The sequence below is a fragment of the Aedes aegypti genome, chromosome 2, assembly GCF_002204515.2.
Source record: "Aedes aegypti strain LVP_AGWG chromosome 2, AaegL5.0 Primary Assembly, whole genome shotgun sequence".
Taxonomy (NCBI): Eukaryota; Metazoa; Arthropoda; class Insecta; order Diptera; family Culicidae; genus Aedes; species Aedes aegypti.
The window spans coordinates 206,274,890-206,390,031 of record NC_035108.1 but is presented as its reverse complement, the minus strand read 5'-3'; the positions used below and the strand labels follow the sequence as shown (position 1 = coordinate 206,390,031).

General features: G+C 39.2%; 2 protein-coding genes and 1 long non-coding RNA gene across 6 annotated transcripts; all 3 read right to left on the bottom strand.

Moving 5' to 3' along the window:
- Positions 1 to 11,876: 11,876 nt before the first annotated feature.
- Positions 11,877 to 74,988, bottom strand: LOC5570322. Of its 3 annotated transcripts, none has more exons than XM_021843822.1 (11): positions 73,365 to 74,988; positions 71,781 to 73,286; positions 50,205 to 50,993; positions 50,057 to 50,138; positions 40,357 to 40,469; positions 37,841 to 38,048; positions 37,571 to 37,775; positions 36,838 to 37,506; positions 36,549 to 36,774; positions 13,206 to 13,371; positions 11,877 to 13,138 (listed from the first exon to the last, which is right to left on the bottom strand). In XM_021843822.1, the coding sequence occupies exons 1-11, from the start codon at positions 74,286 to 74,288 to the stop codon at positions 12,765 to 12,767; spliced, it is 5,262 nt and encodes a 1,753-aa protein (XP_021699514.1). In that variant the 5' UTR covers positions 74,289 to 74,988; the 3' UTR covers positions 11,877 to 12,764. The 3 variants fall into 3 exon arrangements, with proteins under 3 accessions (XP_021699514.1, XP_021699515.1, XP_001653149.2); XM_021843823.1 differs by having other exon boundaries at positions 71,781 to 73,277; XM_001653099.2 differs by having other exon boundaries at positions 71,781 to 74,988.
- Positions 19,515 to 21,831, bottom strand: LOC110676334. Its single transcript, XR_002500280.1, has 2 exons — positions 19,808 to 21,831; positions 19,515 to 19,738 (listed from the first exon to the last, which is right to left on the bottom strand). It is a non-coding gene; the product is annotated as an uncharacterized LOC110676334 (long non-coding RNA).
- A 17,448-nt stretch (positions 74,989 to 92,436) lies between the features above and the next one.
- LOC5570324 (IST1 homolog) lies at positions 92,437 to 100,647 on the bottom strand. 2 transcript variants are annotated; one of them, XM_021843821.1, is made up of 3 exons: positions 99,699 to 100,647; positions 93,643 to 93,846; positions 92,437 to 92,777 (listed from the first exon to the last, which is right to left on the bottom strand). In XM_021843821.1, the coding sequence occupies exons 1-3, from the start codon at positions 100,467 to 100,469 to the stop codon at positions 92,616 to 92,618; spliced, it is 1,137 nt and encodes a 378-aa protein (XP_021699513.1). In that variant the 5' UTR covers positions 100,470 to 100,647; the 3' UTR covers positions 92,437 to 92,615. The 2 variants fall into 2 exon arrangements, with proteins under 2 accessions (XP_021699513.1, XP_001653151.2); XM_001653101.2 differs by having other exon boundaries at positions 92,437 to 92,813; positions 99,699 to 100,645.
- Between the last annotated feature and the right edge of the window lie 14,495 nt (positions 100,648 to 115,142).

Here is a 115,142-nt window from a genome sequence, read left to right as displayed (position 1 = left end):
GTGGACGGATTAGTAGTCAGCGCCTACCGGCGACCTGTTGGAAAGTAACGCCAGCGAAATATACACCATCTGCCTCTCCTTACCATTCATATTCTTGTACTTGATGAATTCAATGAAATGGTTTGGTTTGGCGATGGAGCAAAGAGTTGTTTAGGATGATTTGACTTAACAAAGAGTTGTTGATAAATATTCCAATCAATAAGAGTTGTTTTGAAAAAGTTCACTTTTAGCAGAATTTTCCTCGGAAAATTTCTGCTTTACCAAAGAGTTGTTAATGAAATTCCTGCAGCAAAGGGTCGAGTTTCTCCCCACGAATATTTCCAGCCAGGACCAGTCATGGAGGACAATCCATCCCGAGCATCACGGCCCCCGCTTCCAAAATTCTCGAGTACGGAAATTGTAAAATGTATTAAAATTGCGACAGATTTTAAATACTGTTCAATAAACTGTTTCTTGACCAATTGTAATGAGCAACTATTGATCTGAATTGATTTTTCTACATGTTGTCTATTGCGTTAATCTGAGAAATTGGCTATATGAAATTGATGTCTTGGCAAGGGATGTACAAGATGAGCATTATTCTGTTATTGCATCCCGACGGCACTGCCGCAGCGTTCTCGGAACATCCTCAAATTGTCGTATTGTCGACTATTCGTGATAAATCAGATATTGTATGATGCTACGAGATGCATTAAGAGATTATAGCAAGTATGTGGTAAGCACATTAGGAAATATTACTAGCTTTACTGTGTTTATCACGAGAAGTTCTTACTAGCTCGAAAGTGTAAATGAAATGAACCGAATCCTGTTGTTGTTACAGAGGGATTTTAATCCGAAGGTCATTCGTCCCTTAAATGAACCGAATCTGTCGAAAATAGTATGTTTTACATAATTTGAATTGCAGACGATGCTCCTCCCTTTCGTATTCTTCGCCTTCTTCTGATTGACCAATCTAGGATAAGGTTATGATATATCAACGATGCTGTTAGAAATACCATACAATGCTGAGTAGTATGATGTTATTACGGTCCGACGGCGCTGCAGTGGTAAATTCTCAAATTCATTTAATTATGTGGGGTAAATTATGTGAACCAAATTGTAGTATACCGCGATATTTAGATCATTATAGATAAATCAGTAAATATCATCCAATAAACCCTTTTATGAACGTATGTTGGTCCTGAGAAGGGCCGATTGAGCTTGGATGCTGTGACCACGAGTTTACCACGAGTCGAAATCTAGAAGCGCGGATCGGTCAACCTAGAAATCTTGAGCGATTTAACAAACCAGATGATTGACAGCTTAAGATTAACAGCTCAGCAGATTTCTAGCAGCGAGATACTTCTCGCTGAGCAAGTTCGGAGGAGCTCTTACCAGCTCGAAAGCGGAATTGGAATGAAACTGAATCCGACGAAGGAAGCATGTTTTATAACCTCAGAATAGCAGATGGTGCTCCTCCCTTTTGTGCTCTTCGCTTTCTGATCGACCAATCTAGGAAATGGGTATGTGCCAATAATGCGTTGGGCTTAGAATTACTTGAAAATTGCGGAGAAGACTAATGCGTGAGAAATTGGTCGAACATGAATTGCTGGAAGGGTTGACATTAACTAAATATTCAATACGAGCTATTGATAATCAATAGTTTTCTTTATTATGAATGTAAAATTCTGATCCATGGGTGCCAAAATTATTACAATTGTTCAATGAGAATGTCTTTTCAAAAGCATTCTTAATATGTTGCAAATTTGTTACATGTGATAATTTTGCTAATCAAAGTGTTCCCATATAATATGGAACAACAAAGACGCTGTTGGAAATGCCATTCTATTTTACAATTGTTGTGGAATGTTGAGCACTCACCCCGACGGCACTGCAGCAGCGTCCGCGATTACAGTCTCAAAATGTTTAGTCATAAATTATTCATGACAAATGAAATTTTGTATGAAGCTGTGAAATTGATTTAGGAATATTAGAAGCCATATATAAAGTCGGAAGTATTTCTCTTTTAACTCTTTTCCACTAATTTGATGGCCCTGAAAATGGTCGATGGCTTTGTTAGCTTTGATGTTCTTATAGATAAATAACACTGCGGGATGTTATATGTTGATTGCCATGGTCAAACGGGGAATCCTCAACTCAAATGTATAAATTTAAGCAAGTTATTTGCTTATACGACGAACCTAAAGTTTCGTGGCGTGGATGGCGCACAACAGTGACAGGTAGTGGATCACCGGGCTTAAGTCGAAATCTGATGATGGCGGCGATGACGATGGCCGGGTGAACGCAAATAAGCGGTGAAGCACAAAGCGAGAATGACTTGCCCGACCATGTTCACAGTTCGACCGCAAATTTTCCTGTGGACTGCTTCCTCTTCTTCTTCTTGACGACGGCAGCGGTGATGATTTTGGCTTCGGACGGCATCTTCTCTCGCTCGCTCGACAGTTTGATTTGAGCGAAGCAAGACAAACGGGGAGGTCCTTCGCTATCGATGTCTGTGCCTGAGAAGCACGCCCGGTCAGAGCAAGACGATCTGTTGCCTGCTGAGATGCGATCCAAGCGGAGAATGGAAAGCAAATGATGTTTCTCAAGCATCCATATTTATAAATTTGCTTGAAATCAACTTCTCTAGCACCCCTATTAATAAATTTGCTTGAAATCAACGTTCTCTTTTAAAACAGTTATTAAACTATTTGGACAGGTATGTGGGATTCAGTAAGTAAACGACATGACCCTTTGATGTCTTGTCTTTCAATTGAGGTGCCATTCAAGGAATTTCGTTAAACCAGCAAACAGCTATAAGAGTTCAAAATATTTCATGCCAACGTAAGGCTCTTGGTTTTGAAATTCCAATTTCACTCCTGTATAGAGAATTTTTATTTTACTTTCAAACTGTGCGGCATAATCAAATGCAAACGCATTCATTTCCCGATGGTTAGTGCCTGTGCTTTTACTGTTCATAAGTCGCAAGGTGGAACTTTCCCCGAGGTCGTGTACGACTATGACAAAAGCCAGGATCAGCAATTGGTATATGTTGGTTTGTCGCGGGTTACTTCACTGCAAGGGCTATTTTTGACAAACTCTTCCAATTTTTTTAAGTTCCATCACACCAAAGGCAGCAATTCTCTCAAGAGGGTTGACGTGAGGAATGAGCTGCAGCGCTTAGGCAATCATCGATTAGTGACGCTTTGAGACGAACTGCGTGAAACACTGGATCATAGCGGCCAAGCCTGCATATTGATGAGTATCAATGTACAGAGCCTAAATGCTCATGCAATGGATATTGCTACAGACCAAAGCACTGGACCGATTCTATCGATTCTCACGATCGAAGCACCCGAGCTATCAAACATCTAATCTACTGGAGGAGTTTGGCGAACTACAGGTGGAGCCAGAAACCGATCACCCAACCAAGCAACACAAGGAAGCAACGACCAAACAAACAAATTCAATCATCTGGCATTATTCCTGGAACACCAAACACTGGTTCTCGGTTCCACAGAACGACAAATGGTGCTTTTCAGGACTACCAAAATGAGTCCAAAAAGAGTTAACTTCTGAAAACTTCATCCGATCAATAACAACACAAAACTAGTATACTTACAAATTCATACACATGACAAATCAAATTATTAATCATCGTAGTTCTACGTCAACCCCGCGGTAATGTAATAGACATTACCCACCCCAATTTTTTTTTAATGTGTTGTGACGAAAATACCACGAGTGGGAGGGAAGCAGATCTACGCAAATCAACGAAGTGTTTTTTTTTTATTCTTTATTATTATCATTCCAAATATTACATTCACTTATTATATCTAGGTGTTCTGCGTTAGATAACACTACCATCCTAATTTGGTAAAACAAATTTAAACTTTTATTAACAACATATTACATTTCATTTGTCGTAACAGTTTAGATTTTTTACAGGTGAATTTATTTCGCCTGCTTATAAAAGAAAAAAACGCTCACATTAATCATGGCAATAGAAGATTGCAATGATTTTTGTCGAAAATTACACTGCGAAACACGTTTTTGTCTCAAACACCAAAATACCGCTATTTACTTAATTAACAATTGCTGAATCCATTACTGTTCTCAAAAATATCATAGCACGTCTAATTTTTGAGATATTGACTGATGAAATAGTCAATTCAGCCAACTTGCATGCAAGCTTGCAAGCTTGTATGATAATTTTTTCATATATATTCGATGCTCAAAAGTTATTTTTTATGGTATCGAAAAGTATTGTATTTTTCCATATGAGAGAAACGAAGAAATTTTATGGAGATTGCAAGCATGTTTTAAAACCGATTTAATTTCTATTTAATCGTGCAATGGATAATACCTGCTTTGCTCTTGTCTTGATCAGCAGAAGTTTTCTCGTTTTTTTTTTTTTTTTGTATAGGGAAAGGCTTATAACTTCAAATTTCTCGTAAATCAAAGCATTAATCAAACAAATATTTGGTAGGCGTGATAGCCACCATCATTAATACACACAACCGGTACCTTTTTTTTTTTTTTTTGAAAATAGTTCCCATTTTTTGAGAAATAATTCGTTGGATGCATTCGCCGCATGTGCGTTACGGTGTGGTGAGTAGCGAATCAGGCCATGCATGTAGCCCATTTCAACCAAATTATTGTTCGTTTAGTTGAGGAATAGATTCTCGTGCACATTTTCAACGTGGAAAAATAAATACTCACACGTCAGTTTATATGGCACTTTCATAGAAGCACGCATCTTGCATTCAATGTACAATCCAACATAATACGTTACATGTGTGTTACTTGTTGGTTTTGTTAGCTACGACGCGATCCAATATATGGCAAACATGGTGGGAGAATATTTTGGTGTGACAAAATTATTTAGGTGTGAGTCTATTAGAGGGCAAAATCCTCAATACATCTGAATTGGAAGTTAATGTCACATATTGTATGCTTGGTGGATTAGATCACAAAAAAAAATTTAAATCATACTTTAAATGGTATGTAAATATCAATGAAAACAGTGTTTTATATAACTTTGGTGACCTGTAGTTAAAAATTGTGACGTGCTGGAACATTTCTGAAAACGGCATCAGCTTCAGCAATCCCAAATCTACTAGAGACACATTTGATCCTTGAGACACGCAAAAATGTAATTTTTGTTACGCTGTGTTATTAATTATTTTATTTGACGTTTGTTACAATGTTTCGTTATTGGATATTCTATGTAACTCATTAGTACTATATCAGGGAGGAAGCTTTAGAATAATTTTCAAAATTCTATTTTGAATCCTCTGCAGAGCTTTCTTCTTGGTATTACAACAGCTAGTCCATATTGGTACAGCATACAACATGGCTGGCCTGAAAATTTGTTTGAAGATTCAAAGCTAGTTCTTGAGACAATGTTGTGATTTTCTGGGATAAAGACATTTTACATATTTGTTACATTTATTACAAATTCGAGTGCGTTTAATGAGGATATGTAATCTTGTATGACAGCATAACTGTACATTCACTCTAAACGCGTAGCATAATGCTGAATTAAAATAATGCTACAAAGCATTTACAATATAAATCAAATGGATCATTGCTTGACAGTTATTGAATAAATGCATGATAACATTATTAAGTCCGTAAATTATTTGATTCGGCTGGTGTAGTTTTTGAAGGAAAAGTGTAGTGGAAATGAAACGTTTTATTCTGCACACTTTCTGCTGGGCAGTTTTTCGTTTAAGTCCAAGCAGAAGGTGGAGATGCATCGAATTTTCAGGAGGACAGGTCTGGAGAGCCGGACAGTGGATCAGGCTGAGGAATTAAACGAATGGTACTAGCTGATGGTGACCAATCGATCAGGTTTTCAGCTTGAACCGCTATCTGATTCTCTAGATTTGTGCTCTTGAGGGTTTGAGTTTTGGCTTCGTTTCATAATTATAAGAAAGATCGTTATTTTTTTCTTTGCGTCGTCGCGCCGCCGGACTTTTTTTTTCTCGTTTTGTTTTAGTTCGCACGAGTGCAATCGAGCTAAAATTTTCGCGTCGCCGGAGTGATATTTTGCTATTGTGAAATATACATGCTTATTAAAGTAGCAACATAAGCTGAATCAAGGATGGATGATCATTTTGGTGAGCTCGTTTCATGCTTTTATTTTAAATTTACAATATATTATGAACCGTATTTTTATAATGACAACGGTGGGAAAGTTACTTAAATAAAATGGTTCAACAAAATACGAACAGTTCGTCACTGTAAGTGTCGACATTAAAATCCCATACCTTTCTTTTTACCTGATTTTTTTCATTACAAAAATTACCTTTGAATGGTTCGACGCTAAAAGTGTCGACTAACCGTATGTTCACGTTGTCTTCAGAGTACTGATAGGTGATTTTTTGAACTGAGGTGCATGAATCGCATCACTTACCAAGGTGAATCCTGATCATACAGCTATGATCATTCCCCACTAACAAAACTCCTTTCCGTGACAACCATGGAGATGCAGAGGTGATCTTGGTATCTAGTAACAATGGATGTCACACTAATATTCCTTCCCCTCCCCGATGACCGTAAGGACGTGGCCGGCGCCGTTATTGACATTTTAATGTTTGGAGTTTTCGAAGATGTACATTGAAGATGGGAAGCTACTCCCAAGCTACATCTCTTGGTTCCTTGTGCAACTTCGATTATTCTGGTCAATCACGGAGTAGCAACTACGAATTGTACGGTCATCAATGCTTATGCTTATGCTTAAATGCATGATAACATTATTAATGCAAAAAATATTGACTTTTGATCGAATTAATGCAATGATAATGTTTGTGTTTACTTGGGGTGTCATCCGCAAACAAAGATTTGTTACATCCTTGAGGAAACTCAGGTAAGTCAGATGTTAAAATATTGTATAATATTCGTCCCAAAATGCTGCCTTGAGGAACATCAGCAGGAAGTCTTTCAGACCTGGAGTTCTGATAATTAACCTAAAGTTTACGATTTGACAGCTAACTTTGGTTTATTCTAACAATGTAGGGCGCAGAGCTACTTGGGCACTTCCATGATTCACTTTGGCATGGGGGGTTTTTCTCAGCCGAATTGTCTGAAACTTTGCAATCAGAAGTAATACGACGCATGTTGTGGCCAAATATGAGCTCAGTAGCTACCGAAAAACCCCACTGCCGAAGTGAATCAAAAGCGCCAAGAATAGGATCCGTCTCCCTATGTTGGAAAATTAAAGCCTCCATGCCAAACACTGTCCATTATTTTTTCTATGTCTAGAAAAGCAAGACCAGTAGAATAGCCTTCAGATTTGTTGGAACGAATCAAATTTGTTACACGTAGAAGTTGATGAGCGTCCATTGGCAAAAATTGAGTTTTCGTTGATGTGAACCCTTTCAAAAAGTTTACTGATGGAGGAAAGCAAACTGATTGGAAACTGACCATATAAATTGTTCTAGACAGATGATACAAATATATTCATAAATAGAATAAAAGGATTTCTGTTTGTTATTTAAAAGTATATATAACTAATATTTCTAAACTACGAGTGTTTATCGAAAATATCGTTAGGAAAAATCCTATAATACTTTCTATATAACTTATGTATATAAATGGATGAATTTTCTCCAAATTATTCTAGTTATGATGTTTTTTTTTATCGAATTAAAGAACTATTGTATACATATTTTTAATTATATTTTGATTAAATAAAGATACTTTTTAATTTTAAAGTATTACAATGTAACATTACTAGCACTAATAACAAGAACGAGAGTAATATAATATCATTCCTACTATACAAAATTACACCACCATCAATTTTGTTCTGAAAACATTTTTTTTTAATTGGTTTCCATGGCGGGGCAAGTGGATCATTTTGCGCAAATTTTTAAGTCCATCATACTCAATACATAACAATCAAAAAAATCTAAATAAATATCGATTTGAAGTACAGTAAAGTGCCCTAATTCTGCGCATTTCATACAAAATTATCAATACATGGATGCATGGATATTATTGCAGCAACTTTTAATGCCATTTGATGCTTTTTTCATTCATAATAAGTTTGAATCACAAATAAAAGCAAATAAGACACATTTTCGCTGCGTAAAATAATAATCAGTAGGGGCCCGTCTAAGTAGATACCATTTTTCTAATTTCCTTAGCGTCCGTGCTAAGACTGTAAGACAAAAACAGAAGCGATTTTTATTTTGAAAATGTTTTATTTTTTCTGCAATATTCCATGGAACTACTTGCTACAGATTTGTTTAATGGTGCTTCTATGAAATCTTATTAAATATTAGCATAATTATTGAGTTTTATCCAAAAAAGTATTGCGCGAAATTAGGTCACGGCTTTTTTTCATAATGCTCCAATCACAGGTAAACAGACGTCACACTCTCATCGCTGTCTATCGACCACCTTTTTAACGGTCGATTAAAAAATATGGTAGGTGGTCAATCCAACACTCGCAGCACTAGCATTGTTTTTGTTCGCGTTTGACGTTTGCTCACTACCGCCATCTGTTGGCCCATCGGCCAAACACGCCGATTTTAGCATTGGGCGTACATGTCACAATTTGTTCTAAGTGTTACGTCTGTTTGTCTGTGCCCTAATTTCGCGCACTGTTCTTCGCTGAACAACCAACAAATTAAACATGCCATATTCGCCTTCACATCTGACTATTACTCTGAAAAGTATCTTCATGCATAAATGCGTTTCACGTACAAATCGGAATATCTGGAAAGCCCAGTTACGGGGAAAACAGAAGCGGCCGTCCTGAAACTACGTCCACAGACAAACAGACGTAACACTTAGAACAAATTGTGATTAAAATCATAGCACAGACAAACAGACGTAACACTTAGAACAAATTGTGATTAAAATCATAGTCACGAGGACATGTACGCCCAATGCTAAAATCGGCGTGTTTGGCCGATGGGCCAACAGATGGCGGTAGTGTGCAAACGTCAAACGCGAACAAAAACGATGCTAGTGCTGCGAGTGGTGGATTGACCACCTACCATATTTTTTAATCGACCGTTAAAAAGGTGGTCGATAGACAGCGATGAGAGTGTGACGTCTGTTTATCTGTGATCATAGTCACGAGGACATGTACGCCCAATGCTAAAATCGGCGTGTTTGGCCGATGGGCCAACAGATGGCGGTAGTGTGCAAACGTCAAACGCGAACAAAAACGATGCTAGTGCTGCGAGTGGTGGATTGACCACCTACCATATTTTTTAATCGACTGTTAAAAAGGTGGTCGATAGACAGCGATGAGAGTGTGACGTCTGTTTATCTGTGCTACGTCGTTATTCTAGTGGGAGGAAAAGTTTGTCCAAAGACCGAAATTCATAATAATTTAAAAATTATTGTATAAAAAATTCTGAAAATCCGAACAAATACCACTTGGTTTATGGAAAGCTCCAAAGGATTATTCTATACATTTGTGCTCACAAAATTTACTAAACAGTTCTGTCGCAACCGTCGCAACAGTCATTCGGTGCAGACGAGTAAATGTGCTCGCTTCTTTGATATTTTTGTTTGCCTTCTTCAGTTTGTATCGCGTAGGTAGTAAAAATGCTTCTCGAACATATCATCCACTATGAATGCAAGTGAGATGTTTGTTAATACGGTCCAATTTCGTTTCCCAGTGGGAAGTCCAAGACCCTCCTGGGTGGAGATTGCTAAATTTTTAAAGCAGTTGGACACGGATCTCATGGTGATGGAGACGGCTTATAAAACAGCCCACGACCGATCGCTGTTCGTGAAATTTGTTTCACTCGAGGCAATGGAGGAATCGCTGGGCAAAAATACGGAACCAAGAAAATTTGCCTATTCAAGTGGTAAATCGGTAGATGTCCGGATGTCAATCGCGGGTACGAACATGCGGTACGTTCGTATTTTTGATCTACCACCGGAGCTGAAGGATGATTGTTTAACCACGAAACTGGGAGAATTCGGGAAGGTTGATCGTGTGATCCGAGAAAAGTTTCCCATGGAACTTGGTCTAGATCACATGTATACTGGAGTACGTGGCGTATACATGGAGGTTGAAAATAGTATTCCGCCAACAATTGACGTTGTTGGCATGAAAGGAAGAGTTTTTTACGAGGAGCTCAAGGACACTTGCTTCTTGTGTCAAGCACAAGGTCATCGGAAAAACTCTTGCCCTCAGCGTCAAGCTCGTAAGATGGATCAGAGGAAGGAACAAAGTCAGGAAAAGTCGGAAGTTTGCTCTTACGCTGGTGTTGTGGCAGGAAAAGTCACTGTACCAGTTTGTGAGGTGTCATCGGATGTAGCGGAAGATGAAATCATTGAAGTTTTAGAAGAGGAGATTTTCGACCAGGCTTCGAGTGCTTCTGATACGGAACAGGAACCCGTGATATCGGACAGGAGATGCTACAAGTTGACGGCAGAAAAAGTGGAACTGGCAGCCAAGGCGATCCAACAGTTGATGGGAAACCCACAGGCCAACCCGCGACGAGCTCAATCTGCGGCTTCCCAATCTAGCTCTGATTCCGGATCAGGATCACGCCCAAAGAAAAAGTGCGCGCGTAAAACTCTTTATTAATATAATTGAGAGTATTGAAATGTTTATGTAACTATTTGTTAATTGAGATCTCGGCTCCGTAAAGTTTTTTGTTAAACAAATGAGCCTAATAAATAAACCACTGGTAAAAAAAAAATTACTAAACATTGTGAACCACGAATAACATTGCCAATGTATGTTTGATTGCAACTCTTATTTATATTATACAATCCTTATAATCTTATACCCCTGCTTATACCCCTTCTACAGTCGATTCTCCACATCTCGATGTTCTACATCTCGATATCTCTCCCTATGTCGATGATTTTTTCGGTCCCTTCATTCTGCATACATTTTCACTCTCCATATATCCGTTAATGATCTATACAGCGCACTAGTTGATGTTTGATCTATACAGCGCACATTTGATGCACAGACAAACAGACGTCACACTCTCATCGATGTCCATCGACCAACTTTTCAACGATCGATTCGAACATATGGTAGGTGGTCAATCGACCACCCGCAGCGCTCGCGTCGCTTTTATTCGTGTTTGACGTTTACACACTACCGCCATCTGTTGGTCCATCGGCCAACTACAGTGTTTTTAGCATTGGGCGTACATGTTTTCACGACTATGATTTTGATCGCGATTTGTTCGAAGTGTTACGTAGTGTGTTGATCTAAAGGTTGTTGAAAATCATACAAAGATCCGAAAATTCCAATTTATTTTCTGCGCAAGTTGAGATGCAGGCTCTGTCCCAGTGAGGATGTAATGTCGAGAAGAAGAAGAACTCTTTGTTATAAAAGTTACACCGTGACAAGTTGAAAAAAGTAGGGAATGATGAAATGCTAAGTTTTGAATGTGATGCCAACCTGTTTAACTTCACTAAAATATTGCTTCACTTGTCAACTTAATATAAAAATGATTAAATTTTTCATCGCTGCAAATTTTAGCAACAATACTCTGTCATTTCATCTTCCCCAGACATTTCAATTTGTCCCGGTGTATTTACCTTATGCCATGCAATCACGCTTAAAATAAATTCTTTTAGTCGTGGTTGAAGTGGACGAAGGGTAAACAAAATTGCAATGCTACTGTAGTTCGTCATTTCAATACGCTAGAAAAAAGGAGGGGAAGACGTACGGCACTAATTAAACATCCCAAAGCATGCTGACGTCATCATCGCTATACACGCCATGTATATGCCAAAAGTGGAGCAGGAACAAACTATACATGGATTGAGACGTAACCTCGTTTGCTGGAAATTATACATGGATTCAGAGATTTGGATTACCATGTATAATACACAAGTGGAGCACCAGTAGGAAGGTAGTGATAATATCGACAGTATTGGAAACAACGCACGTGCACTGTTGAACATTAACTCTTTATTACGTTTGATATTGATTATTTCAGTCACAGCATAGGTATATTCTGTAAGTGCTACTTATAGTGCTAATTATAAATTATATTATTTTTCGTATTTTCATTCATCATTTATGAACATCTACCGCACCAAGCTAAGAAAGGTTATGTTACTAAAAATCCCATGTATTGAAAAAAATGGATCAATGCCGATATAAACAATACATGCCATGTATATATGACATTTAGGTTATGTTGCTCCTTTTATTTCAATACATGACACCCCTAACCTAAAACATATCAAGCAACTACACTGACCTCTGACAGAAACTATCGAAACTAAAATGTTAGGTTATGTCTGATTGATTTTCTTGAAGTGAGGTTAGAACATTTTGTTTACTATCCTGACGACTAACCATCTAAACCGGCGAGTGGAGATAAACAAGCTCTGGATTCGATTTATACATGGGAAACAAGGTTAACGACCGTGCATTCAAGTAAATTTGGTTCGGTGTACATAAAAAATCAAATTTCAACTGTACGATTCAGAATGTATTTCCGGTTATAAAAAAAAACTTTCAAAATACACATCTAGCTAAATACAAGGTGACACTGATCACTTCGCTCAGAGCATTTTGAACACTAAAAACGTGTTCACATACTCAAGAACTTATCCTTTTGCATTCCTGAATGTCTGAAGTTTCAAAGAAAAATGACCATGCGCCTAGGAACAAATCGCCATCAGCTATTCCCACGAGTTTCTTTTATACAATTGTCGATCCTAATTAGTAGTTGTGATTCGTAGACCTGCTTTAATCCTTATGCGTTTAGTGGGATAGGTTTAATATTTCTAACACTTTCATATCTTACATACAGGTGGCCCGAAACTCTTTAATTTTGGGTAGTTACTACTTTATTTGGGCTATCACTTAGTTTTGCCGCCTTTGGCCTTATACTACAGTCTGCACCCGATTTAACACCCTCTAGTGGTCGTTTCTGTGAGGAAGCCAGAAGCGATTGCCCGCTGTTTCCGGTTGCCGTCGAATTGTTGGCTAGTGCTCCTGTCACTGTTCCTGCCGAGTTTAACCGTTTCAGCTTGATAGTTTTCTTCGTCTGTATGGGTATCACTCTACTCGGTTCTTCCTCGATCAGACGTTCGCTCGTGGACGATTCCTGACTTCCTGTAACGAACTCTTCATCTTCCATTTCTTCCTCTTCGAATTCGGCATCGTTGAAGTTTTCGTCGGGGTCGATGATGAGCTTGCCTGTAGATTGATGCGAAAAAACGTTTACAAAAAAAAAAACGAATCAATAGAAAAAAGAAAACCTTACCGTTCAACGTCGGGAATTTGATGTCCGGCAATGGCAAACCGTCAGGATTGTGTTTTTGGATCAACTCTTTCAGCAGATTCGAAATGTCTTCTCGCTTCTTTGTCACAATGAGAGTATCGAACCAGTCGTGCAATTTGATAGGCGTGCGATAGTCTCTGATAGGATCCTGTCGAAAGAAATAAAAAAACTCATTATAATAACAGAATAGATATAGGTTATTCCTAGCGATGGATGATTTTGAATCGATGTATCAAAAATCGTTTCATTTCAAAAATCGTTTCATTTCAAAAATCGTTTCATTTCAAAAATCGTTCCATTTCAAAAATCGTTTCATTTCGATTAATTCAAGCATAATTCTTCATTCCGACGTAACTGCAAAAATAAACAAATCGGGATTTGCTTTGCATGGGCTTGACAAACGCATAATCTACATATTGAGTCCAAAAAAGTAATCCTAAAACATTTTTTTGATTTTTTGAAATAAATTTCAATTCTGCCCTATGTGCACTTTACTCAGTGTTTTTAATTTGGCTACATACACCCTACCATTGCAAAGCGACTCAACTGTCAACATTTTTCATGCTAGCACATACACCGTACATATGCTCATAGCAAAGCGACCTATATGCAGAATCAAAACATAAAATTTTAATCAGCAGATACGTCATACTGTTTTCGAATTACTAAACATGTTGGAAATCGAGAGATTCGGATTTTCACAGCTGCAGTAAGCTGACGGGTCGGCAAACTGATGTGGAACATCATCAGTATTCGGTTTTAGACAAATTTCTCACCAAATTTTTCACAAGAACTGTTCTCCATTTACTTTTGTTACTCACGGCTCCGTCCGGTGCTCCTGTTAGTCAAGTTGAAATTGGAAACATTCAATATTCGTTGTAGTTGAACGTAGAAACTGACGAATAGAACAAACTTTATTATGTTTTATTGGAATTTGCAAACCGGTGTATGTGCAACTTCAAAACAATACTGGTGTATATGACGTGACGCATGTGATAAATGAACTGTCAAACCGACGCATCAAGCAAGGTGTATGTATCAAGCAAGGTATGATATCGACGAATCATCATGGTGTATGTGAGCAGTACAAAGCAAAAGGGTTTATTCGATAATTTCACCAGTTTTTCAATCTAATTCAAAACAAATCGGAATTAACAACTACCGAAAAGCTAAACATTACATATAATTTGCAATTGGATAGATGGACAAATTGATGTGAAGATTTGCGAAAAAGTTACACGTCTTCTCAGTGAGAATCGAACTCACGACTCCCCGATCTCTAGTTGGGGCGCGTTAACCACTACGCCATAATAAGACTCATGAACGCAGAAGTTAACCTGAATTCGATTTCAGCTCAATAATCACGTGGTTCTTTTTCGCAAAGTGCACCTCTTTCGGAAGAAATTAGATGCCCATCCAAACACAACGCTTTCTATATATATCCAATGCCTAGCCCGAGAGCGCATTGTTTTTTAGGTATAGGAATAGCACACTACACTAGCCAGCAACTGCGCTGGCTGAAGTATCTATTGTGTGGGCTTCCAATGGGTCGCGACGTTCTCAAACGACCGGTTACGGAACATGAGTCCGTTGCTCGATAAATACTTGTTTTTAATTATGAATCGTGGTTTACGGCTAACCAGCCGAGTGGAAGTTTAACAACTACCGAAAAGCTAAACATTACATATAATTTGCAATTGGATAGATGGACAAATTGATGTGAAGATTTGCGAAAAAGTTACGGCTTTGAGGCCATTGAGAACATTACGATAGGTAAGAAATTTCTGAAATTTTTCAGCCTTTATTGCATAATAGAGCGAAATATAGTTAACCTGCCAATTATCACTCCGTGACAAGTTGGCGGCGTGCAATCTTATTTTAATATTTTCAGTGGGAAAAAGTTGAGGAAAATAATTGTCTGTACCATTTCGAAGTTGTCCTCTCTGATAGTTTTGAACCACAATAAAAAAAAGTTTTAGAATTAATTCTACATAGACCTAAAAATAACTAAATTGAAACACTATCAATTTTCTAATCACGTGGGGCAAGTGAAAAGTTTCTCATTAGAGATTAAATTTGTGTTTTTTCTTTAGGTAGCTATACTTATACAAGGTTAACAATTATCCTAGAACATCAGAACGTGCTGATAATTCAAGAAACACTATACTCAAAGCGTTAAATGCTATTATCATGGCCAAATCATGGAACTTCTAAAAAAAAAAGGTTACCAAATTTTACGATATAAATATGTTTACTTCGGACAGCCGATTAAAAAGAAGACGTTGATTGAAAAGTTCCAATATAAGAGAACGCACGGAAATCTTGTGGGATGCCTATTTAAAGCTAGTTCAAAACATAAAAAATGGGGTATAGGTGTATCCACATAAAAAAGTTCCTAAATACTTTATTGAAGGATTCTGTTTGATTTCTCTTGAAGAGTTATCCGACGTCATATCCGATTTTCTTAAAAACAAATAACGAGCGGTGGAAATTCTACAGAGCAGAAATGCAATTGCTGTCCCATGATGTAAGAACTAACATTGGAAATGTTTCGAATCATTTCAACAAACATAACTGAACAGAAGAAAATTCAAGTAACAATAATAAAATTTTCTTTGTTTTCATGTTACTTATGTTATTGTTCATTGGGACGCCTAACCAAATGTTAAAGGTAATAGAAATCTTGAATGCAACTGTTAGTTTTTGAATTTATTGTTCAAAACGATAAACTTTTCACTTGCTCCACCTGTGGGGCAAGTGAAAAGTAAGGAGACGTTTTTCAAAAACTTTTTCTGTACTTTTTTCTTCAATTTTACATAAATATCAATTTCAGTATACTCCTTATATTTGGTGGGAGTCAAGCTAAAAAATATACACGACCTCATTTGTTTTAATTTAAGGTCTCTAGAATTTGAAGAATCCCAACTATGCGAAATCCATTACCCACTTGCCCCACGGTACCTTAATCAATCTTTACTAACCTTCGTTTTCAAATATAATTTTTTTCTAGTCTTTCAGTTGATTAAAAACATTTATGATTGCAGATGCTAATCGGGTTGTTTAGTTTTATTTTTTCACTTATTCAATTTTAACGATTAGTCATCATTATGGGGAAATTGTAAAATTGCATATGAAAATAATTCAAATTATGCGGGTCATCAGTTTCGATTTATAAAGCACTGGATTCTAACTAATATTGCAATATAGAGTTAGTGATCATAACCCACATATTTTTACATAGTATTAATACAAGATCGTTCGCATCGTGTACTTGGTGCACGTATTAAGAAAATTGCTTGCTTTTAAACCACACCAGAAGCGTTATACTGACGATGACGGTACGGAGGGCACGACCGCTTTTGAATTAATTTTCTGATTGTCTTCTGATTGACCATCACAAGTACCACCGCGCTAATACTGTATGCTGGAAGCGAGGTTCTTAACCAGTATTGTACAAAAAAAAACGCGCGGGCCCTGAGTCTCAAACTTACAGAAACTTCTTATCGTCAGCCGTCTAAAAAATCACGCCAGTACTCCACACCACAAGCGTGGTGATGTTGAAAGCGCGAAGGAAAAAAGAGAGCAAACAAAATGGATCTCTTTCGTGGATTGATTTGTCTCTTGTCTCCCCACCGCACGCTCGCATAGATTGATGTAGCAAAACTGTGCATCGGCCAGAGTTGACGCTTTGGCTACTAACACACTGGCATTTGTAGTTCAAAAAGCTTTCTACCACATATGCAGGATTGCGTGTACTATACAAGGCAGCGCGTTTCCCGATGAGAGTGCACGCGTTGGTTTCCATCGTCACAGCAGCAAAGTGTAGCATGGAACAAAATGTTGCGGAGCATACATCGCGCGAAGCGCGTTAGGATAATTAGGTCTCAGATCGCATGAACCAGCTATTGCATTTCATTTGCTTAGCAAAAATTTAATAATTGATAGGTGAAAATTGTGTTGAAACCTATCAGCAATAGAAAAAACATGAAATGGGATAAATTTTGTTGGAAGAATTATTATAAAAGCAGTAAGGTACCGCGGGGCAAGTGGGTAAGTGGGGTAAGTGAAAATAATTGGTATATTTTACTGAATATGTGAATTAACGTTTTAAACTCATGCGTAAACCTTTGAGGCCATTGAGAACATTACGATAGGTAAGAAATTTCTGAAATTTTTCAGCCTTTATTGCATAATAGAGCGAAATATAGTTAACCTGCCAATTATCACTCTGTAACAAGTTGGCGGCGTGCAATCTTATTTTAATATTTTCAGTGGGAAAAAGTTGAGGAAAATAATTGTCTGTACCATTTCGAAGTTTTCCTCTCTGATAGTTTTGAACCACAATAAAAAAAAAGTTTTAGAATTAATTCTACATAGACCTAAAAATAACTAAATTGAAACACTGTCAATTTTCTAATCACGTGGGGCAAGTGAAAAGTTTCTCATTAGAGATTAAATTTGTTTTTTTTCTTTAGGTAGCTATACTTATACAAGGTTAACAATTATCCTAGAACATCAGAACGTGCTGATAATTCAAGAAACACTATACTCAAAGCGTTAAATGCTATTATCATGGCCAAATCATGGAACTTCTAAAAAAAAAGGTTACCAAATTTTACGATATAAATATGTTTACTTCGGACAGCCGATTAAAAAGAAGACGTTGATTGAAAAGTTCCAATATAAGAGAACGCACGGAAATCTTGTGGGATGCCTATTTAAAGCTAGTTCAAAACATAAAAAATGGGGTATAGGTGTATCCACATAAAAAAATTCCTAAATACTTTATTGAAGGATTCTGTTTGATTTCTCTTGAAGAGTTATCCGACGTCATATCCGATTTTCTTAAAAACAAATAACGAGCGGTGGAAATTCTACAGAGCAGAAATGCAATTGCTGTCCCATGATGTAAGAACTAACATTGGAAATGTTTCGAATCATTTCAACAAACATAACTGAACAGAAGAAAATTCAAGTAACAATAATAAAATTTTCTTTGTTTTCATGTTACTTATGTTATTGTTCATTGGGACGCCTAACCAAATGTTAAAGGTAATAGAAATCTTGAATGCAACTGTTAGTTTTTGAATTTATTGTTCAAAACGATAAACTTTTCACTTGCTCCACCTGTGGGGCAAGTGAAAAGTAAGGAGACGTTTTTCAAAAACTTTTTCTGTACTTTTTTCTTCAATTTTACATAAATATCAATTTCAGTATACTCCTTATATTTGGTGGGAGTCAAGCTAAAAAATATACACGACCTCATTTGTTTTAATTTAAGGTCTCTAGAATTTGAAGAATCCCAACTATGCGAAATCCATTACCCACTTGCCCCACGGTACCTTAATCAATCTTTACTAACCTTCGTTTTCAAATATAATTTTTTCTAGTCTTTCAGTTGATTAAAAACATTTATGATTGCAGATGCTAATCGGGTTGTTTAGTTTTATTTTTTCACTTATTCAATTTTAACGATTAGTCATCATTATGGGGAAATTGTAAAATTGCATATGAAAATAATTCAAATTATGCGGGTCATCAGTTTCGATTTATAAAGCACTGGATTCTAACTAATATTGCAATATAGAGTTAGTGATCATAACCCACATATTTTTACATAGTATTAATACAAGATCGTTCGCATCGTGTACTTGGTGCACGTATTAAGAAAATTGCTTGCTTTTAAACCACACCAGAAGCGTTATACTGACGATGACGGTACGGAGGGCACGACCGCTTTTGAATTAATTTTCTGATTGTCTTCTGATTGACCATCACAAGTACCACCGCGCTAATACTGTATGCTGGAAGCGAGGTTCTTAACCAGTATTGTACAAAAAAAAACGCGCGGGCCCTGAGTCTCAAACTTACAGAAACTTCTTATCGTCAGCCGTCTAAAAAATCACGCCAGTACTCCACACCACAAGCGTGGTGATGTTGAAAGCGCGAAGGAAAAAAGAGAGCAAACAAAATGGATCTCTTTCGTGGATTGATTTGTCTCTTGTCTCCCCACCGCACGCTCGCATAGATTGATGTAGCAAAACTGTGCACACTGAACGAAATCTCCCGCCATGATTTGAATGTTTTTTGCCTCATCCGAGCCCCATACCTATTTTCCGACACAAACAAGATGATTTTCATCATCCTCGAAATCATCTGTATACAAATAACACCGAATGAAAATCATCCACTTTTGAAACGATTTTCAGCCTTCAATAAAACGTACGAAATTGAATGATTATCATTCACCAATGTAAACATCCCTCATTACATGTTTTTTCGTAATTTTAAATAAATAAAATTGAAAACAAATAATAACTCATTGTTGGTGGTTTCGCGTAGCTCACCATTTATTCACAAGGTAATTAAAATATAAAAACAATCACAACAACTAACATTTAAGCAAATGCCCAAGCTGTGCGTAACATAGCTGATTGAAGCGAACATGATGTCTAAATATCGCCTCTAATGCGCGCATAGACGATGACTCGTGCGTTGAATGGTGTTTGGTCCTCCTGATAATAATAAATGAAACTACAGTTGATAATTCCTCTGCATAATTCCATCATAAAATGCGAAATTACCTGTAAAATCCACGAAGAAACTCCGCTCCATGCTGCTGCCGCCATGTTTATAACAACATTGACAAGGATGATTTCAAGTTTAGCATCATTAACTACTCATATGAGTTTTTGGACTACAATTGAATGATTTTTGGTTTGGGACATCGAAAAAAAGAAAATACGTCAGAAGCTGCATGTTATTCATTCGTATAGGCATAATTCAATAATCTACTTTTAATCATACGAATGTATACTGAAAGCCATCCACACATTGGATGATTTTAATTTGATAGTCGGTCAATGCTCATATTCTTGAATAATCATTTAAAATGAGATATATGAGGATTTGTAGACATGTGAATTACAAATCATTCATTTCATGGCGGGAGATTTCGTTCAGTGCACCGGCCAGAGTTGACGCTTTGGCTACTAACACACTGGCATTTGTAGTTCAAAAAGCTTTCTACCACATATGCAGGATTGCGTGTACGATACAAGGCAGCGCGTTTCCCGATGAGAGTGCACGCGTTGGTTTCCATCGTCACAGCAGCAAAGTGTAGCATGGAACAAAATGTTGCGGAGCATACATCGCGCGAAGCGCGTTAGGATAATTAGGTCTCAGATCGCATGAACCAGCTATTGCATTTCATTTGCTTAGCAAAAATTTAATAATTGATAGGTGAAAATTGTGTTGAAACCTATCAGCAATAGAAAAAACATGAAATGGGATAAATTTTGTTGGAAGAATTATTATAAAAGCAGTAAGGTACCGCGGGGCAAGTGGGTAAGTGGGGTAAGTGAAAATAATTGGTATATTTTACTGAATATGTGAATTAACGTTTTAAACTCATGCGTAAACCTTTGAGGCCATTGAGAACATTACGATAGGTAAGAAATTTCTGAAATTTTTCAGCCTTTATTGCATAATAGAGCGAAATATAGTTAACCTGCCAATTATCACTCTGTAACAAGTTGGCGGCGTGCAATCTTATTTTAATATTTTCAGTGGGAAAAAGTTGAGGAAAATAATTGTCTGTACCATTTCGAAGTTGTACTCTCTGATAGTTTTGAACCACAATAAAAAAAAAGTTTTAGAATTAATTCTACATAGACCTAAAAATAACTAAATTGAAACACTGTCAATTTTCTAATCACGTGGGGCAAGTGAAAAGTTTCTCATTAGAGATTAAATTTGTTTTTTTTCTTTAGGTAGCTATACTTATACAAGGTTAACAATTATCCTAGAACATCAGAACGTGCTGATAATTCAAGAAACACTATACTCAAAGCGTTAACAGAGTGTCTACTCGTTTACTGAAATGAAATTCCCTGATATTTCCAGGTTATTTCCAGGCATTAAGAAATAATTCCAGGCTCAAGAAAAACTCTTAAATAACTATGATTATCGAATTATTAATTTTGAATGAATTTGAATTCATTTATAACAGTAGGTCTTAAATGGCTTTAAAAAACTTGAACAAAAACCAAAGATTTTTTTAGATCTTTAGTGATTATTTCCCAAGGAATTTTCCCTACAATTTCATGTTGGAAACCTCAAGAATACAATAGGGATTTTTCGAGGAAGAACCACAGAAAATACCTCAGAGATTTATTTAGGAATTCCTCCAAAGATTTTCCAAAAAAATCCTCCAGACTTTTATGCAATGATTCTTCCATCGTTTCCTTTTGAGCACTCTCAAAAATACCCGTTTAGAACATCTAAAAGCAGTATCTTCTCCAGAAAGCACCTTTGGGTCTTTGTTGGAATCTCCTACAACATTGTTTTTTCAGGATATCTTTAACATTTTAACTTGAAATTTCTCTGTGGATACTTTCTGGTTGTACTCTAGAGATTCCTTCTAAGATTATTTAAGGAATTACTCCAGTAATTCTTTGATATATTTCCCAAGTGAGTCTTCGATTATTTTTTTCGAGCATTTTTTAAAGAATATCTCCAAAAAAATTTCATGAATTTTTTTCTGAAATTATTAAACAAATCTTTGATAGAAACCTAAAAAGAGCTATGGAAGATTATGGACGAGAATGGTTTTCCCGGGAAACTGACTAGCAATATTGCGCTAGAAGGTGTTATGAAACGGGCGGGCTTCAACATGCGGGGCACGATCTTCAATAAATCCAGCCAGTTCATTTGTTTCGCTGACGACGTGGACATTGTCGGAAGAACGTTCCAGGTGGTTGCTGAACAGTATACCAAGCTGAAACGTGAAGCAGATCGGGTTGGATTGAAGGTAAATACGTCGAAGACGAAATATCTGCTGGCTGGAGGAACCGAGCGCGATAGAGCTCGCATAGGCAGACGCGTGACGATCGACGGGGATGAGTTCGAGGTGGTGGACGAATTTGTCTACCTCGGATCATTGATAACGTCGGATAACAACTGCAGCAGAGAAATTCGAAGACGTATCATTACAGGAAGTCGTGCTTACTATGGACTCCACAAGACCTTGCGGTCTGGTAAACTTCACTTCCGTACTAAGTGTATCATGTACAAGACGCTAATAAGACCGGTAGTCCTCTGCGGGCATGAGACGTGGACAATGCTCGAAGAGGACCTGCAAGCGCTAGGAGTTTTTGAACGACGTGTGCTTAGGACGATCTTCGGCGGAGTATGTGAGAACGGCGTTTGGAGGAGAAGAATGAACCACGAGCTTGCGCAACTCTACGGTGAAGGTGAACCCAGTATCACGAAAGTCGCCAAAGCTGGAAGGGTACGATGGGCGGGACCTGTTGTGAGAATGCCGGACAACAATCCCGCAAAAATGGTGTTCAACTCAAATCCGGCCGGTACAAGACGAAGGGGAGCGCAACGAGCTAGGTGGTTTGACCAAGTGGAGCAGGATCTTGGAAGTGTGGGGCGATCGAGGAATTGGAGGTTAGCAGCCATGGACCGAGTTAGTTGGCGTAACATTGTGGCGCAGGTCATGTCTTGAAGGACGTAGAGCCAGCAAAAGTAAAGTAAAGTAAGTTGATAAAAACCTGGACGAATAATATTTTAGAAGAAAACCTCAAGTAAACTCTGATGAAGCTTGTGTAAGCTTTAAAGTACATAACTCTTGATGAACAAGGATCTCTAAAAGAACTCCTGTGCACTTGAGGAAGTTTTAGAAGATTTCCTAGATCAATTGTTAAAATTACGGGAGCACAATCTGGAGAAATTCCTCTAAGCATCCTTTGAAAAGTCACTGAACGAATTTTTGGGATAAATGGTAGAGAGAACTCTATAAAAAATCTATAGAACATCTTTCAAAGTATTCCAGAATCCAGATCAAATCTCTTGAAATTACTGGGATATTTCTTGAAGCTCTTCCTCGAGAGATCTGAGATAAAAAATCGAGATGAGCCTGTTGAACAGTCGCATTATAGTCTCTGAATGTTACTGTGTATAATTTTGCACCAGGATTAGCTGCAATATAATGAATATAGTGACTTTAGAGACCATTTTGTTCAAAACAGAGACTTTAGAGATCTTCCTTCAAAAATAAAAACTTTTTCAAGGCTTGCATTGAAATAGACACCAAGTATCTTAAAAGAGACCTGCTACCAACTCTGCAAAGGACATATTTTTTTTTTGCATTTCATTAGAATTTCCACGAAAAACAGGAATGCTTAAAATATATCCTGAGAGCATGCTCTAAACAGCTTGTCTGGTCTGACGAAAAGGGTCTATTCAGAAGTTCCATTAAAAAGTATTAATTTTACTAGTGTATGTGTCAATCTTTTACATTTATCAATTACACTGCGGAATATTTTCTTTGTTTCAAGCATCAAAATACTGTTTTTTACTTAAATTAGAGTTACTGAAACCATGGCCGTTGTCAAAAATATTTTCTAGTTTTTGAGATATTGGATGTTGAAATGCATTGGAGTGCTTCGCGAAGCCCAAGCATGACAGTTCGATTTTGCGTCGTCCGATAGATTTTGCTGACAATTTCGCGCGTGCTTTCGTTGCCGGAGATTTTTTTCCCCTGTTTTGCAGCGTCTAGCTGGGTAGTGCTTCGTGAAGCCCAAGCATGACAGTTCGGTTTTGCGTCGTCCGATAGATTTTGCTGACAATTTCGCGCGTGCTTTCGTTGCCGGAGAATTTTTTTTTCCCCTGTTTTGGAGCGTCTTGCTGGGTAGGTAGGAAGGCCCAAGCAAGACGGTTTGTTTTCGGGACGCCAAGAAGTTTTGCTGTCAGTGTCAGTTTTGTGTTCAGTCGAGAATGGATTACCAACTGGAGAGTTCGTTTCATGTTTATGATAACACATTTTTTCTTGAAAGCGTAACTCTTATGTAATATTAAAACAAACGTTGTATGGTTCGTCACTGTATGTGTCGGCATTATGCTCTTTTCTTATACAATTTCAATATACATACATTTTTCTCTTTTTGACATTATTAAAAATTATCTTTTGAATTGTTCGACATTGTGAATGTTGACGTATTTTCTAAAACTTCTACCATATCGAGACAAAATGCACAGTAATACTCATATGTAATTTTCAAACAAACTATGTATTAGAGTGGTTCAAAAAATCGTTTTTACTCCACACCGCTCATTCGATTGAAGATCAAATTCTGAGTGTCCTCCCAAAATTTGAGCTCATTCGGATGAAAACTGAGACTGCACAAGCCCTTCAAAGTTTATATGGGAATCACTATGGGAAAAGCAAGCAAATTATTCAATCGATCATAGTGTTTGCCCATATGTCCTTGGGGATTAGAACTACGTTGATACTGTGAGATACAATAATCAGCTGCAATTTTGTCGAAGACCGTTTTCAAATTGGACGCCTCAGTAATTAGTTATTGATTTTTATGTGACTTGTAAAACTTTAGCTATAATAATTGAACTGATCGGCAGGCATCACTGGATATATGCAGTAAAACATAGTAGCCATGATTTATGTGTAGTATCTTTCGCGCCAGATGCAGCAATGTTGCCTGTTCAGAAGATAAATGAGCACTGTAGAAGAATTTGCGATTGCACATAAATCAGTAACTAATTACTGAGTCGTCCGATTTGAAAACGGTCTTCGACAAAGTTGTAGCTGTTGAATGTATCTTACATTAACAACGTAGCTCTAATCCCCAACAGCACATGGGCAAACACTATGACCGATTGAATGATTTGCTTGCTTTTCCCATAGTAATTCCCATATAAACTTTGAAGGATTTTCATTCAAATGAGCTCAAACTTTGGGAGGACACTCAGAATTTGATCTTGAATCGAATGAGCGGTGTGGAGCAAAAACGATTTTTTGAACCACTCTACTATGTATGGTTCGTCACTACAAGTGTCGGCATTATTCCTGTTTCATATAATTTAAAATACATACATATAATTTTCAGTTTTCGTCATTAATAAAAACGTCTTTTGAATTGTTCGACATTATAGATGCAGAGGTATTCTCGGTCTCTAGAAGCAACAATCATTACACCCTAACATTCCTTCCCCATCCCAACTGACTGTAAGGACTTGGCCGGCACCGTTATTGATCAATAATATTAGATCTGCTTAAATAGCACTTCGAGAGTAAGCGGAAACTCCCATCCCTTATTCATTTGGATCGTAGTGCAATTCTTACCAGTTCCGATCAATCACGGAGTAGCAACCATTGACATGTGCAGTCAGTCTATGCTATGCTATGCTATGCTATTGGGTGTTGAAATGCATTGTTTAACGACTGCAGCCAACTAACATGCAAGAACCAGGTTTTATGAAGATTTATTTGCTTAGTTTACTACAGAATTCAAAGTTGATGCGTTAGAGAATACTTTTCAACAAATTTCATAATACTTTCAAAGCTCAAAAGTTATTTGTTGATGTATTAGAAAAGTATGATATCTTGTCATATAATAGGAACGAATAATTTTGTGTGACGATGGCGGCATGTTGAAAAAATTGATTTATTCAACATTTATTCGTGCATTCAACCAAATTTAATCCTACATAATCTTATTCTGATGATTATTGGTGGGTTAAATCACTATATACCAATCATAGTTTAACTGTCAACATTATGAAAACCGCATTTTATACTACTTTGAGTACCGGTAGCTCAAAATTGTAATGTGCTGGAACATTTTCGAAATCAGCTTGAAATTCACCAATCCCAAATATACTAGGCACATGATTTGATCTTTGAGACACGCAAAAATGTTATCTTTGTTAAGCTGCGTAATACTGCTGCTACCTTTGAAAATTTTAATCATGCAGATTCATAACCTGCAACAAACAGACAATTGTTTTCCGAGTACCGTCAAGCTACCATTCAACGGGCATTTAAGAAAAATTTGCACTTCAAAAAATTATTTGACTTTTCCAAATAATTTGAAGCGTACTAGAATACCACTACGTAGCGTGAAATTATATAATAATCCAGGGAAAAATCTAAAACTAGTGATGCATAACAAAAAAAATACTCAAAAATTATGTTTGAAAATGTCATGTTAAGGTCGCCTCGTACCGTTCTATGTCACCATTTACCGTGCACCCTACTGCACCATTCACCGTGCGTACAGTTTTCGTCATGATTTAATTTTGTATCTTGAAGAAACGTTGTTGATGGAGAAACTATGTTGCTAGTAGTGTGCGCACTCATTTTTAAGACTACTCAAATCTTCATTTACGATAAAAACCATAAAAAATTAAAAATTGGCTAAATAATTATTTTTTCATTAAAATCGTTATAAGAGGTTTGACTGTATTGTCCAAATCATTACTTCTTCACTCAAAAACTAAATATGAAGTAGTTTAATGACGACATAACAATAAATCTAAATCTATCTGCACGGTAATAGGGACCATATATATTGAAAAGGATCCATTCACCGTGCATTTGTGTTTCGACTGAAACACAATAAAAAATTCTAATTTGCATAAAATCTCATTTCTCATACGATGAAATACATCTTGCTAGTAGTATCCACAGTGAAAACTTGTTGGAATTTTGAAAAATTTCATACTCTGTCGTTAAAATGAAAAACGTGAATTTTTGGCGTTTCTACTAAGAGTGTTAAAAAATCTCATTATCAAACAGAATTCACATGACATTGACTACATAAACTAGGTTTTTCAAAATGCTTTGTGACAAAAACTACTTCATTTCATAAGTTTTACCTTATTTTGCTGACAAAAGAATAATTTGTGAAAATTGTATGAATATTCTGTAGGAATTTGTATATGTGCACGGTGAATGGATGTCGCACGGTGACTGGTGACTTAGCCTTTATGATAAATATATGGTGAATTATTTGAAAGCATTACACGGAAAACGTCCAAGTTTATTCATGAACTGAACCGTTCAAGTAGCATTTTTAAGCGGCGCAGCCGAAATTTTTTATATTAAAAAAAGTGTGCAAAAATAGTTTCGAAATAGTTAATAGTGAACATGTTCAACCATGAATTACTGTTTCTAAATTATTTCCCTGAGTGTGGCCAAAATTCCCTGAGAATTCCAGGTTTTTTCCAGGTTTGATAAAATTCCCTGAGAATTCCAGGTTTTCCAGGTTTTTCCAGGTAGTAGACACCCTGGTTAAATGCTATTATCATGGCCAAATCATGGAACTTCTAAAAAAAAAGGTTACCAAATTTTACGATATAAATATGTTTACTTCGGACAGCCGATTAAAAAGAAGACGTTGATTGAAAAGTTCCAATATAAGAGAACGCACGGAAATCTTGTGGGATGCCTATTTAAAGCTAGTTCAAAACATAAAAAATGGGGTATAGGTGTATCCACATAAAAAAATTCCTAAATACTTTATTGAAGGATTCTGTTTGATTTCTCTTGAAGAGTTATCCGACGTCATATCCGATTTTCTTAAAAACAAATAACGAGCGGTGGAAATTCTACAGAGCAGAAATGCAATTGCTGTCCCATGATGTAAGAACTAACATTGGAAATGTTTCGAATCATTTCAACAAACATAACTGAACAGAAGAAAATTCAAGTAACAATAATAAAATTTTCTTTGTTTTCATGTTACTTATGTTATTGTTCATTGGGACGCCTAACCAAATGTTAAAGGTAATAGAAATCTTGAATGCAACTGTTAGTTTTTGAATTTATTGTTCAAAACGATAAACTTTTCACTTGCCCCACCTGTGGGGCAAGTGAAAATAAGGAGACGTTTTTCAAAAACTTTTTCTGTACTTTTTTCTTCAATTTTACATAAATATCAATTTCAGTATACTCCTTATACTGCCCATACTCGCAATACAGTCCCATTAGGAAAATCATCATGTCGAGAAAAACGCTTCTAAATATAAAATAAAAGGTTTTCATTTCACCGTTGCTGACAGTAATAAATCGTGGTGGCATTACTCAACACATTATCATTGTAGTATACTAATACCTTCAGGAATTACAATACAGTTATAAAGGCTGTTTTCCATATCTTAATCTAAGATTCAATCCAATGGGACTCGTTATCCGAGTATTTTTCTTGCCAAACTCAAATATACCCGCATACCAGTCCCATTACGGGGGACTGGCTTACTATGTTTTTACGCACCTTGACACATTCGTTTTCAAGTGTACAATAGATTCCACGCTATATCCAAGGTATTTTCCTAAATGCAAGTGCTAAGTATGTTTGGATTACAAATGCCCTTCAAAGTTATTGTAACAGTGGTAACAGTGATCGTGTTAAAGACTATCCTGGATTTTATTTAACTGCAGATCATGTTCTGGTCGGTCAATTTAGAAAGTTAATTGAATGCACCTCGGGGATGTTGTTTTCAAGCTGAGAGTTTCAAGCAATGCAACAAAGCAATTTTCGGTCAGTATGAAGACGGCAAACCTATTGAAGATTTCTTAGATCTTATCCACAATAATCCTGCTGTATGCCATTTTTTAGATGTTGCATGTACCTACTTAGGGTGACTGTGGAAACTCTGGCTGGCCAAAAAATCAACCCTAGTCCATGCCAAAAGATAAGCTTGCCGGAGAGTCCGGTGATGATTGACCGGAGTACAATAGTAGTGAGAGCAGTAGCATTGACTTAAAAGGAAACCATTTTGACTATTTTTGATTTAGAGGCTCGCAAGCACACATTTCGAGATGTGGTTCTACCACATCGCAACAGAAGTCATTCTGGGAAAACTTTAATAACACGTAAGCATAGATATTTTACATGAATAGACATTGCTTGAGTCATTGAAATTTGTATTATTTCCCCATTTAATAAAAACAATACGATGCAGAATTACAAAACTTAGAACAGGGCCAGGTTTGCTTCAACTTCTTCGTAATTCACTAATGGGACTATTATGCGGGTACTTTCAATATGGGACGCATATGATTTGGTATTTTTCTCGCATTTTGTTCATACAAAAATAAAATTTTAAGCATGATTTCATAAAATACATGAAATATAAACACCATTCATGAAGTTAACTAAAAAATGGTTAAAATTCATATGGGACTGTTATGCGAGTATGGGCAGTATATTTGGTGGGAGTCAAGCTAAAAAATATACACGACCTCATTTGTTTTAATTTAAGGTCTCTAGAATTTGAAGAATCCCAACTATGCGAAATCCATTACCCACTTGCCCCACGGTACCTTACATATTGTAGGTGGTTTGGATGAACGAATTGCCACCTGTGCAGTGCACATGTTGCACATGCGGACGCGACGCCTCTGCTTTATACTGCTTTATACTGCTATTATTGACTCAGCAGAAAGTACTCATCGCCCTTCACAAAACTGCATCGAAAAATGCTCAAGCGTGTGCTAGAATAAGGGCGTAAGTCGCATGATCGATTTCTCTTCGTCGATACTCTCTTCTTTTAAAAAAAAGGCGACAAGACGCAAGTTAGTCAGCATTTTTTCACCTCAGGAGTAAAGATTGTATTACTGCCCAGCGTCCTGAAGAGAAAAAAAACCGCATCTTGTCACCTTTATCCACAGAAGAGAGGATCGAAGAAGATAAATCGATCATGCGACTAACGCCCTTATTCTAGCACACGCTTGATATGCATTTTTCGATGCAGTTATAATCAATATTGCACAAGGAACCAACAGACGGAACTTGGAAGTAAGTTATCATTGTCAGTGTGCAATTTCTAGAATTCAAAACATTTTAAAGTCAATAACGGCGCCGGCCACGTCATTAGAAAAGGATAGAAATTTTGGTGTGATATCCATTGTTACTAAAGACCGAGTATAACTCTGCATCTTCATGGTTATTACGGGGAAGAATTTTTGGTAGTAGCAAGGATTCGAAAGTTACACAATCTGGATTCACCTTGGTAAGTTATGCAATTTTTGGAACCTCATTAAAAAAGTCGTCTATTGAAATAAATCAAGAATGAATATAAAATATGTCGACACCTATGGTGACAAGTCGTTCAAAGATTTCCTAAATCTTCTAAATGTTAAGTTGTGTTTTGTTACGATATGTGTCGTTGAGCAAAGGGTGAAATGTTTGTGATATCCACTATTATCATCATCATGATTATCACAGGAAAACGCTCTTGTAAGAAATAAATCAAAATTCGAATCAACCTTCAAGGGGTTTTTTATTCTTTTTAATTAAAAAATTATCCATTGGTACTATTTTTAAGCTCGAATTGCTATAATAACATCGATGTAAAGGATTTGATGGAATCTGTGAATCTTTTTTGGCATTTCAATTGAACCTATTTAAATGTCTACTGCCTGTTTAGCCCTCAATCATCCCAGATTACCTTAACATTGCATTGAGCAATAATTCCCGTAACGCGGGTAGATCACCTTTTCGAGGTGCCTTACGAGATAAGATCTACCATATTGTACTCTTGTATCTGTTCTTGTTAATGCTGATAAGTTATAATCGAACGAGTGTAAGCGAGTAACAAGTCACTAAAACCCACCTATTTGTCCTAGATGATGAGGAGGTCGAAATGGAAAAATGGCTCAATCAATATCTGAGGCTGGTTTCAATTCATGAGACAAGTTCTTTCCGAGATCAAGTACTTATTTTTGAATACTAAGAGGTAAACGATTCCGAATCAGTGGAGTAGCAGACCTCCTACATTCTAAACAAGCTTCTTGTTTCAAGGAATCTAAATGTCTTATGCGATGAAACCTGTTCACAGTTTAAAAAAAACGACTTTGAACCTTATAAGTAGAGGAAATAACTTGATACGCAAGAGTACCGCTGCATGGTCAAAATCGGTATCATTCAACCAGCATAGTGGCCGAACCTGATTAAGGAGCGCGCTTTTGAGAGTTTAATGGTGACAAACTGTTTTCTCCAAAAGGTATAAATACAGTCAACTTTCGTTCGTTGCACTAAAGCTGTAGCCCACCTAGTGAAAGACTTTCACTAATCGGGCTAAGATTTGAGCTGTCTGATTAGCGGGTAAAAGCACCGGTTTTGGCCAGCCTAAGAGAAAATGTCAATAAAAATTAGCTGAGAAGCCGTATTTATACTACATATATATGAAATGCAAGCTTTCAATTCATATTATGTGTGTAAAATATTAAAACTGAGCTAAAACCATTTTCTCGCTTTGAAAATCCCGTTGGTCAATATAGGCCAATGGAACCAGTTTCGGCCAGAGATTTATCTTCGGTTCCTAAATTGGCCAATCGCATTGATTTCTCATGAATGTGGTCAAATTAGGAGTGCCTGGCCAAATTAGGTGTATGAGAGTTAAAATGATAAGGAAAATGATTTTTTTTTATGTTTTGAATCAATTTTGACGAGTAAATGAATTATGCTCCATCATGTGAATCTGACCTACTGAACACAAAAGGTTTCATGCTGATTGGCTATGTAAAACGGTGTAAAATCCACTATGACTAAAACTGGCCGTATGGCCAAAACCGGTGCTTCTACCCTATTACAAAGTAAATTCAGGGCTACCAACATTGTCAAGTTTCGATTTATGTCAGAAAGTGACGTATGTCTTTGTTTTAGGTGGGCTATAGCCCACTTAACGGGAGCCGCAACGAAGTGCAATTAAACGTAGTGCAACGAACGAAATTCGACTGTAGCGGTATCTTTTTCTAAAGAGGCTCTATGCAAAATGGTGAAGAATGATAATTGAATAAAAAACGACTACTTCATTATTTCTCAATAGTATTGGAGTAGAACGACATGCACTAAACAAAGGGCACGGGTATACCACAAAAGATCACAGAAAACTGGTCGCAGTGGTTCATCCCGAGCAGAAAAAAAAATATTAAAGATTCTGACTTTTTAACCCAAAACGCAATATATAGCGAAACATTTGAAAAGGGTCTAACTGCAAATTAGCATAGCATAGCATGAACACTTGCACAAATCGTAGGTGGAGTTGGAAAGATGAGCATTAGAGTGGTTCAAAAAATCGTTTTTGCTCCACACCGCTCATTCGATTCTAGATCAAATTCTGAGTGTCCTCCCAAAATTTGAGCCCATTTGGATGAAAACTGAGACTGCACAAGCCCTTTAAAGTTTATATGGGAATTACTATGAGAAAAGCAACCAATTACTTCAATCGGTCATAGTATTTGCCCATGTGCTCTTAGAGATTAGAACTACGTTGGTACTGTGAGATACAATAATCAGCTACAACTTTGCCGAAGACCGTTTTCAAATCGGACGCCTCAGTAATTAGTTATTGATTTATATCCAGTCACAAAATCTTCAGCAGTGCTCATTCAACTTCTGAACAGGCAACATTGCTGCACCTGGCGCAAAAGATAGCACGCACAAATCATGGCTACTATGTTTTACTGCATATATCCAGTGATGCCTGCAGAGCAGCCCAATAATTAAAGCCAAAGTTTTACAACTCATTCAAAAATCAATAACTAATTGCTGGGGCGTCCGATGAAAAAACCGTCTTCGGCAAAGTTGCAGCTGATAATTATATCTCACAGTAACGACGTAGTACTAATCTCCAAGAGCACATGGGCAAACACTATGACCGATTGAATGAATTGCTTGCTTTTCCCATAGTAATTCCCATATAAACTTTAAAGGGCTTGTGCAGTCTCAGTTTTCATCCAAATGATCTCAAATTTTGGGAGGACACTCAGAATTTGATCTAGAATCGAATTAGCGGTGTGGAGAAAAATCGATTTTTTGAACCACTCTAATGAGCATATTCCCTCCATTGCTTATTTCACCAAAATGTACAATGCAGTAAACTCACTCCTCTTAACACATTTGGCTACGCCCTCACAAGCTCTTTTATTTCATAATAGTCTTTCTTCTACTAACAGAAGCGCTCGGAACCGAAACAGCTTCCATAGATGAATGAGTCACAGGAAATGGCGCATAAATACATAGTACACAATCAATGGAAATATGGACTCAACCAGGGATTGAATCCTGAGAAAATTGAGAGAATCTCCCACGTATCGCTCTCTGTAACTATCATAACATGCTGCACATTATGAGAGACTGTTTATCGTATACTGCTACAACTTTGATCAGATTGGGGGGATAGTAGTGCATGATAAAACCCCTCTAAACATGCTCCAAGCCTAGGGGACACTATTGCTATTGGAAGTTCGTAGATTGTTTATCGTGCCAGTAGAGAAAAACACCTATCCCCAACGGAAAACAAGTGAGAAAAATGGATTTTATCATCGCTCTCTCTTTGGGGCTCTCGCTCACTGCTTCCATTTATCAGACTTGTTACACCTTGCGATACAATGACGATCGTGGACCGCAACAGATGGGATGTTTTTCTTTGCTTGCTTTGATCGTGCTTCATACTCAAATGAGAGCGAATTCTGCAATGCCTGGACTCAACTGTCAACATTTTCATGCTCATACACTGAACCAAGAAATATCATAAAAAGTATTAAAAACGTCACATACATTCAGAATAATTGAAATAATATCAATGTTATATGTATCCATTAAAATTCATGCAATAAGCACATAGAACATATTAAAATACCCTATCATATTTATTGATCAATACTGTAAATTGTATCTGAACATAAGCCATGTATGTTATCCGATAATCTTGATGTGATTTTCAGATATGATAATTTAGGATTTCAAAACAGTGTTTTCAAGATGGCGTATTCAGTTTATTGAATTTCAGCAGGTTTAGGACTTTTGAAAGTCTTCTCACAACTTTTTCAATGTTTTTGTGCAAAGTTAATGTGAATTATGTCAAAGGGAGGTAAGTTTGATGACTACATATAAGATAATTAAATATTAATCCGTTGTTTGAATCTGAATTTCACAGAATAATGATGAAATAAATCAACCAAACTTTCACAAATCGCAGATGATGGGCCATGGCAGGAAGAAACAGACTTGGAATTGGATAGTTTAAATTTCTTTGTTGAAATAATGTGGAAACCGAAGATTGGGCCTATAAACGAAGTTATATCTAAAGTTTAAATTATATTACATTAAACATTTACTGCTCATGAAGTTAAGTTGTATAAAGTACATTGATGCTTTCGAATAATATCAAACTTAATCTTTATCTACCGCAAAAAGGTGTTACGGAGAAACGCAGATAATGTATTAAATAAATAAATTTAAACATGAATTATATTTTTCTTTTATTATAGTAGAACAAACCCATAAAACTGAAATATAATTATTAAAAATCATTAAACTATCATATGAGAATCACGAACAAAAATAATAATTTTCACCTGAATTTCGCATGAAATTCATTGACAAAATCCAATAACTCACATACGTATTTCTAATAACATAACAATCGCATTTTTCTCGAATCCATCCAAATGTTAGATACGCCGATTTGAAAAATTATGCTTGAATTAGTCGATTCTGTTTTCACCGACCGAATTGAAAAACACCGCGGAATCGATGTCTTGAAAATGGCCTAACTGCAAAATGTAAACATAATGGATTGTTCACTATTTTTATCAATATCATTTTTATGACTGATTTCTAGTACATTTTAAAAGGGCCTATCTGTTCATTGAATACCTGAAAGGGTCTAACTAGGCATAAAAGAGCCTAACCAAAAATGCAATTAAGAAAAAGGTTTACCCTTTTATACATTTTTTTTAATATTTTCCCTTGTTTTCCTCGATATTCTACCGTTATTTTGTTTTTTTCTAACATAATCGTTCAATATTATTCAAGAATTTTGCAAATCAGCTCAATTACCGATAAAATTGACTAATCGCAAAAGGCCCAACTGAAACCATGTTGGTTCAAAGGGCCTAATTAGAACTAACTGCTGGGGCCTATCTATTTTGAAGACTCACAAAAGGAGCATGTTACATATGTTAATTTAGCTATCAATTGTTTGGTATTTTGATATGTGCAAGCTTAAAAATAAAAGTTTTCCGTGCGTTCAAACCTAAATGTGCGACAAGGGTTGTGTAAAAAAACATAGCGAAAATCGCGAAAATCATGTCACTGGAAACTGGCGGAAGTCGCTGATTGAAGTTCCCGGTGTCACAAGTAATTCCTTAGGCCGATAGCAGCCGCCAAAGTTTGCAAGGTTTGAAAATCCGAACCTTAAAAGAGCTCTCGCCGAAACAAATACTCCCAGGTAAGACAATCCAGTCGGAAAAGCTGACCAAAATACAACTGAACCGTTATTATGAAGTTCGACAGCCCCTCAAGTCGTGGACGGCGCTAATCCCTCCGCCGCAGGCATTCCTTGCGTTCGAGGACCAATTTCGATCACCGCATCAAGGCCCAGCCGAAGACAGACGAAAAGCTTTCTAAAGCAGAAGTAAGTACAAATCCTACAGTTGATCACGATAAATATTAAGGGATCTGTTTCCCTTCAAAGCTTTTCTGTTTGCTGGAGTAACGGAAACTCAAGATCCGAGCGCGAGGGATTACGCCTGCCGACCGGATTGCATGATTTCGGGATCCGAGCGCGAGCGAGTGCGATTGCTGGCTGGATTTCATGGGAAGATCAGGTGATTGTGCGTGTAAATCTTTGGACGAGCCACAGATCGAAGCTGTGAAGGGATACGAGCAACTAGTCGATGCGAGCTGAACAGCCACAAGCAGGCCATTCCGGAAGATCACAAGATCACGGTGACATCTGGATGATTTGGGTGCACCCAGAAGAAGCGTGAGTAGGAAGAAAAACTGCGTAAGAATGAGAAAGAAGTGAAGTAGGGTGCTAGGGCAGTGAGGATGTTTGTGGCTCGGAAGTTATAATAAAGCTTGCACAGTATGTTATGAATTTTTGTGGCGTTTTTAGTTGCTAGCCGGTCCGATCTAAGCCACTTTAACTCGGCAGAGATCGTCTCACAACAAGCAATCTGCAGTGATATTTAACGCATATCCGCCCAGCGTCCTAAAAATAGGACAGAAGCCCTGAAAATCCAGCGTCCTATAAATAGTACAGTACTTGTTGTGCCAATATCTTGAAAATAAAAAGCTTTAGAAGAAAACTGTTTTCTTCAAAGTTCATTCAGAATTCACTCACCAGGTGGCACACAGACTTCAACCAAAGTCGCATGTAGAAGTAGTATATGAAGAAAGCTTTTGGCGTACAGATTTAGTCAGTCCAGTGATGAGATGCAAAATTGGTGTCTTCGACAAATTTGATCAACTAAATAAGACCTATTTATTGAACACCTTATTAGTTCGGAAAACACTCCCAAAATGGCGCTATTGGGTAAACAATTTATTTGCTTTTTTGATGTTAGGTAAAAACATTATTTTTGATTTAATGATATTTGAATATTTGACCAAAATTTGGTTAAAATCGGTGTTGATCGATTGCACGTCTGTACTTGTTTGTGGAAATTTGGTATGGAATGACCCGTAAGAGAAATCACAACTGCGATAACTAGCTACTTACCAAGAAAAAGTGTTCCACGTACTGCAGCAGGTACAACCCACAGTCGGTGAAGTTGTTCTGTTGTGGCACCTTGACGCAATGGCCCGGCATATTTGTCTTGTTGAATATTTTCGCCGGTTTGTTCGGCATTTTGCTCTTGTACTCGCAAGTAAGGTAATCTCTCAGCGTAGCTACCACTCGACTCCGGGAAGCACCGGTCAAAGAATCGAAAATGAGAATTATTGGCCTGGAATGGGAAATAAGAGCATGTTAGCGATCGTAAACGCGAATTATTGAACTAGTCCCTTACTGTTTGATAGGCTGTTTGCTATCAGTTGGCTCTTCGTCCGTTTCCTCTGCATCGCTTGCCAGCTCGCTGTCATCACCTTCGGCTTCGTCACGTTCACTTTCATCGTCGCCGAGATTGATGGCTTCCATTTCTCGCTTCGAGACCGGTGTGATCGTGGTATTTCCAATTTGTAGGCTAATGTTTTTGCTCTTCGGAGTGGCCTTTTTCCGCTTGATGGGCGTGGGAGTATTGCTGTTCATGGAAAGTGGCATGTCCTGACTGGGAAAACATATGATGGCCAGGAACCAATGCGACTGCTCGTTTATGGGAATAATGATAAAATCCTTTTCGAAGATATTCTCCTTCTTGGTCCAACTGGCCACACGTGCATGTCGTTTCTGAGCAGCAGTTAGCTTTTGATCTTTGTCCTGTCCACGATGCCGTGTACCAAGGGTTGTCAACCGCTTATAAAAGAATGTACTGAAGATGTGAATTCTTCTCCGCTCCTCGTCTTTTAGCAGCTCCAATTTCAAATAATTGAGATAGAAATCAATTATAACGTCATTCAGGTATTGATCAATTGCCAAGCACATGTAGTCCTCAGTGTTGATGGAAATGCCGCCCTTTCCTTGCGGATAGATGAGAATTTTTCTAATTTCCGTAACATCGCCAGCGTTTCCACTCACAATGCTGCAAAAGAGAAATAGAAACATTAGTATTATTCAACCATTACTGCTTTGGGCAGCTAACTCACTTGTTGGAATTATTTTCAGATCCTTTATTGCTGCCGCATGATCGCATCAGCAAATCATTAGCATCACGAGCAGAGATTTCTTCGATTTTATCATGCGAAATAATACTCTTCACAATTGATTTGGACTCTTCCGTTATACGATCCATCACTAGGGTGATACGTCGATGGGTATCGTCCTGACGACTCACTGGATTGAAATAAGGAACTGAAATGCAAAGTACAGATGTTAGTGAAAAACTTATTATTTGACAATCATGGCAATTTTCTCACGTTTATCCTCCGGAAGGCCCATTTCAAGGCTTTCACGAATGAATGCACCACACGACGGTAAAGTATACAGGAACATGACGTTCAATGCCTTCGAGAAGTGAACTACCGCCTTGACGATTTCCTGCAGCTGCAAATCCAAGATGCATTTCTCGTTGGTCCGTTTCACATTAGGTGCAATTATACGAACACCACGAGACGACACTACCACCTGTAACGATGAAACAATACAAGAAATATTGTTGAATGTTGATTGGCTTTTCTACTTCTTTAAGGTATTTTTATCAAGATTTTTTATAGATCTGCATCTATCTGCATCGCAGGGGCCAAGAAAATATGGATTTATTTCAAATACAGTTACCATTCGTTAATTGAAACTCAAACGAAAAGTTGGGCCGCGTACGACATAGTAAAAAGCAATGAGCTGTGACAGTTAATGTTCTGAACATGATTTTCCAACGAAACTAATTAGGGTGATAGATACAAAACATTTGTTTGGCTCTGTATTATGATGATTTTCTCTAGGCTTCAGTTATTTAAATGTCGTACTCAGATGTTGTCTTCGATGTTGCCGCCCTTTCCTATCACCGATGCAATTATTCTAATTTTGATGACATTTTCTCGGGCCGTCTCAATGTTTACACAGCCAGTTTAGATTACCTACTCCGGTTATATTTTACTGGGTTTTTGGACTAGCGGAGGGGCACTAATGTTTTACCCATCCATACGATTCAGGCTTACATTGTATGGAATTCCGAAAATTAGCACAGAATTCTTGTATGTCGAAAATTAGTGCTTTTAATTTTGGTCATTACTAATATACTTAGTAAATCCAAAAGTATTTTGAGAGTCGCAAACAGGGATAACAAGTTTCACTTCTGCGGCACTTCGCATTCAGTTTTATATTGTGAGCAGGGATTGAATCCTGAGAAAATTGAGAGAATCTCTCACGTATCGCTCTCTGTAACTATCATAACATGCTGCACATTATGAGAAACTGTTTATCGTATACTGCTACAACTTTGATCAGATTAGGGGGATAGTAGTGCATGATAAAACCCCTCTAAACATGCTCCAAGCCTAGGGGACACTATTGCTATTGGAAGTTAGTGGATTGTTTATCGTGCCAGTAAAGAAAAACACCTACCCCCAACGGTAAACAAGCGAGAAAAATGGATTTTATCATCGCTCTCTCTTTGGGGCTCTCGCTCGCTGCTTCCATTTATCAGACTTGATACACCTTGCGATACAATGACGATCGTGGACCGCAACATATGGGATGTTTTTCTTTGCTTGCTTTGATCGTGCTTCGTGCTTCGTTTCTCCAACTTTACGAAATACATACCTTCATGCAAAAAACTCCAGAAATTCTTTGAAAATCTCTATTTCTGTTAACGTATGTGCTTCACTGATCATCAATCAGTCCGATCGTATTTTGACGTATGGATATTTTCAGATGTAAAACGTCTGAACGTGCCCGTTCGATGTGCAGCGGATGAGTGGCATTAGGTCTTATCCATTAGGTCGAATGGACCACATAAAATCTCAGATCGAAGGAAAACTTTCTCGTAAATCAAAAAAAGTGTATTCTTGTGATTTTGTTCAATGGTTTACAGGAAGGGATTTCGTTTTGTGTCTTCTTACGTAGGGAGCCAGACCCAATTCTTGGCACTTTTGATTCACTTGGGCAGTGGGGTTTTTTGAAAGCTACAGAGCTCATATTTCAACACAATATGCGTCGTACTAATGCGCTCTTTACTGCAAAGTTTTAGACAATTCGGCCGAGAAAACCCCCCATGCCAAAGTGAATCGTTAAAGTGCCCAAGTGGTTCTGCACCCTATATTGTGACATCTTGGGATATTTGCTTAAAATATGAATTGAATTTTGTTTAGAAACTTCATGGAGAGTTCCCTGAGATAGTCAACAATGTCACATTCGACCTTTAAACGGTTTTATTTAAAATTTCAACTGTTAAATAGGTTAGGAGAACCAATACAATGCGAAACAATATCGTTCACGAATATAACCATAGCGAATTCGCGACTTGTTTTCAATGTCAGAATATCAACGAGCATGTATCTTGATTCATAAGATGGAAGGTTGGGGGCCTTCCTTAGCCGACTGGTTATAGTCCGCGGCTACAAAGCAAAGCCATGCTGAAGGTGTCTGGGTTCGATTCCCGGTCAGTCCAGGATATTTTTGTAAAGGGAATTAAAGGCCTTTGGAGCCTTTATTCTAATTGTGTAAATAATTATTGGTTATATTATTTTGCAATAAATCTTAAGAAACAATTTTTTTGTGGAAAAAAAACTAGTAAAATCTTGTTAAACGATCCTAATGCCACTATCAAGAAGGAATCACTTGAAACTTTGTAGAGGGCGTGTGCTTCTAATGGCAAAATAAAACGTAATGCATCCAACACAGTTAAATTCGGAAGAACCTATTATCTGAATAGTATGCAGTCCCTCACATTTGTTCATCTTTACCCCCATAAAACATAGTATAAAATCTCACTTACCTTATCGGTAGTATCATATTTCAATGACCCGATCCGAATAGTACGGCACTCCAAATTGGTAATCAAACCATCCGGCATGTTTTTTATGTCGGTGACATCCAAGCGAATCAAATCTGTAAATTGAAGAGAAAATCAGAACGTCAGGGACAAAACAATCCAATATTTTTTTTCATCTCGATTCGTACCGCGTTCCCCCATTTTTTTGGTTTCCGATCCTTCCGGCTAACCCCAACCTTGGCGTCAAACCGAAAATTGCCCACAGAGTGAGAAGAGAACCTCCAAGAAGAAAATCACCAATTTTTAATCATGAATTTTCCACGTTTAGAATCACTAGCACGAGTCGAATTTTGATACGATTTTGATTCTCGTAACTCCAACCACAATTTGCAACCAGGGGAAATGCCGAAATCTTGATATTTTTCAAGATATTTCACAATTTGTTCTCTTGCACAGCCAGACGATGAAAACCATCAATGTCGACACCAAAAAAGAACTGAAGAACTTGGCAGAAGCTGAGACACGCGTGTATGTGTGTGTGCGTCACATTTTGAGCCAAACCAACATGGCCGGCATTCGGAGCTGTCAAAGTTTTGGCTCATTTTGGGCTCTTAGAGGGTGCTCTACACTGTAAGATGAAAGTACCCTTTAAAGGGTAAAAAAGTACCCTCTTTGAGATAAACTAGTTTAACTCATAAAAAGAGTAAACGGCCTGTACTCATTAAAGAGTAAAGGGCTTGTACGTCAAATCAACGCGTAAATTTTACCCATTATTCGAAATTAATTGTTTAGCAAAGTGGGTAAAATTCACTCTGTTTTATTTGCTCATACTTTCGTCTTTTTAAAACAATTTCTATCAAAAACTAACACAACAAACGCTATACGTTAGGCTACGTTATATGTATTTATTAAAAGCCATTTGAAAAATTATAAAAATAATTGATTGGGATGCTCTTCTTTCATAATAATCACCGAAGGAAAAAAAATGGCTGGATGGTGGTAACTTTCGTTGTCTGGAAGAAAATCCGGAAATAACGCTCTTCGGATTATGTGTCCTGCATCAGTTGGTAACTTAGTGACTGGTCCAAGTAGTCCCATTGCAGGCATTACCGTGAAAAAAAAACAGTGGATCTTTGATAGCGGAAGATTTGTTGCCTCCTAACTTCGTCTTCGATTCCATAATTTCCATTCTGAAAACAATCATTTTATCGATTAGGATTTGGTGATAGAGTTATTTAATTGTACTTACATTTGAAGTATTTTTGATGCTCTTTCCATTACTTTCTATCCACAGTTCTCGCTTCAAGACCATGAATGATTGATCTGAATCACTTCCCCAAACTTCAAGAAATTTTTCACCCTTTAATGGGTAAATGCTTTGAACTTTGAAATGGGAGAAAAATACCCTTTATTCAAAATTTGAAAGTACTCTTTATTTTGACATTTCCATATAACAAGAAAAAATGGGTATTTTTTCCACATTAAAGGGTAATGTCGAGTTTACAGTGTACTGCCATTTCTCGCGTAACAATTCAAAAGGGCCAATCCTCAGATCGTTGACTCTGAGAAAATTCGATTTGAAATTTATTCACCACATTTTCAATTCCTATTTCTCAATATTCAAATCAATCAATGTGATTTCTTGCTAGTTGAGTGACGATGTACTATTACTACACGCTAATAATCGATTTTATTCTGAAAGCTGACAAAAATGTGGAAAAAATGATGAGTTTAAATGCTTGGCCCATTTTCGATTTTCAACAAAGCATGGGCCTTTTTTATTGGCCAAAATAGAATTTTATTAGCGTGCTTGGCCCAAGGCTAGGCCTCTTCGGTTTTCAATGAATGAGCAAGAGAGAGTCATTGGCCTCTCACCATGCTAAGGCCAATGACAGTTAGCGAAATTTTCCGATTGTAGGCCCTCTTGATGAAGCGAGAACCGATCATTGGCCTTTTCGAGCGGGGGCCTATGAATGATTTGGAAAAAAGTGGTTATTGGCCGTTTTGGAAATCGAGTTTATAACGGTAAGTTTTATGATTATGTTGACAATGTTTGCATAGTTTGTGGGTGTTGGGAGATACTATCGAATGATATCAAAACCCGATTTGTTTACAATTTGATCATTGGCCCTTTAGAATTGTTACGCGAGATTTCTGGATGAAATCTCGCATAACAATTCAAAAGGGACAATCCCTAGATTGCACAGCGATTTTTTTGCCGATTGATAACCGAGTGTGTAGCTCGATGTTTAAAACCAAGGAATGGGCTAAGATAAAAAAAAATCAACACTGGGAGTTAGAGAAGGATCTCCTCTTCAGCATTTTTAAATACTCGTTCTATTCCGATGCTCAGTAACAACAAGCTTCACGCTTGGTAATCAACTGAGAGAGAGGAGACAAAAGATTGCGAGCTTCCAAAAGTCAAGGGAACCTGTCATCAACTGTCACTGAAAAACCGCACATTCGAAGGGCAGAGCGTGAAAAACCGTCAAAATTCGACCAAACTAAAACTGGATGTGATTGAAAATTCAGGTTTTTTTCCTGTGCTATCGCATATAAAATCGTTGAATATTTGAATATTGTCGATTGAACTCATATTGCTTATGAAATTTTGTAATTTTATGATCTTTTTGATAACAAATGGAATGTGAAAATGGTTTTGACCCAGTTTGTGCTCTCTGAACCGTTGTGCACAACCCAAACATGAGAAGAAGAAATCAAAGAAGCCAAGAAAACAAGCCAGTTGTCAGTGAGCTGTCTCCTCTCTCTCAGGTAATCAATGGCTAGATCATAAATTAAGCGAGAATTGAGCGAAAATACGAAATAACAAGTCGAATCTAGTACACGACACTGAAGCCGGCCTTACAGTTGAGGTCAAAATGCGCGTATCTGTCAAAGGATACAAATTCTAGTGGAATTAAATGGTATAGTACTAAACTCGGTTTTTTCATCTACAAAATAACTCGCCATTTGTACGTTATATTTTAAAAACCTCATACACACAGTACCCGATTTTGACATCACTCGTTTTTAGCAGTGTGTCCAAATTTGTAAGGAATTTCTACACAGAGATTTTCATTTGGGAATCTCTCAGGAATTCTTCTAAAGATTCTTACAAAAAATCTCAAGTAATGTAGAACTTATTTTTTAGAACCACCTAGAATTAATTCTTTGATTTTCTTCAAGGTTTTCGGTTCGGATCTCTTCAAGAATTCAGCCTTAATTTATCTAAGATTATTTCCAAAAATAATTCCAGAGATTTTTAAAGAGATTTCTTCAGAAATTTCCCAAGGAAGTTTAAAAAAATGACCAAGAAATTCTTACAGGAACCGCCAGGATGACGTATATGCTCCCCAATATTAGAATTTCAACGACCAGCCAGGTGATAATAGTGAATTGCAATGAAATTAACATATGTATTGAATTCCTCAAGAAATAAAATTGAGTTGAATATTACTTTTCTGCTTTTGTTCTTATTCTTGCTGAGAACAACTTATCTGGGAAACATCGCTAGTCCGAAGCTACAGTTATTCGGTAAAAAAATACCGATTGTTCAGTAATTTGGACAGCTGCCATCCCAAACGCAAATTACGGATGGTTCGGTAATCTTTTCATTTACCGAATCGATTACCGATCGTTCAGCTGTTGAAATTTCGGTAAATAAATTACCGACGTCGGTAATTCGTTCTAAGTTTTTAGGTTATTAGTTAACATGTTATTTGCAATTGGGTGAAATAGACAAATTTAAGTGGAAGTTTGAACAATTATCTTAAAACTAAACCTTACATATACGTCGCAATCGGGTTAAATGCACAAATTGATGTGAATTTTGCAAAAAAGTTTCACGTCTTCTCGGTGAGAATCGAACTCACGATTCCCAGTTTGCTAGATATGCTGCGTTACCGCTACGCCACGAGAGGACCCGTGAACGCAGAGGTTAATTTGAATTCGATCTCAAATCTATAATCACGTGGTCCTCTTTCACAAAACGTACCTCTTTCGGTAGAATTAGATGCACATCCAACCACAATGCTTTCTATTGACTATGCAATGCGTGGATGCAAGAGCGCATTATTCATTAGGTATTGAAAGACCTGCGTTCTCCTCTAGGCATAGCGTATACAATAGAAAACGTTTGAACTTCCATTAAAAAGGAATTAATGGAAGTCCGAGAGATTTTTCTGAAGAAAATCCTGATGTAATCAATATGGAACTGCTAAAAAAAATATTGGATAAACTATATGTCAGCAGAGCACTTGTTCCTACAGGGATCTTTGAAGAAACATTTAGACCTTTTTCATAGATCATTATCCAGAAAAGTTTCTAGAATATATATTGAAAAATTACCAAATGAAACGAGATGCATCCATGAAGCAATTTATATAGGCATAGTTAGAGGAATTACAGGATAATTGTTGTAGTATTCACCCTTAACCTATAGGCCTGAGTGAAAGAAATAAATCTAAAACGACCTTCCCTTAGCGAATATTTAACGCATTTCAATTATTTTTTGCCTGTATACTCGTACACATATCTAGTTTCTAAAAGTGGCCAGAGAAACTCGGGTATGTTTTTGTTGCGGAAGTGTACGCCTCAAATTTATTATAAAGTGGCCAATATTTGTATCTAAACATGTGTGCCAAACTTATAGAAACGCATTTTTGTGAACAAGGAAGACTTACGGCTTTGGCACCATTCGACTATTATCGAAAACCAAATTTCAAACGCCAAATACACAGTATTTTTCTATCAAAACACATCAGTGGAAACATTCAGATGATTCTTTGTTCTGCCCGCTTTCCGCTGGCGAGATTTCCGAAACTAAACAAACGATATCACCGGAGATGTCATCAATTCAAATGAGTACGCCTCAAAATGCGACTGATTTGCAGCTGCCGAAGAGATTCACCAGCAGTTGTAATGGAAAAGTTGCCGAAGAGAGTGAGGCTGCCGACAATAGTCACACTGACAAGGGATGTTCGCAGCGTTGTAGAAACGTTTCCAAAAGCATTTTGACAAGTCTGTCGGTGTGAATCGATAGAGGATTGAGCAACGCATAAATGTAAATAGACAAGCATGGAATTTATCTGCTGATGTCCGAGAAAATTACAAAAGAAGCACGGCATCGGCTTTAGCTGCCGAGAATACGTAAGTTCCCCTATTATGTTTGATCTCTACTTTTCCAGAATTAAAACGGTTTTGTATTCATAAAATCTATTGCTTTATTGTTCTTTAGGACATTATGTCCGAGTAGCCACATCCGGTACATTCTAAAAGGTCCGAAACTCTTCATTTGTTGAATATCGATCTTAATGATTTATGCAAATTGAAATGATTGATTGTAAATAAATAAAGATAACTTGGCATGTACTTTTGGGAACTTGTAATCAGAAGACACAGTGTGTTTGTTTGACAAATTGAGAAATGGATTTGTGAAAAAATACGCGTTCTAGTGGGACTCGAACTTACGACTCCGTGTACGCTAGACCGGCGCTTTAACCAACTAAGCTACAGAACACCTTATGATTCTGCGGAATAGAAATCCAAACTGAATCCGAGTACTAAGGGGCGATTCATTAATTACGTAAGACAATTTTGGTGGTTTTTAGACCCCCCCCCCTCCCCCCATAGTAAGATTTTTTGTATGAAAATTAAAAATAATTTGTATGGCGCGTAAGAAATCTCAAACCCCCCCTCCCCCCATAAACCCTTTGCTAATTAATGGACGACCCCTAACTATGAACACATCTCTTTTCGCAAATCCATGTCTCTTTTGGACTTGGATGCCAAACCATCAACACGCTCACGTTTGTATCTCCCGATCGCAAGTGAGAGCGAATTGTTTATGGATACTTACGCTTTACAGCCGGCATGTCCCAAAAAATAACTGTTTTTTACCCGACTTGACCCAGTGACCTACCGGAATAACTCCAGCCACAGGAACATTCCCGAGTTCCTCTGGCCACTTTTAGAAACTAGATATATGTACCAGTAGGTATACCGACAAAAAATATTTGAATCCGTTGAGTATCCGCTGAGCAATTAGGGTTTAAGTATTTTTGCTTTCACAAAGGCCTATACTACCCATACTCGCATTCCATTTATATAGGAAACCCCATAGAATATGGGACTGTTATGCGAGTATTGGCAGTATACGGGTTATTGAACTTTTGAAGAATACATGGATAATTTATTTGTCTAGAAAAAATATATATACATGGATGAAATGCTGGAGAAATCACTGGAGGAAATTCCTGGAGAAACTTCATGAGGTCGATTCATTGAGAAGCTCCCAATTCCTGGAGGAATTCATGAAACAATACCTGGGATAATCCATTGTAAAAGGAATTCACATGAAAATGGTTAAAAGAATTACTGAAAAAATTGCCTTTGGCTACACGAGAGACCATGCTGTTTTCCTATGATTAGTCTAATTTTTATCATTATCATCGAAACATTGCAGAAGCAAGTATCGAGATTTAGCGACCAATGAAGCTAAAAATTGTGTTGGGTTGTGTAAGGTACCGTGGGGTAAGTGGGTAATGGATTTCGCATAGTTGGGATTATTCAAATTCTAGAGACCTTAAATTAAAACAAAAGGGGTCGTGTATATTTTTTGGCTTGACTCTCACCAAATATAAGCAGTATACTGAAATTGATTTTTATGTAAAATTGAAGATAAAAGTACAGAACAAGTTTTTGAAGAACCTCTCCTTACTTTTCACTTGCCCCACAGGTGGGGCAAGTGAAAAGTTTATCGTTTTGACCAATAAATTCAAAAACTAACAGTTACATTCACAATTTCCATTACCTTTAAGGCGTCCCACTGAACAATAACATAAGTAATATGTAAACAAAGAAAATTTTATTCTTGTTACTTGAATTTTCTTCTGTTCAGTTATGTTTGTTGAAATGATTCGACAACATTATAATTGCAACATTTACAATGTTAGTTCTTACATCATGGGACAGCAATTGCATTTCTAATCTCTAGATTTTCCACCGCTCATTATTTGTTTTTAAGAAAATCGGATATGACGTCGGATAACTCTTCAAGAGAAATCAACCGAAATCCTTCAATAAAGTATTTAGAAACTTTTTTATGTGGATACACCTATACCCCATTTTTTTTATGTTTTGAACTAGCTTTACATAGACATTCCACGAGATTTCCGTGCGTTCTCTTATATTGGAACCTTTCAATCAACATCTTCCTTTTAATCGGCTTTCCGAAGTAAACATATTAATATCGTATTATTTGGCAACCTTTTTTTTAGAGAAGTTTCATGATTTGGCCATGATAATAGCATTTAACGCTTTGAGTATAGTGTTTCTTGAATTATCAGCACGTTCTGTTGTTCTATGATAATTGCGAACCTTTTATACTTATAGCTACCTATAGAGAAAATACAAATTCAATCTCTAATGAGAAACTTTTCACTTGCCCCACGTGACTAGAAAGTTGACAGTGTTTCAATTTAGTTATTTTTAGGTCTATGTCAAATTAATTCTAAAACTTTTTTTTATTGCAGTTTAAAACTGTCAGAGGGGACAACTTAGAAGTGGTACAGAAAATTATTTTTTGCAACTTTTTTTCTACAGAAAATATTAAAATAAGATTGCACGCCGCCAACTTGTTACGGAGTTATAGTAGACAGGTTAACAATATTTCGCTCTATTATGCAATAATGGGTGAAAAATCTCAGAAATCTCTTGCCTATCGTAATGTTCTCAATGGCCTCAAAGATTTACGCATGAGTTTAAAACATTAATTCACATATTCATTAAAATATTCCAATTATTTTCACTTACCCCATTTACCCACTTGCCCCGCGGTACCTTATATTAATAATAATATAACAACACTCTTTTTTTTTTCGTGACATACAAACACCATTCCATTTTTATTTATATAGAAATGTTAAAAATCTAACTGATGCCAAAAAAATGATGAATCTTTTTTTTTTGTCAAAATTTTCGGATTATACAAGGTTCGCAATTATCATAGAACAACAACGTACTGATAATTCAAGAAAAACTATACTCATGGTCAAATCATGGAACTTCTCTAAAAAAAAGGTTGTCAAATATTACAATAGGGTGCAGAGCTACTTTGGCACTTCTATGATTTACTTTGGCATGGGGAGGTTTTATCGGCCGAATTGTCTGAAATTCTGCTATAAGAAGCACTTCAACATGACACATATTATGGCCAAATATGAGCTCAGTACCTTTAAATAACCACACTGCCGAAGTGAATCAAAAGTGCCAAGAATAGGATCCGGATCCCTAATTATATGTTTACTTCGGACAGCCGATTAAAAAGAAGACGTTGATTGAAAAGTTCCAATATAAGAGAACGCACGGAAATCTTGTAGAATGTCTATGTATAGTTAGTTCAAAACATAAAAATGGGGTATAGGTGTATCCTCATACAAAAGTTTCTAAATACTTAAATGAAGGATTCCGTTTGATTTCCTTGAAGAATTATCCGACGTCATATCCGAATAACGAACGGAGGAAATTCTACAGAGCAGAAATGAAATTGCCGTCCCATGATGTAAGAACTAACATTAAAAATGTTGTAGTTAAAATGTTGTCGAATCATTTCAACAAACATAACTGAACAGAAGAAAATTCATGTAACAAGAATAAAATTTTCTTTGTTTACATGTTACTTATGTTATTGTTCATTGGGACGCCTTAACAAATGTTAAAGGTAATAGAAATCGTGAATAGAACTGTTAGTTTTTGAATTTATTGTTCAAAACGATAAGCTTTTCACTTGCCCCACCTACTTTTTTCTTCAAATTTACATAAAAATCAATTTCAATATACTGCTTATATTTGGTGGGAGTCAAGCTTAAAAATCTACACGACCTATTTGTTTTAATTCAAGGTCTCTAGAATTTGAAGAATCCCAACTATGCGAAATCCATTACCCACTTGCCCCACGGTACCTTATATGGATTATTATTTCGATATATGGAGTGGATCTTGAGATTTAAATAGATAGAATAATGATCGTTAACTTCTAGTGTGGGCTAAAAGATTTACTGGAGCGAATTCTGGAGGAATTCACTTAAGCATCTCCATAGACATTTTAAGATTTTACGAAGGACTCCAGGAAGAATTGCTGGCGTAATCTTTAAATAAATTTGTGAAGGGATCCTTGGAGAAGTTTCTAAAAGTATTCGACCCACTTCCAATGTGCTTGTTGAACTTTACGATCAACCAAGTATACACAAAAAACATGACGAAAGTTGAACGGATTGGACAGGTGTTTGCCACAAATCTGGTACGAACTAGAAGGCAAGATGGGCTGGATGGATGGATTTTCTCAAATGACGGTACCAGCTTATAAAAGGGAGGTATAGGGAAGTGAAGAAAGTGTTTCAACTGAAGCGTCAGAAAGCATGCAACAGAGAAACATGAGCAGATTTTTTGCAACGGTAGATGGAGAGCAACTAAATAATGTGCTGATATCCGTCATTTGAAATGTCCAAAGGGAGAACCTGCTGATGATGGCCGATAGACTGTTGGTGGCAGACCGGTTGAAGGAGAATTTCGTCGAAACTTTGTTGTGTTGTGTTGTGTGCAGTGGAAATGTATCGAGAAACAGAGTGAACATATGCTATAACAGTCAAAATGAGGATCCATCGGCTTATTATACAAATTAACTTAAAATATCGATATTCCCTACCTTCTATTTTATCGGTTTCCTTTATAACTGGTTCGCACTTCAGGGGTTCACGCAATTTGTCAGCAACAACTGAAGTCTGAGCCTGTAGAATAAAAAATATTTTTTTATCATTTTACATGCAAAAATGTGTGAATAAAGCTAAATCTACCTTTTGTTCTGGAACTGCTACTAATTTGCTACCATTCTTGGATTTATCACTGGGTTCATGATCCTCATCATCACTGCTTAGGGTAAATACGACCGGTTCCACATCATGATATTTGGACGAAGCACTTCTTCCACGCCCTCGACCACCTCTACCACCAGAAGCGCCACCTCTTGCCATTCCCCGAATTGAGAGCATGCTACCTAAGGACGACCCCGACGGTTTCTTCGTTAACGTAACGCCCTTGACCCCTACTATCGAATCCCGCTCGCCGCTCCCTGGCCCTGGCTTATCCGCCGAGTACATCATTTTACCGTGAAGCGGTGTAGAAGAAGCCGTAGGAACCAACGGAGGTGGATGAGGAGAAACCATTGGTTTGTCGGGCTCGGGAACCCTCCGAGGTGGTTCCGTGAATAGCCGTTTACATCGTTGGCATTTTGCGTGGTCGATTCCGGTATACCCACAACCGTGACATACGGCTAAGAAACCATTCACGATTTTAACCGGAGGTTCTTTCTTGGGATCAGATTGATCGGCAGCAGTCTTGGGGGTTTCTTTGGTCACCGTAAGCTGCGGCGTTTGAATATGCTGAACTGGCGTCGCAGGAGTCATCGTAGCCCGGAATGAGTCGTTGAAGCGATTTGGCTGATGATGGGAAGGCGTTTGTGGCAATTGCTGCTGATGTTGGGCCTGTGGCGGCTGAGGAACTGCCATCGGAGATGGATGGTGCATTTGCGGCTGCTGGTGCAATTGTTGTTGCTGTTGCTGCTGCATCATCTGCTGCTGGGCCATCTAGTGAAAAAAGATATAAGTCAATATTAGTTTATCGATCGATCAGTTTATTATTGTTTTTATATTTCTGAATCATATCTATTACTAATGCACGGCGTGCTGCAACGCACTTTTAAAGCAGCTTTTAACTTGTGTGCCACTGAGCTTGAGATTATATTGAAATGTTCAGAGATCACGTGGTAATTTTTTTTTATTTTCAGACCCAACCCCCTCTTTGTGGTTTTTAGCCAGAATCACTCACGTTCCTTAGGATTCATGTTAAATAAAGCTATATTGAAATTTGAATAAAGAGAGCAAGAGTCATATCGAGTATTTAACAAATTTGCCTCAGACAAAGTAATGCTATCTTTCTCCAAAAGCCACTACTCCGGCAATCCCATTTCTAGGAAAGCTTCTGGCACATATTTTAACGTTTAAAACTGCCAAACTAATTTTCAATCAACCAAATTTCGCCCATTTTATTACATCGCATTTTTTCTAGTATTTCATCCTGTTACTGGAGAGTATCCAGCTTTTATGAGCGCTAATTGGTTGCTACAAACGAATTTGCTTTCTGGTAGGAATCAAACAATTAAAAGCAGTGATTCCCAAAGTGGGTAACTTGTACCACAGATCTGTGCTTGTACTAAACTTGACTAGTTAGTTCCACTAAACAGCTCGAAGATTTATTATTCCGAATCGCCATTTTTTAAGGCTTTGGATTCGGTAAAAAGCGTTCCCAGAATCATTAAAAATTTACTATCTATAAACATCTGAAACTAAATCCCAACAGAAAAAAAAATTAACGAATCAAATCATATCAAATTTGTAAAGCATAAAGTGAACGAGAGATATATCGATAATCGCATTTAAGTGGAACTGAGATTTTTTGATATTGAGCCTGTAATTCACGTAGGATACCATCACATGTGCTATTATAAATTAATGACCAGTATTTTTTTGTAATGGTCATTTATAGATATTTGAAGAAATCGGACAGATTTGTTCGAGTAATTGACCTGTGAACTTGATCATTCAATCAACCAGTGGCGTTTCCCTAACCTCAAATCTACCTGTTCCACGAATAGAAATTCTTGAATTTCAGCAACAAATTGGCATGTAATAAATAGAGATTTGTTAGAAAGGACGATTTCAATAATTATCTTTTTGATTTATAATCTAAATTTGCCGAAATTGTCATTTTTAGAGTCGTAGAACAGGTAGAAAGTGAGGTTACGAGTCGCCACTGCAATCAACTTTAGTATGATGGCGTAGATATTAGCTTAGCTTAGCTAGCTTAGCTTAGACTGACTACACATATCAATGGTTGCTATTCCGTGATTGACCGAAGTCAGTGAAAATGCACAAAGAATCAACTAGAAGTTCGGCTGGGATTGGCCATAATCTTCTTCAGTGTGCATAATTCAGTGCCTCTATTTATACAGGGTCAATAACGACGACGGCCACGTCCTTGCAGTCAGGTGGGATTGGGGGAAGGAATGTTAGTGTGTAACCTTTGCTTTTTGGAGACCGTGTTTGCCTCTGCATCTCCACAAAGGTTACTGGGAGGGATGTTTGTTAATGGGGAGGATCATTGGGTCATAGGATTCACTTTGATAAGCGATTAGACCATGATAAACAATGATTTGTGAGATATATACATGCTTATACGTAAATATAATATTTTCATTTGATATGAACAATTTCTATGTAGAGGAAAATTATGCCGACACTTGAGGTGACGAACCATTCAAAGTTTGTTGAACAAATACCTAAATGTAACATTCCTACAGCTGTCAGGACGAAAGCATGTGTTATTATATTTTACTCATTTGAAAAGAAACAAAAAACTCGATTCGTTGGGACATCATAGAACACTCTTATTCTTATGCCGACACTTACAGTGGCGAACCATCCAAAGTTTGTTGAATAAAGTGAACCTTTCGCAAGTCTACACTTGTAGTGTCGAACCATTCAAAGTTTTTTTAATTACAAAAATAAAGGTATATAAGAGGTGTTCTGAAAAAAAAAATGTTAAACATAAATAAATCATGAATCAGAGTTTGTGTCGACACTCACAGTGACGAACCATCCATAGTTTGTTGAAAAATCATATTTACATCCCACCATTGTAACGATTGAATGTGCAGTCATACATATTTTATAGATTAGAAATAGTAGCATGAAACGAGCTCACCAATTGATCCGTTATCCTTGACTGAACAGCCACAATCCACTTTCGGCTTCACTCGTTTGCTCGGCTATAAAAAAGCACTCAGGAAAAAAAAATAAGCGCGCGACCCAAAAAGAATAAAAAAAAACTGTTCGGGCTTTCTTGACGCACTGCCCAGGAGCAAGCGTGAAGGTCGAAGGATCAAACAGAACTAACCGATCGCGGCACTTTTTCAGTTACTCCAACCGAACTCACCGATCACGCCACTTTTTCACTTACTAGACCAACCCGCGACATGTTTGATCCTGCCCTCGTCGCTCGCCCCGGCAAAAGCAAGTGTCAAGGTCGAAAGATCAAACAGAACTCATTTAGTATGATGGCGTAGATATTGATCAAAATCTTAAACATTTGAATCAAATATAGGCAGCCGGATCCTATCCATGGCTCTTTTGATTCACTGTGGGAAGAGGGTTTTTGGAATGCTATTTGGCCACCATATGCGTCATATTGATATGTTTATGTTTACAAAGTTTCAGGCAAATCGGCCAAGAAAAAACACCCATGCCAAAATAAATCATTGAAGTGCCAAGTAGTCCTTTGCCCTATCAAGGGGCGATTCCAAGAAAAATATCGATCTCAAGGGGGGCGAAAGTTGAAAAAGATTGGGAAACACTTATCTAAAGTTAGCATCAGCATGAGCATATATGACCGAACAATTACAGTTACTACTCCGTAATTGACACAGATATTTAATGTATAAGGCTTGGGATAAGCTTAACATTTTCAATGTGGACAAATCAAGAGCTCAACATTTAAAAATCAATAACGGCGTTGGCCACGTCCTTACGTTAATAGGATGAATGGAAGGAATGTTAGTCAGGCAACCATTGTTACTAGAGATCGAAGAATCTTATGCATCTCCACAGTTGTCATGGGAAGGATATTGGGTTAGTTAGATAAGGTAAAGATCTGCGAGTGAGGCACCTTTGGTTGGTGATGTGATCCATGCCGAACAAGTGTTCATCGCTCGCCTTCGCAGGAGCAAGCGATACGATCAAAAGATCGAACACTACTCTAGGAATCAAGCGGTCTTAAGTTTAACTAAAGTCCGTTTAGATGAATTTAATCACTGTTGTGCAATTTCGAGCATTTGAAAAACAATTATGGGACTATTTGTTAGGGTGTGTCATATATTTTGGACAGAGCGTTACTAGGGCTGTGCAAATATCGATATTATCGATAATATCGATATTATCGGATCGATTTTATCGATACGATATCCGATATCTGTCGGCACGTTATTTTCCGATATCGATAAAGCCATTATCGATCCGATAACAGTTCCGATAAATCAGAACAACATTTTTTGTTTATACTACAATTGAAAATTGTTCAATAAATATTGAAATTCCTAAAAAAATATCACTATGAAATTCAAGTAATGGACTTCATAAAACAACAGTTGGTGTCAAACAAAGCCGATATTGTCGGTTTCACTTTTAAACATCTCTTTTGAAAATTATCGAATATCGGTTCGATATCGATAATGTCAAATCCGATATATCGCCGATACCGATATTGACTCAATATGATATCGCCGATACCGATAAATCTTCATAGTGCACAGCCCTAAGCGTTACGCGTATATAATTTGGCCACTTTGATTTTAACGTAAATGGCCAAATTATATAGGCGAAACGGTCTGTCCAAAATATTTTGATCACCCTATATGAATCATTAGATAATTTTGAACTTATGACTTATGATTATTTTTAACGGATTGATGAAAACAAGTTTTTAGCTCTCCTTTGTAGGTCGATTGATTCTGAATGAAATTCCATTACATTTAAATCTTGTGGATTTCGTTAAAAGCTAACACAAGCTAAGGAGCCGTCCATTAATTACGTAAGGGTTTATGAGGGGAGGGGGGTTTGAGACCTCTTAAGTTCCATACAATTTATTTTTTATTTCCATACAAAAATGTTACCATGGGGGAAGTGGGAATTGAAACATCCCAAAAAATGTCTTATGTAAATAAAGCTAACACAATGGGAAAGTACATATCATGTTTCTGATAGAACAACAAATATGTTTGATTGAATACATAATTTTGATAAGAAATCAAAAAAACTCATTGATTTCGGCATAGTTTTGAAGATCAGGCATAGACGTTAAACCCACTAGCACAGAATTTTAGTCAGTACTTTGCTTAATAGAGTTGTCCGACATTGCGCGGTAAACCATTTCGCGGTTTGTATCATTTTACGGTTTACCGTCTTTCGGTTAGTACAATTTTGCGGTATGCCGTTTCGCGGTCTATACCATTTCGCCTTGTGATTTTTCCTACGAATTGCACTGAAAATTGTTGGCATTAGCACTAATAATATTTTCATCGGTGATTTACTTTTCTTTTGAACACAGGCAGTCCTTCAAATTGTACTGTTAAGATAGATGAAACATCTCGGTCCAAACCGCGAAATGGTACTGACCGCGAATTGACGTGCCACCAAATGGAACTAACCGCGAAGTGAATTACCGCAAAATGTTAAGCAATCGGTTAATAGTTTTAAACATTGGATATTCTATATAACTCATTGATACCAGTGTTTGGATTTTATCAGAATAAGCCGATCGAACCATATTCAGAGAGTGTTACAGTTCGCGAACCATAACAGTTCGTGGCACATCGCATTCGGAGAGCCCTATGAATGTAAACATTCACTCTCTCGTTTGGTACGTGGCATTGGAGTGTTCGCGAGCAGCAACTCTCACAGACTACAACAGTATACAGTCGTTCGGGTGATTTCTGTTTTGCATAAAATGTGTACTAACGTTCATATTTACTGACCATGCAGCCTTTAACAACCTAATTATAATCTAATGGACCATTGAACACCCCTTTGGATGCAAACATAGCACAGAAAATAAAAAATATTCGCCTCTGTTTCTTGATCAGAATGAGTGTGGGTCAGCGAATGTTACAAGTGTTGACACACAGTGATCGGGGCCAAACAGTGGGTGGTGTGTGTCTGTTTTGTTTTCATTCATGTTTCGCAATCTTCAATGAACGTTAAATGTTGTATGTTGTATGTTGTATGAATGCAGGCGGATAAATGGGCTGAATGAAATTATGGCTCTTGTGTCAATGATCGTTAAATTTTCCAAAGCCTGATTAGTACTATACCAGGAAGGAAGTTTCAGAATCATTTTCAAAATTTTATTTTGAATTCTCTGCAGAGCTTTCTTCCTGGAATTAACATAACATTCCTGATTTTGTATAACTTGAAGAATATGCACTGATCAAGCCATGCTTTGAGATTCACATACCAAGCATGCAACATAAAAAACTTTTAAATATTAATTCTTCGTCTTATTGACATTACGATCCAACTGAGACAGAGCATGCTTCTCAGCACTCACTGAGGCAATTGGACTATCGAAATACAAAGAAATCCCTTATGCTGATTACTTTTTCAAATTGACGTAAGCAACTTTCATGTGGTTTTGAGAAAATTAAATACGAAGAATCACAACTCACAAGCTGTTTTCTTAAATTGCTTTAAAATAAATCATCTTTTTAACATTTTTTCTCCGTGTACATCGCTTATATTTTTCGTACAACCAGCTAGCGATCAAAAACTAAGTATTTTCTATTATGTCTCACAAAAATTTCATGACAAAATGATAAGCCGATTTATTCCGTTACTTACGACGTTTTTGAAACAGTGTAAACTCGATTCAAGTAAAGTTTTGTTTTGATTCGTGGTTAACTCAATTTGGCTCTCTATACAACAGAGCGGTGAAAGTAGCGGTTAGGTTGCAATCTTACTTACGCCGTTTTGTAAGTCCGTAAAATCAACGTCAAAAATCTAATTCTCTTCCAGGATATTTGACATTATTTTTTTTTTGTACTTTTCAAAATTGTGTGGCAAATGAAGCAGAGCTGAGAGCACGGTCTTATACCGAATGACTCCTCGCTTTACCGCTAGGCTCTATCCTGACAGCTGGACTGTCATGCAACTGATGAAATGTCAGTTTATATGAAAATGTCATTACGACTTCCGCCTACTCGAGTAACACTATTGTATGTACCGCCCAGACAACCAGAAGTCGCAAAAAAGCTCACGTAATAACTAGTTTATTCATACCAATTAGGGGCGGTCCATTTATTACGTAAGGCGATTTTTGGGATTTCTCGACCCCCCTCCCCCCATAATAAGATATGTTGTATGAAAATCAGTCATATAAATGTTCATGAAATATTGAATGGTTTGAAAAACTTGGATGCAACCAAAGGTAATGGACCGGATGGAGTTCCTCCAATTTTCATGAAGACTTTAGCAACTGAATTAACTACTCCTTTATTTTGGCTCTTCAATATGTCACTGGAGTCTGGAGTCTTTCCAAAACTGTGGAAAAGCTCATACCTTGTTCCCATTTCCAAATCAGGCAAAAAATCTGATGTAGTTAATTATCGTGGCATTGCCATTATTTCGTGCATTCCGAAGCTTTTTGAGGCCATCATAAATGAAAAAGTATTCATCCAAATCAAAAATAGAATAACTACATCGCAGCACGGCTTTTTTAAAGGGCGATCGACAACCACTAATTTGCTTGAATTTGTAAATTATTCGTTGAGTGCTATGGAAAATGGAAATCATGTGGAAGCTTTGTACACAGATTTTAGTAAAGCATTTGACCGTGTTGATATACCCATGCTTATATTTAAACTTCGGAAAATGGGTATTGAAGCCAAACTGCTGGAATGGATCGAATCATATTTAACCACTCGCGAGCTAATAGTGAAATTCAAAGGAAATAGGTCAACTCCCATACATGCCACTTCAGGGGTTCCACAAGGCTCTCATTTAGGTCCGCTCTTGTTTATACTGTTTGTGAACGACCTGTCTTTTATTCTTGACAAACTAAAAGTATTAACATATGCTGACAATATGAAACTTTATCTGGAAATAAAAACTGCACACATGGTGTCAGAAAAGTCTACTACAACTGAATGTAAAAAAATGTAACCTGATAACTTTTAACAGGAAAAGAAACATTCCTAATATAACAATAACTTTAGGCAATCAGAATGTTGAAAAATGTAATAGAATCAGAGATTTAGGCATAATTTTAGATTCAAAACTTACTTTCATTGATCACTATAACACTATGATAAATAAAGCCAATAATATGTTAGGCTTCATTAAACGCTTCGCTTATAACTTCAATGATCCATACACAATAAAAACATTGTTCATTGCCTATGTTAGATCAATACTTGAATATTGCAGCATAATTTGGTCACCTTTTTCAACAGTACATGAAGAAAGGATAGAGTCGGTACAAAAACAATTTTTATTATATGCTCTTCGCAAATTAGGTTGGATTGAATTTCCATTACCATCTTACAAAGCTAGATGTATGCTGATTGATATTCAAACACTAAGAGAGCGTCGCGAATATGCTATGATTTCATTTATAAACGATATTGTTTCTCATAAAGATGATTCACCAGAATTATTATCTAAATTAAACTTTTATGTACCATCAAGACGTTTACGCCATCGAGAACTATTTGCAATCAACTATCACCGTACTAATTATGCAAAATTTGGGCCAATGAACCAAATGATAACTACTTATAATAAACATTATGATTTAATTGACTTAACTTGGTCCAAAGCGAAGCTAAAACAATACTTCCGCACATTATCTTAAGTAGTAAAATTGAATGTATTAGTGAAACTAGCACATAAAAAATTCTATGTAACGGTCTACAAACATGATTGACGACAATAAATAAATAAAAAATGAAAAATAAATTGTATGGTGCGTAAGAAATCTCAAACCGCCCTCCCCCCATAAACCCTTACGTAATTAATGGACGGCCCCTTACATCAAATCCGCAAAACACGGTGAATAAAATCGTCAGAAAGATGAGTTTCCTCGCATAAAACGCCTTTTTTCTGAGTTCAATTGTACATTTTGTTTCATCCCGTACATTCGTACAATGTAAGTCGAATCAATCCGTAGCAGCTGTCAAATCAACAGTTGTTATCATACGATAAATCGCAAAAGATCAAAAGTTCGTTCGATCTAAAATTTACACACTCGTATTGTATGCTATTATTCATCACACAATGTATGCAAGTATATCGCCACCACTTTTGTACGTAGAAGGCCTTTTCACGACACCTAATAAGTGAAATTTTGCACATACAAAGCCTCCAGGTGATTTTGTTATACGTACATTTTGGTTGTCTGGGCGGTACCTTTTAATAAAGTAGTCTAATTTTAGTCATTGAATCCGCGTACGTTTTATTCGGGTTATAGTTTATCACGGCCACCTGTAGACGTGTATTCAACACAAAAGTTTACAAATTGTGTCCCGCATTGAATCAACATTACAATTATTTTGAAGTTTGTTTGAAATGCCTCAACTCGGTTATTCTATTTTCGGTAATATATGAAAAAATGACTTTTTTAGGAAATGGTCACATATGCGACAAAGATTCTAACTGTGATATGGGAGGAAATGGGTTCAGAAAAAAATATGTTTACATCTGAATTACATATTTTCAAAATATTGTCAAATGTGTTTGGGCTTTTTCAAATGTTGGTCTTGAACTGGCAAACCTGCCCATTTTTCCTAGTGAAACGCAATGAATTGCGTAACGGAATATGTGGCCATTTTCGATCCCTATGTCACACTGGAGACTCAGAAAATGTGGTATGGGTAGTACGTTTCCCTGAACTCACCCTTCCCAAGAGCGTGACGTTTAACCCTCTCTTTCCTATGGTAGATCCAGAGCCCCACTGGTTTTGGACGAAGTTGAGACAAACCGTATTAGATGGATACTTATCAGGTATCAGAAGGCCGGCTCCAAAGGAACGTTCCCCACCAGTTGGGAGATTTGTGCCATCGCCATATTTGAGCCTATTTCATCATCTACCCGATGGGAGAGGAAAGGGAAGGGAAAGATGGGAGGAAATAGGAGTGGGGTCCCTTGAAGAGGGGGGTTTGTGGGGACGGACCTGGTGTAGTGGTTAGAACACTCGCCTCTCACGCCGAGGACCTGGGATCGAATCCCATCCCCGACATAGTCACTTATGACGTAAAAAGTTATAGTGACGACTTCCTTCGGAAGGGAAGTAAAGCCGTTGGTCCCGAGATGAACTAGCCCAGGGCTAAAAATCTCGTTAATAAAGTCAAACCAACCAACCTTGAAGAGGGAAAATCGCATAAGCGAAATGAGAGCATGTAGCTCCATACCACAATGGGTTCGAACAGCGCCTCAAATAGGGCACTGCAGAACACATGAGCGTAAAGAGAGCCTATAGCTCATTACCACAGCGGGTTAAGAATAACAGAATGTCTTGAAGATTCAGGCTTCTGAATTCAGTTTCACTTGATAAGTGTTTACCAAGTAATTGGAATCGCATTTGCGCAAAAACTGGACAGTTACATATCAGGTGATACGAAGTTCCATAATCGGAGTCACAACTATCACACATAAATGAGTCAGCACGCTGAATATTTGCCATGTGATAGTTGAGTCGGCAGTGGCCTGTCAACGCTCTGATTAAGAGACTGCAATTCTGCTTTGACAGATTTGTTGAATACTTCGCCACCCTTGGAGATGGCTCAGTAATGTACAATTTTGTTTGACGACATGACTCCAAACTATTCCAATATTGCTTGTGCTGAGTTGCCGCCCAAGAGTTTATCTGAAGCTGCACCCACCACTTCGAAATTGGAATAACCGGCTCAGGGCCAATGAAGTCATGCGATGCTCCATCGCGAGCTAGCTCATCAGCCAATTCATTTCCAACGATGGAAGAATGGCCAGGTACCCATACAAGGTTTACAGAGTTGACTGAATTCAGTTCCTCAATTTGAGTTCGACATGCGATAACAAGCTTCGACCTTGAGTTGGCCGAAGCGAGAGCTTTTATAGCAGCTTAACTATCTGAACAGAAGTATATGACTTTACCCATTACGCGCTGTTGAAGTGCTGATTGCACTCCACACATAAGGGCAAATATTTCCGCCTGAAAAACGGTGCAGTTTCTACCAAGTGAGTAAAACTGATTCAGCCTTAGCTCACGAGAATATACTCCTGCACCAGCTCAACCTTCAAGGGGGGAGCCATCAGTGTAACATACTATATTGTTTGATATACTTCTTTCCAAATAGCCAGACGTCCACTCTTCCCGTGAAGGGAATTGTGTGATAAATGTCCTGTAAGGAAAGTGACAAGCAATTGTGAGATCACTTGGAGCAAGGACAATTTTGTCCCAATTCACCAAAAGTGGAAACAACGAAGTGTGTGTAGATCTACGATTCACTGGATTATTCTTCAGTAGATCCAGTACCCGTAAACGGTAAGAGCAAGACAGTGCTTCTTGTTTAAGATATATGTGTAGTGGCGCAACGTCGAAAAGGGTCTCGAGCGCTGCTGTGGGAGTTGTAGAGAACGCACCAGACATCGCCATCAAGCATATCCTTTGGAGATGGCCCAATTTTGATTGAATTGTTCTCACTTCGCCCTTTTGCCACCACACAAGACATCCATATGCCAATATTGGTCGAACAACTGTTGTGTAAATCCATTTGATATATTTGGGTTTGAGGCCCCAAGTTTTACCAAAGGTTCGCCGGCATTGACCGAAGGCCATGCAAGCTTTTTTGACTCTGAAATCAATGTGAGGTGTCCATGAAAGTTTGGAATCTAGAATGACTCCGACATACTTAACTTGATCAGTCACGTTAATCTCAGTGCCAAAAAGACGTAAAGGTCGAATTCCATCGCGGTTAAAAAAAACAGAACAATAGATGTTTTATTCGGGTTAACCGTAAGGCCATATTGGCGACACCAACTCTCGACTACTTGAAGAGCACTTCGCATCAGGTCGAATAGGGTGTGTTCGAGCCCAGCAGGGTGGGTCGAAAGGCAGCGGACTGTAAAACACTTCGGGGGGAACACGGCGGAACAAAACACTTCGCGGCGAAAGGATCACTTCCGCGGGAGGATTGGCAAGGGCCAACTTTTCTTCGGGTGCGAATGAATTGAACGCGGACGGCTACGCTAACAACTATTAACTTTATTTTCTACTTTACATTTGCGTTTAATAATTTCATTTCTGGTGCGCAAACGATGCGTACTCGGCGTCGGGTGAAAATTGACTGATGCAGCCGTTGGGACTGCGGTTGGCTTGAGCTGGGTTTGAAAATAGGGTGGTGATGGGTATGCATGGAAAATAGGGTGGTGCATGGTTTACGCTTCCGTCGGTAGACGGAACATACACCCCCCGTTGAGGGTACTCAACAATCCTCACGAATCGGTTGATCGGTACAAGGCTGGTTGTCCTCGATGGGTAGCACTGACAGCTTGTTGATTGGGCGGCGGAAGGTGGAACCACCGCTGTAGACGTCGACAGCTCGGACTAAGCCATCGTCACCAGGGTAGACCGCTGTAACACGGCCCATCTTCCAGTAGAGCGGAGGTTGATTTCGATCGTGGAGTAGAACTACCATGCCCTTCCTGATGTTGGGCACAGTTCGGAGATTCTTCTTCCTTGGCTGCAGCGTGTTGAGGTATTCCCGGCTCCATGCGCGCCAGAAATGTTCTCGCATGAGCTGGAGATGCTGCCATCGAGTCAAGCGGGTTGCGTTGACATTCTCTAGGGAAGGTTCGGCCATGGCAGTAAGCGGGCGGCCGATTAGGTAGTGAGCCGGTGTGATCACCAGCTGGTCCGCAGGGTCGTTAGAGATGGTGAACAGTGGTCGAGAGTTCAATACCGCCTCGATCTCAACCAAGACGGTAGACAGTTCCTCGAACGTTAGCTTGACGTTGCCGACGATGCGCTTGAGGTGGGTCTTCGCAGATTTCACTGCGGCCTCCCAGAGGCCGCCGAACTCCGGTGCATCCGGCGGGATGAAATGCCACTCAATCTCACGCGAGCGGCAGAAGTCTTCGATGGTCGACACTGATTGTTGGTCTTGAAACTGTCGGTAGAGCTCGTTCAACTCGTGATGGGCTCCTCGGAAATTGGTGGCGTTATCCGAGTGGAGCTGTTGAACCATGCCTCGTCGTCCGATAAAACGCTTAAGGGACGCCAGGAAAGCATCGGTGCTCAAGTCCGACACTGCTTCCAGGTGGACGGCCTTGGTAGTCATGCACACGTAGACGGAGACGTATGCCTTGATCAACACTGGACGGCGCGCTCCTTGCTTGATGATGAACGGGCCGGCGTAATCCACGCCGGTGACGGCGAACGGAGGTGATGGTACAACTCTGGCAGCCGGCAAGTTGCCCATTAGCTGGCTGGTGTTGCTTGGGTTGACTCGGAAGCATCTCACGCATGTACGGGTGATTGAACGAATGGTAGAACGAGCATTCAGGAGCCAATAACGTTGGCGCAGGGCGTTCATCAGGCCGGTCTGCCCGACGTGAAGCAATTCGATGTGCATCTGTTGCACCAACAGGCGTACAACCGGATCCTTATCCGGCAAGATGATGGGATGACGATTCTCGAAGGGTAGCAGCGAGCGATCCAAACGGCCGCCCACTCTCAATAGGCCATCAGAGTAAATCGGACGAAGGTTGGCGAGTCTCTTACAGGGTTCGTTGGCTTTCACTCGCTTAATCTCGTCCGCCAAATGAACGAGTTGTATTACGTGGAGGATGGCTTCAGTTGACCGACGAAGTTCACCAACGGTCAGATGCCGGCTTGATACGCGCTGATTGCGAGGGTTTCGGCAGTTGTTGACGAATCGCAGCACGTACCCCATGATACGTTGAATAGTTCGGAAGCTACTGAACCTGGAGAAAAATGGAAACGGTTCGATACTTACAGCCGGACTGGCTATCACTCCTTTGAGTTCGGGCAACTGATCGTCTGGAACGAACTGCGGCAAGTCGATGTCGTATTCCACCCTTTGGAGGAAGTCCGGACCATTCCACCAAAGCTGGTTGTTCTTCAGTGCTTCTGGTAGTTGGCCTCGGGAAACGATGTCAGCGGGGTTTCGCTGGGACCAGACGTACTCCCATCTGTAGTCTCCGGTATTCTCTTGGATTACAGCGATTCGATTTCGTACGAACAACTGTAGTTGGTTGAGAGGCTTTCGTATCCAGGCCAGGACAATCGTACTATCGCACCACAGCACAATTTCCCGGAACGTCATGTCCAGGGCTGGTAACACCCTTTGCACCAACCGGGTGAGCAGGAGAGCTGCGCACAACTCTTTCCGAGGAATGGAAAGGTCATGCAGAGGAGCCAACTTGGACTTACTGGTGAGGAGTCGTAGTTTCGCCGAACCGTCGGCAAACAAGCTTCGCAGGTAGACACAGGCCCCGTACGCCACGGTTGAGGCATCGGAGAACCCGTGAAGCTCATACGCAATCACTTCATAGAAGGTTACGCATCTCGGGATATCGATTTGGTGCAAATGTGACAACGATGTTTGCAATTCTTGCCACTCTTGCGCTGTTGCTTCGTCGACCGGATCGTCCCAGCCGATCTTGAGCTGCCACAGTCGCTGAGCCAGGAGCTTCGCCAATACTATGACCGGCGACACCAAACCCAAAGGGTCGAAGAACTTGGCGATCTCCGAATACATCATTCTCTTCGTCACGCGTTGCTGGTCGGCTGCTGTCGTGGCCTTCGGATGGTTGGCGATGAACAAGGTATCAGCACTCGGGTCCCAGAGCAAACCGAGCACCTTGATGGCTTCGTTCACTCTTCGTTCTTCCAATGGCTTCTTCTGCTCGCGATCTTCTTCGGGAATGTGCTCGAGAAATTCTTCGGAGTTCGAGCACCACTTGTGGATGGGGAATCCTCCTAGCTTGAGGAGTTGCTTCAGTTGTCGTTGGGCCTCGATGGCCTCTTCCACCGAGTCTGCACCGGAGAGCACATCGTCCATGTACGTTTCTTCCTTCACGATTCGAGAAGCGATTGGGAAGGCATCGCCGTCTTCTTCCACCAGCTGCACCAAGCACCTAGTAGCTAGGAATGGTGCCGATGCGGTGCCGTAGGTAACGGTAGACAACTCCAGGACCCGCAGCGGTTGCAACGGGTGGGGTCTCCAAAAGATTCGCAGAAAACGATGGTCTTGCTTCGCATGCTGTACCTGGCGGTACATTTTGGACACGTCTCCAGAGAACGCTATCTTGAACTTCCGGAAGCGCAGGACGATGAAATGCAGATCATTCTGTACTACAGGTCCTACCTGCAGCACTTCGTTCAGAGACAGCTCGGATGCTGAAGACTTGGCGCTGGCGTCGAACACGACACGACATTTCGTGCTCGAGCTGGAAGGTCGTAACACCGCGTGATGCGGCATGTAGTACGCTAGCTGATTTGGAGGGTCATCGGTTTCACGGACTTCGTGGCAGTGTCCAAGAGCTTCGTACTCCCGGAGGAACTCCACGTACTGCGTCTGCAGTTCTGGATTGCGGACGAGTCTCTTCTCCAGCATCAGGAATCTCTTGAGTGCTAGAGCGCGGCAGTCGTCTAGCTGGTTGATGTTCTGCTTGAACGGTAGCTTCACGATGAATCGTCCATCTTCATCTCGCTGATAGGTAGACAAGAAGTGGGCTTCGCAGGCCAACTCCTCGGATGAAAGCTTGGGAACGTCTGGCACTTCCTCGATTTGCCAGAACTGCTGCATCATTCGCTCGACATCTTCGACGGTAGCGTGGTTGGATTGCTGGACGGAAACGTTGGTGACTTGAGGCTCGACGATGACGCCGGATACGATCCACCCGAAATGAGTGTCTCGCAACATCGGAAGGTTGTCCGCTAGATTGAGCTGACTCGGTTTCAAAATGTCGAAGAATAGTTCCGCGCCGATTAGTAGATCCACCTTGTCGGGTGTGTGGAACTCAGGATCGGCCAGAACCACTCCGTCAGGAATGTCCCAGTGGTTGATGTTGATCTTGGACGATGGAATCATGCCCGTCACTTTCGGTGTCACTAGGCACTCCAGGATGGCTTGAAAGCTGGACACTCGGGATTGAATTCTCAGGGTTACCTTGTCGCGGGCGAGGGTGCGCAAGGCGTTGATACCAGTAATCGGGACGTTAGCTGGCATCTTCGGCAAACCTAGGCGATTTGCTAATTCTTCAGTCACAAAATTTACCTGAGAGCCGCTGTCTAGCAGGACACGGCATGGGAATGGCTGATTTCGCTTGTCAAACACCTCCACCACTGCGGTAAGCAGCAGTACCGTCTTGGACGACTGGGCGAAGTTCGACGAACAGGTTGTGGACACAGGCTGGTCCACAGGAGGATTCATCTGCCCCGACTTCGGTTGAACCGGAGCAGCCGGAACCGGTGGTAGGTTTACCACGGACTCCGCGGGAAGGGAAACGCTCGACTTCGTCACTTGGATGGGTGCCCCATCATCATGAAGCAGCGTGTGGTGCCGGCGTTGGCACTTGCGGCACGACTTATCGGATGGACACTCTCGGGAGCGGTGCCCTTTACGCAGGCAGTTGAAGCAAACTCCTGCAGCTCGAACCTTCTCTTGCTTCTGGGAGGCACTCAGCTTGTCCAATGCGGTGCACTGGATGTTCCGATGATCACCACCACAAATCTCGCACGCTTGCGAAATAGTAGTGGAAACTGCATGGCTCTTCTGGGATTGCTTCGGAAGTTGCTGGAATTGCGTCGGCTTCACTGTGGGGTTCGTCGTTGGAAACGCTGCATCGCAGTTTTCCAGGATCTGACACCTGGACTTCAGGAAATCTGCTGCTGCTGATTAGCGTTCTTTTCTTCGGCGTGCTTCGACCGCGTCACAGGCGGCATTTAGCACTGTTTTTCTTCGCGCTCTTCTTATTCAGGATCACGCACAGTTCAAACACTTTCGGACGCGTTTCGAAATTTAACTCGTCGCGAAAACACTTTTACGCAGCGCACCAATTTGTGCACACTTTTTCTCGAACGCGCGAAAACTTTTCGGTCGAAACTTGCGACGCAGTTTTTCAGTTCAAAGTTTTTGCTCGGGCACTCACAGCAGAGGGAGCAAACTTGTTTTGGTTCACTTTCCACTTTGTTCCAATTTCGCGTAGCTCGTCTCGCACAAACACGTTTGGACATGCACAGCGTGTGCAAACTTTTTCACTTTCGCACGCCGACGACGCGGGCGGTCGACGGCTCGATCCGGCTGGATCGTCACAACACTTTTTCTTCGCTTGCGCCACTCGGGCGGCGGCACAATGCAGGAGGGATTTTCACGGGTTTTTCTTCTCCGGATTTACCACTCGGCCGGCGGTCAAATCCGGCAGAATCTTCACAAGAAATCACTACACGGCACTAGTAATCCGGTTCGGAACGGACCAGATGTTCGAGCCCAGCAGGGTGGGTCGAAAGGCAGCGGACTGTAAAACACTTCGGGGGGAACACGGCGGAACAAAACACTTCGCGGCGAAAGGATCACTTCCGCGGGAGGATTGGCAAGGGCCAACTTTTCTTCGGGTGCGAATGAATTGAACGCGGACGGCTACGCTAACAACTATTAACTTTATTTTCTACTTTACATTTGCGTTTAATAATTTCATTTCTGGTGCGCAAACGATGCGTACTCGGCGTCGGGTGAAAATTGACTGATGCAGCCGTTGGGACTGCGGTTGGCTTGAGCTGGGTTTGAAAATAGGGTGGTGATGGGTATGCATGGAAAATAGGGTGGTGCATGGTTTACGCTTCCGTCGGTAGACGGAACAGGGTGCTTATGCACATACCAACTATCAGAGCTAGATAGTCGTCGGCAAATCCATATGTTGGAAAACCGCTATTATTGAGTTGCCTCAATAGCGTATCTGCTACGAGATTCCACAAAAGTGGTGACAAGACTCCCCCTTGGGGGCATCCGCAAACACTCAATTTTCGAATCGCTGCTTGACGCAATGTCGAGAAGAGATGTCGGTTTTTGAGCATTTGATGAATCCAATTGGTAATCATTGTAGGTAGCCCATGGTTTCGTGCTGCTTCCAATATGGCATCGAAAGACACGTTATCAAAGGCACCCTCAATATCCAAGAAAACACCCAAGCAGGATTGCTTCTGAGCGAATGCTTTCTCGATATCGTATACAACTTTGTGTAAAAGAGTCACAGTGGACTTTCCAGATTGGTAAGCATGTTGATTCACATGAAGAGGCATGTTTGCCAAATAAACATCACGGATGTGATGATCGATAATGCGTTCCGACATTTCAGAAGAAAAGAGGTCAGACTGATTGGTCTAAAACTCTTCGCTTCTTCATACGACGCACGTCATCCTTTCGGGATAAACTTTACAGTAATATCACGCCAGGATCTGAGAATATACCCGGTAGCAAAACTGCTTACAAGTAGCTTTTTCAAAACATGTTTGATAAACTCAAATCCCTTTTGGAGCAGAACAGGATAAATCCCATCCGCTCCTGGAGATTTGAAAGGAGCAAAACTATTAAGTGCCCATTGAATCGATTCATTAGTTACGATACTGCGAGCCGAGGCCAGAGACTCGTAACTACATGAAAAGACATTTGATATCGGAGTGGTTCCCGAAAGATGCAGACGGTAGATATTTAGATTTTACCTCTGTTAGTCCTTTCATACACAAAAACAATACAATAATAGCACTAGTAGATAGAGCCTTAAAGTTAACTCATGCTAAGTATCGGGTTAACACGTTGAAAACGGTTAAACTAATTCTCACAGGAAACAACTACCCGTGTTTCCTTGTAGAAAAAGTTATTAGGGAAAGACTACACAAAATATACAAGACAAGGAAAACGCTACGAACAATTTTATAACGATACCATATATTGAAGGACTAGGTGAAAAGCTATCTAGATATCTAAGACAACACGACTTTAAGGTGGCTTATAAACCAGTTGACAAAATTAAAGATGTACTATTTACAAAAACTAAAGACAAAATATCTTAAGACAAAAACATAAATGTAGTATATGAGATTCCTTGTGGTGCATGTGAAAAATCGTACGTTGGTGAAACAAGTCAATTTTTGTGTAAACGTCTAAGTCAACATAAGTATAATGTAAAAACAAAAAACATATCTGGTAGGGTCGATGTACCAATAGCCGCATAGCTAAGAACAAATATTCGTATAAAATCGAAAAATAACGCTAGCGTCATTATTTTTACATCATCTGGAAGCTTTTTATCTTGGTTTTGTGGGAAAAATATGAAAACTGCGAAAATTCATATGTTTGCATTTATTATCGCTTGTGCCACTATAGGAATACATGTGCCTATAGTAGCACTATTTCTAATTTCTGTTCCTATAGTAGCACTAGCATCACGGCGTTGGCAAAATACTAATCAAAACCGTATTTTTACAAAGCTTTTATATTTCTCCTTCAAAGTGTGGATCAAAAGCTTTTGTTTGATGTAAAAAAGTACTTAATTCATTAATTATTTCGTATAATAAAAAATAGTTTCTCTCAGTAGTGCTACTATAGAAACAATAAGTTAACTATAGGCGCAAGGGAGTTCAAATTTTAAGCAAAACTAATTATTTCGATCATTTTTTGAACAAAATCAAGCTGTGTATCAATGGTGCTTAGATAAATAGCTCCTGACCTTCATGTCAAAAAATATTTTGAAAAGATTCATAGCAAAACGGCTGTAAAAAGCCACTAGTGCGACTATAGGGGACTGTCCACTAAGGGAACACTGACCCTACAGGATTGTCACAACACACTATAGAAGAAGGACATATTTTCGACTTTGACAAGACAAAAATACTTGACAAAGTTACAAATAGCTACACTAGATTAATAACAAAAACTTTTCACATTAAGATACGAGGCGATGATAATGTTGTAAACAAACAGAAAGACTCTGCCAATTTTAAGACGGCGTACAACTCTATTATAACTGCTTAAATCTATTACCAACACATGACCAGAAGATATTTGTATGTATGTTGTATGTAGAAATTTATGTATTATGATGTTTGTAAAAGGTATGGCCGTCCAACTGTAAACAAACGGCTAGAAGATTGTAAGGTGTTAATTTTATGTTTTTGATGTATTCTAAATGTTAAAAAATATATTTTAGAGTCCGCAGAAGATGGTCGTAGGCCAGTAAAACGATCGAAACGTCCGGACAATCTGGCAATTTATTTGTACGTTAATTCTCGCCGAAAACAAATCGATGATTCACTGACACAAAAGACATTTGGTTCATCCGTAGATGCTATGTCCACACATCCGGGGAAGTGTGTATTGAATAAACATTCTAAAACTTCTTCATCGGAAAAAGTAAAGTCACCATTAGGTAAGCGAATTTCGTTCACTTGGAAATCCTTAGATTTTGCAAGGATTTTGTTCAGCCGACTGACTTCACTCAAACTGGAAACATTTGTACAAAGGTTTTTCCAGCCAGATCGTTCAGCGGAACGAAGAGCTTTCTTGTAAGCCTTGCGAGCCGACTTGATCGACTCTGATCCAGCTGAACGGCGTCTGTTCCAACTCTTTCTACATTGTTTCCTGAGTCTAGTCAGATCGGAATTCCACCATGGGGTCCCTCTTGTAGTCTTTACAGACCGCAGAGGACATGCTTCTTCAAAAGCTTCCATAATGTAGGATGTTGTAGATTCTAACTATGATATGGGAGGAAATGGGTTCAGAAAAAATATGTTTTCATCTGAATTACATATTTTCAAAATATTGTCAAATGTGTTTGGGCTTTTTCAAATGTTGGTCTTGAACTGGCAAACCTGCCCATTTTTTCTAGTGGAACGCAATGATTTGCGTAACGGAATATGTGGCCATTTTCGATCCCTATGTCACACTTTTTTGTATGGAGATTCAGAAAATTTGGTATGGGTAGTACGTTTCCCTGAACTCACCCTTCCCAAGAGCGTGACGTTTAACCCTCTCTTTCCTATGGTAGATCCAGAGCCCCACTGGTTTTGGACGAAGTTGAGACAAACCGTATTAGATGGATACTTAGTAATAGTAGCTAGAATATGATTATATACTCATCAGATTAATCCAAAAGTCGACTAACTGGTTCAATAGTAAAACTATTGATAAACAATCAATTTACTATTGAAAACAATAAAAAGTTTTTAACCAGATTTCGAAAAATTTAAACCATTTGCAATATTGTTTGTTTAAGTACTTTTTATAGAAACTCTTTTCCGTAAAGAAATAGTCGATCAAAGTCTTAGGAAAGAGAGGGTTAATCATGATTAGAAATTTGATGATTGACACATTTGTTGCATACTTTTAGGCGTAGAGGACATTTCCAAAGACATTTAATCATTGTTATGGGATGGGCTATTGATTAAATCGATTAAATGCCCGAAGGTATACACTAACTGCCTCTATTTGCAGAACAGTCTCATAATCTATGGGATTTCCAATATAAATAAGACAATTATTATGCAAAGAGGGCAGTAGTCCCCTGAAGTAACAAACAAATGGGCTATACACTAGACAATGATGGGTATTATTCATGATTAACGATAACGATATTTATAATTAATCATTACCGCTCTGATTAATGGATGACCCCATATGAGCTTTAGCAAATAACATCCAAATTGAAACCAGGGTTTGGAAATAGCAGACAAAGAGTAAAGTCATTGACAAGACTAAAAACACTACTCACCACATGATGCTGCTGTTGCTGTTGCATTTGTTGCTGCTGCTGCTGTTGTTGTTGTTGCTGCTGCTGCTGCTGCTGCTGCTGTTGGCTTTTGATAGTATTCTCAGCAGCTTTCAGATATTCACTGGTTTCTTGCATGGTGACGCCCACGGTTACAATGTAATCGATATCTCCACCAGGATTCGAGATGCACTGAATGTTGCTCTCCGGAGAGAACTGAACTCCGACCTGCTCCAGCAGTTCCTGCACGGTGCAGCTTTCTTTGGGCAGTGTGAACGTAATCAAGCGTTGCTCGCCGCTTTGCAGGATGACCAACATCTTGGCACTCTCCCTCGGTTCCGGTTCCGGCTGCGGTGGAGGCGGTGCCTGTTGCTGTTGGGCCAACTGTTGCTGCTGCTGTTGCATGAGATGGTGCTGCTGAGATATTTGCATTTGTGCGTTTTGCTGCTGTTGGAGGGCTACTTGCTGGCGGTTGAGGGGTACCGTTTTGCGAATGACCATGCCGCGTGCGGCCATAATGCCGCGACCACGTTGCGTGAATCCTCCTCGGAGGTTTTCCTGCTGGCGGAGCTGTTGCTTCTCTTGGAAGGAGCGGAACTGGGCAGCGGTCATGGTTTGACCGTTGCCTAGCTGAATGATACTGCCGGGATCGTCGAAGAGGTGAGATTGCTGAATCGATTGTTGCTGTTGCTGTTGTTGCGGGGGCTGTGGCTGCTGCTGTTGAAGCGGTTGGGGCGATTGTTGAATGATTTGTTGGGGTGGGGGTTGCATTTCTTGTTGTTGTGGTTGTTGCTGCTGCTGTTGTTGCTGAGGGGACTGTTGATAGGTAGGGGATTGCTCAACGGGTGTTGATTGAGGGCTAGCTTGGGCAGCATTTGGTGGTGCTTTGGCAACGACCGCTGCTTGGATGCTGTCTTCAAGATCTTCCAGATCGTTGGAGTACGTGCCGCCTTGGGGTTGTTTCTGAGGGGATGATTGTTGTTGAGCTTGTTGTTGTGGTTGTGGCTGCGGCTGCGGCTGCGGCTGAGATTGATTTTCGACTGGTTGTTGAGGTTGAGACACTGGGACGAGTTGTGGCGTTGGGATAGAGTTTGGCAAGGATACAACTCGCTTTATGGGCTGCGTCTTTGTAGCTGCGTAAGATGTTGGAACGAGATGAGGTGGTCGATTGGTTAGGGTGACAATCTTTTGACCTGTTAGGATGATGTTGGTTCGTTGAGGAACAGTTGTAGGTTGCTGCTGTTGAAGAGAGAGTTGCTGCTGGGGTTGTTGCTGTTGGACAGGTGCCGGTTGGCGTACCACAGGTGTGGGAATCGTTTTCGCTGTGGCGGGACGTGGAGGACGAATTTGTCCTGGGGCGTTGCTTGTGACAGGGAGAGCTGAGCGTGGTCGAGGGGTGGGAGCCTTCGTAACGCGAGGCTTGTAGTTGCGAATTCGAGCAATGTTTTGCGTTGGTTGAGGTTGGTGTTGGGAAATGGCAACCGTTGCTGTTTGTGGTGCCTGCGAAAGCTGAGGTTTAGTTATGATTAAACACGGTCTGGCTCCCGGTGGCGCTTGCTGCAACATTTGCGTAGACTGCTGGATTACCTGTTGTTGCTGAGGCATTTGCTGTTGGTGCATCTGTTGTTGGAGATATTGTTGATGCTGTTGTGGGGTTAATTTTTGTATGCTAACGCGTTGAGTCGCCTGTTGTGGTTGTTGTTGCGGTTGATGTACCAATTGCGGAGTTAGTTGTATGCTTTGTTGAACTGGGTGCCCTTGTGGCTGCACATGTTCGTAGATAATTTGATGTTGAGGTTGCTGCTGTGGACGATGTACTATTTGATGCCCTTGAGGATGTTGCAAGATTACTTGGGTAGAAGGCTGGTGCGTCAGAATGTGCGGTTGGGTTTGTTGGACAGCTATTTGCTGAGGTTGTGGAGGTTTTTGTAACTCTTGTGGTTGTTGACGAAGGATTATTTGTTGACCAGGTCGTGGAACACCATGGACTACTTGCAGTACTTGATGTTGTTGTTGCTGCTGTTGCTGTTGTTGTTGCTGCTGCTGTTGTTGCAATTGTTCAGCAGCAGTTTGCATTGTATGCAGAGTAGTTTGTTGCGGTGGTTCGTGTACTAAATTAGTTTGTATCATTTGTGGACCGTCATTGGGCACTTCGGAGTAATAAATGTGCTGCGGTTGATTAGCTGGTTGCCCAAAGGCATCCGTTAGGGCACCGTCCTCTTGTTGAATCACATAATGCGTTTCGTGCTGTTGTTGCTGCTGTTGGGGAGGTGGGGGCTGAGATTGTTGGGGCTGTGGCTGCTGGGCTGGAGCCTGCTGGTACACAATCTGCGGAAGCTGATGCTGATTTCCATCGTTCAGCAATAGCTCTTGTTGGTCTTGAGATAGAATTACAGGCTGAGATCCGAACTGCACGTCATCTCCCATCACCAACTGTATTCCTCCATTTTCTATCAGATGAGGATACAGATTCTTCAACTCATCTGTCTGTACAATTTGATAATAAGCCATTTTCAAACTTTGATTTTACTCTTCAACGTTATCGTTAGCTATCTTCTCATTTCTCAACACCCAGTGGAAATTAAAATGCATTCACTGCGCACCATTAAGAACTAAGGGTCATTTCCATCAATCATTAGGCTATCGAAAGCTAAAATCAACACGACCGTCTATTCTTCACTATCTTCACTTAATCCAAGACGCACTTTTAGTTCTACGAGTGTGCCATAATGAGTCCTTCTATTCCAAATAATAATCCATTCAAGCTTAGTAATTTAAAACTCCGAAATCGAACTAACTTTGCTGTAGAAGCGTCACTCTCTGCTTTGTCTTCCGTTTGTCATCATTCCAAAGCTAAACACTCACACCATGACGCAATCAATTTTCGCACACACTCACACACTTTACCGCCGTTCGTCTTCTTCCTTCTTCGCACTGCCGTTTTCGTTGTCTTCATGATCCACTTTCAAGCGACATGGAAAAAAAATGCTCGGCATGCAATTTACGAAAATTTCCATCGATACTTTTCCGACCTAATCGCGCACTTTTCCCATCACTAAATATCAATCCGGAAAGGCGACGCGATTTGGCACATTTTGACACTACTTTCGACCGGATCCTTACGATTTAACGGCACGAATTTAGAAGAATCGACGACCCGTCGCGGAATCTGATGGCGTGAAAAAATCGACTCCCGTTTGTGAGAGAGCGCTTCTTCTTCTTGTTGTTGCTTCGCTTCGCTGATGGCTTGTGTCAAACCGAACAAAACGGGAAAATTTTACTTCTAACAAGACGCCATCTTGAGGAAACTGAGCGACACTAACGTAAACCACTGCTGCAAGGTAGGCTAAGCAGGGTGGTGTGACGTCACGATTGCCTTTGATTTCCTCACAGTTGGTGACGTGTTGAAATTTGTTGTTAGTGTTCGAATCACACAGGCAAGCAACGTATTGTAAAATAAAAAAGTCGTTCATTATGGTGTGCTCGCGTTTCGCAATCTAAATCTTATTTTTTGCCATTAGTTCGTTTTTCTGATATAAGGTATCATAACTCACACTTTCATTATAATTAGCAATATTTCACGTTGATTATGTTAGGGAAATAAAATTACTCCATTGCTATTCTCAGCTCGCCATTCAACATTAAAATGCTCCAGTCAAAACAAACATCATCGCGTCAAAACATTCTCCACCCTTTCCACCTCTTCCTAGAATAAAACCCATGTACAAATCCAGAGCCCATAGAACATAACCTAGAAGAAAAAAAATCAGCCTAAACCACTTTTGGGTGACGTCATCAATCAAAATCTGCCTGCCAGCCAGCAGGTCAGGGGGCCCACTATCCATCCATCAGTGGGACCACTGAGGGTAATTCACTCAACATGGCGGCAGGTATTTAAATGTGAATGACGAACGGAAGAGGAAAAGGAAAAAGCGATGACAGTGACAGCGTCAACGATGACGTTTCGGTTTGACGCCCTTCGGAAACGAATCGTTTGTCGTGAGCCACCTGGTCCAAGTAGTTCAGGTAAACAGGTACATCATGATTTCACGATTTCTATAAGTGATTGGAACATAGACAAAAGACGATATTTTTGTCTTTATGTGAATTTTGTCAATAGAAATAATAACCCATAGAAGGGGATGGTACGCAAATTATGTCACGCTAAATTTCAACTTTTTTGACCCCCCCCCCCTTTGTCACGGTTTTTGTATGAGTCCTCCGAAATTTTTGTAAGGCTTGTCACGCTTGGCTTGACCCCCCCCCCCCTCGGAGCGTGACGTAATTTGTGCATGACCCCAAGAATAATGTCGCTGCCGGAACATCTTTTGCTGGCGGAGATAGGCGGGGCTATAAATGTCAACGCGAAAATGTATATGCAGTTTGACACTTATGTACCCAAGGGCCCATTCACAAATTTCATAACGCTGAAGGGGGTGGGTGGGTGTCCTTGTGATGTTACGGCCCATACAAAATTTGTAGAATATTCATACAAAAAGCGTTACGAGGGGGTGGGTGGGTGTTGAAAATTTCCATTTTTGGCGTTATGAAATTTGTGAATAAACCCCAACATGTTTCTGAGCAAGAACAAAGGTTAAACCAGCGACATTCGTCCTCTATAGGCAAATATGATGCGTCACCATCATAGAGGTCGCTGGGAAAGGAAGAGAGAAATGTCCAAAACTCAATGTTTCAACCCAAAAATTAGGTCACAATCAATTAATTATTGAACAATTTTCCATTGGCATAATCATTTTGATCCTTCATTCTTGCGATACGCGTGGTTTCACAATAAATTTAACCACTAACAAAGAATCCGAAAGTTTATAACCTATGTCGCCAAACACCAATTTTCCAATTTTATCCCACTAATCGCACATGACCACTGACCGGATCTGTACATTTTCAAAGGAAAAAAAGTTTAACATGTTTTTCAATGCTCTTTGATCGTCTACAAAATAAGTATTCCGAGAAAAAGTGTAAATTGCTCCTTCCTATCAAAGACAAATTAAAGACCTCCATGTCCCTTGCAGTTTCCCAAAATTGTATGACTCATAAGGTAATCTAGAATGCCGTGAAAAGTGTACTGCGATCTGTCAAGCTTGGGTACCTTTTGCACTACCGAGGGACCGAATGCAGTACTAGAAGTGGTACCCAATCTGAGCCCGAGTGGGACGGACCTGTTCCTATGCTGCATACGGTGCGATCTTGTAACCGGTTGGTTACAAATTGTGGATTTTTGTTTTTATTTATATTGTTGTTTGTTTGACCCTTCACGTTTCTTGTGCAAGAACAGAAGAAATACCACAGGAGTGATAGGGTTCAGTACCGCTGCAAATAGATTTATTCGCTACTAATGCTGCAGTATGGCGGAAAGGATGGCTAAAGCTAAAAATCATTGGAATGACGGAAAGTGGGAAAACGAAAATTTGGAAAGAACGGCCATTGCCAATAGCTGGCCTCTTTCAATATCAGGCGTCCGTGTGCTAAAGACCTGTTTTTAAGTGCAGTGTTATGCAGAGTGAGCAACAACCCCCCCTTAGCAGGAGCTAAGTGGATGCTTGGGAAGAATTCGCTCAGGTAAAAAGCCTATCCTGCACCGTTCCGAGTGAACACTTTGTTATTGTCTTTGTCCAATAGGACCTTTTGTTTCGCCATTGTTTCCGCCCAGCACACGGCTCGGCTCGTGAAGCCATTAGGCTTCCGGGCCTAAAAGTTAAGGATCCTGACCTCTAGTAGGACCAATATCTCGGGCCGGAGGCCCTAAACGTCACGGAGTTCCCCCTCTCGGCCGTCCAAGGTGGCCACGCTTTCATGAAATTGAGAAGCGGCCAATAGTGTACTGATGGTACATTTTCAAACACCATTTACCTGTCATCATTGATTTCAGTCACTACCAACTGGTTTTGACACGATAACACGACCAGCTGGAGCGTGAGAACAATGACGATGACTGTAAACATCGGATGACTAAATGGTTTTGTTGTGTAAACACTGTAAATCAGACCAGCTGGTGAATCGAGAACAAAGAGCAAATGGTAAACAATGAACGGGCCGATAATAGGGTAACGACTGTTTATTTCGTTCTTAAACACTAACATAACTTTTTGTGTTTAGTACATATTTCACAGTGCTTTCTTTGCTTCAGGATTTCGTTTTTAGTACCACTGAAAAAGAGCCAAAAAAAGCCTTTCCAGTTTTAAATATCGCTGGGCGGCGGTAATCAAAAAGAGGCATCGAAATCTGAGAAAGACGAAATTCATATCACTAAAGCACAGATAAACAGACGTCACACTCTCATCGCTGTCTATCGACCACCTTTTTAACGGTCGATTAAAAAATATGGTAGGTGGTCAATCCACCACTCGCAGCACTAGCATCGTTTTTGTTCGCGTTTGACGTTTGCTCACTACCGCCATCTGTTGGCCCATCGGCCAAACACGCCGATATTAGCATTGGGCGTACATGTCCTCGTGACTATGATTTTAATCACAATTTGTTCTAAGTGTTACGTCTGTTTGTCTGTGACTAAAGTCTAAGTGGTAAAAAAAAATCGCATTAGTTCTTCACTCATAATGAAAGAACGTGATAGGAAGCGTCTCAAATATCATTCATTTTGTTTAACACTTTAGCCGTCGCGCTGTTGTATTTTGTACAACACTGGTGAAAAAATCTCGCTTTTCGATCACAACAGCAGCAGCGCGGTGGTTAAGTGCTGGTTAAGTACAAAAGATTGCCTACTTAGTGCATGTTCACATTTGATCAGCAGAAGTTTAATGATTTTCTGTTGTATGTGGCAAGGCATGTCATTTAAAATTTCTCGAAAATGAGAGCTTCAAACGAAAATATATTTAGTATGCGTGATAGCCATCCCCATTATGCACAATCGGCACCAACTATTTTTTTTTTCATATTGAACGGTGAGATACGAGTAACACGGACGCACATTTTGACGGTGCACATATTGGAATCCTCCTCGTCCGTTGAGGTTTACGGTGGCGATGACGATGGGTGCTTCGGGCCCTTGAGGTGTTACAGCTCACACAAAATTCGAAAAATATTCATACTAAATGTTATAACCTGGCAGCACTGGACGCTACCAACCGCAACGAGAACACTTCCGCCGACGATGCGTTCACTCGGCGAACGTGCCAGAATAAGTAGTGCAACCACGAGAGCAACATCGCCATTATTGACTCTCTATTAAAACACATAAAATAAATAAGTTTATTCGTTTAACCGGTAGATTTCAATTGCTTGTCCCCATTCGCGATTCGGACTGTCGTGTCGTTACAATATTTTGGCGACGAGAAGGAGGAAAGGACCATTTTCGGCGTGCAAGTAATTTTCGTTTTGCCAACATGGCGCCTCCCGATCCGCGAGCTGCATCGACTGCTGCTAATGCTGCTGCTGTTGCTGGCAATGCAATGCCGGCATCGTTCACTTTCGAGCCCTTCAACGCGGCAACCGCCAAGTTTGATCGCTGGTTGGAGCGCTTGGAAATTTCGTTCCGGATCTACAAGGTTGCTCCGGAGGACAAGCGGGACTACCTCTTGCACTACATGGGTGGTTCAACGTACGATGTTTTGTGCAACAAATTGAAGAACGAGTCGCCGGACACCAAAACGTACGACGACATCGTTACCCTGCTGAAGTCGCATTACAGTCCGGCTCCACTGGAGATTTTGGAGAATTACAAATTCATCTGCCGGAAGCAGCTGGACCACGAAGCGCTGTGTGACTACATTACGGATCTGGAAAAACTTGCACAGACCTGTAATTTTGGTGCACACCTGGATACTGCCATCCGAAACCAATTTGTGTTTGGTTTGCGGAATCGTACCATCCAATCCCGCTTACTGGAGGTACGCGACTTGACACTAGTCAAGGCGAAGGAAATTGCGTTCGGCATGGAAATGTCTCATAGAGGAACGGATGAAATGCACGGCTCAACGAAAACGGAGATCCAGTATCTGGAACACGGAAGGCTGAAGAAGAAGAAATCCGGTGCGAAGCCATTTACACCGAAGACGAAACCAAAGCCGGTGGCTGCGAGCCAGGAGCGGGCTTGCTATCGATGTGGTGACGCAGACCATTTTGCCAACAAGTGCAGGCATCAATCAACAGTGTGCAATTTCTGCAAACGGAAGGGGCACCTGGAGAAAGTTTGCCAATCCAAGCTGCGTAGCAACAAGGAGAAGTCGTCGGAGAAGGCTGTTACGCACCATATTGAAGACTCGACCGTGATTAAGGATGTTTTCCACTTGCGAAGCACGCCGGGGTTTGCTGATAAATTCATGCTGGATCTCAAGGTTGATGGGAGGACGCTGACCTTCGAGGTGGATACCGGTTCACCAGTTTCCCTCATCAGTTCCCACGACCAACGACGGTACTTTAAGGACTTCCCTATCCACACGACTGCGACAAAACTGGTGAGTTATTGCGATACTGATATTAACATTCCCGGTAAAATTTTTGTTAAAGTAATGTCGAACGGTGATGAGCTCACATTACCCTTACATGTGGCGGATTCTAACAGACATCCAATAATGGGTCGTGATTGGTTGCTTCGATTGAATATCGATTTCAATAGCGTTTTCAAACCCGGTGTACATTCTGTTTCCCATACTGATCTTTCTTGTAAACCGACTCCCAGTACTTTGAAATGCTTGTTGGACAAATACTCTCGTGTTTTCAACGGAAATACTGGTAAAATTGTTGGGGTTCAGGCTTCACTCAACCTGCGTGCTGGTACACAGCCAGTGTACATTAAGCATAGACCAGTTGCTTTTGCTGTGCGCAATGCAGTTGAAACCGAAATTGATAAGTTCGTTAAGGATGGTGTTTGGGAGAAAGTTGATCATTCTGATTGGGCTACGCCAGTTGTCCCAGTTCGGAAAGCTGCTGGCAAGGTGAGGTTGTGTGGTGATTATAAGGTTACCATCAATCCCCATTTGCTCGTAGACGAGCATCCACTACCAACTGTTGAGGAATTATTCGCAACTGTTGCGGGGGGAGATAAATTCTCCAAAATTGATTTATCGCAGGCTTATTTACAGCTTGAAGTCCGGAATGAGGACAGAAAGCTACTTACTCTCAGCACACATAAGGGGCTTTATCGGCCAACCAGATTGATGTATGGTGTGGCTTCCGCTCCTGCTGTGTTTCAAAGGCTGATGGAGCAGATCTTGCAGGGCATTCCTGGGGTCACGGTATTCATAGATGACATTCGTATTACAGGGCCTGATGATGAATCTCATTTGCGTAGATTGGAGGAAGTGCTGAGACGATTGGAGGCACATGGAATGCGTGCCAATCGTGATAAGTGTGAGTTTTTCGCGAGTAATATCGAATACTGTGGATACTCGGTGGATAAATGTGGTATCCATAAGCTGCAATCGAAGGTAGATGCTATTCAAAGCATGCCGGTTCCAACCGACAAAGAGCAAGTGCGCTTCTTCCCCAATCTGAGTACCATTTTGTATCCACTGAATAATCTCCTCAAAGATGATGTCCCTTTTGCATGGTCAAAAGAGTGCGATAAATCTTTCAATTTCGTAAAGAAGGAAATGCAGTCTGATCGGTTTCTGGTCCATTTTGATACGACGCTCCCTCTTGTGCTTGCGACCGATGCTTCCCCCTACGGCGTCGGTGCCGTACTGAGTCACCGGTTCCCGGATGGAACTGAGCGACCACTGCAGTACGCTTCTCAAACGTTGACTCGCACTCAGCAAAAATACTCGCAGATTGATAAAGAAGCCTATGCCATTGTATTTGGCATTCGCAAGTTTTATCAATATCTTTTCGGACGTAGGTTCACTTTGGTGACCGACAACAAGCCAGTTAGCCAGATATTTTCTAAAAGTAAAGGTCTTCCGACGATGACGGCTATGCGTATGCAACATTACGCTGCTTTTCTTCAAAACTTCGATTATTGTATTCGATACCGCCGTTCATCTGACCATTGCAATGCTGATGCCATGTCACGTCTGCCAGTTGCTACAACTGATCCCGAAAACGAAATTGAGGAGCCTGATGCTATCGAGATCAACTCCATTCAAACATTGCCCTTAACTGTGGAAGATTTAGGATCTGCTACTCTTGCTGATAGTAGTGTACGAGAGTTGATTCGCGGTTTGAGATCCGGTAGAACGGTTGACGCCAGGTTTCGCTTCGGCATCAATCAGGAAGAGTTTAATCTGCAAAGAGACTGTATTATGAGAGGTATTCGAGTATACGTTCCCCCGTCCCTCAGGCAGAAAGTGCTCAATGAATTACATTCGACACACTTTGGTGTTTCCAGGATCAAATCCTTAGCACGAGGCTATTGTTGGTGGGAAGGCATCGACAGAGATGTTGAAAATCTTGTCAACAATTGTGCTTCATGTCAGGCTACTAGATCAAATCCTCCTAAAATCTCGTATCACTGTTGGGAGTCTCCGTCTGAACCATTCCAACGCGTACACGCGGATTACGCAGGCCCTTTCATGGGGTACTACTATCTTATCATCATAGACGCTTACTCTAAGTGGCCTGAAGTCCATATTGTCAAGAACATGACAACAGAAACTACGATTCGAGCCTGTCGACAATTCTTCAGTACATACGGTCTTCCCTCTGTATTTGTTAGTGATAATGGTCCACAATTCACATCGTGTGAATTTGCGAAGTTTCTAAAAATGAATGGTGTCGTTCATAAGCTTAGCGCACCCTACCATCCAGCCACAAATGGCCAGGCAGAAAGATTCATTCAAACAATGAAATTAAAGCTGAAGGCCATCGACTGTGATCGATCCCAAATTCATGGTGAGTTGTGTTCCATACTGATGTCGTACAGAAAAATGATTCATCCTGCTACAGGACTTTCCCCTTCAATTATGGTGTACGGTCGTCAAATCCGCTCCCGTATAGATCTGATGATTCCGTCCAGCAATTCGAATGTTCGCGAAGCCCTAGGTCGATTCCGTGAGCTAGAACTAGGTACTAGGGTATCCGCACGTGAGTATGTCCATGACAACAAATGGGAGTTCGGTATTGTCCAGAAACGTCTAGGTAAATTGCATTACCTAATCTTACTAGATGACGGTCGTGTTTGGAAACGCCATATTAACCAGTTACGAAGCATTGGCCAAGGGATTGCGAGCTCTTCAACGTCCGAATTTTCCGCACGCGGTGACCGGTCTGAACATGTGCAAGGCCATACTGTCGCAATAACTCCGATTGAGCCTACAGTTTCTGGAACTGGAAGTGCTCAGCATGACTCTGACAATATACATGACGAAAACGTTCCATTATCCTCACCCAACGTTACCGCGAAACCTGCTACTCCTTTCCGATCTTCAACTGCACCGGTATCCATTGCGGCGGATCATGCTGAGACCCAGAGACCAGCGGGTTCAGGTGGTTTGTTGGTGGATCAAGGTTTGCGACGCTCGGGGAGGACTATTCGTCCACCTACTCGGCTTGACCTCTAACGTTGTGGAGAAACTTCTTACCCGAGGGAGAGCTGTTATAACCTGGCAGCACTGGACGCTACCAACCGCAACGAGAACACTTCCGCCGACGATGCGTTCACTCGGCGAACGTGCCAGAATAAGTAGTGCAACCACGAGAGCAACATCGCCATTATTGACTCTCTATTAAAACACATAAAATAAATAAGTTTATTTGTTTAACCGGTAGATTTCAATTGCTTGTCCCCATTCGCGATTCGGACTGTCGTGTCGTTACAATACTAAATGTGTTACAAGGGGGTGAGAGGGTGTCAAAAATTACCTAATTTGGCGTTATGAAATTTGTGAATAAACCCTCCTACGAGCGGATTTGGCTGATTTTCTTCAGTCATCTCGAACAAATCTTGCGTTGGCGCACCGATTCCTGCAGCCAATTCTGGAAGCACGAGAAAATCTACAAATCTTGAGCGATTTCACAAACGCTGGATTTGCAGCAGCTTGATGATCAAGAGCTCTGTGGTACAGGTAACGAGGAGCTGAGCAGGTTCGGCGGATCTCTTACCAGCTCGAAAGCGAAATAAGAATAAAACCGAATTCAACGAAAGAGTTATGCTTTATACCCTTAGAATAGCAGAAGATGCTCCTCCTTTTCGTATTCTTCGCTTTCTGATCTGGAAAATAGGCTATATGAAACGGATGTCTTGGCAAGGGATGCACAGGATGAGCATAATGCTGTTATTGCACCGTAATGGCACTGCAGCAGCGTCCTCGGAAACCTCCTCAAATTTCCGTATTATCAATTATTCATAGTAAACCAGATATTGTATGACTCTTCTTCTTCTTCTTTCTGGCGTTACGTCCCCACTGGGAGAGAGCCTGCTTCTCAGCTTAGTGTTCTTATGAATTTTTCCTGTTCTTGCCTATAGATATCTGTGATCACAGATCACAGATTTTTTAGATAAAAAAGATTTATAAGATTTAAGGATATTTCACGACTTTAGGGCACAGTTTTGGAAGATACAAAACAGAAATGCCTTTACTTTGTTTATTTATTTTTTTTTCAAGAATTAGTTCAAATTAATACTTGTTGACATGCCAAAGATCGCCATAATAAGTTTACAAAGGCTCTTTTCGATCTAAAATATGTTTTTTATTATAGTTTTGCACAACACAGATTTTTACCACGATTTTTGGAGGTTGACTCAAGATAAAAAAGATATTTTTGGCCGAAAACACAGATGAGATTTGGAAAAAATGTGGCAACACTGCCAGTCAGAGCAAGCCAACCTGTTGCCTGCTGAGATGTGATCCAAACGGAGAGTGAAAAGCAAATGACATCATCTTTTCTCTAGCACCCCTATTTATAGATTAGCTTGAAATCAACGTTCTCTTTAAAAACAGTTATTAAACTTTTTGGACAGGTATGTGGGATTCAGTAAGTAAACGACATCAAGTCTTGTCTTTCGATTGAGGTGCTAATCAAGTTATAAACATTTAAAATACATCATGCCAACGTAACGCTCTTGGTTTTGAAATTCCAATTTCACTCCTGTATAGAGAAGAAAGACGTAAGCGAAGTATGCACTTCAACAGAAAAGTAATCGCCTATCTCGATGCGTGGGAAATTTCTTGCAAGAAATGCTCAAGAAAAGCTTTTTTCTTTGATCGCAGTATGCAGTTGAAAAGAAATGTCAATTCAAATGGAGCTCACTGTAGGAAATTTCTTGACCATTTCTTGGATAGAAATTTTTACTTTTCTTGAGCAGAACAGCATACTTAGCTGTAGTCCGTAAAAAAGGATTCTATCCCAAGATACAATTTCTTAGGTGCATTTCGCCATACCGTCGTTGGGGGTGACAATGGGTCAAAAAGGCATATGTACGATTTGTTTATTGAATAACTATCGCAATTTAGCTCCAATAAACTTCAAATTTGGTGTGTATGTACTTTGATGGTATATTAACAACCTTTTAAAAAATTATTGAAAAATATTTATTCACAGCGGCACTACAAGTGAATGAAAAATGACCCAATCTCACCCCATAGAGGGGGTGACATTGGGTCACTGGAATTGAAATTACTTGTTTTTGAGAATATTATTGCAAAACCATTCACAGCTGAAAAATATTGATGAAATACGATGCAAACAAGACGAAAAGATATCTAAGATGTTTCACAAGTATGATAAACCCACTTGAAAAAACGATTTGACCAAAAATTTGAATAGCTATGAGAAAATATATGAGATCCAACATTTATCGTTAAGTTTACATAAATATACCTGTTTTGTTTCTCTCAAATTATCTTCAAAGTCTCATCCCCATTGCCATAAAGCCTATTCAGTTTTCCCAAAGGTGTACTGAAACAGTGATTATTTTAAACCTTCGCAAATAGTTAAATTTCGGTGCGACATTACTCGATCAATACATTTCAGGCAGATGTTGACGTCATAATCCCGGTATTTTAGCGATCCAACTCATTCGTACTTTCGTGAGATGTTTCTATTATATGAAAAAAAATCCATTTGATAAAATTTTACGATGGTGCTGCGCACGAAACACAGTTGCTGGTTTGAGAAGTTGTCAAAATGCGTTGCATTGTTATTCAATGCACGGAATCCTCAAGTAGACTTGTTGATGTTCAGAGATGCTGTATTTAGAAAGAATAAACACATCTTAATGAGAAATGAGAACACCCGGCACCGTAAAATGTCAAAAAGTGGTCTTGCAATTTCATTTACTATCGTTCTTGCTTGACCCAATCTCACCCCCATTTTCAATGTTTTACCGAATGTCGCACCGAAAAAAATGAAATTTTTGTGGAAAAATCAATTTGATTCCGGAAAATACTTGTGAAGTGTAATGAAAGGACTTTCAATCTTCTACTAATACAACGATAGAGGTTAAAGAACATGCGTTATACCACAGACAAACAGACGTAACACTTAGAACAAATGTCGATCAAAATCATAGTCACGAGGACATGTACGCCCAATGCTAAAATCGGTGTGTTTGGCCGATAGGCCAACAGATGGCGGTATTGTGCAAACGTCAAACACGAACAAAAACGATGTGAGCGCTGCCCCAAGTAACCATGGAGCATTATATTATTGCATATATAAAGCAGCTGCATTGCCGTAAGCCTACCATTAAAGTAGTTTAAAAGTGGAAAAGGGCCGTTTTACAGTTGCACTAATGCAAAAACGACGATAAAGCAATGATGCAATTTATAAAGTAACATTAGTGCAGCAGTGCAATTTATAAGGTGATATTAGTGCATTGATACATTTCTAATGTAGAGTTAATGCTTTATTGCTTGACAACTCTTGAAATATGTCGAATAAAAGCAATGTTACATCAATGTTGTTGATATGCAGTAGAATACGTGCAATGTTATAATGCTTGTGGTTACTTGGGGCGGGTGGTGAATCGGCCACCTACCATATTTTTGAACCGACCGTTAAAAAGGTGGTCGATGGCCAATGATGAGAGTGTGACGTCTGTTTGTCTGTGGTTATACTTTGCACAGGAGAAATTTAATGTTGTAAATTTTATCTAGTTTCAACATACAAGTTTATTGATATAGTAAACAAAAACTACTAATTCTAAAAATGTATATTGTGATGAATTATGTGTAATAATGTGTTCCCTAACATATGAATGATCTAGTGATTTCAGCGTTATTAGCTGAAATATTTCATAAATCATAATTTTCCGTTTAGACCCAATCTCACCCCCTAGATCCATTGTCACCCCCATCGACGGTAGCAATAATATAGAAACTTTAGTAAAAAATAATCAGCTTTTATCACAAAATCAAAATATGTTGGAAGTTCGAACTAAAGCGTAAAGTGAAAAGGAATGATATGCGGAGATTCTATGCAACGGTCAATGGTGCGCGGCACAATACCGTACCAGTGCCCGCCATGTGCAATGATCGTGGCTGCCAGCTGGAAGGAGCACTTTGGGCTCATTCACAAATTTCATAACGCTGGAGGGGGTGGGTGGGTGTCCTTGTGGTGTTACGGCTCGTACAAAAACAGAAAAATATCAATACAAAAAGCGTCACAAGGGGGTGGGTGGGTGTCTAAAATGACCATTTTTAGCGTTATGAAATAAATGAACAAGCCCTTTCAGCAATGAACATGGAAATGTAGCGAGGAACAGGATGAACATAGATGATCACGATCAAGCTGTGGACCAGACCATAGGAGAGTCAATTTGGACAAATTGAGATGTAAGATTTGTCCAAATTGACTTTTGTGTCTACGACCTTCAGGTATTTTCAAAACACCGTCGGCTGGTTAAGCCGTAATAGACATGACAACCCTAGTTGAGCAAAGGAGAGGTTAAAAAGGCTATCAGCGAGCTGAATAACTGTAAGGCTGCTGGGAAGGACGAGATCCCGGTCGAGCTTCTCAAGCACGGAAGTGAGCAGCTTTACCAGTCGATCCACCTAGTACTTCTGAAGGTATGGAAGGACGAAGAATAGGGTCCTAAAGCCCTGTCCCAATTTTAGTGCCAAACGCTTAAGTTTAGGCCAAAAACACATGTTTACTCAATTTTCTAATGTTTTCCGTTGGTTTAAGCCCAAAAAACATTTTTTTAGATTTTGTCACATACCTTGGCTTAAACTCAAATTTTGGGTGTATTTTGTTTTCCGTGTCCCTTACGAAATGTCAGATAGGAACAACCCCAGTGGTCGAACTAAAACCCCTGTGGTGTTTTTGTCGACTAAGCGAACGTCAAACATGATCCAACGTGTCAAGGTTCATTTATGGACCAAATTTTTAAATTCAAGTTTAAACATGATATAGCCATTATTTGAGCTAAAAATTGCTAAAGTAGTTACAGTAACATGCTTTTTCGTGTTATTAAATATAAACAAGATTTCATTAAAAATTTTAGGACCCAATTGCCCACCGGCTGGTTGGATGACCTCATACGTCCTATCTACAAGAAAGGGCACAGACTAGAGTGTGCCAATAGGGTCCTAAAGCCCTGTCCCAATTTTAGTGCTAAACGCTTAAGTTTAGGACAAAAACACATGTTTACTCAATTTTTTAATGTTCTCCGTTGGTTTAAGCCCGAAAACCATTTTTTTATGTTTCTTTAGATTTTGTCACACCCCTTGGCTTAAACTCAAATTTTTGGGTATATTTTGTTTTCCGTGTTCCTTCCGAAATGTCAAATAGGAACAACCCCAGTGTTAAAACTAAAAGCCCTGTGGTGTTTTTGACGACTAAGCGAACGTCAAACATGATCAAAAGTGTCAAGGTTCATTCATGGACCAAATTTTGAAATTTGAATTTAAACATGATTTAGTCTTTATTTCAGCGGGAAAAATTGCTAAAGGAGTTGCAGTAACATGCTCTTTCGTGTTATCAAATAAAAACAAGAATTCATTAAAAATTTTAGGACCCAATTACAGGAAAATTACCATGCTGAACTCGGCGTACAAAATTCTGTCGCGCATCATGTTTAACAGACTGAGACCGCTCGAGGAGTCCTTCGTCGGCGAATACCGAGCTGGTTTTCGTGAGGGCCGTTCGACAACGGACCAGATGTTTAGCTTGCGAATGATCTTAGACAAATTCCGGGAGTATAACTTGCAGACTCACCATCTGTTTTTTGATTTCAAGGCGGCGTACGACTCAGTGAAAAGAAATGAGCTTTGGCAGATAATGTCTGAGAATGGTTTTCCGGCGAAACTAATTAGGTTAATACGTGCTACGCTGGATGGTTCGAAATCAAGTGCAGACGAGGTGTTAACGTTTCCCGCGAAGTGAAAAGACGTGTTGCGGCTGCGAATAGGGCCTTTTACGGACTACGTAACCAACTTAGGTCCCGCAGCTTGTAAACGGAGATAAAATTCGCCCTGTATGAAACATCGATTCTTCCGGTGGCTCTCTACGGGCACGAAGCGTGGACGTTGAAAGAGTCACACCGGAAAGCTCTCGGTGTTTTCGAGCGTAAAGTGCTGCGGACAATACTCGGTGGGAAGCTGGTATGTGGCGCAGACGCATGAATCACGAGTTGTATCAAGTGTACAAAGATGCGAATGTTATCAAGCGTATAAAATACGGCAGTGGGCTGGTCACTTAGTGCGAATGTCGGAAGAAAGATTTGCGAAAATAATATTCAGCAGAGAACCAGGTAGAGGTAGGCGGCTTCGGGGAAGACTACGAATACGCTGGCTGTACGCAGTGGAAGAATACCTGGCGACCCTAAATGTTCGGGGCAACTGGAGAAGTTTCGCCCAAGACCGACAAAGATGGAGCTCTACTATACGCCCGGCAATGGCTTGACGCTACGCTGTAGCCATCAAGGTATCAAGGTAGGTACGTTTTTACAAACCAAGATACTTCCCTGAAAAAAAGAACTTTATTGGTAAAAAAAAAAGCTCTAGTCTGAACATAGTACTATTAAATCAAACGTCATACTTGTTACTTCCAGTGAAAACTATTTGTATTTCCAGGCCATATACAACCGTACATTCACGTAGCCAGGATGTCTCAGGCGCAGAACCGGATTTACAAATGTGGAGGCCTCGGGGCACTTTTTCGAATAAATTGAATGTACTAATCTTGTGTTCAGAGAAAATACGGAGTGGTTTCGAAGAACAAGGAACAAGTTTTTATTGAAAAACGTCTTGATTGGTTGGTGGTTAGTACATGAGTGAATTACAAATTAGCTTCTAGGTCCCCAGTAACAAACTGGTTGCTACGCAAGACTTCTAATCAGTCATCGATTACTTAGTTTCTCAACACCCCCTGTTAATCGGACAGTCTTGCGTTTATCTGCCACATATCGGTCGATCACACTTGAAGATTTCAAAAGTTTGCCTTCGAAGTCATGATTCTCATCTACTGCGCTCATGCTTGTAAGATTTAACCGATGGCCGGATCCAATGTTGATTATCTTATTGGAATTGACATACCTCTGCTTCTTGCGGCTCTTGTTTCTCGCTTCTAAGTTTTGATAAGGACGTGGTATCGAAGATATCTTTTCCAGGAAATATTCTGCCTCAGCTTCATCGCAGGATTCGATCGCAGAATTATCCATCGTTTCTTCCTCCTCTGGTTCGAATGCATCGTCAGCGCTCAAACGTTTCTTCTCACAATATGGAATGCTGGTGATCAGTTCCAATTCGTAGAAGCTTCCTATCAACGGACAAACAGCGACGATTGTATCTTGGTGTTGTATTTCAGCCGCCGATTTCTTGAAAATAACATTGACATCTGACGCAGTCATTTTCTTCACCGACAGTAGATTTTCCCTTAGCTCCGGCACGTAGAACACATCGTTTATTACCATCTTAACACCATTCCGATTCACTCCAACAATCGCTCCTTTGTGCCAGGCAACAATCGACTGATTATTCTTAGCAACGCAAATCTTCACAGGTCGCTGTAGTTTCTCCAACGTCGTGAAACAATCCTTTGAATTAGCAAGGTGATCTGTAGCTCCTGAATCCAGCTTGAAACTAATTTTCTGTCTGCTGCTTTCATTCGCTTTAGATTCTGCCATAAACACAATCGCTTCTCCATCGCAAATCATGTCAGAATCGTCCAACGATTTCCTCAGCTTGCAGTCCTTGGCCATATGTCCTGGTTTCAAGCATTTGTTACATTTTCCATTAAATTTCCAGATCTTCTGCTTGGATCCAACGAATGCTGCAGGCGTTTCTTCGCCATCTGTCATCCGATCATTCTTCTTCAGCTCTTCTGCTAGTAAACGTTCTCGCACTACATCCAGCGTCAGCTTGTCCTCCTCAAGATTCTCTAATGCGGTCACCAGGGGATCAAAGGACTCCGGAAGTGTGACGAACAGTTGCGAAACTAGATCACCCTCTTCCAATTTAGCGCCAGCCGATCTTAACTGCCGAATTAGTTCGTCGAAAGTCTTCAGGTGGTCCTTCACCGACGATCCTTCAGTCATTTTCAGCTTCGCCAGTTGCTTCCGGATTAGCGTTTGCGATGAAACAGATTTCTTCGCATACACGTTACCCAAAGTAGTCCAGATTTCCTTCGCAGTTTCTTTGTCACGAATCAGGTCGATTAGGTCATCATGAACGAAAGCGATAATCCAATTCGATGCCTTGCTATCCTTTTCGATGAACTTGACTGCTTCTGGAGCAGCTTCAGGAACATCTTGACTCAGGACTTCCAGTAAACCAACCGACTTCAGGAACTTTTCAACGCGAAACTTCCAGTTTTCGTAGCCAGTTCCAGAAAATTGTGGGATACCATAGACTGATTCTCGCCGTGCAGGGTCCATAACCTCTTGTGTTCAGAGAAAATACGGAGTGGTTTCGAAGAACAAGGAACAAGTTTTTATTGAAAAACGTCTTGATTGGTTGGTGGTTAGTACATGAGTGAATTACAAATTAGCTTCTAGGTCCCCAGTAACAAACTGGTTGCTACGCAAGACTTCTAATCAGTCATCGATTACTTAGTTTCTCAACAACTAATTACCCTTATAATTTTTATGCTTGATGTTATAGATAAGGTTCTAATTATCAGAAGTTAGCTTTCAACTGCTAAGCAAAATTTGGGATCATAATGGTTTTAAATATGGGTTGCTGTTGAATAATAAAAATTTATAACTTAGAAACCAAATCACAATTGCAATTCAACACGTTTTGACCATTATGTTGGATCTTTTAACAATTCGATGTTCCAATTCAAGAAATAGATTAATTAACTCATTACGCATGGCTATCTGCGTGCTGAACATGGATAAATTATGGGTGAATTATAAAATAATCCACGTGCTGGTCTCTTGTATGCTAGACGAGCGCTTTACCAACTAAGCTATCGAGCCACTTGGTGACCCAATAACTCAAATGGTTACAAGTTTCGAATTCAAATCCTTACAGATCACGCAGACTTTTTTATAACCCATATCCATCCATCTTATGTATACTACAAACGCGCGCAGAGCAAGTGCGATTTATTAAGTGTTGAAACTATTTGCCTATCATACCTACGCTACGCAAAATTTTACCAAATACTGATCTCTGGCGAGAAAAAGTCCGATGTCTTCTATTTCAGACATAGCGTGTAGTAGTTAAAAGCATATGGTATGGTATGGAATGATCCGCATTGTTTTAAGTCCGTTATCGATGAGATCTTTAGTAAGTTCTAGATGAGCGATCCACAGAGAAGATAAATTGTTCGGATGAAAAAAAAAACACATTTATCATTACTTTTTAATAGCTATGCTGTATATTCAGCCGAAAATATGTATAACCATTTTTATGCCTAACAAATAAACATATATTTATAGCGTGACCGATATCGCAGAAAGTATATATGTAGTGAATTACCACACAAAAAAAAGATAAATAATGAATTATTGTTACGAATCTCACCTGAAGGAGACTACTTCCTTTTCTTAAGCTCCTCAAATCGTCTGGATAGCTCGTCGAAGTCGATTTCGTCGTTGTCGTCTTGTTGACCACCGGCGGGACTGTTATCATTGGGAACGTCTGGCAAATCGGCCGGCACATTGGGCAGCACTGGGAAATTCATTTCAGGCGAAATCTTCGAGCGTGGCTGCGGTTTTGGTTTTGAAGAGTTCTGCAATGAAAGGCCCCAAATCAAGTGTTAATAAATAGTTTGTTGACACGAATATGGGGAAAGCTCACATTTTGAGTACATCTCAGATATTTCCGTTATAATTGTACTTACAACGATCCGAAAATTAAGACATTTGAGTAAAGGAAATTCATTAACTCAGGAAGATAGAAAGAAGTTGAATAGGATAGAGGAATTTGATTCTGTAACATTGTCCAGATAACTATTAAACGTTCGTCACAATTTCTCTCCCCAGATTACATAATTCCCCAAAAAAAACTATAAACATCCAAGTTTTTAAAAATCTTGTTCAAAATATTTATTTGAAGCTCCACAAAATTTGTTGTCGAATTATTTCAACAAACACAACTAATTAAATGGGCAAGAATAAAATTGTCTTTGTTTACATGTTACTTCTGCTATTGTTCATTGGGACTCCTTAGCAAATGTTAAAGTTAATAGAAATCGTAAATATAAATGTTAGTTTTTCAATTTATTGTTCAACTCCAAGGGCAAGTGAAAAGTAGAAATACATTTTCCAAAAACTTTTCCTGTATTTTTTTTTTTCAATTTTATATAAAAATAAATTTTAGCATTTATATTTGGTGGGAGTCAAGTTAAACAATATACACGACCTCATTTATTTCAATTTAAAGTCTTTAGAATTTGAAGAACCTCAACTATACGATTTCTATTACCCACTTGCCCCACGGTACCTTATATCGAATTATCCGTCGTAATATATTGCTATCTAAGGAAGGTTTTCTGGGAAAAGTTATAGAATCGATTGATTTAAAAAATTACACACACTACACGGACAGATTAACCATACCTGCATATTATCATCGGGACTCAGCGATGCATACGATGGCGGTGGACCGATATCACCGCCCAGCAAATTCTTTTCCTGATGGATGAAATTGGAGTTGATGTTCAAATCTTTCTCTTCGTCGGCCGCGGGGCCGATAGGATTCGGTGGAATATTATAGTTGAATGGCGGGGCCGAAGCAGTACCGAAAGGTTGCCCGATGGGACCCTGTTGAAACGGATAGAAGGAAATTAAGATATACCGATTGTTTTCTTTGAGATACAGGGTTTGGACTGAACGGTTGAGGTAGATAAAATTTTGTCAAAATTCAAAAATGCGTAACTTTCCTGAAAATCGATTAAATTCGATTCCCGGAAAAATAACCATTTCCGCAAAAATAAAAGAAAAATTTTCAATTTGCTTTTTCTTTTAATTATGTCAATATGCATATCGAACTCCTGATCAGATTTTTAAATAATAAATCTTCGAGCTGTTTAGTATTCCTATAAGTAGATGAAAACCCGAATTTAGTACTATACCATTTAATACCAATAGAGTTTAGAGTTTGTATCCTCTGACAGATACGCGCATTTCGACCTCAACTGAAGACGGCCTTCAGTGTCGTGTAGTAGACCCGACTTAGTCTAATACACAACACTGAAGACGGCCTTACAATTGAGGTCGAAATACGCGTATATGTCAAAGGATAAAAACTATAGTGGAATTAAATGATATAGTACTAAATTCAGATTTTTAGGCCGATATTTAACAGTATAAGCAATTTATCCAAGTGTCGCTAGCTATACCACAGACAAACAGATGTAACATTGACAAAATTATCATCGACCACTCATTTGACGATCATTTCAAATTCGCTCTGTTACAAATCTTACAACCGGAGGCGCACGTATTGTTTTTCTTTGCATTTGACATTTCAAACTACCGCCATCTGCAGGTCTTGTTGCATGAAACAGTATTTCGTGCAACATGCTCACCAGATGATGATGGTGTAAACTGGGCGCTGGATTTTGAAGAAATTTGTTTTAAGTCTTACGTCTGTTTGTCTGTGGATATACTGTGGCAGGCCCCGAGTAACCCGGGGATATGACCAATACGGAACATGAACAGGGACCAATTCAATATGGATATCAAACTTCATGATGATGATGATGATGGTCCCGCTACAAAGGTTTGAGCAAGACGATATATCCTTAAAATAATTAATTATTATCAATGTTAACCAGATTTACAAACAATAAATAGTCTGATTATTTTAACAGATATAAACAACAGTTCATATTTCCATACTATACAGCAAAAAATGGTAAAAATCTGTTGGTTTCAACCATACTTTTTCATAAGTTTTAAGTGATCAAGAAAGCTCAACAAAATCCAAAACATTGACAGAATTGATAGCCCCACCAATGACGTCAAAACTATCGGAAAAGTGTACATGGCAACATCCATCAGCCTAAATTCTCAATTCAAATGATAAGTAATCAAACAGTCGTTTATACGTGTGTACCGCGCGTGGGACTCAAACCTCTGTAGACTACACACAAAAAGAAATAAGTTATAACTACGTCAATATATTAAAAAATCCATCATCACCATCGAGGCGAACATCATAGTTTATTAGTGCCGAAATTATTATTAAACATATTTTACAATACAGTCAATACAAAATATCCGTTAGTCAAAACTTCGTCAAGATACAATATTAGTCAAGTATAAAAAAGTTAACATGTAGCTATTCAGAAGGCAGCTTTGACGTGTGAAATACATATTCTCTTAAACTGTGGTACAAACTTAAACAGCCTTTACTTCCGCTTCTTTGATCCCTATTGAGAAGTAGTGAAGGCTTTTGTGTAAATTTCTAAACTTTCTAAAGTTCTAAAGTTTCCAAGATGAAGATACGCTTCGTACGATGTCTATGTTATCGCTTGTTATTTGATGTCCATCCTGGAAAAACATGTTCGGTCACCTTTGATTTAAAGTCATACGCTAAAAGAGTTCGTTTTGTTTGTCATATATAGATTTTATTACAATGGGGACATGACATTTTATATACTCTTGCTCTATTCAGTTTATTAACTTTATCCTTTGTTGATCCTAATCTATTATTATTATTATTATTATCTTTATTAAAGAGACTTTCAGCTCCTAATCTAGATTTTAGCTGACAACTCCTACTGCTGAAAACCAAATTAACCATACCATATTTTCAAAATTTCTTAGCAAAAGGCTTTGTAATCTTTTTATCAAAATTCACCGCTACTCTTTTTGAATCCTCTTTTCCGGCAGTAAGTGTTGTCATATTTTTCATATTTCAATATGTTGTCTATATTTTTCCCTTGCTCTCCTACCTATTACTGCTTGTATTGTACTATTCATATATCCGTTAAGCCTAGCCGTCTCAAAGATATAATCCAGTTCTTTCGATTTTTCCGTCTCACTTAAAGAAAGGGTTTGCATTCTATGTATCATATGATGAATAGCCGCCATTTTATGTTGATAAGTGTGGTTGGAAGTGTGATAAATGTGTTCAATAGTAACTGACACTGGAGAAGGCTACAAGATAAACAAATTAGTGCGGAATTAGAAGGTATAAGGTATGTACTCCAATCTACTTTTTTTGTTTTTATATTAATATTTTGCTCAGAGGATTCGAATACATTAAAAAGAGTACTATAGTGTGAAATCCTCCCCTTGGTTATGCGACCTTGCCACGATGGGAGGGCATAATCCATTAGCCCATATGATGGAAACCAAAGGCGTAACCTGTAGTAGTGGTATCACATTTTGGCATTTTTTGCTTAAAGCCGCGTCATAATTTATATGGCATGGACGCAATAATATCTCGGATGTGATCCAACGGACATTCTGCGTCATTGATAGAATTGATGCCCATTTCAAATAATTAATCTATTCGAAGTGGACATTAATAAAAGGCAAACTGCTTTTGCTAACCTGAATGATCCGTAGCCACTCTTACTATAAGCTAGCTAGACACATCGTTATCATATTCGACGTAAGGAATATTACTCTGAGAAAAATTACTAGTAGATTCATTGAGTAGAAATAAGTGGCGACAATCTTATTTTAATATGGTTTTTACATTGCCATAATAAGAAATACCTCTTTTGTAGCAACGGTATAAATAATCTGATTTCAGCTTCATTTTCGCAAAATTTACAAGTAGAAAGTAGGCGTTGTGAAGCATTGCATTTGCCACCGAAAAGTGAATCTTGTAGGAGACTGTAAAAATAGCCTAAGGTAACTTTACTCTTAAATATTCACTATAAAATTACTATGGAAAGTAAGACGTTGAGATTGATCATTAGGGTACTCTTGCTAGTTTCGAGAAATTGTTGAACAGACAAGGAAAATGATTTTTTTCTAAGTAAAGACCTAAAATTAACTAGAACTACTACTAAACAGCCTAATTTTGTTAAGACTTGACGACACTTGACATTTAAGACTCTAATCTCACGTAAAAGACAGGAGTAATCAGAATAGCACTTTAGTAATGACACTACTACACTACTATTTTAAACAAATGCTGATGGAGCTGCTGATTTTCACAATGCTTCCTTTTCTCAGAAGCAAGGGAATATGGGTATTTTTCAAAAACTATCACGTCACAATAATAACAAAAAAACAGTGTTCATGTGGGCACCATAGCCTAGTCCGTCTGAGTATTGGTCCTGGTAGAGTGAAAGAGGGGAAACTTGGCAAAAGCCAGACCGATGGTTCAGCCTTGACAAGTTAAGCTGTCAGGTAGCTCCAACTGAATACCATACAAAAAAAAAGATTCTGCTCAGAGGATTCGAATACATTAAAAAGAGTACTATAGTGTAAAAAATCTTGTAAAAGAGTTACGATTTTTTTAACAGAATGTACACACAATTGTATGAAAAAACTCGTTTAAATTAATTTCTGTTCATAATTTTTTACTAAGACTCAGAACTTCTGATGAAACTTGTGTAAGTAACCCTTCATGAACAAGTATCTCCGAAAAAGCTCACAGACTCTTTAGGAAGTTGGAGAAGAATTCAATACAGTACCAGATTAACGGCCTAACTGACAAATGTAAGCAAACTGAGTTTTATTCACCTAACAGTTTATTTGATAAATTACAATCATATAATGCACATATGTTCCTTAGAAATAACGTTTTTCACGAAATAAGTAAGAAAAACATAAAGGCGCATTTTACATTCTCTTTCGATTCAAATTCTAGCAGGTTTCTTAGAAAAACCATAAACCCGAATTTATTCAAAAACGCTGAAATAAGTATATGTGTATTTTCTCAAAATAAATTCTGTAGGAATCTTTGGAAGATCTGCTAAAGTAACAACTGGAGAATTTGGTTGAAGGATTAGTGCAACAAATATCCTAGTACAGTCTTTGGAAAAAAAGTCGAGGCTATCGCTGAGGAAATTACTGGATTTAGTAGCGTTTTTTCTTGGAGCAAATGCTGGAGAAATTCCTCTAAGCATCCTTGGAAAAATCGTTGGAAGAATTGGTAGAGGAACCTCTAGAAGAAAGTCTGGAGAGATCACTGTAGGTGTTCCAAGAAGTATTCCAGATGAAATTTCTGGACAAAACACTAGAAGATTTCCTGAAGTTTTTCCCCTGACCTTGACTTCCCCTAGGATTCTTGAAGAACTTGTTGAATAGTCGTGTTATAGTTTTTGAAATTTTCTCTGGAACCTGAAGAATCTTGCATTAGGATTTACTGCAATCAGAATAAGGGAAAAAATACTTTAGATCCTCTCCTTTGACTTTTTAGAGACTTGCATTTAAATAGAGACCAAGTCTTTAAAAAGAGACATGCAACCAGCTTTTCTTATTGTTGTTCTTGGAATTACGTCCTCACACTGGGACAGAGCCTGCTTCGCAGCTTAAGGCTGGTTTGCTACTGACAAGAAAAGGAATCGCCTATCTCGATGCGTGAAAATTTTCTTTGCAGAAATGGTCCAGAAAATCACATTTTTCTGATCGCAGTACGCAGTTGAGAAAAAATGTTATTTCAAAGGGGGCTCGCTGTAGGAAATTTCTTGACCCATTCAGTCAAGGAATTTCTTTACTTTTCTTAAGCGAAACAGCATACTTAGCTTTAGTGTTCAAAGAGCACTTTCACAGTCATTAATTGAGAGCTTTCTTTGCCAAAGTTGCCTTTTTCGCATTCGTATATCGTGTGGCAGATAAGATGATACTCTATGTCCAGGGAAGTCAAGGAAATTTCCATTACGAAAAGATCTTGGACCGACCGGGAATCGAACCCAGACTCCTTCAGCATGATTTTGCATTGTACTCTAACTCTTACAACTCGGCTAAGTATGGCAACCAGCTCTGAAAAGTAAAAATTCTCACCAGTTAAAACATACAAACGACGAAAAAGTCGAGCTTTTGAAATACCCTACGAAAATCCTTTAGAACTCCGTTGGACAATAGTAATCATGTCCAGTTCTTTTATTTGATGAAACTATACAAAATTTACCGCTAAATACTTCTGGACGCATCGAATTTCATCATTTTACAAGGAAGTTATGTATATTTGAATTTTGACAAAATATTACCTATCTTAACTTTTTGTCTAAAGCTAAGTATGCTGTTTCGCTCAAGAAAAGTAAAGAAATTCCTTGACTGAATGGGCCTTTAAGGCCGGTTTGCTACTGACAAGAAAAGGAATCGCCTATCTCGATGCGTGGAAAATTTCTCCCAAGAAATGGTCATGAAAATCACTTTTTTCTGATCGCAGTACGCAGTTGAGAAGAAATGTCACTTCAAAGGGGGCTCTCTGTAGGAAATTTCTTGACCCTTTCAGTCAAGGAATTTCTTTACTTTTCTTGAGCGAAACAGCATACTAAGCTTAAGGCAGCATCCATTAATTACGTAACGCTGAAAATGGAAATTTTTGACCCCCTACCCCCCTTTGTAACGCCTTTTGTATGAAAAATTTAAATTTTTTGTGCGATTTGTAACGCTTGAGCCTAATCCCCCCTCCGCCTAGAGCGTTACGTAATTTGTGGATGCCGCCTAATGTCTGTAGATCATTTTCTATCTGCACCTACCGGATACTGGAAAGGCATCGCTGGTGGAACAGTTGGAAGATGTGGCAAAGGTGGCGGCTGAGGATATCCAATGAAACCCATCGGAGCTGGGGCTCCACCTCCACCTCCACCAGATGACGAGCCTCCCCCAGCGCCTCCAGAAATTCCTCCATCCAAGTTATTTCTGTCCGACAGATCGATCAAAATGCTATTTTCCGGATGTGGTTTATCGTCTTTCATGACTAACGGATCCGGTTCATAATCTACGTTGAAAATTTTAGCTATTTCGATCAGATACTTCTCAACCAACAATTTCGGAGGCGCTTGAATGGCCAATTTATGCATCAGTTTGTCCGACACCTTGTGGGGAGGAATTGCTGCTCGAGCCGATTCGGCAAACTGTTTCCCATATTTGATTGTGAATATGTCGGCACAAAGCTTAAGTTCCTGGACATCGGCCTGCAGTCTCGGTGCCACCCAAACTATACTACTGACCGCTTCCTCAATCCCTTCGTCCAGTTCCTTCATCTGAGTCACCAATCCGAATCGAGCCAGCACCAAATCGCAGTACATTTCCACTATTTCCATTGCCTCGACCAGGAAGTCCTCTCGGATGATGTGCTCGACACGTATTTTGGCCCTTTCCGGTTTCCCTGCGATTAAATAGTCTGCGATTTCCTTCCGAGCTTTCTGAGCTAGTTCCGTCTTCTTTTTCTCCAGCAGCTTCAAACGGTTGACGGCCAAGCGAAGATTGGTCTTCAGCTTGGTATAGTTGGGACCACTGGAAAACATTTTAACGATTTTCTCTGTTTTCAAACACTTTTCTACAATAACTTTATGCAAAAATTATAATTTTCGAATACTAGCTGCAGATGAGTCACTGGTCAGAGTGAAAAAAGTTTTTCTACGATCAAAACACACCAGCAAAACAAACTGTTTGCGCGAGTTGGGCCAATTTTTGACAGATTGCGTTCGTTAAATTCGAGTAGTTGAACTTCGAGCTAAATTTGAGCCAAAAAGAGCGAATAGGCCTTTTCATGTGACAGATCCGTCTATGCATTTATTTACATCGGTGGAGGACCGGTGCTAACACGGGCCTGTCATTCTCATAGAAGAACTGTCAAAGTGCTTCCCGATCAGCTGATTTGAGACGTCATGTGAATAGGCCTATGCGTTACACAAGGCATTACCATTATAGGCCTTTTCATGTGACAGATCCGTCTATGCATTTATTTACATCGGTGGAGGACCGGTGCTAACACGGGCCTGTCATTCTCATAGAAGAACTGTCAAAGTGCTTCCCGATCAGCTGATTTGAGACGTCATGTGAATAGGCCTATAGACACGGAGATACGATCAGAGCTGCCAGATGATTTGATAGAAAATCTGTATCCACCCGGTTAGAAAATCTGTGTCCCATACAAAAAAACCTGTGTTCATACAAAAATTGTTGAAAGAAAATCTGTGTTCCATACAAATTGAACCTGTGTCAGAATAATAAAATCTGTGTAATACAGATAAATCTGTATATGTGGCAGCCCTGGATACGATTCTACCCAATTCATGCATGAGCCTCTGTACACTGAAATGAATTTTATTGTAGAAACTACTGAATCCATGGTAAAATTAAGAACTGCACCAACGATTTTTAACCGACTACATTAATCTGTTAACTCTACCAAAACATAGTCAACATCACTACACAAGAAAATTTCTTCGGTTGATTTAACCAGAGTTGTAGTATTTTTGACTAGAAACATTCTTGATTTGAGAAGTTTAGCATCATACTTTTGACCACACTGTGTTGTACGGTGGGTGTCACGGATTGAAATACAATGCTTTGTAGTGGATGCTACTATGGACATAGTCAAATTTACTGCACTGCTCAGTGATTTTCACCAGATTATAGTGAACTTAACAGATTTTTGTAGTCGGTTGAAAATCGTTGGTGCAGTTCTTAATTCTACCATGGATTCGGTAGATTATACAACAAAATTTGTTTGCGTGTACACTCTGAAAAAAATCTAAACTAGATAGTTTAAATCGCTCACTAAAATGCTATTCGCCTGGTTGACCCCAAGCCTGGTGTAACTGGGGACAATACTGGCTTAGTATAGGTTTTGCTTATAATGAATGGAGTATAACTTTCGTATATTAACATATAAACTAATCATTTTCTATTCTAAAATTACTTCATTTAACGTTTTTGATTAAAATCGATCATAAAAATTAAAACAGTGCTTTAACTCCACCAAATTGAAAATGTGACTGATTCTAATGACATTTTTTTTTTTTCTGTTCGGAACATAAACCACTGCGACCAATATTTGATCTATTGTAGTATATCCCGTGTCCTTTGTGTAGTGCATGTCGTGTTACTTTGTCACTATCGAGAAGTGATAAAGTATTCGTTTTTTTTACAGTTGTCATTCCTAACTTGATCACAGGAAAGGATTCTAATTGAAAGGTTCCGCTTTTTAAACCCTTGAAGGGTGTGGTGGGTACACTCTCCGCAGGCGCGCCCCTTTATCAGTCAAAATCGGATCCCTTGATAAAGTCGGGAAGTGACACCGATATTGTCCATGCATCAGAATCCTAGTCCTTACTTCTTCAAACTAGAGAACAATAAATAAAAGATTAGAAAACAACTTGTTGATTTCAACTCATTTTTATCCTTGTCTCAAGGTCATTCTCAGCTACTGGAAAACCGAGACTTGTCACTTTTAACAAGGGTTAAAATGTAACAAGGACTAATAGTGTTCCTTTGATTACTATAGCATCCTGTTCTCTTCGTTTGAAGCAGTCAGGACTAGGGTTCATTGGTAGATCTTTACCCCATAACGCACCACGAAAAGGTGATCTACCCGCGTTATGGGTGGATTCTAATGACATAATCAAACCGGTAAGTTTTTTAAAATTCATGGTAAGCCTTTTCAAATCAGTTCCAATTTCAATTTGTTGGAGTTATTGGCAAAAATTCAATTCAAAAGATCTTTATTGATAACTTCAATTCAATAGTTGTTCATTGATAACTTCTTTCAAATATTTCTTCCAATTTCTCATATTATGGAAGTGCATTGGCAGCCTTGGACAAATGAGCACAGAGGTCGTTAACTCGTGTTACTCGGCTGCGTTTGATGATTTTATATACAAAAACATTGAAAAAGTCAATTGTCTTCTTAGCTTTGCTAGGAATATTGATATTCAGCACTTTATACGCCTTCAGAAGCAAATCCAACGCTAAGAAAAAGTCTTCCCCACAATCAATAGGGTCCTAAAGCCCTATCCCAATTTAATGCCAAACGCTTAAGTTTAGGTCAAAAACATATGTCTACTCAATTTTCAAATGTTTTTCGATGGTTTAAGTCCAAAAACATTTTTTAATTTTTTTTTTAATTTTGTCACACCCTTTGGTTTAAACTCAAATTTTGGGTGTATTTTGTTTTCCGTGTCCCTTCCGAAATGTCAGAAAGGAACAACCCCGGTGTTAAAAAGTTGAACCCCTGTGGTAATTTTGTCGTCTAAGCAAACGTCAAACATGATCTCAAGTGTCAAGGTTCATTTATGGATCCAATTTTTAAATTAAAGTTTAAATATGATATATACGTTATTTGAGCGGGAAAAAATGCTAAAGTAGTTGCAGTAACATGCTCTTTCGTGTTATTAAATGAAAACAAGATTTCATTTAACATTTTAGGACCCTATTGCTCCTTTCTCCATGACCACGAAATATGTACCTTCAGCGAAAGGTAGCGCATCGCAATAAACGAAGGGAACTTCTGACACTTCCATTTCCTCGTTTGGTGATTCTTGCCTCCATTTAACGAACACTGAAGCATAATCCTCCAAAGGCGGTAAGTTTGAAGGATCTGATTTTCGGACGTTGCCCTGGTTTGTCAGTTCCGCCATTATTTTCAGGAGCGCCTGTAAACCGACTGAAATGACACAAATAAATAACTCTTTAATGTTTTAAGGTTAGGATTAAGATTATCGGTAAGTTAAAAAAAACCTAGGATATGTTTATCTTTAACTGTGTACATACTTTCTCATTATTCAAAAACACTTGCATTTATTACCTTATATTTTCACAATTTACTCACACAAGTGTGTTTTGACAACAGGCTGTTAATCATCAATCAAGGGTAAAGTACCATAAAGGAAAATATACGTATCCAGCTTTTTACGAGCGTTAATGGCCGCCACAATCAGGCTCGCTTTCTGGTAGGGATCAAACGATCTGACATTTGGGTTGGGTCGTTTGACAGCTAATCGATAAGTTTTTGATCGATCTTATCGATTTGCTATCAAACGACCCAAGCCAAATGTCAGATCGCCTAGTCCCTACCAGAAAGCGAGTTTCTTTGTGGCGGCCATTAGCGCTCGTAAAAAGCTGGATACGTATTGTATTTTTTGGTAAAATCCAGAATGCGATCGCAGCTCAGTTTGGAGCTGCGAACTTATTTACATAGTGAGAGAAAATTGCACAGAACAAAGTATAAAAACTCTCTTGATTTCTTACTCAACTGGCAGCAAAATAAATGAGAATTCACATTGCTTATTAATATTCATTGCCAAATTAGAGTAATGCATATTAGAATTGATGAAAATAAAACTGTTTTCAATCAAATTTCGACATGCGAAATATAAATTTCACAAGCTGTAGAACATTTCATTGAAGTTCGTCAATAGACCATTTCCGTAAAAAAAAATTATTGGCTCAGAAGCTTTCTATTAATTTACTGAACAAACTTTTCTAAGGAACCCATATGTTCTGAAGCCTCTAACTATTGAAAAACAATGAAAAACTGGCGGCACGCTACTTGACCCTACGGTCCCCTACGATTTATTTTTTTCATGATTTTCGTCAGACCCCTTTTTCCCCTATGGTTTCACGATGACTTTGAGGTGAATTTTTGATCAGCTGATCAGCTAAATTGACAGATGAGTGGTCATGTTGATGTTTATGTTTACGTTCGGACCTAATCACCTCCGGAAGTTCCATAGTCTAGTTTCTTGAAATGATGAGCCTCCAGCGGAGAAACCCGGAGACTCCGGAAGGAGTAGATGGATACAGTACCGGAACAGAATGAAGCCGGTGAGCCGCCGGTAGAGGAGTTTGAAACAGTGGCTGAAATATGAAGCTGCTCCCGATACAGCTGCAAAACTCAATCAACAAACTGTTCAAATATTCTGAATGAGTGCTGAATACCAAGGCAGTAATATGATTGACAATGGTAGTGATCAACATTCCACGAACCCGCGAAAATCAACCAACTGCCCAACTTGAAAAGCAGCCACCAAGAGCAGCTAACTTGGAAGCCCACGAAGAGCCCCACAATCGGAAGTTTCACCACGCTTAAGAGATTCCGGCCATCAATACATACTACGGCTGTGATGGCACTTGCCAAAAGAGTGGTAAGTTTATTTGCAATGGAAACTTAAAATTATACTCCTACCACTCACTGTATTTATACTAAATACAGTATTTATACTAATTTATATTTATACTACTTCTGTTCTTATTTTTCAGCCTTCAACTCGTGCTCCTCCTGCCAAATTCTGCTTAGAGAACCGGCAACGAAGCTAAATCGTTTTCGCCCTTTCATTGCCTAGCAGACTCGAAACCCACTGATCCCGAAATCATCGGAAATACATCACGAGACACTTTTCGATGCTGGACAAGTTGAGGATTAGTAGAAACCATTCAATGTCATACTGAAACCGAAATCCCTAGATGAATCATTCCGTTCGTCGAGCAAGATCACAACGGACGGAGCGTACCGCATCATTAAGAAAAGGCGAAACAAACTTTAACAGGATCCTTGGTAAATAATGTTCGAACATGAACCTGTAGTGAAGACTAAATGACTTAAGCATTCTACATAAAGAACGTAGGAGCGTGTAAGGTTAAGAAGACAGGATCCTTCATCAATTTTTGAATGTATCTGTTCTAAAGTAATGCATAAAACCTGTTGTTAAAATTATTTATGTTATTAGTGCCATCGTTTGCAGTACACCACGAAGAGTTTGAACTCTATCCGAAAATTGAAGAAATGCGAGAATCTCATACTCCACCAGAAATTTTCAAGTGATTAAAACGGGAACCTTCAAGGTGTTCTGGGGATGATTCTATGGGATCCAAACTGGCAGAGTAGTTTCAATGAAAGTTCTTTAAAGAGCCCGAGAGAGTTTCTAAATAAAATCTACTACTTTCGATTTTTTACGAGATTAATTATAGTACCGTGAAACTAGGAGAGTGAAATATTAGACTTCAAAACTTAATTCACGTAGTTCAATTGAGATGATAATTATTTTAACCATTTAGTTCAAAGAATGGTAATATATGATCTGAAACAGTTGACAAAGCTTATAAACTATCTTAATTAATTGATTTTTAAGGTAATGTTTGGTGATGTAATCCCCAAAATATATTTTTTACTATTTAATATTTGAAATTTAACAAAATCAAGTGATAACTTTACAGATATGTAGCACTTTTTAAAATAGTGTTTATAATTCAAGAGAAATCAGAATCAGATCTCATAAAATTTTAGTAAATTCTCCCTAACTCGATATTTTGTATCTCGATACAAAAATTAGTTTTCATGGCTGCTTCGATGGTCTCTTGGATCGCATTTTCACTGGTTATAACTGGAAACCTCCCTAACTCTATGGTCCCTTCAATATCAAATTATTGAGAATTGAATGTATTAGTTTCAGCACCATAGCACTATACTTTCAAAAAAACTTAGAAGTCGTAAAAGGTAAAACTGTGGTATCATCGATGAAAATTTTGGTGTTTGTTCTAACAAATGGAAAATTAGTAATCACATTCAAATAAAATACATTATTTAGAAGTTAGTATTTTAAAATGAGAATAATTTAAATTCAACAGAATTCAGGTGTACTGTTGAATTAAAACACACTGGTATCAATGTGTGACATAAAATTTCAATATAATTTACAACCATATAAAATTTTGGATAGTTAACAATATAGGTACGTTGAACAATTTTCAAAGAAATTAAAACTTTTTTGTATTTTTTTAAATGTATTAATATTTGAAGAAATTATGGTTTTTGAAACAAAATTGCATCTGTAAAAAAGCAAAACAAGAAGCATCGTTTAAAAGCAGTTATTTTACAAAAAAAAAGTTCAAGGTTATTTAGGAAAAAAGGTTGCTTGCATCCACAGGCGGTCGTGAAAAAGAAAATCAACCTAAGAGCTTGGGAAGGAGTTTCGAGAGGAATTCAAAATGTTGACGAGAATCCTTTGAAGATTTCATTTGTTTTTCTCAACTGATTCCAAGTGGAAATGCTTTATGAATTCGAGAGGAATTGTTTTGAAAGTACTAGGTATAGAAATATCTACAGAAATTTATTGATATTATTATAAATTCGGACGTTGAGTTATAGAATTAGAGTTTCAAAGTTATTTCAAAAATATACTGGAATATATACAATAATAATAAGCTCAGTATCCTGTAATTCTCGCATAACTTCTGATCTCGCCCTAAAAGCCATTGGTAACCATGTGTGTAGCTCGTTGTTTCTGAGCATTTGAATGAATTTTCATGTTATTTAATAACGCTATGGGGAAGAAAGGATCAACATCTACCAGCCCGTGATGTTGGTTTGGATGCTATTTCTTTCATTTGCTCAGAAACAACGAGCTACGCTCGTGGTTACCAATGGCTTTTAGGGCGTTATCTCAGAGTATGCGAGAATTGTAATTAGTTATGGAATGCTTGTCTGGAGTTTCAGGAGCCATCTCTCTAGACCACAGTTTTGATCTGTATTTCCGAGCGATTTGCATACTAGGAGTCTTCTTAACCGAATACCTCTTAACGGTCGCGGTCAGAACGAAAAAGGCATTCTGCAGTAAAACCTTTTCTACTTCAACAACGATCTGCTGCTTGGCCCCGTCCAGGAAGTTGAACTCGGTTGGCATGAATCCATCAAATAGTTGTACATCAGCGACTTCGGCTTTGGAGCACTTGAAGTAGAACTCGGACATGATGCGTCCGGACATGAAGGCTGTATTGGCGCACAAACAAGTCCGGTGGGGATATCGAGGACACCATGAATAAATAAATAAGATGATCGCAGATGGTTTGTTGGCTTTTAACTTCCGGACATAACATCTCGACCATGTTGAACATAAAATTCCTAAACCACATCTCTTTTCGGAAAGTAAAGCCAGATTAATGGGAATCTTTGGGGCGTCCGTTTTCAGGTTTAGTACCGGAAAGTGTTCACTATAGGTTTGGCCAAATAGATGAAGCGAGTATTTTATTTGATACAGATCGCTGGAACCGGAGAATGATCACTAGCTTCGTTCAGTGCTGCTGCCGGCTGCGTCTAAGATCTCAGTTCTGACGTTCACACTTGAAACTGCACAGAATGGCCTCATAAACACATGAGCTGCGACCAGCTTATTTTCCGACGTGATCTTATTTGGGATTGATGCCTCCAAAAATCCAGGCGACGGCTGGGAACAGATATTCACGCCACAGAAGCCACTTGTTGTGATGCGATATTTACATTTCTCGATTTGACGTTTCAAAATGTAAATAACAGCTGAGCATAGGGCTACCAGTTTAGAAATTATTTCACCACCCTTAGGGTTGCCATTTTCGTTCCGCATGTCTCAAAAAGTGGTAAAATAGTCAATTTTTAAAAATTCGTCAAAAATCCAAAAATGATTAGAATGAAAAAATACCGACAAATATGTAAGCTAGAAATGAAAGTCTATCTAGAAAAAATATAAAACAGGGGTGTTAGGTCCGACGGAAATGGTCTATAATGACTAAGTGTGTAAGAGGTCAGTTTAGCCGTTTATTTACATCTGTTAAAGCCGCCAGGAGTAATCACAGCCGCCGTCCCATAGTTTCGTCTTTGACATTTGCTTCGCATCCAGAAAACTTCGCATCTCATGAGCAGGCGCGAATACGGTTTGGTGCTGCGAAGCCAATACCATAAATAGGGTCCTAAAGCCATGTCCCAATTTTAGTGCCAAACGCTTAAGTTTAGGCCAAGAACACATATTCACTCAATTTTTTAATGTTTTCCGGTAGTTTTAAGTCCAAAAAACATTTTTCATGTTTATTTTAGATTTTGTCACACCCCTTGGCTTAAACTCAAATTTTGGTTGTACTTTGTTTTCCGTGTCCCTTCCGAAATGTCAGATAGGAACAACCCCAGTGTTAAAACTAAAAGCTCTGTGGTGTTTTGGTTAACTAAGCGAACGTCAAACATGATCTCAAATGTCAAGGTTCATTTTTGGTCCCAATTTTTAAATAAAAGTTTAAATATGATATAGCCGTTATTTGAGCGGGAAAAATTGCGAAAGTAGTTGCAGTAACATTCTCTTTCGTGTTATTGAATAAAAACAAGATTTCATTAAACATTTTAGGACCCTATTCTTTTGTTCTCATAGTGGTTTCTGCGCTCGTGTACATACACGATACATGTCACTAACACTACTTAAAAAGTGCTGGTGGAAAATATAAACAAAGATCAGCTGTTCCCAGCAAAATCAAACGGCAGTATTTTCAACCAGCAAATTTGCGCATGTGTTCGTGACACCACTCGGCGAGAGCTCAATGACTTTTACTGTGCGCCGTGTGTTGGTGCTGTCTCGCTCTCTCTCTCACGGGCAACTTGAAAACAGGGCGCACAGTAAAAGTCAAACGTTTTATGGCATGCATAGGCTCATAACTTCGCCCTGTAATCGCCGTCATTTTTAAAATCTCGGTAAAAGAAATGTATTGTTTGACATATAAAGCAAATTATATGTTACTATGCGGGTATCTCACATTATACTTATATGATTTTTATATTTTTGTAGTTTTTGTTCATTTATAAATGCTAAGAATATTTCTTCTTTTAAGCCTGAATGGGAGTCGCTGTAGAAAATTTCTGCAAGGAAACGACGAGAAACTTTTTTAGCGATTCCTTTTCAGTAGCAAACTAGGCTTTACTGAATAAAAATTCTGAAATAATTTAATTTTATCCGCAAAATTGAAGAATCCTGCTTGACCGTAACCGAAAACAACAAAACCTACTAAAACCAAGGTAATTTCTGCTCCAATTCTGTTCAAGTTTTAAAGAGAGTCGGTGAATACGAAGCGCCAAAAACAGTTTCCATGAATTTAGATAAGTCTACAGAGTCAGAAAGAGTATTGGGTCTAGTCTGGAAGCTAACAGAGGATGTTTTCACCTTCGATCTGAGTAGTATCAAAGAAGAGATCAGAACGTTAATCACCAGTTCAACGATACCAACTAATGGTTGGTATCCACTTCGTAAGTACTGTGCAAAAGGATAGGACAAGTAATGGTCAAGAAATACTTCAGCTGTTCAAATTACTTGAGCTGTATCCAGTTGACAAGTAGAGCTGATTTCGTAACATTGGTAACGCCTGCCGTACAAATCAAATGGAGCTGTCACTATTCCGTACGGAAAAATGTGCCGCTCAATTATTCCGCAAGTAAAAGTGACACTTTGCTCATTCTGGATCAGCTGTCAAAATTACTTTGGTAATTAGCAACAAATTGTACTTGACCGCTCTACTTAGGATGTGGATACTAGGCTTAAGGGTTTGTTCATTTATTTCATAACGCTTAAATTGGCAATTTTGGACACCCACCCACCTCCTCGTGACACTTTTTGTATCACCCACCCCCTAAAGCGTTATGAAATTTGTGAATGGGCCCTAAACGCCAAGTTCTGCGAACTTTCATGTCCTTATTTGATCCGTTAGGGTTGATTTCCTATTTTGTCGTACATGGCAAAATCCTCAAGCAAAAGATATGGAGATCCGGTACTGATTGGGATGAACCAATGTCGGAGGAATTGCAAGATAAATGTATTAGTTGGTGTCAGTATCCAGCTTTTTACGCTAGCTATAAAACAGCAAGGGGTGATTCGAGTTTGACATTTTTTGTCAACAGATTTTTTAGTTTGGTCTTAGTAGGCAATCTTTTGCGTTTGTTGATTGAAATGTCAAAAATGTTCATTCCTGTGTTGTGGTGAGTTTTTCGTAATTTGATTTTTATATACTTATTAAATATATTCGTTTAAAATGGTTCTTATCTCATTTTAGGTGCCTAGTTCAGAGAATCTTCTTCCTCATGAGCGCTGGGCATAATATTGCGGCGCTTATATTAAATCCACATCCAGCGGCGGTGGTAACGCGCAGAAGATATGCGCGCAATTCAAACGCAACGTCAAAATTCAAGGAGGCTTGGTTTTTTTCATGCTTCAAGGACACAAATGTTTCAAATTTGCTAAAACTGAAACATTTATTGATTTTCATTATCACTGCGACGGTATATCGACATTTTCAAATAATCGCATTACGTGGATTTATCTTGCAGAGCACAATAATAAGGCAAATATTTGACGCCGCAATGGAATTTTTATTATGTATCTGAATGTATTGGACAAAACCAACGGATTAATTATTTGCTATTGGGTCAACGGAGAGCTTCGTCAAAGAATTGATACACGATCAGACAAAATAGCTTTTTAAACAAGCTTTTGATTTTTTTTGTGAAAAGGTCATATTGACTAGACACATTCTTACTGAAGCTAGCAAAAGAGAGGATAGGATTCATAAAATCCTAAGCATGTACCTACCTCAATACTGAGAGGAATCCTTGAAGAGGAGGAAGAAGTCTTGCAATATGTTGGGCAGGATTTTTGCGCAAAAATAGGCAGGATTCTATGGACAGGAGTTTTTGTAGCACCAACATTCGACCCAAAAATCAAGTAAAAAATCAAGATGTTACAAAATTTTGCGTCAAACTTTTACAAAACTTAAGATTTATGTAGTTCTACGAAGATGTTGAAAAAGCAGAATTGCTCATACACTCAATTTGTTTACCGATCCATTCACAACATTCTCCTGAAATTTTTACTGCGATTCAAAAACGTTTGGTAGGCTTGTCCTGGCTACTTACTGAAGTGGCTTTTGCGAAGTTCAAGGCTAATTATGCCATTTGAAGGACATTTTAACATTGAAAGACATTGACTTGTAGCATGAAATATTAATTTAAAACATTTCATCCATCAGTAATGGCTAAAAGATGCATTGAGTTGCTAAGGGGTCTGTCGAGTGAAATCTTCAGCTGAAATCAATTACTTAATTTGTCTTCATCTGATTTCAGTTTAGATCGGCATTCCAGTTAGTTAGACACTTATTCCCGCTTCATTTTAACCTAAAATAGATGGAAAAGGTATTAGAAAAATTGGTAGTAATTTTGGTTTGCAGACAACAACAGTGGAAAAACTCTGACATCACATCGTCAACATTAGAAATTTTCATTTTCGCGCAGCTTACTAAGATTGAGCTATAAAAATTATAGTGTATGCTAGACATGTCAGAAGGGGGTGTTTCAAATATTATAGCAGGCTAGCGTAAAAAGCTGGATATGCAGCGTCTGGACGAAGTAGCAGTACCCCGTTGTTTCTTCAAGGGAGTGAACAGTTCAGCACTCGACAATGTAAAAGCCCATTTGTTCGTGGATGCGAGTGAAGTAGCTTGTGGAGCAGTTATGTATCTTCGTTTTGTCGATAACGGCGGCACTCGTTGTGCACTTGTGGCCGCTAAAACGAAGGTTGCCCCGTTGAAACCACTTTCCGTGCCACGCCATGAGCTACAATCAGCGATGATCGGAACAAGGTTGTTAGAATCAGTGTTGACATCTCTGGACATAAAAATCAGTAAGCACTATCTCTGGTCTAATTCGACTACTGTTCTATGTTGGCTGCGATCCGATAGCCGAAGATATCATCAATTTGTGGCCTTTCGAGTGGGGGAGATTCTGACCACGACAAGTGTCGATGAGTGGCGCTATGTGCCTTCCAAGCTGAACGTGGCGGACGCGGCTATAAAGTGGAAAGACGGACCAAGCTTTGACCCAAATAACCCGTGGTATAATGCACCAGACCAGGAACAATGGCCAAAGGAACTTTCTCGGAAAGTGGAGACAGATCTTGAACTACGGGCAGTATTTCTTTTCCATGGCATCATGCCTCAACCGCTGATCGAAGTTTCAAGATTTTCTTAATGGAATCGACTGCTCAGAACATCAGCATTTGTTTTGCGGGCAGTACAAAGATTTAAAGGCAAGAAGGTATCCAAATCAGAAGCTTCTACACAGAAGGAGTTGAGTCATGCGGAAAATCTTTTGTAGCGACAGATACAAACTGAAATTTTTTCGGATGAGTTTTCTATCTTGCAACGCAATTTATCGAAGCTTGACAATCCAGTATCAATTCCAAAGTCTAGTGCACTATATCGGCTGTCTCCCTTCATGGACGAATCCGGGGTCATCCGCATGAACAGCAGGCTCAGTTCAGCCCAATCACTCTCTGGAGATATGAAGTATCCCATCATACTACAGAAGAAGCATCCTGCAACGTACCTTGTAGTCGAGGACTACCACCGACGATTTTTATACGGAAACGGAGAGACAGTTTGTAACGAGATGCGACAATGAATACAAGGCTTGCGAAACCTAATCCATCAGGTATCGAGGCAGTGTATGGTCTGTCGAGTCAGAAAAGCTGTGCCACAAGCACCCATGATGGCACCTTTACCAGCGGCAAGAATTACGGCACTCGTTCGTCCATTTACACACACTGGAGTTGACTATTTCGGACCAATACAAGTCAGACATGGACGCAGTTTATTGAAAAGATGGGTGGCGTTGTTCACGTGTCTGACGATACGTGCCGTACATGTGGAGTTGGTGCATATAGTTTGTCTACCCAGTCGTGCATAATGGCAATAAGACGGTTCGTCGCTCGTCGTGGTTCTCCAGCCGCCTGCTACAGTGATAATGACACCAACTTTGTAGGAGCCAGCAACCTGTTGGCGAAGCAGATTCAGGATATCATATGGGTGGATCTTGGGAGCGTATGGTGCGCTCAGTAAAAACGGCTATGGCAGCGATCGCAGAGCACCCGCACCATCCAAGTGACGAAGTGCTGCAGACAGTGGTCACAGAAGCAGAGGCAGTTATAAACTCCAGGCCATTGACCTACATTCCACTAGAGGCAGCGGAACAAGAGGCCTTAACACCAAATCATTTTTTATTTCTCGGAACCAAGGATATCAGTCAACCAGTAACTTCATTGAATACCGTTGGAAGCAGTCTACGGGACAGTTGGCGTTTAGCGCAGTATTTGGTGGATCAGTTTTGGAGTCGGTGGGTACGTGAATACTTGCCCACTATTACGAGACGAACCAAGTGGTTCAAGCCAGTGAAGCCGCTAAAACCGGGAGATCTAGTACTCCTCGTTGATGAGGGTAAGCGGAACGGATGGTTAAGAGGTCTGGTTATGAACGTGACTAAGGCTGAGGATGGACAAGTTCGGCGTGCAGTTGTTCAGACGAAGAATGGTTTGGTGAGTCGGCCTGCAGTAAAGTTAGCTCCTCTAGACCTTCGGACATCGGACGGTCCGGAACTACACGGGCAGGGGAATGTGACGGCACAAGAGGGTATAGACGTGAGTTCAGTACCGCCCGCAACTGTCATTAGTCAGCCGGGTGAGCATAGATGTCAGCTAGCAAACAGCGTGTCAAACTGTCACATGGAGCATAAATAGTAACGAAACGTGAAGTACCGAACACTTATTCTTGCCCGTTAAATTTATAATCGTGAAGACACAGAGTGAATTAAAATTTTGAATTTAGTTGGTAAGACAGTTTTTCAATCAGAATTTATATAAAGTTGAAGTGATTTGTTATTAGAACTAGCTTAAATCGTTACCGTAGCGATTAGTCAGTACAGATAGTCAGTAGTCAGAAAACAGTATTGATTAAAAGTAAGTAAAGCGTTTGACTAAAAGAGAATTATTGTACATCCCGATAAAATTCAGAAAAAGGACTTCGCTCAATTTCCTCTTCTTTATCAACGAACTTAAGGTAACACACGATAGACTCATCTTGGCATCCATGAACAATCTATGTTCAAACCTATCGTTGAAAAGAGAATTTTTCTGTTTTATATCATATCGGTCATTTGGTGATCTATTGCTTGCTAACAACAGGCATGTTGATACACTTTCAGTTCATCTCTGGCCGGTAGAACCGATATCACATCCCCAAAACTACAAAATTGATCATCATTTATGGATAGCAAATAGTTGCACCTTAAGCACTGCCAACACATTTTCAAACGGAAGGATTTTGGCGCGCTCGAACTGACAAATCCTCCGTTGTGGTGAAACTTCATCCGTCGACGTGATGTTGGACTGTTTTCAAAAACAGTCGAGATTAAAGCCGAGCCGGCAGAGCAATGACAGTTAGTTCGATCAAAACTTCACTTCGGAAGTCCAACCGGCGAACTCCAGATTGGTGCTGCGAAGTCAATACATTAAAAATTAATTTGTTAAATCTAGGTTCATACTTAACAGTCAGTCAGAAGAAACCTGTTTCGCATAAGGAGAAGAAAA

Coding starts and splice junctions, on each gene's coding strand:
- LOC5570324 (XM_001653101.2), bottom strand. CDS start 100,469: ATGTTTTCCAGTGGTCCCAACTATACCAAGCTGAAGACCAATCTTCGC. Junction 93,847..99,698: donor CGATGCCTTTCCAGTATCCG/GTAGGTGCAGAT, acceptor CCGTTTCAACAG/GGTCCCATCGGGCAACCTTT. Junction 92,814..93,642: donor GTCCCGATGATAATATGCAG/GTATGGTTAATC, acceptor CTTTCATTGCAG/AACTCTTCAAAACCAAAACC.
- LOC5570322 (XM_001653099.2), bottom strand. CDS start 74,288: ATGGCTTATTATCAAATTGTACAGACAGATGAGTTGAAGAATCTGTAT. Junction 50,994..71,780: donor AGCAACAGCAGCATCATGTG/GTGAGTAGTGTT, acceptor TTTTTTCACTAG/ATGGCCCAGCAGCAGATGAT. Junction 40,470..50,056: donor GGAAACCGATAAAATAGAAG/GTAGGGAATATC, acceptor TTCAATTTACAG/ATTTGATTCGCTTGGATGTC.